Consider the following 144179-nt stretch of genomic DNA (forward strand, 5'->3'; position numbering starts at 1 on the left):
ACCTCGTACTTCTTCCCTATTGAATTTTCTTCCATGTTTGTCAACATCTAGAGGAGGATTATTCTCTATGGGTGCTGGGTTGTTGTCCTCATTCTGGTCTTATGCCTGCTGAACTGGAATGTCCCTTGGCATGAAGATCAGATTGAGCATGGTGATCTCCTCTGATGGAAAGACGGGGAGATCTAGTGGAAGGTTCTGTAATATTTGAGGATTGAACTAGAGTGGTAGGTTCCAGTGGTTTAACATTGTCTGAACAAAGTGATGGTTCACTACTGAACCAAAAGGATAAAGCATATTATTGATCCATATCTTGTTTATATAATTGTTTATCGCTAGTTGCATTTCCTTTGAGATCAATTATGCTAAGTAGTGCGTGTTTTAAATGACTAACATTATCTCCTCGTCATTGATCTCCATGTTGAAGGAATAATTAATCGCTAAAAGATGGAACGAAATATGATAGTATTTTCATTTGTGTATTGGTAAAAGGGAAAAAGGCTAGATTTGTCCATGTACTTTGATAAATTATTCATGTTTATACCCCGTTCTACTTTCCATCCAAACATGTCCCCACCGTTAACAAAGTAGATAAAATTATCTCCAACCCTAACAGATTTTCAACATGGCAATGAGACCCCTCACTTTAATTGCCAACTGGACAATTATCAGCCAAAAATTTAAAAGGCTCGTGCCCATTTCTTTGACCCAAAGACCCGTGCCCATTAATGGCTACCTCTCCTCTTTTGTAGAACCCATAAGTTAGACTACCGAAATTTTAGCTCAACATTGCTCAAGTAAAAAATAATAAAAAAGAAAAACAAAATCATCTCCATCTAGTTTCGTTTTCTCCATTTTACCATCACCACAACAACCGACGCGTTCTTCTTCTTTTCCATTTTCGACCATTAACTACTTTGTTTTTTAAACCTTTTTCAGCCATTTTCTTCTAAACCCATTTCATAACTTTTTTCTTTACCTATTTCATCACTAGAATCTATCATGTAACATGCAGAATCATAGTTTGTTTTGACATCAGAGACGACAACCAGATAGATATAGATAAAAAAAGGGTGATGATGCTATATAGTTTGAAAATTGCTAGATTTATGATAATATTTTCATATTCATACCATTTACCGTGGTGGTCGATGGCGAGGATACAACTTATGGCACATAAAGGACTAAAAAAGAGAGAGTTGGAAGGTTTGAGGTAATGGAGGAGGCATTCGCTCCTCTGCGCAATTTATGACACCTAAAGGATTAATGAAAAATTGGAAAGAAGAAAAAAGGATTAACGAAAAAAAATTAAGAGAAGGGGATTAATGATATATTCTTGTATGATTATGATTACTTTACTTAATATAATATTTGTTAATTGATGTTGTAATGTCCGGTCTTAGTAAAAGAAAGAGATGGAAATTTTGGCCCAACTTTCCTTCTCTATCCTTAAAATATGTTCTTGGTTCTATAAAAGAGGAGAGGTAGAGAACTAGCCATTAACGAAGAGAAAAAAAAAGAGGAGGTAAACGGGAAAGGAGGGGGGTTGGTTTAAAAATGTGGGTTAAGATAGCCATGTGATCAAACATGTGGCAGGCTAACGGGTTAGAATAGTTGGGTCAAAGAATGGGCAGGGGCCTTTAAAATTTGGGTTGATAATTGCCCAGTTGGCAGTTAAAGTGAGGGGTCCATTGCCACGTTGGTAATCCGTTAGGGTTGGAAATAATTTTATCTACTTTGTTAACGGTGGGGACGTAATTGGACAGAAAGTAGAACGAGGTATAAACGTAAATAATTTACCAAAGTACATGGACAAATCTGGCCTTTTTTCCTCGGTAAAATACAGATATAACACGTGCAAGAACGATAGTCAACACGTGAAAAGTATGTTCTAGTCACCTTCAGGTCAAATGACTCCGATTTGGTTAAAGTATCGAAGGGTCGATTGAGAAGTATATTCCAAATTGATCCTATTGGGACCATGTCATGTCACGTCAGAGGAAACCTTTCAGAGAATCACTAGTGTACAGATAAGACGATCTGCTGGTTAACAGTACTTCTAAATATCTGAAATTTGGCATTAACTCCTTGGTAGTTAAGAATCCACCAGGCATAATGCATGGAATGAGCTGATAATGCTCATAACGGGCAAGCGAGATTTTACGAACAGTTACACTAGTCTACACTATAAATACTCTCATTCCCTCCACACTTTTACAATTAAAATTTGCACAATCATACTATTATTGTATTGAATTGGATATCAATTCTTCTCTAAGTATTTCGATCAATCGCATACATTCTTCAAAGGATTGTTAATAATAATTTCCTTTATTTTTTCTTTATTTTTATTACATTGTTCTTATCTACAGTCTTTTGGTTCATTCACCTATTTTTCACTGGCAAAGATCAACTTAATTGAATTGAAATGATTGCTTGTGACCTAATCTTACAAATTTAATTGATTTTGCCTATTAACCACATTTTTGGTTAAATATTTTGGCGCCCATCGTGGGGCCCAAGCAATTATGCGTTCATTTCAAAACACAATTGATCTTTCTAAAACTCCTTTGATTCTCTTTAGATTCTCACTTGTTAACTATTCTTTAAAGGAATATAATATCTGAAAATAAAAATCAAGCAATTGTTCCTCCCCTGCAAGTGGACTAGTAATTAGCAAAAAGTACATAATTTTTAGTATGTTTGCGTCCCATATATTATGTGATTTGATAAATATGGCATAATTATTGTTGTGATTTATACTCATTACATGTTTCTTATGCGTAAGGGATTTATTTGTATGAAATTTGATCAAAAGTGAATGAGTTAGTGCAAAATGGGAAGTGAAGACACAAGAAAAAGAGCTGAAGGCAGCTCGTTCACTGCCCATGCATTGCGGGAGAGGCGGACAAGCTAGGGGAGTCATCCCTCGCTCAAAGTAGTAACTTGAGGGCCATCACTCAAGCCAACATGAGAAAAAGAAGGGAAAAAAGGAGCTGAGAGCAAGGATCTCCCGTTGCGTGAGGTCCAAATGCGCCTCTAGTTATTCCTGCCCGAGCTTGGATTGTATTGGGCGACATCTTAACCACCCTAGATCATATAAATTTCCCATGAAATGCCCGTTGGATGGATTACACAATATTATTGGAGGCAAGAACGTGCAGGGAGCAAAGACGGATAGATTCGATAACTAGTTTTTATTCTTCTTCCTATTTCTCTTGTTGGTTATGAATTCTAGTATTATTATTCTATATACTATTATGAGCATCTAATTTCCTAATTTAGGGTTTGATGGAACCGACTGTTAGATTAATTCTTGACTATGCATTATTATAATTGAGCAGTTTATTTCTCTACTTGTTCAACCACATGCTTATTTTAGTTAATTGTAGGACTTGTGATTAACAGTGCCTTAATAGTGTTTATTGCTTGAGAAATAGTATGTGCTTTAGGTTGTTGTTGAATAGCGCTACTTCGTGGTATTTGAGAGTCTTATGCTTAGGTTTAAAAGCGAGTTTAGAAATAATAAAACTTTGGCATGGTCGACATGAGTGTTTAAATAACTTACTAGAGTAGTTAGAGAGAATACATATAGTATAATACTATAATTGATCGAGAGATAAGTTATGGTAAGTTAAGAGCTCACGATCCGTAAAGAACAATCCAGCAAAATTATAGCTAATGTATCTAGAAGGAATCCGACAATTGGGGAAGCTGTAACCCTAGGCTCCTTAATTCTTGATTAGAACTCCATTTTTATAGTTGTTAATTATCATTGCCTTAATTAGTTAAAAAAAACAAACCGAAATGTTCATACTTGTAAGTTGACCGAACTTGCTTCTTAGTGGGATTGAAAAGTTGTAGCGAATATGTTAGTTCTCTGTAGGATTCAAATCCGGACTCTTGAACCGAAATATATTTACAGCGACCGCTTAGTCCTCTTTATTAGGCATAGTTGGGTGTGATCAAAATTTAGCACCGTTGTCGGCTGTCACGACCCAAAAATCTAACCGCCGTGATGGCGCCTATCGTGGAACTAGGCAAGCCACAACTCAACATCTCAACACAGTAAAATCTTTGAACATAAAGACAGAAGCAATTTAATAATCAAGGAAGGCCCTTTTTTGTTTTGAAAACAGAAATCTCCAAATTACGATACAATCCAATCCAAAATCGGGGTATCACAGAGAACATGAGCGTCTAAACCAGAATACAGTCCATTACAGTATCTAGAAAATAAAAACTGAAATACAGATAGAGATAAAGAAGGAGAGACAAGGCCTGCGAATGCCATGCAGCTACCTCGATAGTCTACGGGATCTGGCTCCTCAATCAACATCCGCCGTGACCAGAAATACCTGAATCGGCACACGAGGTGCAGGGAGTAACGTGAGTACAACCAACTCAGTAAGTAACAAGTCCAACCTTTGGACTGAAAGGTAGTGACGAACTCAACCGGTACAGTTAAAAATAAAAATAAATGTGCAGAAACATAGGCATGCTTTCAAGTTAAATAGATAGTTCAAAACAGTAAAGTATATAAAGTCTGGACAATGTGAAGAATATAACTCTTCTACTTCTACATGCCAATGCACATGCTATATGTGATGCACTATGCTAACAACCTCATGTGCTCACGCCCTCAAATGCTCAACCGCTCGGTACTGTATATGGCCCATACGGCCCAGGGAAGATCCATCCCGTAATATATACATCACTGACCATCAGTCACCCAGTACCGAGGAAGGCCAATCCAACCCGCGGAGAAGATCCATCTCCAGATATCAAATGCTTCGGACAAGAACCATGTCCAGTAAAGATCCTTCCCTCAATAATATCAATCACGCTCACTGGGGGTGTGTACAGAATCCGGAGAGGCTTCTACAACCCAAGCGCTATCATGAAATCAGTATAACCGCTATGGCATGCAGCCCGATCCCATAACTGTCACTCATGGGCTCACAATGTCATGGAAAACTAGCCCGAAATAATGATATGATGTATCAATAAATAACAACTATGAATGAGATATGATATAAAATGAATGAATATGTCTGAGTACGTAATGTCAATGAAATCAGTAAGGTCACAGCAAGAAACGACCACTATGGGTCCCAACAGTACCAGCACAAAGCCTAAACATGATATCTAGCATGATTGACAGCCCAATTACTTTATCACATGATGAAAACACGGATATCAACAATATAGAATCGCTATACGATGCCATGGAATCAACTAGGTCACAATTCTCACGGTTCACGCCCGCACGCCCGTCACTTGGCATGTACATCACCTCAATACCAACCACATAACACATAAATTTGGGGTTTCGAATCCTCATAGCCAAGTTTGAAAGTATTACTTACCTCAATCTGGGAAAAACTCTACTCCAAAAAGCCTTTGCCTCTCAAATCGGTCTCCAAACATCCCGAATCTAGCCACAAGTAGTAAAATACAATCAATATAGGCTAAAGGGATCAATTCCACAAGAAAAGTACTAAATTATAGCCAAAATCCAAAATCGGTTCAAACCCGGCCTTCGGGCCCATGTCTCAAAATCTGACAAAAGTCACAAAACCTGAAAGCTCATTCACTCACGAGTCTAACCATACCAAATTTATCAAAATCCAACCTCAAATGGCCATTCAAAACCCAAATATTAACTCTCCAAATCCCTAGCCTCAAACCCCTAAATTTCACCTCAAAAACTCACCAACTAGGGGTAAAATCAATGGGGAAACGTAATCAGTGAAGAAATCCCGCTTCTGCGTGTGCGCTTCTGCACAGGCCTTCCGCTTCTGCGGACCACTGGCTCCCAGCCATTTCCGATTCTGCGATCCTCTACGCGCATCTGCGGACACGCAGGTGCAGAAAGGACCTCACACCTGCGACTTCTACTAACCTCTTCCTTAACCGCATTTGCGACCCCCTTCTCGCTTCTGCGAGCTCGCAACCTGCGGTGTCCACTCTGCAGGTGCGGTTACACCAGCAACAGTAAAAACTTCAGTTGTTCCTCAAATCAACTCCAAGTCTGTTAACCACCCGAAATCAACCCGAGGCCCCCGGGTCCTCAACTAAATATACCAACAAGTCTTATAACCCAATACGTACTTAGTCGAATCCTCAATTTACCTCAAACAACATCAAAAGCACGAATTACACACGGATTCAAGCCTAATGAACTTTGAAATTTCCAAATTCTACAGACGATGCCGAAACCTATCAAATCACATCCGATTGACATCAAATTTTGAACACAAGTCATAAATGATACCATAAACCTACTCCAACTTTCAGAATCGGAATCCAACCCCGATATCAAAAAGTCCACTCCCGATCAAACTTTCCAAAATTCCAACTTTCGCCATTTCAAGCCTAATTCTACTACGAACCTCTACATCACAATTCAGACACGCTCCTAAGTCTAGAATTACCCAACAGAGCTAACAGAACCATCAAAATTCAAATCTGAGGTTATTTATACATAAATTGACATCCGGTCAACTTTTCCAATTTAAACTTTCAATTAAGAGACTAAGTGTCTCAACTCACTCTGAATTCTCTTCGGACCCGAACCAACTAACCCGATAAGTCATAAAGCAATAGTGAAGTACAAGAATGAGCAGAAAAGGGGGAATGTGGCTACAACTCTCGAAACGACCGGCCGGGTTATTACAGTACCGAACACGGTGTTATTTAGCTACAACTTAGAGAAATTTCTAGGATTTATATTAGAGTCAATTTTCCTTCTTGCTTTTATTTCAATTATGCAAGTACGGGGGGGGGGGGGGGGTGAATTGTAAGAATTCTTTAGTCGACTATTTTTCTTCTTGGTCGACTATTATTGTTCTGCAAGCAATGATTAGTACAAAAAGTATATATATATATAATAAATAGTAAAGTAAAAAGCAAGATCGATAGAGATTTTTATACTGGTTTGTGTACCAATATGGCACCTACATCCAGTTCCCTTGGGTCACAAGGATTCTCTTAGATCTTCAATAGAATAGTTACAGATGGGTGTGTGCTATTTTTTCGCGTTTACCACCAATGAATTACAACAATTAATGTTGACACAATCTTTCACTTGATTTATTTTTCTCTCAATATTTTGAGATACTAGTAAGCTTAGGAATACAATATTTTTTCTAAGAAGTAGAAAGGGCGAAAACTGTATGAAAGCTACATAATTCTTCCATGTCTTTCTTCTCTTCTTATATAGTCTTTGATGAATCTCACTATTCCGTGTGCTGAGATTTGGAAAATATTTATTACGATTTCCTTTTTGAGGCAGTTGTATTCTAAGAGTGGGACCCAAGGGATGCCTCTTGAATCCAGCATATAAATTAAGACCGGATTCAATTCAATCAGTTCGTTTGATTCCCCTTGACAGTCTTGGACTTCAAAGCCTTCCATTTTCGGCAATCTTCTTCAGTATCCCCGATTCAGATCTTCTGATTTACTTTCGTAGTTCTTATATTGTTGATTTATTTTCTTTTCTTCCTTATTCCCTTGATGTTCGCCTTTGATGGAAAATCTTGTTGAATAGTTGTCTGCCTCTATCGTTGGGCATCCTTTATTTTCTTTCCTAGTATGGTGCACTAATGTTAGCAACTTCCTTTCTTATGCTCTGGATAGTTGACCTGTATAAGAGGCACAAGTAGTGATAGAGTGTATTTGACTCTTGTTTTGGACATCATTAAAATTTGAAACCTAACAATCTCCCCCTTTTTATGATGACAATAAACAAAGAGTTAAAGAATTTAGGTAATCGTTTAGTTGAGACTTATCTTTCAAATGGTCCATACATCCTTCTGCTTTGATTTCAAACATGCTTGATGGTCATCAGTTCTCCCCCTATCTTTGCACTACTTCTTCTTTATACTGCTCCCCTTGTCATTATACTCTTTTCTTCTCCCCCTTTGACATCAATCAAAAAGAAGGAAGAGAAGATGCACATATAATAATAGATAAAGCAAGAAAGGGTAGACATGCATCACTTATATATACATTAGTTAAGCAGTCATAGTCAAGAAAAAGCAGTCATAGTTGGCCCATAGTTGACCATATGCTTAGGCAACCACAAAAGATAAAGTCTGTACAGAACAAAATAAAAGAAGTCATAGTTTTAAACATTCCAACATAATCGATTCTTTCCAAGGACATACTTCAGGGCGTTGATCACTTTGGTGCATAAGTTGTCATTGGAGGTATTAATCTCCTTGGAGAATTTGCCCAATCGTTCAGTGACATCGTGTATAGCCCTGATCCCCTGTCTCTTTGTAGTTTGAATATTGATTCTTAGTATGGCCACACATGCTCCATTTTCCTTGGTGACATCCCTAATTTTATCCAACTGTCCCTGCATAGTAGTTAGCATTTTATTCATACCTACAATGCCTTGTTGAATTAACATCAATTGGTCTAAGGAAGCATGTTGGCTGGCTTCAGACTTGGCTCTTCCAATACCCTATTGAGTTGGGGGTTTAGTATCCGTAACTTTGTCTTTCTTAACCCAAGTCCCTTAGACTAAGGTGTATCCCATCATAGCAAATGTTATTTTGTCATAAGTTTTAGAGATGACTTTAGGAGGAAAGAGTAATAAGTCCACTTTCATCACTTGCAGAATATGAGAGATTAGTAGACCATAAGGCAGGATATTAACAAAGGAAGATACATCTCTAATAATTTCAAGTATGTATTGGCGTATCCAAGTAAACCAATCAATAGCTTTTCCATTCACAAGACAATACTAGACAATCACATCTCTGGCAGACAAAGTGCTAAGGGACTTAGTGTGAGGGAGGAGGGAGGTAGAAATAATGTGAGATAACACACGATGCTCAAACTTTAGATTTGTAGGACCTATATCAGGGGGATTCTCAGACAAGACACTTTTTGATTCTTCAAAAGACACTTCAAAATTATCAGGCCATGAATGTTGCACAAAATTATTGTATCCAAGAAAATTTGTGGAAAAATCTTTTCAAATTGGTACGTATAGAGAATGATGCGAGTTCCCAGTACCATGGATTCCAAGTCATCTTTGTCATTCACAAATAAATTTGCATAAAACATACACACAAGTTTCTCATAAACAGTATCACCAACAGTTGCAAACAAAGACAAGAGTTTTTGAGTTTCAAACACAGAGATAACATCACAATAGAAAATTTTCATAGATTTCAAACTTACAGTACGCCCGTAAGCAATGGACTTCCCTTTGCAGGCAACATACTTGGATTTCTCTTTTGGACTGTAGAAGTTCATCTTATCCTCGGGTCCAAACTCCACGCTTTCGATTTTACCTTTCTTCTGAGTGGATTGTTTGGTATTTGACTCCATTGGACATTGACCGACATTCTTTTGAGTTATCAGTGTCTCCTCAGGAGAATCACTAGATTCATCTTTAAATACCAGATGTTTTAAGCCCTCAAACGACTGATCTTCAACATGTTCTTTAGAGTTTTGGATTTTTCTGAACCGATAACTTCTTCGAGGCATAGAGGAAGAAGGAGAGGTTTTGGTTTTGGCCATGATGAATCAGGGTTTCTTAGTGAGAGATGGTAAGTGGTGAGAGAAGGGGTTCCTTATAAAGAGAGGAGTTGGCGACTGAGGTTCAACAAGTAGAATATTCCAGAAATCACAACTTTAGGTTTCTTAGTAATGAAAACTTTAAACACAATAGATTTCTTCCCAAGAAATGGAGTAGAATGGTTGGAAATCGAAGCACAAGTTAAAATCATAATCGAGTAACACATCATTTATTCTTGAAATAGCTTTCCACAAAAGGGCATGGCACGACCCAAACTGATGGGCCGCGACGGGCGCCCGGTACCTTACTCAACCGAGTACTAATATAACGTATCTTTTCGTATCATACTATCATAGATAACTGAGCCGGAGGGGCTACCGTGAGATAAGTAGAATACAACATCTAATACCAACTTATACAGAAGACATACGGGTCTATAAGACCCAAAATAACCACTCGTACAATGAACATAGGCCGACAAGGTCATACAATCTTTTACGTACATGACATCTGTCTACACGCCTCAAAAAATACATAATTGTCATAAAGGTCGGGACAGAGCCCCGCCATACCAAACAATACACGTCTAAATTATACTAACCAAACAAGCAACTCTAGAGCAAATGGAGCGTACCAACACCTTCCATTGAGCTGATAGCCTACTTGGAGGACTCTCGACCTGTCTATCGGGACCTGCGGACATGAAACGCAGCATCCTCGGGCAAAAGGGACATCAGTACAAATAATGTACCAAGTATGTAAGGAATGAAAATCAGTAAACAATAGACATGAGAGAAACATAGAGTAAAAGACTCAACATGTATATCTGAATAGCTCTGTGAATCATTTAATATTATAATGTCATGCATATGCGTATAAATGCCATCTGGTCATGGGTCAATGTGCATGTATAAATGAATGTCATGCATGAGAAGTATGCCAATAAAATCTTTCAGAACGTCATAAGACCATTATGCCTCTTATTAATATCATGAAATAAACTTTATCAACTTACGTATTTTTTGAGACCCATGAACAGACGATAGAATAATAAGACATATGAGAATTTAAGAACATAGGCACCTCTAATACTTATATGAATAGAGTCATCTATGGAAGTTGTGCATTTGCTTGTTTCTTTTGTATCGTATAGACCATGCCAAAAAGGAAAGAAGGGATAGCCTTAATATACTTGAGTCAATTCTCTTGATAATTCTTCTAACACACGTTAATTGCGACAAAACACGTGACGACAAGATCAGAGTAGGGAAAAATACATATGATATTCTTTGAGAAAGATTGCACCGTACTCCCTTAGAATCACAAATCTCACGCTTCAAAGTTTTAAGTGAATTGATTAAGCTCCATTGTCACTTTGCAAATTTTAGCATCCCTCTTTAAAATTTATGAACAATGTTACTAATAAAGAATGGGATGTTGTTCTCTACAAGAATGGAAAATGAATATAACCGTACCCTTTTTTTTGGCTTGAATTCTTGAATTCTTCTTTGAATTCTTGCTGAAGCTAAATGTTACGTTACTGAGGATGCTAATATGCAAATTCTTGTTTTGAATTTGCTGAAGTGAATTAGAGAGGTTAAAGAGATATCCACGTCTCTTTAAGTGAATTAGAGAATGGATTTTAATGTCTTGGTGGTGTGGGCCCCACCTTTCAAGACTTTTGTCACATAATATATAAATGTGCCACCTTTCAAAGTGACTTAAGAGTCATCAAATAGAACATATATTGCTGCCACGTTAATCTCTTACTAAAATCCATAATACCATTACCCACATAAGAATTATCTCAAATTACTTAAAATACTACTCACTTTTAATACACTTTGTACACCTTACTATTATGGTCATGTGGTACCTTGTATGGCACTAGTCCATAAATACCGGGCATTTTAGCTCGGGTCGTATTTTATCCCAAAATGTCAAACTTCGATGAAAATTTATTTTTTTCGATTTGCTTACCCTCTCACCTTCACGAATTTACTCATCACTTGTTTGAAATAGCATAATCCTATAATCTCAAAATAATCTGATTCCCGAATTGATGTCAATTGTCTTACGACAAATTCAACGTACAATACTACAGGGTGTAACATCGTAGTAATAAAATACTGCGGAGCGTAACATCATCGTAATATAATACTGCGAAGCATAACATCGACGTAATATTGTGGGGCGTAACATCATTCCCCCCTTTGGAACATTCGTCCTCAAATGTTGACTGATGCACTTATCATTTTCATAACCTATGTCTTCTGAATACTTTAGTATCCTCTCCTTGTCATCTAGGCAACTGTTCTGTGAATAAATCCAAAGGCCAAGGCATTCCCCTCTTTAGGCCTCTTTCTCACATCATGACTCATGGTCGGAATTCTTCCAATCTCGTAACTATTGTTACCTCCTGTCATGCAGCCTGTACCACTTTTTCCTTGTATGGGCGCCTATGCGACTCTTCCCTCCAGCTTTTCCCCCAGTTTTTAGCCAATTTCTAGGCCTCACTTTGTAAACATATATAAAGCTTGACAAGATGTCCCTCTGGGCGTCTATGGGTATACTGAAGTTATTCGTTCGGTACTTTTTTGAACTTGCGAATATTGCTATACCTTATTTCCCAGATCCGTATGACTTTACTGCATCAAGGTAGGTCATATTATACCGTAACGCTTACTTCGATTTATCGTTACTGAGGTCTGCTACCAAACTCTAGGTTACTCTCGTTGCTTATCCTATAGGTATAAATCTAAGTCCTTTAACATTTCTTCATTACTGTTCATCTTAAGACTGATGGCCTAATCTCATCTCATACTTTGTAACTTGTATCCATCCATTGTTGATTCACCTAAATGTTGATCTACAATCTACCACTTGAAGACTTGAAACTTCTTACGTAATACATTGTCGCTAGGGCCCACGTCTCATCGGGGACATCTGGAGTAATTAGAGTGATCTACCTAGGGGCGATACTATACTTTCATAATGATATTTTATAGCATCCCAATGTGATTCACCTTACGTGGGTATTTTAATCCCGTAGAATTCATGAAATCCTCTTCAAATTATTACTCAATCGAAGTCCCAAACGTCATCCTTTATCTATCACAATTACACCTTTATTCTACTACCAGGGCAACATTCCATCTCTTCTAAATGCTACTAGTCTTAGATTCCTTTGAGTTCATTCAGGCTATACTGAGATTTCTATAACTTAGAGAAACCATCAGCTCTTCTTGTTTTCATGAGCTTAATCCTGAGGACTTATCCATTTTCGTCACCTTCTCACTTGCCCTTTTCTTATCCTTACTCTTGTCTTTCTAAAACCTTGTCGCTCTACCATACTTTAGCTTGCAATTTACACATATCCATTTATACTACTCGCAACCTTCTGCATTTGAGTATCTCGTACATTGTTCACCTTTACCTTACTTACCTTAAAATATCGTCTCACATCTTCTATCTCTTTCATAATCTTCCTTCCACCTAGGTATAATTCACATCCACAACTTGAAGCTCTATTATAATACTTGCACCTCTGGTGCATACACAATCCGGTGGGAGTTTCATACTGACTTCTTATGAGGCTGGTACTCTTCTAACTGGCTTTATCGCAGAGCCATTATAGAATATGGCTACTGTACTATCTCTCTTGTACCTCTGATACTAAGAGTGATTCTGCAATGTTCTCAATCATGATGTCTAACATTTTCTAGGTCCAATAATTAGACTCCTGATTCATTTGGTTGATGTAACTCTTTAGTTTCCTCTTCCTTCTGATCAGCCTTCATGTAGGCTTGAGCTATCTTCCGATCTGCGGCACCTGGTATTAGTTATTACTTTAGCCTTCCATGGGTGCTATAAAATATCCATGATACAATCTTCTAACAATTCAATCCTTTGTTTATAGCCTGGGCTCAATTCTTTCTTTTAACTTATACTGGAGTCTTCTACGGCTGTATGAATGTCAGTATATATGCTGTATGGATAATATTCTGAAATCGTAAGTGCATTCATGACGTAACTAACTTTGGATCACTGATCGAATAATTCCTTTCGTTATTTTTCAGCTTTCTTTAAACGTAGGCAATTACCTTTCCTGGTCTTTCTGCCCCTTGTTGCGTGCATACTTAACTTATCTTAGTGACCATACCTAGTGGAATTTCATACCACTCATATGATCTTGAATATCACTTCTAATTTTTTTTACTTCTTGTCCGTTAGCCAAGGTAGGTGCCACTTTCTTATGGAGTTCATACAACGTTGTTGTGAGACTGTTGTTAAAAGATCGCTTCTTCTTTAGGTCACTGAGCTTAGATCGAAGCCTTCTTCCTTACTTCCTCAGCTAGTCTTTCATTGTAGTACTTAGGGAGGACCCTCTGATTCTTGCAAGGCTGCGAGCTTATTACATCGTTTACTTGACAGAATTTTTGATATTCTTCCCCGCCTATAATTATCCGTAGTTACTTATTTCCACACCCTTGTGCTTGTAGGGTTGCTTCAGAACTAATATTTTGACTGTCTTCCTAGTGGCATTCTCTTTTATTTACCTTTAAATACCCCAACTCATATCTGAATATATCTCAAGGATCACGATGTCATATTTGCGAGACTGAATTCCCTATGTTGGGGTTCACTATGTTTATCTTGCATGATCTGTTGATTTGTCTGTATCCTCTTGTCTAGCCATAACTAGGCTCTTCCTGAATCAACTGCTAACTATTCGTTGGCCCATTCTCATTTCAATATTCCGCGTAATCTCTCTTGGGTTATTTTCTTTGTCTTTACTTACGTCTCGCACTGACTCTTTATCTATTAATAACATCTCGGGCAGGAACCCTTACTTCCTCTCCTTGACGTCGTGTTTGCATAATATTCTGGAATGGTAGCATATCTGTAGGATTTGAATAAGTCCAATCTCATCCCTTTCTCATTTTTATTACATTCTTCCTTTACCATTCCATAGTTACTAAAACCACTTAATTATGACTTAACGCCATATCAATCCATATTCCCCCTTTAGTGGAGTACTAAGATTTAGTGCTACAATGATCTACGTATAGATGTTTTTACCTTTTCATCTTTGGCGTCTTTCAACATCATCGATGATCCTTATTCGCCTCGCGACAATCCTTCTGTACCAAGGATAACAAAATTCCTTACTCGTGAGGGTGACATAACTGGCACATATAATCCCTTAAGCTTAACTTTGTTCATCTTGCTTGATTTAGGGAAGTGTCTTCCTGAATGACCTTTAAAGGGTATTCTTCTGTCGTCCATTCTATCATTGCCGGGATGCAGTCTCTGAAATTCTCATGATGCCGACTATTACTCAGTCCCTGGTTCATGTTTAGTTTATCTTGTTCACCAACCCATACTTATTCCTATTACTCTGGGGTCTAACTTTTCCTTCTGGTAGTCGCGTTGGAGTCACAAACTCATTTCTCGAAATGAGGATATGACTTTATGGCCTATACCCTTTTGTTGTCTCCAGGCCTGTCACCTCTCGTCCTTTCCTTCACTAGACTATAGACTCTGTAATACTGTCATCCTTTTGATCTACCGTTGTCATCCGTGTATCACATCTTACTCATAATGCTTCATTAGCTCTCTTCTTATTTCCCTGCTAACATTTCTGTCTTTCACTTTATTCTGAAAACTTCAACGAGACATTCTTTTGCTTTTAGCTCCCCTTGCTCCATCCCCTGGCTCTTCAGGTTGCCTAACATTCCCGTTTTACTAGGGACGGGAGCCACACTAAGGTAATATTTATCCCTTCAAGGCTTTTAGTGTCTGTCTTTGCAGTACTCATATCTAGTTGTTCTATTTTAGAGTGCATCATCTGGGTGTCTCACAAGGAGATCTATTAGCACATTCGCAATATCCTTCGGAATGTCAGCTAACGCTAACAATTCATCGAACATTTTGGGTTACTTTAACCCTAGTTTGATCCTGATATCCCATCCTTCTCTTAAACTATATCTGTTGGCTCCCATGGAGCATAACTGAGATGGGGGTGACTAATTGTACATACCTCTGTTACAATTGAAGGTAACTCAAAAATGCTTATATTTCTCTACTTGAATTGTAAATACTGTTAATCTTCATTAACTGGGTACCTCGTACCTTTCTTCACCTTGCTTCTTTTACTTGATGAAACTTGTGTCTACCTTCCGATTCTCTTAATCCTTTTTACTATAAGAGTGGATAGACATTCTTGCCTTAGGGATCATTATCAAGAAGTTTACACGTCTTAGTACACACATGATCTATTGAATACCTCATATTTATCCATCATAAGCAAGATGCAAAAATCGAGTTCCTCTGACTCAACTCTTCCACAAATATCTCTTACCAACCGTCTTCCTGGATGTAGGCATCGTCATATTACGAGCAAGATAGAGTTAAGGAAATTAAGTCCTTACAACTGAGCTCTACCACACAATCTAGAGTAAAAAAGAAAGAGTGACATTCCTAAATGCCCTGTAGCCTCCTACTTATAAGTGTGGTGCACAACACACCCATAAACAAGAATCTACTAGACACAGCTTGTAGACTCCCTAGGACAGAACTGCTCTGATACCACTTTTATCACCACCCAAATCGATGGGCCGCGACGGGCACCCAGTACCTTACTCAACCGAGTACCAACATAACGTATCTTTTCTTATCATACTATCATAGATAACTGAGCCAGAGAGGCTACCGTGAGATAAGTAGAATACAACATGTAATACCAACTTATACATAAGACATACGGGCCTATAAGACCCAGAATAACCACTCGTACACTGAACATAGGCAGAGAAGGCCATACAATCTTTTACGTACATGACATCTGTCTACAAGACTCTAAGAATACATAATTGTCATAAAGGTCGGGACAGAGCCCCGCCATACCAAACAATACACGTCTAAATCATACTGACCAAACAAGCAACTCCGGAGCAAATGGAGCGCACCAACACCTTCCGCTGAGCTGATAGCCTACTTGGAGGACTCTCGACCTGTCTATTGGGACCTACGGGCATGAAACACAGCATCCCTAGGCAAAAGGGATGTCAGTACAAATAATGTACCGAGTATGTAAGGAATGAAAATCAGTAAACAATAGACATAAGAGAAACATGGAGTAAAAGACTCAACATGTATATCTGAATAGCTCTGTGAATCATTTAATTTTATAATGTCATGCATATGCATATAAATGTCATAACATGCATGGGTATATGCATTCATAACATCATCAAGCCTCTGAGGGCATCCCATCATATCATTTCGGCCACTGTGGGTAAATCATCAACGTATACCAGCTGATCAGTAGTGGTGCGTATATAACGCCGTAACCTTTTTTCATATCCCATATACATATAATATACATATATACGCGTATATAACACCATATGGTCATGGGTCAATGTGCATGTATAAATGAATGTCATGCATAAGAAGTACATCAACAAAATCTTTCAGAACGTCATAAGACCATTATGCCTCTGATTAATATCATGAAATAAACTTTATCAACTTACATATTTTCTGACACCCATGAACAGACAATAGTATAATAAGACATGGGAATTTAAGAACATAGGCACCTCTAATACTTCTATGAATAGAGTCATTTATGGAAGTTGTGCATTTGCTCGTTTCGTTTGTATCGTATAGATCATGCCAAAAAGGAAAGAAGGGATAGCCTTAATATATCTGAGTCAATTCTCTTGACAATTCCTCTAACACATGTTAATTGCGACAAAACACGTGACGGCAAGATCAGAGTAGGGAAAAATTCGTATGATATTCTTTGAGAAAGATTGCACCGTACTCCCTTAGAATCGCAAATCTCATTCTTCGAAGTTTTAAGTGAATTGATTAAGCTCCATCGTCACTTTGCAAATCTTAGCATCCCTCCTTAAAATTTATGAACAATGTTATTAATAAAGAATGAGATGTTGTTCTCTACAAGAATGGAAAATGAATATAGCTGTCACGACCCAAAACCTAACATGTCGTGATGGCGCCTATCGATGGTACTAGGCAAGCCGACGTTCCCAAAATACTCAAGTAATTCAATAAAAAAAAAGGTAGTTTAAAACTTTTTCATATCAGAAATTTTTTATAAAAACCAAAGTTGAACTCAATATAGAACCAAAATGTGGAAACCAGCCCCAAACATCGGGGTGTCACTAAGTAATGACCATCTAAATAACCAAACTAATACAACAAGTGTCTAAGTATCAATAAAAGACAGAAAGAAATGTAGAAGGAGAGACAAGGTCCTGCGGACGCCGGCAGCTACCTCGTAGTCTCCGGTACTCGATCGTGCCCGAACTCAGTGACCTCCATGATCTGCACATGAAGTGCATGGTGCAGCATGAGTACAACCAACTCAGCAAGTAACCGAAAGAAATAAGGAACTGAGGAGCAGTGACGAGCTATAAATACAGTTCATTTTCAATAATTCCAGCAAAGAATAGACATGCTTTCGAATCCAGCAATTTAAGTCACATCAATTCTATACAGTTCAAGTTCATGTATTCCAGATATAAAATCTTTCAGAGAATTTCACAACAATAACAGATAGCAACTAAGTGCAACAATAAATGAAAAGCAAGAACAGCCTCTCAGGGCAACAGTCACTCAACTCGTCATAACAGCTTAACCACTCGGCTCTCAACCCTCAGCACTCACACTCAATGGGTACCCGTGCTCACTGGGGGTGTATAGATTCCGGAGGGGCTCCTACAGCCCAAGCACTATAATCTGCACGGACAACTCACGTGCTGCACGGATAACTCACGTGCTGCACGGACAACTCACGTGCTGCACGGACAACTCACGTGCTACACGGACAACTCATGTGCTATAATATCATATCTGGATCCGCACGGACAACTCACGTGCTATAGTGTAATATCAGGATCCGCATGAACAACTCACGTACTGCATGGACAACTCATGTGCCATAGAACAATACCTCACAACCAGGCCCTTGGCCTTACTCAGTCATAAACCTCTCTAGTCCCATAGCTCTCAATAAAGAAAGGGGAAAACAACCCAAATCAAAGTGTTACAGTATATCATCAGGGAAAAATAACAAAGACTGAGGTAAACATGTACAAGAATCACTATGACTGAATATCACTACCATGAGCAGGAATATAGCCTAAGCATGATCTCTAACATGAAAGGCAGTCAAGTTCTAGTAGACATGAATGCATATAAACACAAATAAAGGCTATTAGACTTCACAGTCTCCCGGGACGAACCCAGTCTCAATCCCTCATGGCGAACACCGACACGCCCGTCACCTGGCATGGGTGCCACCTCCAAACAGTCACATTATACCAAACTCCGGGTTTCATACCCTCAAGACCAGATTTAAAACTGTTACTTACCTCAACAACGTAGAACTCCTACTCCGAAATGCCCTTGCCTCTCAAATCGGCCTCCAAGCGTCCCGAATCTAGCCACAAGAAATACAATACGATCAATATAGGCTAAAGGAACCAATTCCACAAGAAAATTATCAAATTATAGCCAAAATCCGAAATCGACTCAAATCCGGCCCCGGGCCCACGTCTCAAAAATCAACAAAAGTCACAAAACCCGAAAGCCCATTCACTCACGAGACTAACCATACAAAATTCATCAAAATCTGACATCATTTGGTCCCTCAAATCCTCAAATTATACTCTCCAAAATCCCAAGCCCTAACCCCTTACTTCACTTCAAAAATCCTACTAATAAGATGATAATACAATGGGAAAACACCATAGATAGGAGTATTATAGCCCAAGCAACTTACCTCACTGTAAACCCTTGAATCTCCCTTCAAAACCACTCTAAAAGCTCCAAAAACCGACTTGAAAATGGTGGAAATGAACCAAAATTCGCGAAGTGTTCTATTTATAGTTTCTGCCCAGGTCTTTCGCACCTGCGGCTAAATATGCGCACCTGCGGTGCCGCATTTGCAGTGCCGCATCTGCGCAAGAACCTCCGCACCTGTGAAAAATCATTAAAACCCCCAACTTTGCACCTGCGCTCTATATCCGCATCTACGACCACGCAGGTGCGAAAAAGACCTCGCACCTGCGGCCACTGCTTGACCTCCTCACTTCCGCTTCTTCGGGCGCCTAAACGCATTTGCGGACTCGCAGATGCGACCTCTCCTACGCACCTGCGGACCCAGCCTACCTCAACACTGTCCGCACCTACGAACTCCCACGCGCGCCTGCGACCTCTCACTTGCGGCTCCCCCTCTGCAGGTGCGGAAATGCCAGTAGCAACAACTTCAGCTGCATTTTTCCAACTTCAAACAATCCGTTAACCACCCGGAATCACCCCGAGCCCCTCGAGACCTCAACCAAACATAGCAACAAGTTATATATCAACATACGAACTTAGTCGAGCATTCGAATCACTCAAAACAACATCAAAATACCAAATTACCCTCGGATTCAAGCCTAAGAATTTCTAAACTTCCGAATTGCACAAACGACGCCGAAACCTATCAAACCACGTCAGAATGACCTCAAAGTTTACACACACGTCTCGAATGACATCACGAACCTACTCCAACGTCCAAAAATCCATTCCGACCCCGATATCAAATTTTCCAATGCCGACCGAAATCGCCAAATTTCCAACTTTTGCCAATTCAAGCCTAATTCCACTACGGACCTCCAAATCACATTCCAGATGCGCTCCTAAGTCCAAAATCACCTAACGAAGCTAATGGAACCATCAGAATTAAATTCCGAGATCGTTTACATATAAGTCAACATCCGGTTGGCTTTTCTAACTTAAGCTTCTAAATAAGAGACTAAGTTTCTCAATCCACTCTGAAACCACTCGGGACCCGAACCAACTGACCCGATATAATATAATATAACTGAAAAGCACAAAAGGAAGAAAAATAGGAAAAACGGGACTATAACTCTCGAAACGACCGGCCGGGTCGTTACATCCTCCCCCTCTTAAACAACCGTTCATCCTCGAACTGGTCTAGACACATACCTGGAGTCTCGAATAGGTATGGATATCTGCTTCGCATCTCCCGCTCGGTCTCCCAGGTGGCCTCCTCCACAGCCTGATCTCTCCACTACATCTTCACCGATGCTATATCCTTTGACCTCAACTTCTGAATCTGCCGACCAAAAATGGCCACCGGCTCCACATCATAAGTCATATCACTCTCCAGCTGAACCGTGCTGAAGTCCAGAACATGGGACGGATCGCCAACATACTTCCAGAGCATGGAAACATGAAACACTGGATGCACACTCGACAAGCTGGGTGGAAAAGCAAGCTTATAAATCACCTCCCCCATCCTCTGAAGCACTTCAAAAGGCCCAATAAACCGGGGTCTCAACTTGCCCCTCTTCCCGAATCTCATAACACCCTTCATGGGTGATACCTTCAACAAAACCTTCTCCTCAACCATAAAAGACACATCACGGACCTTCCTGTCCGCGTAGCTCTTCTGCCTAGACTGCGCCATGCGAAGCCGCTCCTGAATCAATTTCGCTTTATCTAATGCATCCTGGACCAAGTCTATACCCAAGAGCCTAGCCTCATATGGCTCAAACCATCCTACCGCAGATATAACCTCCTTCCATATAAAGCCTCATACGGTGCCATTTGAATACTCGACTGGTAACTGTTGTTATATGCAAACTCCGCGAGCAGCAAGAACTAGTCCCATGAACATCCAAAGTCAATGATACAAGCACGCAACATGTCCTCCAATATCTGAATAGTGCGCTCGGACTGCCCGTCCGTCTGAGGGTGAAAGCTGTGCTCAACTCAACTTGAGTACCCAACTTTTACTGCACGGCCCTCCAAAACTGCGTTGTAAACTGAGTACCTCTATCTGAAATGATGGAAACTGGAACACCATACAGGCGAACAACCTATTGGATATAAATCTTAGCCAACCGCTCTGATGTGTAAGTAGTACCAACTAGAATGAAGTGCGCAGACTTGGCCAGCCGATCCATAATCACCCAAATAGCATCTAACTTCCTCGAAGTCCGTGGGAACCCAACTACAAAGTCCATAGTGATCCGCTCTCACTTCCACTCTGGGATCTCTAACCTCTGAAGCAAGCCACCCGGTCTCTAATATTCATACTTAACCTACTGACAGTTGAGACACCGAGCCACAAATCCAACTATATCCTTCTTCATCCGCCTCTACCAATAGTGCTGTCTCAAATGCTGGTACATCTTCGCGGCACCCGGATGGATGGAATACCGCGAGCTGTGGGCCTCCTCAAGAATCAACTCCCTGAGTCCATCTACAATAGGCACACATATCCGGCCCTGCATCCTCAACACGACATCATCACCAATAGTCACATCTTTGGCATTACCTCGCTGAACCATGTCCTGAAGAACGAGCAGGCAGGGGTCATCATACTGACGCTCCCTGATACGGTCATAAAGAGAAGACTTGGAGACCACACAAGCCAATAGCTTATGCGGCTCTGAAATATCCAATCTGATAAGCTGGCCCGCTAAGGCCTGAACATCCAATGCCAAGGGTCTCTCTGCTGCTGGGAGATATGCTAAACTCCCCAAACTCTCCGCCCGGTGACTCAAAGCATCGGCCACCACATTGGCCTTCCCCGGATGGTACAAAATAGTGATATCGCAGTCCTTAAGAAGCTCTAACCATCTCCGCTGATGCAAGTTAAGATCCTTCTGCTTCAACATATACTGCAAACTCCGGTGATCAGTATAGATCTCATAATGAACCCCATACAAATAATGACGCCAAATCTTCAAGGCTTGAACAAGGGCTGCTAACTCAAGATCATGGACATGATAGTTCTTCTCATGGGTCTTCAACTGGCGCGAGGCATAAGCAATCACCCTATCCTCCTACATCAGCACACATCTAATACCTACCCTCAAGGCATCACAATACATGGTGTAAAAACCTGAAGCTGATGGCAGAACTAACACTGGAGCTGTGGTCAAAGCAGTCTTGAGCTTCTGAAAGCTCTCCTCACACTCGTCCGACCACCTGAATGGAGCACCCTTTTGGGTCAATTTGGTTAAGGGCGATGCAATAGACGAGAAACCCTGAACGAACCGATGGTAATAACCAGCCAAACCAAGAAAGCTCCGAATCTCTGTAGCTGAGGACGGTCTAGGCCAACTCTAAACCGCCTCTATCTTCTTCGGATCAACCTGAATACCCTCACTGGACACCACGTGCCCCAAGAATGCTACTGAATCGAGCCAGAACTCACACTTGGAGAACTTTGCATAAAGCTTCTCCTCCCTCAATCTCTGTAATACAATCCTCAGATGTTGGGCATGCTCCTCCTGGCTACGAGAGTACACCAGGATGTCATCAATGAATACAATAACGAATGAGTCCAAATAGAGCTGGAATATACTATTCATCAAATGCATGAACGGTGATGCTGCATTGGTCAGCCCAAAAGACATCACTAAGAACTCATAATGGCTATATCGGGTCCTGAAAGCTGTCTTAAGAATATTCAAATCCCGAATCTTCAGCTGGTGATACCCGAACCTCAAATAAATCTTAGAGAACACCCTCGCTCCCTGAAGCTGGTCAAATAAATCATCAATACGAGGCAAAGGATACTTGTACTTGACTGTGACCTTGTTCAACTGCCTATAATTAATGCACATCCTCATGGAACCATCCTTCTTCTTTACAAATAGAACCGGTGCATCCCAAGATGACACACTAGGCCGAATAAACCCCTTATCAAGGAGTTCCTGAAGTTGTTCCTTCAACTCCTTTAACTCCGCCGGTGCCATACAGTATGGTGGAATAGAAATGGAATGAGTGCCCGACACCAAATCAACACCGAAGTCAATATCCCTGTCAGGCGGCATGCCTGGCAGGTCTACAGGAAACACATCCGGGAAATCACGTACCACCAGAACAGAATCAATGGTAGGAGTCTCTGCACTAATATCCCTCACGAAAGCCACATAGGATAGACAACTCTTCTCAACCATACGCTGAGCCTTCAAGTATGAAATCACCCTACTAGTTATATAATCTATAGAACCGCTCCACTCAACCCTTAGTGTAATTGATTCAAATAGTTCCAGGCCTTCTTAGTTTCTGTCTGATTGGTTATGCTCATGTTAGCCTTGATTGTCATCTCTTTTACCTTGGCACTTCAGGCACTTTGAACCGCTTCGGGATTAACTCTGGTGCTGCACTTGGCTTGTATGGCAATTGAGTATACTATTTTGAGTCCGGACCTTTCAGCACTGGTGGCGCGCCCGGGATCTGATCCATGCGGGCGTTCACTTCCCTCATAAACCGTAAAGGTTCATTTTTGAAAGGATCATTCTCATTGTTGAGGCTGGATCTGTTCCCCCATGCCCCCATCGGAGCCAATTTCACCCCTGGGAGTGTTGTTGTTGACCTTTTGCATCGTTTGATTCATGGGAACCCCGGGAGGAACCGGATCTCGTCTGTTTGCATTATTTGAAGCTCCCGATATCGCCTGCTTCAACTCCGTCATGACCTTAGCCTGTCGCATGAGGTGTCCTAAAGTGATCGCCTGTTGCTCTTGCAAGACCTTTACCTCGTCAACGACATGTTCCTATGGTCTCCCGAACATATCGAGGATATTTTCTGTCATGCACCGGTGTAGTGTCATTCAGCTCATTATGGGTGTCACTGATTGGGTCCTCGAAATGAGGCTGATCCTCTCGAATCTCGAGGTTGTGCATGTCGTTAACAGTGTTATCTGTCATTTCTTATGATTTTTTCTAAGACAAAATAATCAAAACACGTTAGTAAAAAAGGCAAGGATCAATTTAATTATACGACTGTCTAGGTCCCACGGTGGGCGCCAAACTGTTTACTAGTAAAATGGTACAGTTGAATTTATACGTGATTTCTAGACAAATGAATGAATTTGATCATAAAATAATAAAATAATTGAAGAATTATGCAATACTTAGCCTTAAGATATAGACGAAACAACAGAAGCAACAGTTCTGGGAACAGGGTTTTCGGGCACAACAACAATGAAAGTAATGCCAAATTCCCTGTAACGGGTAATTTCAATTAATGCCATGGAATATTCTCTATTAAATGCTATCGGGCGAAGAGCATTTATCACATCTTTATGAACGTTATTCTTTTCGGTGACAAACGAAACAGTTGCCTTCGGTTTTTGGCCATCCGGTCTTGGGTTCCACGTTTTCCTTTTTGGGACGGCCACGTGTCATAGCATATTTTACCCTATACAACTACAATATGAAGTATTCTGAACATTCATATTCCTAGAAGTTCGTAAATCTTCTGGATCTGAATCAAAGAAGATATATCAACGAGATGTTAAAAATTAGACCATTAATAGGCCCTTCCCATGCTATATGAAGAAGAACATTCGATCACTGCATTAAATGAGTTTTGACTATGTTAACAAGACAAATAGTGACTACGTCGTCGACACAACACGCTTTATTGTTCCGTTTTCGCCAATAATCATAGCTGACACAAAGACTACCCAAAAGAGAAGTATATGCACATGTAGTACTCGCCTTCACCTGATGACAATGTGATGTTACAAAGCAGTTTTTCCTTGTTTGTTGTAGATATATTCATTGATGACGACTATACGCTGAAGAAATATAACCTTAAAAGAGTCATACTTTTGCATGAGAGCTTTTCGCCATTTCTCAGCCGGTATATTGTTGGAAAACTGTATTTAGAACTAAAAAATCAGAGAAGCAAAGAAATGTTAATTCCGAGCACACAAATTGTTTGTGTGTCCTTAAGGAATTTAATCATTTTATTATTGTCCAAGGTATATGGATTAATTTCTCATATGATAGAACGGAAAACTATTCTGTGAAAGCGGCACTTCAATTTACAGAAAGCAGCATTTCAATTTACAAAACTTCAATGCACTCAACAAACGGAGCAAATCACACTTGACACTTATGTTATTTTAGAAAAACTATGCAATAATGTAGAAAAAAGGGGAGATGTTTTCAGACTTCTCGTCTCTTAAAAATGAGGTCAAGCCTCTAAATTTATGGACAATTAAAGGGTGAGATGAAGAGGTGTAATTCAAATTAAAGATTCCTCTTTCATTTCCATTTACACCCATTCACAAAACGCAACAATCCCCTACATGAATGGGGAATGGCTATGTGCTGAAAATATGCATAAAAAACTGTGTGATTCGCAAGTAAGGATTAATCGCATCTGGATAAGTAGGTTTTTCTTTTTAATTTTCGTAGTGAACTTATGTCAGATATACTCGGTCAATCGACAGATTTGATATTTTTGAACCCTCGAACTTTGGTGTATATTTAGACAACCATAAGTCACATAATCAGCCCTTTAACCGTCTTTGGTTCTCATTGTAGTGTTCGTTTCAGCCATGAATGTCGTCTGGTTCATAAGTGCGTAGAGAACTGGCCTTATAGAACTCTCCTTGAAGCAGCTTACACTTCACACTTACATAGGTGATTTCAAAACGTGTTATCGTGTAGATACATTATTTGATATACCCCGTATCAAACTTAAAAATTATTAAAAAGCTTTAATGTTTTATCCTTGGTATTGAACATTGCCTTCATCACGAGAATGGACCAAAGTTTTATTTTCCAATATTGAACCGTCATTAATGACTTTGTTTGATCTCCTTGAACCTAGATCTTGGGATCTCCAGTCTTTTAGGTAGAGTTACCGCCGCAATGACTTGTCCTTAGTCATAGCCCCATTCCCTTCTATGATTTATCAATCGCCTCTCTAGTTAGGTCTTTTGTAAGTGTATCAGACCATTATTACTTGACTTCACATAGTCAATTATGATAATTCCCCTAGAGATTAGTAGCCTAACGATTTTATGTCTTCGTCGTATATGACAAAATTTTTGTCATTACATAACGCTCTCAGCCTTTCCTATTGTCACTTGACTATCGCAATGTATGCATATATGTGCCAATAAATTGGGCCAAAATAAAATATCTTTAAGAAAATTTTGAAGTCATTCAGGTTCTCCATCGGACTTGTCTAAGGCTATAAACTCAACCTCTATTGTAGAGCGGGCAATGCACTTTTGTTTGGACTATTTTCAAGGCATCGCTCTTCCATCGACTGTGAAAAATATATCACTTGTAGATTTAGTGTCAGTTGAACCGGTGATCTAAGTTACATCATTGTACCCCTCCATTACCGCGGGATACTTATTGTAGTGCAAGCAAAATTTTTGGTTATATTTTAAATATCCCAAGACTCGTTTGATTGTCATGATAGTTCAATGCAAACTTTCTTATATCTTAGACTAATATGTCTCAACTTTATATTGCATATCCTACTGTTGACCATATTTAGTATAGCAACATTATATTATAACAACAACTAGAATGTTGGCATCAGTTGTGGCCACAACTTTTTTAATAATTAACACAATTCTCAACCACTTCGTCTTTTTCTACTATTTGTATGCTATTTATTCTTATTCCATAATGGAATACAAGTCTATAAGATATGCAATTTATATCACCTTCGTTCATAAAACAAATCCAACTTATTATGGATTTATGTAAAAAATATTTATCGGTTGGTTCACCACATTATTGACCAATATATTAATATATTCGTTCATGAACGATCATACGTATACAAAAAAGTACAGATGCATCTTTTCATGAAAAGTCACAATATTTCAAGTGACACATTTTCATGAAAAAACTAAACATTATAAACGGGACATAACTGTAACGACTCGGCCTATTATTTTGAGTATTGTAGTCCCATCCCCCCGTTTAGTGCTTATTGTATGTTCGTTGTTGTTATGTGACTTGTCGGGATGGTTGGTTTAGTTCCTAGGATGTTTTAGAATTAATTGGAGTCCCAAGGTTGGAAGCCTAAGTTGAAAGGGTTGACCGGATGTTGACTTATACGTAAATGACTCCGAAATAGAGTTTTCATGGTTCTGATAGCTCCATATGGTAATTTTGGACTTAGAAGTGTGTCTGGGTATTGATGTGGAGGTCCATAGATAATTTTGGTTTGAATTGGCGAAAGTTGAAAAAATAAAGGTTTGGAGAGTTGAGAAGTTTGATCGAGAGTTGACTTTGTTATTACCGGGCTAGGATTTTTGGTTCCAAAACTTGAAATAGGCATATTGTGTCATCTATGATTTGTGTGCAAAATTTGAGGTCAATCAGAATTGGTTTGATGGGGTTCAACATCGGTTATAGAAGTTGGAAATCCATTAGTTTCAATAAGCTTGAATTGGGGTACGATCCGTGTTTTTGATGTTGTTTGATGTGATTTGAGGCCTCGACTAAGTTTGTATGATATTTTAGGATGTGTTGGTATGTTTGGATGGGGTTCCGGGGGCCTCGGGAGTAATTCGTATTGAAGTTTGGACTTGAGGAAATGCTGAAGAATTGCAGAAGCAATCATGGCAACGCAAGTACAGAATGTGCTGGGGGCTGGGGAACGTGCAGGTGCGAAGATGTGTCCGCATCTCCGGGCTCGCAGATGCGGGAAGTGGAGCGCAGAAGCGGAGGGGCAGATTGGTGTGGTTTTACGCAGAAGCGGGTTTGTTGCGCAAAAGCGCTTGTTTGGCTGCAGAAGCGGAAGTTGTCTAGAAGGTCTTATGCCGCAGATGCAGTCACTTCTCCGTAGAAGCGGGACCGCAGAAGCGGTTATGTGACCGCAGGTGCGAAATCACTGGCAGAAGGTTTAAATAGGAGGGTTTCGTGAATTATCTCATTTTGGACTTTGCACGCTCGACTAGTGGCAATATTTGGATAGGTTTTCACCTAGATTGAAGAGGTAAGTGACTTTTGATCATTTTATTCATTAATATTGAATACCCATTAAACTTTCAGCCTAGATTATGTGTTTTTGAGGTATTATTTGGGAAATTTTGGACTAGGGATTGGAGAGTGAGATTTGGGGGTTTGAAGGTCGATTTGTGGTCAGAATTGAATGATTTTGGTATGGTTGGACTCGTTACTGAATGGGTATTCGGATTTTATGAATTTTGTCGGGTTTTGAGGCATGAGCCCGAGGTTGACTTTTGGGTTAACTTTTAATTTTTGGTTAAAGATCTTAGCTTTATCACTTGGAATTAATTCCTATAACTTTTATTGATAGTATTATGTTAGTTTTGGCTAGATTCGAGCCTCCCGAAGATTGATACACGTGGCAAGGGCTTGCTAGCGGAGTGATTTGATTTTTTTAAGGTAAGTATCTTATCTAAACTCGGTTGAGGCACTAGTTTCCTGAATTATTGTGATAGATGCGTGTTATTGGGTGCGCACATGCGTGGGGTTGAACCCATGTGCTGATGCCGGGGTTATTTATTCATGCTCGGGTTGTGCCCAGGCTATATTGAGCCTAGAATTAATTGTTAAACCTTTAGCTATGATGCTTCGTACCTTTGTGATATTATTGTTAACTATTTGAGCCATGTTTGAGGCTACATAGGGGTTTCATCCTCGAATAAATAGATAAATGTTATTCGCTAATGGAATTACCAGTTTGAGCTATGATAGTACACCTTGCACATGCCTACACTTTAGCATGTCGCTTATACCAGTCCAGGAGCATGATATTTATTATTCATTTATTACATACATGTATACTTGTTTATTTTCTCCTGTATGATATGATTGAACAGGGTGCCTATGATCACGCCGGGCGAATTGTGTTGTTATGCCTGTGACCACGCCGGGCGGATTGTGTTATATTGCATGTGACCACGCCGGGTGGATTGTACTATTATGTCTGTGACCACGCCAGGCGGATTATGACATTGAGCATGTGACCATGCTGGGCTGGTAGCACGTTAAATTGGTCGTGCTTGCGTGTGGATATGGATCTATCCCCTAGGGTCACCTTCTCATATTTCTCTCTTGATGGTGTACACACGGTTATTGAGAAAACTGATAAGTGATTTGGTATGAATATTGGAAAGTTGAGGAAAACTGTCCAGTGTTTTGTTTGGGTTTTGCATTTCATATTTACTTGTAATTTCCTTGATAATTTATGCGATTTAACTGCATATCATTTCTATATGCCGAGTATTGACTGAGTAGGGTATTTGAGAAAACTGTACACATACACGCACAAATATTTTCTTACTGAACCTATAATTTGATTCCATTATTGTTCTGTACAGGTTTAAAAGATAAAACTACACAGGTGATAGCTAGCATCATTTCATAATTTGTGTTTCTCTTACCTCGCCGTGTTCATTTACGATACTTATTAAGTATATTGAGTCGGTTGTACTCATACTACACTCTGCACTTAATTGTGCAGATCTAGGTGTGGGTGCCAGCTATCAGCAGTAGACTTACTTGTTGGACTATCTGCTAGAGGCGAGGTAGAGCTGCATCCTTGATCGCAGTTTGACTTGTCTTTCCATTTCATACTGTTGTTACAGTTCAGACAGTATATTTATTGTTCAGTTTCAGACTTGTATTCCATTGTAGAAGCTCATGACTCCATATTTACAAATTTCTGGGCATTTAATTTGTATTAGCAGTTATAATGTATTGAGATCTCAGACTTATTCTATTTCTATAAATATCATTATTCTGTGTGCCTTCGTTATCATGTTTCGGCTTGCCTAGCCGGTGTGTTAGGCGCCATCATGACGGGTAGGGATTTTGGGTCGTGACAATAACCTTTCGGAAAAAGCATGCGAACAACCTTCGAATTGATAGTTTCATCAACTAGACATCACTAAAACTGAATTCGTGATGAATTCACTAATTACCATATCAATATTCACTAAGAATTTATGGGGTTCAAAAAATCATATCATCTAGTTCTTCTAGATAATATAGATATTGCGTCTAACATTAATTTTTGTCATGCATAACCTAAGGCCCCACATTTTAAATATTTTACGTGCCTTTTCTATTATTCATTCTTCAACGTTTACTACGTCTCGAATTCACCTCATTAGGCGTACTTTCATTTGCTTATTCCCGTGGCCGCTTAGATGTTCCACTAGACGACTCATATTTTTATTAACGGTTACATATTTTCAAAGAGTTTAACATTATCTGATTCTATCACCATATTAGTATGAATCTCCGAATTCTTTTGGGAGAAGCATCTTAATCCCAATAGGCCAAAATCCATGGAAGGAGATATTCTTGATATTCTGCTTCAATTGAAGAAAGAGAAATCAACACCGATTGATCTCACTTTGGAGGATATAAAAGCACTTGTCATGGTAATTTCCTAATGTTTTAAACCTATATATATATATATATATATATATATATATATATATATATATATATTGTGAGGTTTCATTAAAGTTAATTGGTCACTGGCTATCAACCTATCGTAACCCCTCTCTTATATCTAAGCTTGGGATTAGCACTGTGCGCAAGGTCATATTGTCGGAACTTTAATCATATTAATACATGTACGTTAGGTCTAACGATTGTTAGAGTCTTTTGTTCTTGTTGGAGATTGATATTATGTCATGCTAGTAGAAAATATAGAGAACTTTTAGTGCTAAAGACTTTTTTTCCTTGTCATTTGTTATTCTCATGGAACTTTTATTTTATATAATATAAAATTACACTGAGATTAGCTTTAAATAGAGTGACATGAATAACCTGGGATAATTACTGGTAGGGAGGTAGGTAGTACAAATAGGGTCTATATTTCCTTGAGGCTTCCTCATTAATTGATACCTTACTTTTTTTAAACGTAACGATTGGAAAACAAAATTAAAAGAAATAGTTACTACAAAGGTACACAAACTTAATCCCCTATATCAGCCATCCGTCAATAATTTCACAGAATTCCTTAAGATTTTTGGAAAATTATATTCAAAACTAGAAAATCATAAAAGCAAAAAAATAAAAACGTTAATTTTGAGCCCACAGGTTACTTGTGTATTCTTAAGGGATTTAATTCCTCACTATTGCTCAACATACACGGATTAAATTCTCCCAGGATAGAACGAAAAAACTATTCTGTAAAAGAAGCTCTTCAATTTTAGAAATTCAGCGAACTCAATAAACGGAGCAAATCACACTATTTTAGAAAAACTATGCAATAATATAAAAAAGAAGGGAGAAGTTTTCGATTTTTCATCTCTTAAAAATTAGTGAAATGAAGAGGTGTAATTCAAAAGGTACCTCCTCTTTATGATGACCTGATAGGTCATCTCATGTTTTGAAACCTAATTCTGTATTTTGAAGCCTTAAAAATTATATTTTAACCTTTCTTGATTTGCGTGCGCAGTTCGGGCGTCTTTCCAAAAAGCTTTTATGTTAAAAACTGATAAAAATAAGAATGTTTGCCTTAAAAATTAATCTGAGTTGATTTCGGGCAATATTTTGAGTAAACGGACCCGAATTCATATTTTGACGGTCCCGATAGGCCTGTATCGTAATTTAGGACCTGGACGTATGCCCGGAATCTAATTCCGAGGTCTCTAGCTCACGATATGAAATTTTTATGAAATCTTAAAAGTTTGAAAGTTTAATAATTTTTAGAATTGACTGATGTTTGGTCTTGTTGATACCAGGTACGTATTTTGGTTCCGGAGCCTGGTATAGGTCCACTATAATATTTATGACATGTCTGTCGAATTTGGTGAGAAACAGAATTGATTTGACGTGATTCGGACGTTCGGTTGTGAAAATAGAAGTTTTAAAGTTGTCTTGAAAATTTTATTTTATTTGATGTCCGATTCATAGTTATTGGCCTTATGTTGGTGTTTTGGTCGCACGAGCGAGTTCGTATGATATTTTGGGACTTGTGTGCATGCTTGGGTTGGAGCCTCGAGAGCTCGGGTGAGTTTCGGATAGGCTACGGGTGTTTTGAAACTTAGAAAAATTTGGTTTTTTCGCTTCAGTTGTTATCTGGTGTTTCCTTCATCACGTTCACGGAGGTACTCTCGCGAATGCGAAGAGTAAACTGGGGCACGGTGATTTCTTAATCGCGAACGCGAAGCAATGGGGGCCTTATCCTTCGCGAACGCGACCAGCCTCTCGCGAACGTGGAGCTTTAGGGACCTGGGGGAGGGGTCAGTCATTCTTCTACGCGAATGCAAGCATTGGCTCGCGAACGCGAAAGCCAGGGGAGAACAGCTTTCGCGAACGCGAAGGAGGACTCGCGAATGCGAAAGCCACTCGGGCTACTGCACATCGCGAACACGGCAGGCCCTTCGCGAACGCGAAGAAGGCCTGACGCCCAGGCCTTAAAATAGAACCAAAACGGGATTTTACCCATTTTTCATAAACTCTCCATTAGAGCTCGGCTTAGATGTGATCTGAAAGAGAAAACTCAACACCAATTCATAGGTTTGTACTCTTTAACTCATTTTCTTCCATTTCTAATATCACCCATTAAATTGCTAGCCCTAATCTTTGTTCTTTCATGGTAGAAAACTAGGTATTTAGGAAGAATTGAGATATTTTTGCAAATTGGGGATATAGACCTCAATTTGGGGTCGGATTCCGAAACTATTTGTATAATCGAGCTCGGGGGTGAATGGATAAATGGAGTTTGGTCCGAACCTCAGGTTTTGACCAAGCGGGCCCGGGGTCGATTTTTGACTTTTTGAGGGAAAGTTTGGGGAATCAAAATTTATGCATTGTAATTGATTTATTTAGCAATATTTGATATTATTGAGTCGTTTGTGAATAGATACGAGTGGTTTGGAGGTGGATTCTAGAGGAAAAGCGGTAATTGGGAATTGAGTGGCCTTTGGAGCGAGGTAAGTGTTGTGTCTAACCTTGACTTGAGGGAATTAGGAACCTTCGACCTATTTGCTATATGAAATTCATATGGACGGCATATATGTGAGGTGACGAGTAGTTATGCGCCGCCAAATTATCTGTTTTGCCTGTTTCTTTCCCGTTCTTATATTGTCCCTTTCCCTGTCTTAACTGTTACATGCTCTACTTGTATTCCCATGCCTAATTGCTACTTGTTAGACATCGTTTCCCTCTGTTAATCGTATTAGTTCTTCCGTAGCTTCATTATCTCCTATTAATTGCTTAAGCTGGTTTATCGGTACTATTTGTGGTATATTCTGAATTGGTCTCGCTGTGTAGTATTACTTATGCAAACTTTCATGTGTACAAGTTTCCTATTTGTTTCGGTTTGATGTTTAGGTATTGTGAAAGGTCCTGTGATTTGAATTGTGAAATTTCTGTACATACTGAGTAATTAATATTGATATGGTGGGATCGGGTTGAACGCCGCAACAGGTGAAATAAGGGTGATATATTGAGGAGGAATAAGAGTGAATTGATATTGTACGGTGGGAACGGGTTGCACGCTGCAACAGGTGTAATAAGGGTAGATTGTTTGGTGGAACAAGGGTGAATTATGGTTGTGTTATTGTGATATGGTGGGATCGGGTTGCACACCGGAACACTTATATGCTGTTGTTTATGCTATTATGAGGAAATAAGGGAGGAATATGATATGTACGGTGGGATCGGGTTGCGCGCCACAACAACCTATATGTTTCCATTTCTTGAGTTGTGTTGGTTTTCTTTTGGTATTGGTATCTGTATTATTAAAGATTGGTGATTCTGGACGACATTGGTTTATTCTTGAAGTTGTGGTTATTATTTTCAGTTGGCTGTCTAATTCTGTTCAGTATTCCCATTTTCTGTCATGATTATATACTGCGTTCAGGTTGTAAAGTAGGTGACCCGCCTTAGCCTCGTCACTACTTCGTCAATGTTAGGCTCGGCACTTACCAGTACATGGGGTTGGTTGTACTGATACTACACTCTGCACAATGTGCAGAGGTTGGAGACGATCCCAACAATGGCTACTAGAGAGCTCGGATTGGACTGCCTGCAGAGACTTGAGGTACAGCTTCTCGGCGCCCGCAGCTCCTGAAGTCCCCATCTTTATTTTTATTTAGCTGTGTATTTTCATTCAGACATCTTTGTATTTATTTCAAACCCTTGTATGTATTACTCTAACAACTCGTGTACTTGTGACACCAGGTTCAGGGATCTGTAGCAGATGTTTTTACGGTTTTAGCTTCCACATTTATCTTTGGATTATTGCAGTTAAATCAGTTCTTCTTCATTAATTAAATTTAAATTGTTAAAAGGATAAAGTATTCTAACGTTGGCTTGCCTAGCAAGTAAAATGTTAGGCGCCATCACGGTCCCGACGGTGGGAATTTCGAGTCGTGATAAGTTGGTATCAGAGCACTAGGTTATATAGGTCTCACGAGTAACGAGCAAACTTAGTAGAGTCTGGAGCATCGATACAGAGACATCTGTACTTATCTTTCGGAGACTATGGAGTTAGGAACAATTTAACTTCTATTCTTCTCTGTCATACGATTTATTCTATCATTGCTGATTGGGCCCTTCTATTCTATTCTCTCGTAGATGGTGAGAATGCGTACCGCATCTTCAGCTGAGCAGCAGCCAGAGCCCCCAGTGGCAGCTCCTACGAGGGGCAGAGGTCGAGGCCAAGGTCGTGCCAGAGGCCGAGGCAGGGGTAGAGCTCAACCTAGAGCTCGAGCAGCAGCACCAGCGGTGGAGCCTCAGGTAGAGTTTGATGAGGAGGTTCCAGCCCATGCTGTGCCTGTTGGACCAGCTCAGGTCCCAGAGGGGTTCATTGCCACACCAGTGCTTCAGGATGCTTTGGTCTGTTTGGTGGCCCTTATGGAGAGTATGGCCCAGACTGGCGTATTCCCCATGGCACCAACCGTCTCTCAGGATGGAGGAGGAGCACAGGCTCCTACTACTCATGCTCCGGAGCAGATGGAACCCTAGTATCAGACTCCAGCAGTTCATCCAGTCGGAGTAATTCAGCCGGTTGTTGCGGCACAGACCGGTGATGGGTCAGCTATGTCTTCCGAGGCTTTATGGAGATTGGACAGGTTTACCAAACTCTTCCTAGTTCACTTCAGTGGTGCTCCTTCAGAGGATCCCCAGAAGTATCTTGACAGCTATCATGAGGTGCTACTGAACATGGGTATAGTGGAGACCAATGGGATCAATTTTGCTGCATTTTAGATGTCAGGTTCTGCCACGAAATGGTGGTGGGATTATTTGTTGAACAAGCTAGCTGGATTGCCTGCTCTTACTTGGGACCAGTTCTCTCAGCTCTTCCTAGAGAAGTTTTTTCCTATCACATTGAAATAGGAGCATCATCGTCAGTTCGAGCGTCTCAGACAGGGCAGTATGACTGTTACTCAGTACGAGACCCGTTTTGTGGATTTGGCCCATCATGCTCTTCTTCTGCTTCCTACCGAGAGAGAGAGAGAGGGTGAAGAGGTTTATTGACGGACTTGCTCAGCCTATCAGTTTGCAGATGGCTAATGAGACTGGGAGTGAGATTTCTTTTCAGGCAACTGCCAATGTCGCCAAGCGAGTCGAGATGGTTCTTGCTCAGGGAGGTCAGGGGACTAACAAGAGACCTCGTCATTTCGGTGGGTTCAGCAGTGCCTCATCTAGAGGCACGAGTACTTTTGGTAGAGGCCATCCTCCCAAGCCATTTCATTCAGTGCTTCAGGTATCTCACAGTGCTTCAGGGAGTAGTGGTCCTTATGTGCCTCATTCTGGACATCTAGCCTACAGTGCACCACCAGCTCCTATCAGTGCACCCCCTATTCAGAGTTACTACCATGGTCATCTGGCCCGTTTGGATCAGTCTCAGTTTCCACCGCCACAGTATCGAGATGGATGTTTCTAGTGTGGTGGTTATGGGCATATCAAGAGGACCTGTCCGAGATTATTGGGTGTCATGCCACAACATCAAGGTTCTCGTGCCATGGTTTCGGCACCAGTTGCTACACCACCTTCTCAACCAGCCAGAGGTAGGGGTTAGGCAGCCAGAGGTAAAGGCCAGATTGTTAAAGGTAGAGGTCAGGCCGTTAGAGGTGGAGACCAGCCAGCTAGAGGTCATCCCATGGACATAGTTCAGGGTGGTGGGGCCTAGCCCTGATGTTATGCTTTTCCAGCCAGGCCTGAGGGTGAGTCATCTGACGCTGTTATCACAGGTATTGTTTCAGTTTGTAGTAGGGATGCTTCAGTACTATTTGATCTTGGATCTACTTAATTCTATGTGCCATCCTATTTTGCTTCATATTTGGTTGTGCCCCATGATTCTTTGAGTGCTCCTGTGTATGTGTCCACACCTGTGGGGGATGCCATTATTGTAGATCGTGTTTATCGTTCATGTGTGGTCACCGTTGGGGGTCTTGAGACTAGTGTTGATCTTCTACTTCTTGATATGGTTGATTTTGATGTTATCTTGGGTATGGATTGGTTGTCACCTTATCATGCTATACTGGATTGTCACGCCAAGATGGTGACCTTAGCCTTGCCGGGGTTGCCTCGATTAGAGTAGAGGGGGACTCCTGGCCATTCTACCAGCATGGTTATCTCTTATGTAAAGGCTCGGCATATGGTCGAGAAGGGATGTCTAGCTTATTTAGCTTATGTTTGCGATTCTAGTGCGGAGGTTCCTTCCATGGATTCAGTTCCAGTTGTTCATGAGTTTCCAGAGGTGTTTCATGCAGACCTGCCGTTTATGCCACCCGACAGGGACATTGATTTCTGTATTGATTTGGCTCCGGGCACTCAGCCCATTTCCATTCCGCCATACCTTATGGCCCCGCCAGAGTTGAAAGAATTGAAGGAACAGTTGCATGATTTGCTTGATAAGGGTTTCATTAGATCTAGTGTCTCACCCTGGGGTGCACCTGTGTTGTTTGTGAAGAAGAAGGATGGATCGATGAGGATGTGCATAGATTATCTGCAGTTGAACAAAGTCACCATCAAGAACAAGTATCCATTGCCGAGGATTGATGACCTATTTGATCAGCTTCAGGGTGGCAAGGTGTTTTCAAAGATTGATTTGAGATCTAGCTACCATCAGTTGAGGATTAGGCATCCGATGTCCTTAAGACAACTTTTCGGACTCTGTACGGGCATTATGAGTTTCTGGTGATGTCCTTTGGGTTGACAAATGCCCTAGCAACATTCATGGATTTGATGAACCGAGTGTTCAAGCCTTATTTGGATTCCTTTGTGATCGTGTTTATTGATGATATCTTGATCTACTCTCGTAGTCGAGAGGAGCATGAGCAGCATCTCAGGATTGTACTTTAGACTCTAAGAGCCAGCCAGTTGTATGCTAAAATTTCAAAGTGCGAGTTTTGGTTGGATTCCATCGCTTTCTTGGGGCACGTTGTATCAACAGAGGGCATTCAGGTAGATCCTAAGAAGATTGAGGCAGTTCAGAACTGGCCTAGACCCACTTCAGCTACGGAGATCAGGAGTTTCTTGGGTTTGGCAGGCTATTACCGTCGATTTGTGGAAGGGTTTTCATCTATAGCAGCCCCGTTGACCAGGTTGACCCAGAAGGGTGCCCGTTCAGATGGTCAGATGAGTGTGAGGTGAGCTTTTAGAAGCTCAGGACTGCTTTGACTACATCGCCGATGCTGGTGTTGCCCACAGGTTCAGGATCTTATACAGTATATTATGATGCATCCCGTGTAGGGCTCGATGCGGTATTGATGCAGGAGGGCAGGGAAATTGCGTATGCGTCGCGGCAGTTGAAGGTTCACGAAAAGAATTACCCTATCCATGACTTAGAGTTGGCAGCCATTGTTAATGCGCTGAAGATTTGGAGGCACTATCTTTACGGCGTGTCGTGTGAGGTTTTCACGGATCATCAGAGCCTTCAGTATTTGTTCAAGCAAAAGGATCTCAATTTGAGGCAGAGGAGTTGGTTGGAACTATTGAAAGACTATGATATCACCATCTTGTATCATCCCAGAACTGCCAATGTGGTGGCCGACGCATTGACTAGAAAGGCAGCGAGTATGGGCAGCCTTGCATTCATTCCAGTCGGTGAGAGGCCGCTTGCATCAGATGTTCAGACTTTAGCCAACCAGTTTGTGAGGTTGGATATTTTAGAGCACAGCCGTGTTCTAGCTTGTACAAGCGCTCGATCTTCTTTGGTTGAGCGTATTAAAGATCGATAGTATGACGACCCTCATTTGTTGGTCCTTAGGGACACAGTGCGGCACGGTGGTGCCAAGCAGGTTACCGTTGGAGATGACAGAGTTTTGAGGATGCAGGGTCGTGTTTGTGAGCCTAATGTGGATGGACTTCGTGAGTTGATTCTGGAGGAGGCCCACAGTTCCCGATATTCTATTTATCCGGGCGCTGCCAAGATGTATCAGGACTTGCGGCAGCATTATTGGTGGAGGAGGATGAAGAAAGATATAGTTGCTTATGTAGCTCGGTGTCTAAATTGTCAGCAAGTAAAGTATGAGCATCAGAGACCCGGTGGTTTGCTTCAGCAAATAGAGATTCCTTAGTGGAAGTGGGAGCGTATCACTATGGATTTCATTGTTGGACTCCCACGGACTCAGAGGAAGTTCGATGCTGTTTGGGTCATTGTGGACAGGCTAACTAAGTCAGCGCATTTCATTCCTGTGGAAGTTACCTATTTTTCGGAGCAGTTGGTAGATATTTACATCTGCGAGATCGTTCGTATTCACGGTGTGCCCGTGTCTATCATTTCTGATCGAGGTACGCAGTTCACCTCGCACTTCTGGAGGGCAGTATAGCGTGAGTTGGGCACGAAGGTTGAGTTGAGCACAGTGTTTCATCCTCGGACGGACAGACAGTCCGAGCGCACTATTCAGATCTTGGAGGATATGCTCCGCGCATGTGTTATAGACTTCGGAGGATCGTGTGATCAGTTCTTGCCCCTTGTAGAGTTCGCCTACAATAATAGCTACCAGTCGAGCATTCAGATGGCTCCCTATGAGGCATTATATAGTAGACGATGTCGATCGCCAGTTTGGTGGTTTGAGCCAGGGGAGGCTCGGTTATTGGGTACAAATTTGGTGCAGGATGCCTTGGATAAGGTCAAGATTATTCAGGATAGACTTCGCACAGCTCAGTCCAGGCAGAAGAGTTATGCCGACCGTAAAGTTTGAGATGTTGCATTCATGGTCGGAGAGAGAGTGTTGCTCCGGGTATCACCCATGAAGGGTGTGATGAGGTTCGAGAAGAAGGATAAGTTGAGCCCTCGTTATATCGGACCTTTCGAGATTTTGGAGAGAGTGGGAGAGGTGGCTTATAGGCTTGCGTTGCCACCGGGCTTATCAACAGTCCTTCTGGTGTTCCATGTGTCCATGCTCCGGAAGTATTACGGCGATCCGTCCTACGTGTTAGATTTCAGCTCTGTCCAGTTGGACAAGGATTTGATTTACGAGGAGGAGCCAGTGGCTATTCTAGCCCGACAGATTCACCAGTAGAGATCAAAGAGTTATCCTTCAGTTTGAGTGCAGTGGAGAGGTCAGCCCATCAAGGCAGCTACTTGGGAGTCTGAGTCAGATATGCGGAGTAGATATCCACATCTTTTCACCAGCCCAGGTACTTTTCTATGTCCGTTCGAGGACGAACAATTGTTTTAGAGATGGAGAATGTGATGACTCGATAGGTCATCTCATGTTTTGAAACCTAATTCTGTGATCCGAAGCCTCAAAAACCATGTTTTAGCCTTTCTCAATTTGCGTGTGCAGTTCAAGCATCTTTCCGGAAAGCTTTTATGTTAAAAACCGATAAAAATAAGAATTTTTACCTTAAAAATTAACTTGAGTTGACTTCGATCAACATTTTGAGTAAACTGACCCGGATCCTTATTTTGACGGTCCTGGTAGGTCCGTGTTTTAATTTGAGACCTGGACATATGCCCGGAATCGAATTCCGAGGTCCCTAGCTTGAGATATGGAATTTTGATGAAAAATTAAAAGTTTGAAAGTTTAATGATTTTTAGAATTGACTGATGTTTGGTCTTGTTGATACAGGGTCCGTATTTTTGTTTCGGAGCCCAGTACAGGTCCACTATAATATTTATGACATGTCTATCGAATTTGGTGAGAAACGGAGTTGATTTGACGTGATTCGGACTTTCGGTTGTGAAAATAGAAGTTTTAAAGTTTTCTTGAAAATATTATTTGATTTGGTGTCTGATTCGTAGTTCTAGGCGTTATTTGGGTGTTTTGGTCATGCGAGCGAGTTCGTATGATATTTTGGGACTTATGTGCATGCTTGGGTTGGAGCCCCGAGGGCTCGGGTGAGTTTCGGATAGGCTAAGGGTGTTTTTAAACTTAAAACAAATCTGGTTTTTGGCTTCAGCTGTTATCTGGTGTTTCCTTCATCGCGTTCGCGGAGGTACTCTAGCGAACGCGAAGAGTAGACTGGGGCAGGGTGATTTCTTAATCGCGAATGCTGTAGCTTGGTCGCGAACGCGAAGAAATAGAGGCCTTACCCTTCGCGAACGCGACCAGCCTCTCGCGAACGCGAAGCTTTTAGGGACCTGGGGGAGGGGTCAGTCATTCTTCTACGCGAACGCGAGCATTGGCTCATGAATGCGAAGGCCGGGGGGAACAGCCTTCGCGAACGCGAAGGAGGACTCGCGAACGCAAAAGCCACTCGGGCTGCTGCACATCGCGAACGCGTAGAAGGCCTGACGCTCAGACCTTAAAACAGAACCAAAACGAAATTTTACACATTTTTTTATAAACTCTCCATTACAGCTCGGCCTAGGTGCGATTTTGAAGAGAAAACTCAACACCAATTCATAGATTTGTACTCTTTAACTCATTTTCTTCCATTTCTACTATCACCCATTAAATTCCTAACCCTAATCTTTGTTCTTTCATGGTAGAAAACTAGGTATTTAGGAAGAATTGGGGGATTTTTGCAAATTGGGGATTTAGACCTCAATTTGGGGTCGGATTCCGAAACTAATTGTATAATCGGACTCGGGGGTGAACGGGTAAATGGATTTTGGTCCGAACCTCGAGTTTTGACCAAGCGGGCCCGGGGTCGATTTTTGACTTTTTGAGGGAAAGTTTGGGGAATCTAAATTTATGCATTGTAATTAATTTCTTTAGTAATATTTGATATTATTGAGTCGTTTGTGAATAGATACGAGTGGTTTGGAGGTGGATTCTAGAGGAAAAATGGTAATTGAGCATTGAGTGGCCTTTGGAGCGAGGTAAGTGTTGTGTCTAACCTTGACTTGAGGGAATTAGGAACCCTCGACCTATTTTCTATATGAAATTCGTGTGAGCGGCATATATGTGAGGTGACGAGTACTTATGCGCCGCAAAATTATCTGTTTTGCCTATTTCTTTCTCGTTCTTATATTGTCCCTTTCCCTATCTTAACTGTTACATGCTCTACTTGTGTTCCCATGCCTAATTGCTACTTGTTAGACATCGTTTCCCTCGGTTAATGGTATTAGTTCTTCCGTAGCTTCATTATCTCCTATTAATTACTTAAGCTTGTTTATCGGTACTTTTTGCGGTATATTCTGAATTGGTCTCGATGTGTAGTATTACTTATGCGAACTTTCATGGCGTACAAGCTTCCTATTTGTTTCGGTTTGAAGTTTAGGTATTGTGAAGGGTTCTGTGATTTGAATTGTGAAATTTCTGTACATACTGAGTAATTAATATTGATATGGTGGGATCGGGTTGCACGCCGCAACAGGTGAAATAAGGGTGATATATTGAGGAGGAATAAGAGTGAATTGATATTGTACGGTGGGAACGTGTTGCACGCCGCAATATGTGTAATAAGGGTGGATTGTTTGGTGGAATAAAGGTGAACTGTGGTTGTGTTATTGTGATATGGTGGGATCGGGTTGCACGCCGCAACACCTTTATTTATATGCTGTTGTTTATGCTATTATGAGGAAAGAATGGAGGACTATGATATGTACGGTGGGATCGGGTTGTGCGTCGCAACAACTTATATATTTTCATTTCTTGAGTTGTGTTGGTTTTCTTTTGGTATTGGTATCCGAATTATTAAAGATTGGTGATTCTGGACGACACTGGTTTATTCTTGAGGCTGTGATTATTATTTTCAGTTGGTTGTCTAATTCTGTTCAGTATTCCCATTTTCTGTCATGATTATATACTGCGTTCAGGTTGTAGAGTAGGTGACCCGCCTTAGTCTCGTCACTACTTCGTCGAGATTAGGCTCGTCACTTACCAGTACATGAGATCGGTTGTACTGATACTACACTTTGCACACTGTGCAGATTTTGGAGACGGTCTCAACGGCGGCTACTAGAGAGCTCGGATTGGACAGTCTGCGGAGACTTGAGGTACAACTGCTCGGCGCCCGTAGCTCCTGAAGTCCCTGTCCTTATTTTTATTTAGCTGTGTATTTTCATTCAGACAACTTTGTATTTATTTCAGACCCTTATATGTATTACTCTATAAGCTCGTGCACTTGTGACACCAGGTTCAGGGATCTGTAGCAGATGTTTTTAGGGTTTTAGCTTCCGCATTTATATTTGAATTATTGCAGTTAAATTAGTTCTACTTCATTAATTAAATTTAAATTATTAAAAAGGATAAATTGTTCTAACGTTGGCTTGCCTAACAAGTGAAATGTTATGCGCCATCACGATTCCGACGGTCGGAATTTCGGGTCGTGACAATCTTCCATTTCCCATTCATAAAACCCAACAAATATATCGTGCATCATATTATGGTTGAAACAAATATTGTGTTATATATGGTTACTTTATCGTTACTTTCTCATGAGACTTGTCTTATCAAAATCCTGAGCTTGGGTAAAAGAAATGTTAATGTACAAGCTATAGTTTTTAGGAAGAAAACAGAGCGTCAATTTTGGCAGTTTAGAGCTGGTAATGTGTAATACTCTGTTTTGTTTGATATGACATTTATTTATTAGGATTTGAAAAGTCAAACAATTTCTTTATTATTATGAATTTTTCAATATTTTTTTAAGAATTAAATAGGAAATTGTTATTTAGTGTACATAATTTTTGTGTAGCTTCCAAATATGTAATTTTTTGAAAAGGACGTTAAAATAAGTTATTCCAAACCTAAAGTACATGTCTTGGCCGCACTGCGTGTAAAGAAGAAGGGTGAATTGTGGTCTTCTCAAATTATCAACCGACGTCCTAACTTGATCTAGTCGAGAAAAACCAATTCAATTGGACAAAATGTTAGGAGTAGTTTTATTGTTTAAGCAAGTAGAAATTCGTAGTAGATTCTGAAGTGAAAATTTTAACTTGAGACACGATTTTATACTGGTATGATAAGCTTACATACAATCCACAGGGGTCACAAAAGAGTTTGATTTATTTTTAACTCTTTTTAATCCTGAGAGTGGTACACTTGTGATTATTTCATGTGATCACCATCAACATTTTGGGTATTGGTTTTCCGTGCTCGTCAATAACAGATCACACTCACCATGAATTACACAGTTGGTCTTAATTTCCTCACCAACTTCAAGTTCCACACAATTTTTGTAACTCACTCTAACAAAAGACGAGGTACAATACTTTTAAATATGGAATATAGAGTAAATTCGAGGATGATTTCTGTGCAAGTTGTTTTTAGTATCTGTTCCCTCTTTTATTGTCAGCCCTCGTCAGACTTGCCCTTTTACCTTTTTCTTATTACACTGCTGGAACATATCTTTGGAAATTTGAATATTTTCTAGATAGTAAATTCTACCTTACCCCCTTTAACCTTTTCGGGTAGGGAAACAATACCCCCCCAAAAGGAAAGAGAACCCCCTTTGACCTATAAGCCAACCAAAAAATGAAAAAGTTCTTGCCAGAATTTACAATATATCATTTCCCTGTTTGGAGGAAACTTAAGGATTACAACAACACGATTAATTTTTTTCCTTTGAAGAAAAGTATGTCTAAAAAATATAAATTATTATCCTATATAGTATGAAATTATCCTATGCGGTATAAATAACTATATAGCATTAGTATTGTATACGGGTGAAATTGGGGCTAACGCACACCCCGATTTTTCGGTGGATCAAACGAAGTAAGAGTATGAATATATGAGATCGAAATCGAAGTTAGCAATTATTTGTATCGAGGCCTGAACGGACTGCTCGCCATCGGACCTGATAAAATGACGTACCCCGGACTCGGGATGAGTTTTGGGACTTCGGGAAGCACAATGAACGGTTGTAGGTGACAGATAGAGGGTCGTGATATCCGGAACCAACCGGATATCACGGAGCGAATCTAGCTCGGTAGCGGTTACATATTAGTAATTAACGAGAGAGGAGGATTTTTACCGTTTTTAGACATATACTAGAGGTGGAACTCTACTGCTATATAAAGGGAAAGTTTTTTCTTTGATAACACACATTGTAACACGCAAACCAAGGTAATACAAATTCATTTACTGCTTTCTAGCTATTGAAAAATTCTTATTTTATTATTGTTCTTCATACACAATTGGCTTCGAACCAAGGGTCTGATCGATGGCAAAACTACTGCTCAACCTAAATTCTAGCCAGGGTGTAATGTCACAATTGGTTTGATTATTTATTTTATCTTTAACTCATTTATCTAACATTCTTGATCATTTGTGTTGAATCAATCCACATATTCTTAAAATCGCGTATAAATTTAATTGTTATCCGTTTTAAGGGTAAACAGTTTGGCGTCCACCGTAGATCTAAGGATAGTAATGGCGATTTTATACAAATCTCCATAACACACACTATTTTACGCTTGTTCTTTCAAGTCTTAATTTCAAGTTAGTTTAAAAAATGTTAAATTCTCAGTCCGCCCACTTGAACGTTGACGCTAATGGCCATCATGGAGAAAATAACAATTTGGTGCCTAGCAACGAGGTACTTCCTGCTGATCCCAACGGAATCTCAGTTGCCGATCTGGTCGATGCTAACTCATAGGTGGCCACCGACGTCAACCTGCCAACTGATCTCGAAAACAGCGTTCACGGAGGACCCCGACCAACGGCTCGAGAAGCACCCAAAGGCGAAGGCTATGGGGTTAGCCTATGGTTAATCTTCAAAATGTTGCAGGCTCAACAAGCGGCGATAGCGCAGTTGCAAAATCAAAGCCACGCCCCCAACAGAGTTGAGCCCGAACCGTTCCGGGAGAACATCCGAAGGAATGAGCAGATCACCGAGAGACTGGGTGAAGCTGAGTCCGGGGTCAGTCCCGAAGTAATGAAAATGCTTGAAGCATTAACGAAGCGGGTGGAATCAGGTGAAAAACAAATTGAGGCCAATGACAAGAAGGTGGAAACATACAATTCCAGGGTCGATCAAATCCCAGGAGCACCCCCGATATTGAAGGGGCCGGATTCCAAGAAGTTTATCCAGAAGCCTTTTCCTCCGAGCGGGTCACCGAAGTCGATCCCTAAGAGGTTTCGTATGCCCGACATTTCAAAATATAATGGAACCACAGATCCGAATGAGCATGTTATCTCCTATACATGTGCAATCAAAGGGAACAACTTGGAAGATGACGAAATCGAGTCGAAGTTACTAAAGACGTTCGGGGAAACTTTGTTCAAAGGGGCAATGATATGGTATCACAACTTACCGCCAAATTTCATTGACTCATTTAATATGCTTGTAGATGCTTTCGTGAAGGCCCATGCCGGGGCCATCATGGTCGAGACTAGAAAGTTGGACCTTTTCAAGGTTAAACAAAGAGACAACAAGATGCGAGTAGAGAAGCACCAGAATTGTCAGAATACAACTTCAACATTGATGCGGCCAACATTGTATCATCCATGGCGCATCAAGGAAACAAAGTGGCCTCGACCATTGTAGCCCAACCCTACCAAAAGAGATCCTAACTTGATGTGTACGTATTCAAGCTATACTGAGCTTTGTATAATTTAGAGAAACCATCAGCTCACTTGTTTTCATAGGCTTAATCATAAGGACTTTATCCATTCTCATTACCTTATCACTCGCCCTTTATTATCCTTACTCCTGTCTTCCTAAAACCTTGTCACTTTACTATACTTTAGCTTGCGACCTACACATATTCAATTATACTACTCGCAACCTTCCTTCAACTTGCTTGCACCACAGATTTCCTTATGTGATTTTGGAACATCAAGCGAGATAACACATCATCTCTAACTCTTCTTTACTCTCTTAACTAGACCTCTCGGTACCTAGAAACCATAGGCTGGAAGATATGTCACTTACGATGCCGGTATCATTCCTGGATATTGAATCCCCGCACTTCTAGCCTTCTATCCGAAGTAAGGACTATTCACAACCTTCTGCATTTGAGAATCTCGTACGTTGTCCACATTTACCTTACTTATCTTAAAATATTGCCTCACATTCTTCTGTCTCTTTCATAACCTTCCTTCCACATAAGTACAATTTACATCCACAATTTGAAACTCTATTATAATATTTGCACCTCTGGTGTATACACAATCCAGTAGGAGCTTCATACACTTCTTCTAACTGGCTTTATCGTAGAGCCATTATAGAATATGGCTACTGTAATATCTCTCTTGTACCTCTGATATCTAAGAGTAATCTTGCAATGTTCTCAATCACGAGATCTATAATTTTCTGGGTCCAATAACCAGATTTCTGATTTACTTCGTTGATGTAACTCTTTAGTTTCCTCCTTCTTCTGATCATACTTTTTGTAGGTTTAAGCTATCTCCCGATCTGCGGCTTAATTCTTTCTTTTAACTTATACCAGAATCTTCTACGGCTGTATGATTGCCAACATATGTTGCATGGATAATACTCTGAAATCTTAAGTGTGTTCATAACGTAACTAACTCTGGATCATTAATCGAATAATTCTTTTCATCCATTCTCAGCTTTCTTTAAACATAAGCAACTATTTTTCGTGGTCTTTCTGCCCCATTGTTGCATGCATACTTAGCTTATCTTAGTTCCCGTGCATGTCATTTGCTCACATTGTTTGCTCTAGGGAAGCATCTTCCTCAATGACCTTTAAAGGTTATTCTTCTGTTATCCATTCTATTATTGCTGGAACGCAATTTGAAATTCTCATGATACTTACTATTATCAAATCACTCAGTCCCTAATTCATGTTTAGTTTATCTCGTTCATCAGTCCATGTTGATTTCTTATTACTCTAGGGTCTAACTTTTCCTTTTGGTAATCACGTTGGAGTCATAAACTTATTTCTTGAAATGAGGATATGACTTTATGGCCTATACTCTTTTGTTGTCTCAAGGCATGTCACCTCTCGTCTTTTTCTTCACTTGACTATAGAATCTGTAATACTGTCATCTTTTTGATCTACCGTTGTCATCCATGTATGACATCTAACATCCATGTATCACATCTTACTCATAATGCTTCATTATCTCTCTTCTTATTTCCCTGCTAATATTTATGTCTATCACTTTATTCTGAAAACTCGAACAAGACATTCTTTTGTTTTTAGCTCCCCTTGCTCCATCCATTGGCTCTTCAGGTTGCCTAACATTCTCTCTTCACTAGAGACGGGAGCCATACTAAGGTAATATTTATCCCTTCAGGATTCCAGTGCCTATCTTTGAACATTCTAGTATTCATATCTAGCTGTACTATTCTAGAGTGCACCATCTGAGTGTCTCACAAGGTGATCTATTAGCACATTTGCAATATCCTTCGGAAATGTCAACTAACGCAAACAATCCATCCACCATTTGGGTTACTCTAACCCTAGCCGGATCCTGATATCCCGTCCTTCTCTTAAACTATATTTGTTAGCTCCCATAGGGCATAACTGAGATCGGTGTGGCCAATTGTACATACCTCCGTCACTATTGAAGGTAATTCAAAATGCTTATATTCCTCTGCCTGAATTGTAAATACTGATAATCTTCATTAACTGGGCGCCTCATACCCTTCTTCACCTTGCTTCTTTTACTTGTTGAAACTTGTATCTATCTTTTGAATATCACATTGCCCTTCACCATAGGGGTGGATAGACATTCTTGCCTTAAGGCTCCTTATCAAGAAGCTTACACGTCTTAATACACATAAGATCTGATGAAGGCTTCACATTTACTCATCATAAGTATGATGCAAAATCGAGTTCCTCTGACTCAACTCTTCCACAGCCACATTCAATCCCTTACCAAACATCTTTCTAGATGTAGGCATCGTCGTATTATGAATAAGATAGAGTTTAGGAAATTAAGTACTTATAACTGAGCTCTACCACACGATCTAGAGTAAGAAGAAAGAGTGACAGTCCTAAATACCATGTAGCCTCCTGCTAATAAGTGTGGTGCACAATACACCCATAAATAAGACTCTACTAGACACGGCTTGTAGACTCTCTAGGACAGAACTGCTCTGATACCACTTTTGTCACGACCTAAACCGATGGGCCGCGACGGGCACCCGGTACCTTACTCAACCGAGTACTAACATAACATATCTTTTCGTATCATACTATCATAGATAACTGAGTCGGAGAGGCTACCGTGAGATAAGTAGAATACAACATGAAATACCAACTTATACATAAGACATACGGGCCTATAAGACTAATGTGATCCATTATATACTTAAAATATAGGCCGACAAGGCCATACAAGTATCCATATACATGACATATGTCTACAAGTCTCTAAGAGTACATAATATCATAAAGGTCGGGATAGAGCCCCGCCTTACCAATCAACACATATCCTAATCATACTGACCAAACAACAACTCCGGAGCAAATTGAGCGCACCAACACCTTCCGCTGAGTTGATAGCCTACTTGGAGGACTCTCGACCTGTCTATCGGGATCTGCGGGCATGAAAGGCAGTATCCCCAGGCAAAGGGACATCAATACAAATAATGTACTGAGTATGTAAGGAATGAAATCAGTAAATAATAGACATGAGAGAAACATAGAGTAAAAGACTCGACATGTACGTCTGCATAGCTCTGTGAATCATTTCATTTTTATAATGTCATGCATATGCATATAAATGTCATACCATGGATAGGTATATACGTTCATAACATCATCAAGCCTCTGAGGGCATCCTATCATTTCATTTCGGCCACTGTGGGCAAATCATCAACGTATACTAGGTGGTGGTGCGTATATAACGCCGTAACCTTTTCCCATATTCAATATACATATATATACGCGTATATAATACCATATGGTCATGGGTCAATGTAAATGAATGCAATGCATGAGAAGTACGTCAATAAAATTTTTCGGAATGTCATAAGACCATTATGCCTCTGATTAATATCATAAAATAAACTTTATCAACTTACGTATTTTCTGAGACCCATGAACAGATGATAGAAAAAATACATCCCCTTCTTTCTTACCGAGAATTTCTAATAAGACATTTGGGGAATCAAGAACATAGGAACCTCTGGTATTTCTATGAATAGAGTCATTTATGAAATTTGTGCATTTGCTCGTTTCGTTTGTATCGTATTGATCATGCCAAAAAGAAAGAAGGGATAGCCTTAACATACCTGGAGTAGGGAAAATCCGTATGATATTCTTGAGAAGAATTGCACCGCACTCCCTTAAAATTGTAAAATCTCATGTTGCTAAGTATTAAATAGTCTTGATGGGATTTGATTGTAGCAAATCATGTAGGCAATCTTTCTGAAACGTGAATCTTGCATCATCTAATCTCAAGGAGATAAGAAAGTCTTTTGTTGTGCTAATCACGTCACCATGGAAAATTTGTATCAATCTCTCTTAAATGAATTAGAGATCTTATACCTTAATAAGGTAAGAAATCTCTTAAAACGTTGTGCTTGAACTCCATCCGTAAGAAGCTCTCTTAGCAAGTCTTAGCATACTCTTTTAATAAAGTAAGAGATCAAGTCTTTAAGTTACATGTTTTGGGCCCCACTTTGATGATGACTTGGCCACAAATACTCTCTTAAAATTCCACCTTGTAATGAGAGTTAATAGTCATTTTCTTTGTCTTAGATTTCTGCCACGTTGGGTTCAAAGATTTATCCAAAGGATCTTAATAAATTATCCACCAATTTCTTAATAACTTGTAAATCTTTCATTAACCAATACCCCACATAATTAAGAATTATCTCAAATTACTTAAAATATTACTCACTTTTAACACACTTTGTACACCTCACTATCATGGCCATGTGGTATCTTGTATGGTATTAGTCCATAAATACTGGGCATAATGCTTATAATCTTAAAATAATCTCATTCCCGAACTTATGTTGATTAACTTACGACGAAACTTTAACGTACGAAAAATGCGGGATGTAATATCTTATTTCTGAGCTTTCATCAATTTACTTATGGCGTACTTTTACATACGAAAATATGGGGTGTAACACAACACTTCCTCAGCCATCTAGATTCCCTTCTTTGGATTAACTTCCAGATCATTTTCCTTCCACATCACGCCAAAATAACAATACCCCAACTTCAACTCCCACCACTCAAGTCATACCTCTAGTAACCCCCGCTAACCCACCAAATCCCCCTATCCACACTTCTTACATACCACAATACACTCAGACATCATAGAACCCGCCTATTACACTAATGTAACTACCCCTCCTCGTGACAGAGTCACATTCACCACTAACTAACACATTAGCTTGGTCTATGGAGCCGAAACTTTAATACTAGTCGAGGTGGGGGAACCAAGACTCAGGTTCCAATATGCGACAAAAAAGCCAAACGGCGGGGCCATGATCACGAGCTTGGAACTATTGGATGAAAGGCAGGAGGTCGCCTTGGTCCGGTTGGCCGCCCAAAAACAGCGAATAGAAAGGTATTACAACCAAAGAGCCAGCCTCTGACACTTTCAAGACGGGGACTTGATATTGAGAAAAGTAACATTACACACTAGAAACCCGAATGAGGGGAAGCTGGGACCGAATTGGGATGGACCATATCGAGTTGTCAGAATAACCGACAAAGGCTCGTACAAACTCGAAGCGGGAAACAACGTACAACTACCGAACAACTGGAATGTGTCACACTTAAAGCGGTACTACTGCTAAGGTATGAACTCAATTACTTATTAATCATGTTATAAATCGGACTAACATTTGCAGGTAAACGACCAAGGATGCATGTGACTATTAGGTCTGAAAGCACGCGTTGCACTCTTTTTCCCTTGAATTTGTTTTGTCCCAAAATAGGTTTTTCGGCAAGGTTTTTAATGAGGCAATAGTAAAACGTGCTAACTTAGATTCAAAGACCGGTTTCAAATCGGAGTCAATGATCGTTCACTTCATATCAACAGTATCCGAGCCCTCACAAGTTCGGCCTCGAATACTGGGGGACATTACCCTCGGATTAAGGATTTTAGCAAAGAAAAAAAGAAAACTTTGTATACTAAAAGCTAAGGCTTGGTGGTTAGGATTCATTGTAGAAGGCCAAATGGTCATATGAACCGTGCTCACATAGTCCACTCTAGCCATGACACAAATTTTATGCGCTTTCGATCATGTACTTTGCACACTGAGAAATGAAAGAAAGTTTCGCTTTCGGATTCCGGATCCTAGAGCCCACGGGCTACCTCTACTCGGGGACTATCGAGCCCATGGGCTACCCCTACTCGGGGACTATCGCTCGAAGAAAACTCGTACGACTCGGGCTACCGAATCCCAGAGGCACCAAACCTATTAGGCGGTGTGCAAATACAAAATGCTACGGCCACCCTAAAAATGGCTCGGAGACATCCAAAGCTCGTAATCAGAAAGTAAGGCCTTTACAAAAACTCGAAACTTGCTAAAAGGTTACCATCGACAAAAGCATCGTCTAAAAATACTTAAGCATCTTGGAAACTTCCGGTCGTATCGAGGTTTCGAAGACACGAGAAAACAAAGTTGCATCAAAGCCGAACTCCGTTCAGACCTCCAAAAAATGAATGCCCCATAACTACATTTGATTCTAAGCTAAGGCATAAAAAACATTACATGAATAGAAATTGCAAAACGATATTGAAAAAGTAAAGACACGATATTTCCAGAAAGGGAAAATATCATATATATATTCTGAAATATATTTAGAAAGGCCCAATAAAAATGGCCTCAAAATAAACAAAACAAATATACATATGGAAAACATAAACTGGAAAAGTACTAAGACATCTATGCCTAGTCTTCACCGGGGACCGACTCGTCGCCACAACCGTCAGAGCCCACAGATAGCTCGGAACCCTCGGAGCCTTCGGCACCCTCAGGCTCGTAGAGCTCCTTTGCCTCGACCTCGAGCTTCTTAGCTTCCTCGATCTTGGCCGATTGGTCGAAGCCTCGGGTGTGGATCTCTTCAAGGGTCTCTCCTCGGGACAGCCGTTTCACGTACTCAGCCTTTGTCATCCGGTGGGTCTCGGCTGCCTCCACATTGGCTTTGTACTGGGCCACCATTTCCTCGGCATCAACATAGGTTGTGTCCAATTTGGACCTCAGTGCCTCATATTCCCTTCCTAGGGCATCCCATTTTGTGACGACCGAGCTCAACTATGCTCGAAGATCATCATTAAGCTGAGACCACTTATCGGCTTTGTCCTTCGCCACCCGGAGTTTGTTCTCGACTGATGTCAGCTCCGACTTCACATTTTTCTTCTCCAAAGCAGCAGGTCCATCCTGCCCTTCCACCCTTCGGCCATGGCCTTGACCTCATTCATCTCGGCTCGGAGCTGGTAGATCAGGTCAATCTTCTGTTGGACCTGCGAAGTTGTGTTGTTAGCCACCACGACTAGCTCCTCGTTTTTAGCTTCAAAGACCTTTACCTTTTCAACCAGGTCGGTATGTTCCCGCTTCAGGGTCGAGGCCTCCTTCTGAGCTTTTTCCAGCTCGGCCTGGAGATCTTTAAGGGCCTCTTCTTGTTGCTCACTGAGAAGCATGTACATGTCCTTCTTTTGGACCTGTTCTTTGAGCTCGAATTTGAGCTGACTGATTTCCAAGCGGTACCAGAGGAAGCTCTCATGGTGAAGCACTGAGGCCTGTAAAATAACGAAAGTAGTAAGAGACATCAAAACTTAAGTGGAATTCATAAAGAAGTGTAAAAGTGTTGGCGTCTTACCTGGTTCAGCGCCTGCTGCACCTCGTTGAAAAGACTTGACGTGCCCACCTCGTTCATTTTTGCCTGGTCCTCCTCGGTCACCAGGCATCGGAGGTAGATGGCTATGCCCAACAAAGAGGATAGGACCCGAGCATCCTCCGGGACTGTAAGAACAACTATTCTCTTGCGCCCGGGGTCCACGCGCGGTGCAGGAAATTACTTCACCAGTTTTGGGCTCGAACTTAGCCCGCCAGCTCCCGAGGGCATGTCCTGCTTTGGGATCTCCAGGTGTGCTAGCTCAAAAAACTCCTCCAATGTGGACATGTCCATGACATCGAAAAAGGAGTTGAGGGCGTCATCTGAACCCTACACTCCCTCACTTGATTTTTCTTTGTCCGCTTGGGCCTCCTCGAGCATGGACTCAGCATAGGACGGCATCTCTATAATGTTAATGACACCGGTCACCTCCTTAGGAACGAGAACGACTTCTTGGGAGGTCACAACCTCCATATTCCCCTCAGGTTCCCAAGCCTGAAAGGGATCAGCGTCGTGGCCCCTTTTCTCGGTCATCGTTTGCTCCCCAGTAGGGGTCGATCCATGGGAGAAAAAGATATCATCTTCTTCGAGCTCATCCCTGAGCCGGTAGAGATAGCCAGGGTCCGCTGCCCTGGACTTGGTATTTTTCTTAGGCTTCCGGGCCCGGTGGCTGCCCTCTTCTTCCTCTTCCCCTCGGGATCTGAGGAACCCGAGGACTTTCTCTTTTTCTTCTTCTCCTCCTTCGCGGCATCCCCGGGCTTTCCCGAGATGTAGGGATCAGCAGGCAAAGATGGATCCTCGTCATCATCAAGTAGCCTAAGTTCAGTGGGCTTAGGCAGACATGCAAGAAAAAGGGAAAAGTTAGCACTATGTAAGTTAAAAGCGTGATAGTAACAATTTCGGGAAAGAACCTCACCATGAGAACGAGTCTCCCATCTGACCTTCGAAATCTTGCACCATGCGCGCTCGGAGTAAGGCATCTGTTACAAATCCCCCGATCCACTCTTTGAATCAGGGTATTGCATCTGGAACTTGGGCAACGGCTGCACGACCACAAACACAAGTGAGAAAAATAAATAAAAGGGAAGAAATACCCAATAAAGACAATACTTATGGGATGCCTTCCACTCCTTGGGGAACTGCAGAAACTCGGGAAGAATCGGTCTTTGGTTTTACCCGAATGAACTGCCCCTACCAACCTCGGTCTCGGTCCTCTTCAATGCTCGAGAAAGGAGCCTTGCTTTCCCAGCGGACGAGCTTCATCAGTCCCCATAGGAAGATTCAGGGATTGTACAAACAGAGTAGGTAGTCGAGGGTGAACCGGGGAGACTCAGTGTTGTTTACGAGTGGCGTAAGAGGATCACAATCCTCTAGAAGGATGGGTGGATTTGTCCAAGGCACACCTCGTATGTCTTACAGAAAGCAAGAACTACGGGATTCACATGGGCGAGCGTGAAGGGGTAAGTGTAAATGCTCAGATACCCCGTCACGTGTGAAGTTATATCGTTATTGGGCCCAGGGACAACCACGTTTTAACCCTCCCACTTACAGTCCGCTCGAACTACGGGTAGGGTTTGTTCGGTGACAAAGCATATGTATCTCGATGCTCCCTCACCCCGATCTTGTTGGCTAGAGGCCTTCTCGACCTTGAAGTCATCCCCGATAGAGCAACCCCGGGTATGAAGCTTTTCATGTGGGGCTCTGAAGCCACCTCGGCATCTGCGGTCACGTGGGAAGATGAAGGGGCAGCCTACTGAGGCACTGACTTGGAAGTTTTAGCCATCGTGATCTGGGAAAATATGAAGATTTGAAGGGAAGTATGAAGTTTGAAGGAAAAGTATGAAGGTTTGAAGAAAAGAGTATGAAGGTTTGAATGTGGGATGAAGATATAAAGATCTGGGTTAGAAATCTAAGAACAAATATGAAGATTTGAAGATCAAAGATGAGGATATGAAGATTTGAAAAAGTTGAAAGCCGCTAGAAAAACTCTAAGGTAAAAGCTAGGATCGGAAAGTGTTGCGTCCAAACACACTCACGCAAGTATACGCGGTCGTCAAGTAATAAAGTGACTAAAAGTCGGATGTCGAACCCACGAGGACTTATGATTAACTATTAACTAAATTAGACTATCCCAATTATCTAAACAAGAATTAAATCTAAAAATATTTTATTCTAAACTAATTAAATAAAAAATTATAAATAATAAACTTTGAACAGAGAAAGAGCAGATTTTTATGATATCAATGTAATGAAAACGATCTAGGGTTATGGGCTATCTAACAATCCTATTGTATTCTTCAATTGAATTGACCGACTAATTTATCTAGCTTATTGGTTGACATGGTTAATATTGCTCATAAGAATCTGTCGAGTTCTTACTCGCCTATTCCAGCTAACTTAACGCCTATATGTCTATGGAGTGAGAATCAACAAGAACGCATTTATAATTCCTGTAAATCAACCAAGCAAGGCAATTAGGTATATGTCTATCCTAACCACGAATCCGTTCCCCGATGCCCGAGTTCAAGAACTTGCCCTACTCAATCCTATATGCAATATAGAATTCCCACTTTCGAGTTCAATTCTAGATTCGTAGATAATATTCAATTGGTGATCAATCAATTAAATAATTAAGTGCAAGATTGAATAAATAAACTAATATGATAAATCAAGAAGTCAAAATCAATATCCGAATAACAATAGTCATGAAAGAACCACAACCCTAGAACGTGAAGTTTAGCTCCACATAGACATGGTAGCCAAACAACAAATCATATAAAGAAACATAAAAATTACTAAGTTTGGTGGGAGAAAGATGAAACTTGATGAATTCCGGCCTCCACAGCTTTGTCGTGGCTTTTTCTCTATTCCCAATATGTTAGATAACCTAAAGGTGGCGTTTTTGGCTTATATATTGCGTACAAAAGTCGTGGGCCAAAGCTCTCCTATTCCTAGTCCAAATCGGCTTCAGGGATTGATGCTAAGGTGGATGCGACGCATCCAGCTTGTCCTCTATTTCAATTTTTGCCTGCGAAGGTGGATGCGACGCATCCACCTTGTCCTCTATTTCTCAGCTTGCATGCGATGGTGGACGCGACGCATCCAGCTTCACTTCTACTTCCCAGTTTCGCACGCGATGGCGGACGCGATGGTCCAACTTCACTGCTAAGGTTGCATGCAGGATGATGTTTTCCTAGGTTGGATGCGACGCATCCAACCCTTCTTCCTCTAGCTAAACCACCTTTTCTTCATATTTTGCACTCCGAACACCTTAAATCGTCACACATAACTTAATTAGTCATCAAACCAATAATTACACCATGTTGGGTGTTTTAAAGATTAAATAACATCAAAAAGTGGTTAAAACATGGGCAAAGTAATATCAACACATATCGAAATATGCCAAACATCACTACCCCACACTTAAACCTTTGTTCGTCCTCGAACAAACCATCCTATAGTAGACGAAACAAAATTAAACTCTTATTATTCAAAGCACACTGCACCTATGACCGTGGTTATTTGCTACAATTAGGCTCTAGACTATGCATCAACACACTTCCCTTTTCTTATGCCCTTCTTTAAACATATTCGAACAAAGACAACATGCTCACAACAATCCTAACCTCAAAAACCGACTCAATGTCACAATGCACTCATGGCTTGAACAACCAACATCATAGAGAAGTCTAATAACGTTACCTATCCCTCGTGAAACCATGTGCCCTCACAACAAAAGCAGAGAGAGTAAAATCAATCCACACATTCGAATCTCATGCTCACAAAGAAAATCGCTCACTCTCACAAAAGAAGTCACATGCATGTAATTGGTACCATAGGCTTGCCCTTAATGTAAATCTCTACTAATGTAAGCTCGCTCGATCTAAAATCAATTAGGACTTTTTCATGGTTGTAATGTGGGCTAAGGGACGGGTAGGATATATTTAAGGAATAGTGATTCACCCTCCTAAGCACTTTAACACATCATAAAATTACTTTAAGCGCAAATTCTTCAACACCACTTCAATTTCACAAATAATATCACCCCCAAAACAGTCCCTTTTTCTTTAAGCACTACTTTAATTCATACCCACTAGCAAGAACAAGATAACAATTTATTCATTTATATTTTTCTTTCTTTTTTTTTCCAGATTTTTCTCTTCTTTTTTTCTTCTTTTAATTTCCGCTAGTGGTGTATTATTTTACAAAATAAGTGCACCCTTCTTTCTTTCATTGGTTCCACTCAAAAGTCACCCCACACTTAGTCCCTTCTTACTTCTTTTAGCGCTCATCTAACAATTAAAGTGCTTTAAGAGGTAAAAGGATCAAAACAATGTCAATTAAGAATAAAAAGGGTGTAGGCTTGTAATGTGGGTACCAAATAAAAGGTCTACAGGCTCAAAAGGTTTAACTAGGGATAGATTTTATTTGTGATAAGCAATAAGCTCAAAAAGATCAAAGAAAGCCTAAAATCATTTTTCAAACCGAGCATCACCTAAAATTTCGCTTCAACTCACATACCGGGCAAGTTCTAGACACAAGTACACTACATGGACTACACAAAAACCTCACCACACATGGCACATGACTCATTAAGGACGGTTACATTCCGACTCTCAAACAATGCAAGTATTCACGGAGCAACGAGATATTAAGCATTAAGCGCAAAGTGAACACAAGTCAAGAAAATGAGAAATAGGCTGCAACAAAACATGCTATCCGTTTTAACAAGGCATCATCAATAGTTTCAGAGTGAGAAGGGAAGATATTACATATGTAAAAGCTTAAATATGCCAGTATCAACCAAGTCAAGGTCACCTAGGTTCATCATTCTTCCTCCTTTTATTCCCTACATTCCTACTCTACTCTAAAAAGAAAACAAAATTACCCGGTTCAAACTACATCCCATGGAAAAGAACCGAGGCACAAAGAAAAACCACAGGGGATTATTACTATCTACAAAGATACTATATATATATATATATATATATATTTTTTTTTTTTGAATAAATAAACTGATAGTTACTCCATATAGATGAATTTACTGCTATTTTATGCCATTAATCCAGTGAATATATTAGTACATTCATCCATACATCAAACATAAATCACCCCCACCCCACACTTAGGACTGTGCGTTGTCCCCAACGCACACAAACAAGGTAAAGTAGGGTGAGAAGGACTCCCTTAAGTCAAGGTGGAGGGCTCATCCGCAGTCTGTGGAGGAGCATCTGCATCCATAGCATTCCTATCATCAACAACTGGTGCTGATTCTGTATCAGGTGTTACAGCGACCTCAATAGGCCTGTTGAGTGGAGCCTCGGTGACTATGGGAGGAACAGGAGTGGATGGTCCGGCAGTGGATGATGCAATCAGCTGGGAGATGTCTGTACCTGCACATTGAACCAGAGCTCTGAGGAGTAATGATATCTCCTTCATCATCGTGGCCTGCTCGGTCTGAACTCGGCTTAGATCCGCACGAGTCTGTCTCAACTCATCCCTGGTGGCACTCAACTCGACACGAGTCGCTATCAGCTCAGCCCTGTTCTCTTGCATATCTGCTTGCATATGCTCAAATAATTGTTGGACGGTGAGCTTAGAAGACCTTCCCTTGTTCGGCTCTAGAACATGAGTGACATCATATGGTCCTGGAGCTTTAGCCTCAATGTCGTCATTCTCCTTGTCCCATAGTACTCCCCTCTCTGTTAAAAAAGTCGTTAGGGTATTAGCAAAGAACAGCCTCCACTTGTAATTCATCCTGGTTCGCTGCATTTGATCATGCATGATGGCTCCGAAGTTGAGTGGTATCCCCTCTAATAAAGCATATAATACGAGTGCGCGGTAACGAGGGACATCAGTTTTATGTTGGCATGGCAGCAGTCGGTTACAAATGAAATTTAGAGCCACACGTGCTAACGCACTCATGAATTCCTTTGCTATAGAGTGGTACTCCATACTCCCATGCTTCCATTCTGCATCCTTCCTGGTAGGGCATAGGACAGACTTAATGTGTGCATAATCTGGTGTTTTGCATATGGTGTCAAACCTGTCAGTGAGTGTGTGTGGCACCCTTAAGAAGTTATTCAGAGCTTCAGCTGACACATTAATATCTACCCCTCTTACTCGCACAATGTTTCCCCGTGCGTGACGCCAATTGGCGTAGAGCTCTCTAACAATGGTGAGGTTGGCTTTGCCATGACCTTTCAGAATGGGTCCCCATTTTTGCACCTCTCGAATTGACTTGAGAAACTCTGAGTACTTTGTCTTAAGTGGTCCGATGTTTATCGGCTTTTCCGGAACGTACTTCTTTGAAACCAATATCTTCTTATAGGCTCGGAATGCCTTCTCATTAACAAAGTATTTCTCCCAATCAACTCGGTCTATGGGTTCACCTTCGTCTTCATCACTCATGTTGATCTGTAGGTGGTCATTGTCCGAATCGGAATCGGATTCAGATTCTGTAGTAATCTTCTCCTTCCCTTTATCAGTTGGAGCACTCATTCTCGAAGCTTTTCTTTGGTATGTCACAGGCTCTCGTATCTCTATTCCTTTGCTTGGTGTAATACCCTTCTTCACTGTCCTCCGGACCAATGTTTCCTCCTCCTCTTGCTCTGAATCATCACTTAACTGCCTAGGCAGCAGTTCCATTTCCTTCTCCGTCCGCTTCCTCTTTTTCTGTGGATTTGGACCGCCCGCTGCCCTTCCGGTAGGCTTTTTGGGCGGTTGCTTGTTACCATCTTTGTCTTGTTGCTTGGATGGTTTACTCGCTGCTGTCATTTTACGAATCTAAGTACCTGCAATGCAAAGAATTCAACAATTAGCAGATGAAACAACGAAGTTCAGCTTGAAAGCAAATGCAACAGCTTGCAGACTTCAATTTATTCGTAAAGTCATGCCATTCACTCTTCATGGAATTGTAGCTCATGACTTTCAGCAAGTATGTGATAACTCTCTTCAAAAATTCAATTTCACATAGCCCCTCGCTCGACCCCACACTTATTCTCAAGCATACACCAATGTTGCTCGGTTACTCAGACTTCACCGACGCCTAAATTTTTCTCAGGGACAATTCGTCGAACATGTGGTATGCAACAAGTGTGCCTAGTTCATTCTATCAGTTGAGCAGTGCAACTACCCTCCCAAAGTTGGACGAGATGAAGGGAATTATAGTTTATCATCTCTCAACCATTACAACTACCAAGAACGACAGCCCTAAAAATCTTGAAATTGCAAAACCTACTTGTTGCTACCATTGAAGGAGAGAGGAGAGACGAATTAGGAGAGAAGCCAATGGAAGAACGAAGAGGATGATGCGTACCTGTCGCGTTTGAGCTTATTGCGTTACAATTTCGATGAGAGAATTCTGTTCTGCGTTCGTAGGCGTCGCCAAAACGAGACGAGTGGATGCGTCGCAAGAAACGTTTTTGTTCGAATAGGTTATCTTAAGACGTGTTAAAATATATATTACTTACCTGTGCGTGCGAGCTTTGACGCGACGCATCCCCTTGCCTTCCTTCAAAAATTTTCGGACGCGATACGGGCGCGATAGGCAGACTTCACTGCCTTGAGCAATTGGCCCGTCAAAAAAAAAAGAAAAAATTTTGCTGAGGGGGACGCGACGCATCCGCCTCGTTTTCTTGAATAAAATCTATGTCCTACGAAAAGAAAGGAGAAGAAAAAAAAATTAAAATAAAAATAAAAAAACTAACTAACTTGGGTGGCCTCCCAAGAAGCGCCTGATTTAACGTCGCGGCACGACGCAACATGTTCTTCATGCCTCCACTAAATTCCATTGTGGTCTTGTGACGTGCAATGTCACCACCCCAATAGTGTTTTACTCTTTGGCCATTTACCAAGAATGTCGTATTGGACCCCTTATCACACAATTCTATCGCACCATGAGGTTTCACACTAACCACTTCAAACGGACCCGACCATCGAGATTTAAGCTTTCCTGGAAAAAGCTTTAGCCTTGAATTAAACAGTAGAATTTGTTGACCTGGTTCAAACTCACGATGTTGGATATGCTTATCATGCCATCTTTTGGTCTTCTCTTTATACAATTTGGCATTTTCATACGCATGCAATCGAAACTCATCAAGCTCGTTGAGTTGTAGCAATCTCTTTTCACCGGCCAAGTCTATCTCCATATTTAGCTTTTTAATCGCCCAATATGCTTTGTGTTCAAGCTCGACGGGCAGATGGCAGGCCTTCCCATAAACCAACCTGTACGGAGAAGTGCCTATTGGGGTCTTGTACGCAGTGCGATATGCCCATAATGCGTCATCCAGCTTCCTGGCCCAGTCCTTTCTATTCATACTTACTGTCTTTTCCAAAATCTGCTTGACCTCTCTGTTGGAAACTTCTACTTGACCACTCGTTTGGGGATGATAGGCAGTGGAAACTTTGTGCTTGACTCCGTATTTTGCAAGAATATTATTCAGCAGTTTGTTACAAAAGTGAGTTCCCCCGTCGCTTATCAACACTCTTGGGGTCCCGAAACGTGTGAAGATGTGCTTCTTTACAAAGCCTACCACAACTTTTGCGTCGTTAGTAGGAAGAGCTATGGCCTCTACCCACTTAGAAACATAGTCGACCGCCACCAAGATGTATCTGTGTCCGTTAGAATATGGGAATGGTCCCATAAAATCAATCCCCCAAACATCAAAAAGTTCTACCGCCAGTATATTTTGCAAGGGCATCTCGTGCTTCCTCGTGATAGTTCCAGTTCTTTGGCATCTATCACAATTTTTAACGAAGGCATGTGCATCCTTAAACAATTTTGGCCAATAAAAACCTGATTGTAGCACTTTTTGGGCGGTTCTATCCCCGCCGTGATGACCTCCATATGGTGACGCATGGCAGTCATGTAGTATAGCCTTCATCTCTTCCTCAGGAACACACCTTCTCACCAACTGATCTGCACACTGCCTATATAGGAATGGCTCATCCCACACGTAGAACCTTACATCGTGTAGGAATCTTCTTCTATTGTCAGCTGTCCATTCTAGTGGCGTTACCCCACTTGCGATAAAATTCACATAATCTGCATACCATGGGGCTTCACCTGAGGTGATTGCCAATATTTGCTCATCCGGAAATGTTTCTTTAATTGACCCTCCTTCAGCTACATGGTTCCGGCTCTCTAATCTGGACAAATGATCGGCCACTTGATTTTCTGTCCCTTTTCGATCTCGGATCTCTAAGTCAAATTCTTGCAAGAGGAGGACCCAACGAATCAGCCTCGGCTTGGCGTCTTTCTTTTCAAATAGGTATCTGATACCTGAATGATCTGTGTAGACGATGACTTTGGTTCCCACTAGATAGGATCTGAACTTGTCAAACGGCCACACCACTGCAAGCAACTCCTTTTCAGTCACTGTATAATTCATCTGAGCTGGATTCATAGTTTTGCTTGCATAATAAATGGAGTGAAAGATTTTATCCCTCCTTTGCCCCAACACCGCTCCAATTGCTATGTCACTTGCATCGCACATCAACTCAAATGGTTGTTCCCAATCGGGGCCAATGATAATTGGTGCAGTCACCAATCTTCCCTTCAGCTCCTCAAATGCTTTCAGACATGCATTATCAAACTTGAAGGTAACGTCTTTCTCTAGAAGCCTGCACAAAGGGGAAGAAATTTTCGAAAAATCTTTAATGAAACGACGATAAAAACCTGCATGACCCAAGAAACTGCGAATGCCTTTGATGGATGTCGGCGGGGGCAATTTTTCGATCGTCTCCACCTTTGCTTTATCCACCTGTAGACCATCTTTTGAAACCTTGTGCCCCAAAACTATACCTTCACGTACCATGAAATGGCACTTTTCCCAGTTTAGCACCAAGTTCGTCTCTTCACACCTAGCTAGCACTTTATCAAGGTTCATCAAACAACTATCAAAAGAACATCCAAACACAAAAAAATCGTCCATGAATACTTCTACATATCTTTCAACCATGTCAGTGAAAATAGCCATCATACACCTTTGAAAAGTCGCAGGTGCATTACAAAGACCGAAGGGCATTCTCTTGAACGCATACGTGCCATAAGGACATGTAAATGTAGTTTTCTCTTGGTTTTCTGGGGCTATAGCAATCTGATTATACCCCGAATAACCGTCCAGGAAACAGTAGTATTCCTGGCCAGCTAATCTATCAAGCATTTGGTCAATAAAAGGCAGGGGAAAGTGGTCTTTCCGGGTGGCATTGTTTAGTTTTCTGTAATCTATGCAAATTCTCCATCCAGTTACAGTTCTTGTAGGAATTAAGTCATTATTTTCATTAACTACTACGGTTATCCCCCCTTTCTTCGGCACACATTGAACGGGGCTTACCCATTTACTATCAGAGATTGGAAATACAATACCTGCATCAAGCCACTTAATCACTTCTTTCCTTACCACTTCTTTCATGATTGGATTTAGTCGGCGTTGGTGTTCTACACTCGGCTTGTGTCCGTCCTCCATGAGGATTTTGTGCATGCAGAAAGCTGGACTAATGCCTTTAATGTCAGACATTGTCCACCCAATTGCTCGCTTGTGCTCACGTAGCACCCTTAATAGCTTTTCTTCCTGTAATTTAGACAAGTGAGCAGAAATAATAACAGGTAAAGTGTCAGAACTTCCCAAATAAGCATATTGAAGGTGAGGGGGTAGGGGTTTAAGTTCCAAATTTGGAGCTTTTTCAATTGACGGCTTTGGTGGGGGGCCACTTGGCCTATTCAGGGGCTCAAACGGGATTATTCCTTGCATGTAACCACATGATGTATCTAGGATTCCCTTCATCTCCTCAACCTCATCATCCATCTCCAAGCTATCAAACAGCATGATTGCTTTTTCTAAACAGTCGCCTAGATATACACTCGTGTTAAGAAGTTTCTCATCCACCTCCACCACAGATATCATAGAGAGCTCCTCATAGTGGCGGGGGAGTTGGATTGCTTTGTAGACATTGAAGACTGCCTCCTCGTTGTCCACTCTCATAATCATTTTCCCTTCTCTCACTTTAATTATTGCATCGCCAGTAGCCAAGAGAGGTCGTCCCAATATGATTGGAACTTGTTCATCAGCCTCGAAGTCTAGAATAATGAAGTCAGCTGGGAAGATGAATTTTCCAATTTGCAGCAGCACATCTTCAATCACTCCTTCGGGGTAGGCTATGGACCTATCAGCTAATTGCAACATCACGGTGGTTGGTCTCGGAGCTCCCAGACCTAATTGCTTAAACAAGGATAATGGCATCAGATTTATGCTTGCACCCAAATCACACAGAGCACGTCCCACGTTAATATTACCGATTTGTACTGGAATAGTGAAGCTGCCAGGGTCCTTAAGCTTTTGGGGAAGCTTGTTTTGGACCCTTGATGTGCATTCCTCAGTAAGTGCAACCGTCTCGAACTCAGTCAATTTCCTCTTATGAGCCACTATGTCTTTTATGTACTTAGCGTACTTTGGAATTTCACGAAGTACATCCACTAATGGAATATTTAATTGAACCTGACTCAACATGGAGAGAAATTTGTTGAACATGCGATCGTCATTCCTTTTCTGCAATCTTTGGGGGAAAGGTGGTGGTGGCCTTGTAACCTCCATTCGCTCTGAACTTGCATCATCTTCCTTTGACTCTTGTGTTGCCTTAGGTGTCAACTCCCCCCAGGTATAGGTTTTTCTTTTATCTTCCTTGGCGCTTCCTCTAGTTCCCTCCCGTTTCTAAGTGTAACTGCATTAATTTGAGGGTTCTTCTCTGTATCACTGGGAAGTGAGCCTGTAGGTCTAGTATTTTGGTTTGCTGCTAACTGCCCCATTTGCGTCTCAAGATTTCTGAAATCGGTCCTGAGCTGTTGATTGTCTAGTAACAACTTTTTCAGCAAGTCATTCGTACTTTCTTCCATTTGTTGGGGTGGCTTCTGAGGTTGAGTAAAATTCCCTTGAGGCCTATACTGATTCTGTTGACTTCCGCCCCATGAGAAGTTAGGATGATTCCTCCAGTTTGGGTTGTAAGTGTTCCCATATTGCGCATGTTGATTCATAGGACCTCTGTTTTGTTGTCCCACATAGTATATAGATTCAGGATTCGTGGGGCACATGTCAATCATATGACTGTCTCCGCATAGTTCGCAACAAATAGACATCTGCTGTACATGTTGCATTTGTTGTGTTGTCATTCTATTCATCTGATTTGCCAATTTTGCTATATCGGCTCTCATGGCGGAAAAGTCATCAAGCTCAATCAAACCGGCGGCCTTCTGTTTAATTACCCTTCGTGAATCCCCCTCTCCTTGCCAATTATGGTCATTAGCAGTGAAATTATTTAGCAGGAGTTGTATTTCACTATACGGTCTTGCCATGCAACTACCCCCACAAGCTGAGTCAAGATTCATCTTTGATGCTTCATCTAACCCATCAACAAAAGTGTGACCCAATACCTCATCAGTTTGACAATGATGCGGGCAGTCTCTGAGTAGTTTCTTGTATCTTTCCCAAGCTTGACGAAGTGTCTCGCCATCCCGTTGTTGGAACCCAAGAATTTGGCTCCTCAACGACTTTGTCTTCTTAGTTGGGAAAAACTTGATCAGGAATTTCCTTGCTAGATCATCCCAAGTGTGGATAGAGTTCGCGGGCTCCTTTTGCAACCATTCTTTAGCTTCCCCCAACAGTGAAAAAGGGAATAGTGTCAGCCTGACATAGTCCTTGGAGACGTTCGGATAATTGTAAGTGTCCGTGATTTCCAAGAAGTTCTGAATATGCCTCTGCGGGTCCTCATGAGATAGACCCACATATTGTCCTGTGGACTGAATCAGCTGTACCATGTACTGTTTGAGTTCAAAATGCCCAGTGATATCAGGCTTCACAATAGCCTGAGTCATATTCGCAAGATTGGGCCTTGCGGCTTCGATTACCGGACGCTCTTCATTGCCTGCCATATCTATTGGCTGTGGTTGGATTGCGATGTCCAAATCTCTTTCTATTCTCGTTCTAGCTTCGTGTTCCCTTCTCACTCTATGTAATGTTCGTTCGATTTCTGGATCAAGAGGAATGAGGTTGTTTGCACTTCTACTCCTCTGCATTCGAGAGTAAACCCTGCGTTGACACAAACCAGGCAAACTGAAAATTAAAACTTGAAAACAAATATCTAATAAAAGCTTAACTTAGTCACGTAGCTAATTTCTAAGTCCCCGGCAACGGCGCCAAAAACTTGTTGCGTCCAAACACACTCACGCAAGTATACGCGGTCGTCAAGTAATAAAGTGACTAAAAGTCGGATGTCGAACCCACGAGGACTTATGATTAACTATTAACTAAATTAGACTATCCCAATTATCTAAACAAGAATTAAATCTAAAAATATTTTATTCTAAACTAATTAAATAAAAAATTATAAATAATAAACTTTGAACAGAGAAAGAGCAGATTTTTATGATATCAATGTAATGAAAACGATCTAGGGTTATGGGCTATCTAACAATCCTATTGTATTCTTCAATTGAATTGACCGACTAATTTATCTAGCTTATTGGTTGACATGGTTAATATTGCTCATAAGAATCTGTCGAGTTCTTACTCGCCTATTCCAGCTAACTTAACGCCTATATGTCTATGGAGTGAGAATCAACAAGAACGCATTTATAATTCCTGTAAATCAACCAAGCAAGGCAATTAGGTATATGTCTATCCTAACCACGAATCCGTTCCCCGATGCCCGAGTTCAAGAACTTGCCCTACTCAATCCTATATGCAATATAGAATTCCCACTTTCGAGTTCAATTCTAGATTCGTAGATAATATTCAATTGGTGATCAATCAATTAAATAATTAAGTGCAAGATTGAATAAATAAACTAATATGATAAATCAAGAAGTCAAAATCAATATCCGAATAACAATAGTCATGAAAGAACCACAACCCTAGAACGTGAAGTTTAGCTCCACATAGACATGGTAGCCAAACAACAAATCATATAAAGAAACATAAAAATTACTAAGTTTGGTGGGAGAAAGATGAAACTTGATGAATTCCGGCCTCCACAGCTTTGTCGTGGCTTTTTCCCTATTCCCAATATGTTAGATAACCTAAAGGAGGCGTTTTTGGCTTATATATTGCGTACAAAAGTCGTGGGCCAAAGCTCTCCTATTCCTAGTCCAAACCGGCTTCAGGGATTGATGCTAAGGTGGATGCGACGCATCCAGCTTGTCCTCTATTTCAATTTTTGCCTGCGAAGGTGGATGCGACGCATCCACCTTGTCCTCTATTTCTCAGCTTGCATGCGATGGTGGACGCGACGCATCCAGCTTCACTTCTACTTCCCAGTTTCGCACGCGATGGCGGACGCGATGGCCCAACTTCACTGCTAAGGTTGCATGCAGGATGATGTTTTCCTAGGTTGGATGCGACGCATCCAACCCTTCTTCCTCTAGCTAAACCACCTTTTCTTCATATTTTGCACTCCGAACACCTTAAATCGTCACACATAACTTAATTAGTCATCAAACCAATAATTACACCATGTTGGGTGTTTTAAAGATTAAATAACATCAAAAAGTGGTTAAAACATGGGCAAAGTAATATCAACACATATCGAAATATGCCAAACATCAGAAAGTGAAAGAAGTATAAAATGTCGAAGTTTTTATAGGGGAAAATGCAATCAATACGCGATATTTCACATTCGAGGACAACTAGCCGAAGACCGACACGTGTCCGAAGTCAGAATGACGCGACTAATGGGACATTTTGTCTTATCTGTCACCTCGGGGCTCTAGGAAACGAGGGGACTATCTGTATACGAGTGAAATCGGGGCTAACGCACACCCCGATTTTTCGGTGGATCAAACGAAGTAAGAGTATGAATATATGAGATCGAAATTGAAGCTGGGAATTCTTTGTATCGAGGCCTAAATAGAGTGCTCACCATCGGACCTGATAAAACGACGCACCCCAGACTCGGGACGAGTTCTGAGACTTCGGGAAGCATAATGAACAGTTGTAGGCAACAGATAGAGGGTCGTGATATTCGAAACCAACCGGATATCACGGCGCAAATCTCGCTCGATGGCAGTTACAGATCAGTAATTAATGAGAGAGAAGGATTTTTACCTTTTTAGACTTATACTAGGGGTGGAACTCTCCTACTATATGAAGGGAAAGTTTTTTTTTTGATAACACATATTGTAACAAGCAAACCAAGGCAATACAAATTCATTTTTTTGCTTTCTAGCTATTGCAAATTTTTTATTTTATTATTTTTCTTCATACACAATTGTCTTCGAACCAAGGGTCCGATTGAGGGCAAAAATACTGCTCAGCCTAGATTCTAGCCAGGCCGTAATGTCACAAATGGTTTGATTATTCATTTTATCTTTAACTCGTTTATCTAACATTCTTGATCAATTGTGTTGAATCAATCCACATATCCTTAGCGTACAAATTTAGTTGTTATCCGTTTTAAGGGTAAACAAGTATAAAGCACAGTAGTTGCTCTGCTTCCTCTAGCATTTGCAACATATGAATGCAAGTTGCTTCTACCACAACATAGATTATGTATTTGTCTTCCTATTTATTTTCCCCTGCCTATACGATTTGTGAGCATTTTATAAACTCGTGGTCACCATTATCAATCACTTCTTCTCATATCCTAATAAAACACCATAAAATCAAATAACTTCCAAATGGAAGTATGAATAAATACATAGAAAAAGCAAAATTAGGTATACCTTCAAGGAGCAAAGGCCAGAGGAAATCCTTATTCAATGAATACTAAATTTTGAAGAGCATATAGCACTGAATAACATGTAACAGTTATTAGAGTAATAATTTTATTTTTAAGGATGTTCTTTTTAAAGAAAATTAATAATTATATTGTTGTAATCCTTTGAGTATTAGTGCATTCCAAGTATATGTTATTAGTGTGATAATCAATATTCTTTAAAATGCTTCTCTTTGAAGGAAGAAAATTAATCGTATTGTTATATTATTTAAAGTTTCTCTCAAAGGATAATAATGACATTTGTAAATTTCATTTTCTCGTTTTTTTTGGTTGACTTCTGGGTCAAGGGGGTTTCATTTTCCTTTAAAAAGGTGAGATGAGTGTTGTTTTCCAATCCTAAGGGTTAAGGGAGGAGGTATAGTTTTGCAAACCTTAAAGGATAAGGGATTAAAGAAGAATTTACTCTTTTGTAGCGAGATTGCTAATCTTCATATTTGGTCGTCAATCAAATCCTTCAATGTAAGTTTATTTAAACTTCTGCGGTAGATCTTACTACTTTAGTCCCTAACTAGTGAACATGTCTGCGTGTAACGATCCGCCGATCATTTTGAGTATTTTAGCCCCGATCCCCTATTTATTTCTTCTTCTATGTTGTATTATGGTCACGTGACTTTCTGAGGGTGTTTGGTTTTAGTTTCGGATGAGTTTAGGAGTGAAATAGGACATATAGTCCCTAAATTGGAGCTTCAAGTGGAAAGAGTTGACTGTAGTTTGACTTTGGTATAGACGACTCCGGAATGGGGTTTTGACGGTTCCAATAGCTCCGTATGATAATTTTAGACTTAGGAGCGTGGCCAGATATTATTTTGGAGGTCCGTAGGTCATTTCGCCTCGAATTGGAGAAAATTAGAAAGTTGAAGGTTTGGAAGGTTTGATCGGGAGTTGACTTTATTGATATCAGGGTCGGATTCCGATTTTGAAAGTTGGAATAGGTCCGTTATGTCATTTATGACTTGTGCGCGAAATTTGAAGTCAATCAGAGTTGTTTTTATATGAATCGACATTAGTTTTGGAATTCGGAAGTTCATAGTTTCCATAGGCTTGAATTGGGTTGCGAATCATAGAATTGATGTTGTTTGATGTGATTTTTGGTCTCGAGTAGGTCCGTTATGTGTTTTGGAACTTGTTGGTATATTCAGACGAGGTCCCGGGGCCCGAGTGTAATTCAGATCGAATCCGGAACAAGTTTAGACTTTGTGTTATTGCTGAAGGTTGATGTGTCTGGTGCAATCGTACCTGCGCATTTTGTGTCGCAGGTACGACCCTTGATCCGCAGAAGCAGATTTTGGCATGCCCAACTGGGACCGCAAGTGCGGTCCATATTCCGCAGAAGCGAAAGCGCAGGAGCGGGAGGGGCATCGCAGGAGCGGAGTTGAGTGAGCAGGAGAAGGATCGCAGGTGCGGTCGAAACTCCGCAAATGCAGGCTCGCAGAAGCGAGCCATAGATAGCAGAAGCATTAGCGCATGTGTGCTTTGGTTTCCGCAGATGCGCATTCTCAGAACTTAAGTCATGGCCGCACCTGCAATGAAATTTCTGCAGGTGCGGAGCCGCAGATGCGGCTGTGGATTCGCATGTGCGAATTTCCTGGGCAGAAAAAGACCTAAGCCGAGGGTTTGATTTCATAATCCATTTTTGGACCTAGAGAGCTCGGTTTGCGGCGATGTTTCGGGAGATTTTCAAGGAAAATATTGGGGGTAAAAAATCCTAACTCGATTTTGGTTAAATTACACGAATCTATTGTTAATTTCATCATTTAGTTAGTGATTTGAGTTGAAAATTGAGGTAAAATTGTGAAAACTTCTTAGGCTAAGATTTTGGAATTTGAAAAGCGATTTGAGGTAGGATTTGAGTAACTCTTGTATGGTTGGACTCGTTATCGAATGGGTGTTCGAATTTTATAATTTTGGTCGGGTTGCGAGACGCGGGCCCAGGTTGACGTTTTGAGTTGTCTTTTTATTTCTTTGCAAAGATCATAATTATATTGTTTGAAATAGTTTCCTATAGTTTATATTTATACTATGAAGTTGTTTTGGCTAGATTCGAGACGTTCGGAGTTGGATAATCGAGGAAAAGGCCTAGTAGTGGATTGAGTAGCATATTTTGAGGTAAGTATCTTGCCTAACTTTGTGTGGGGGAATTACTCCTTAAGATTGGTGTTGTTTTGTGATAAATGCGATGTGTGGAAGTCGTGTACGCAAGGTGACGAGTGTGTACACAAGTTAAATTTGAAAATTTACTGGTTTTAGCTATGTAGATTCCTTTTATGCCTTAATCTAGTTATCTTCACATGTTATCTTCATCATCGTTAGTCTATTTTCACATGCTCTACTTGTCTTATCTCTTACTTGTTAATTTCTGTACATGTTTAGTTGAAGTTCTTGATTCCTTTATTCCATATTCATTATTTGACCGTTGAATTCTTTACTTGAAGTTGTTATTCTTGGAATATCTTGTTGATGAAACTGGTATTGAGTTATAAAGGCCGTAATTCACATTGCGGCAAAGTGTTAAGTTGTGAAATTCTATTCTGTTGAGTTATTCACTTCCGGTTGTTATTGTTGAGACTCTTGTGTACATTGTGGCTGAGCCATTGGCTCTTTATTGTGAAAACACTATTATTGTTGCTTTCTTTTGCAAGTTGTGATATTGGGCACTTAAGGTGCGATTTGTGATACGTTGTGATATTGATACACATGCGGTGGTATACGATTTTGGGGTTGAAACACATGCGATGGATAAGGTAGGCTTGATATGCGTGGCTAGTAGGAGAACTACCAGAAGCCACGCGGTGTGATAAGGTGGGCTAAAATACGGGAAGCTATTTCGAAAAAAATAATTTTTAAAACTAATATGCAAGGCTCCCGCGGTGATATAAGAAAAGATTGTAAATTGTTTTGTGATTTGAAATTACGAGGCGGTACCTTGGTAGTGACTCTTGTTGATACTTCTCTATTTCTTCACTTGTGTTTGGTTATTTCATTTTCTTGGTATAACCTCCCTTGTGTTCTTCCATGATGCATTATTTGTCTTTGTCAGTGTAGTTAAACTTGGTATATTCCATACTTGTTTCATTTCTATTGTTATTATTATTACCATGTTAATTACTCCTTTTGTTTCTTATTTATTCTTGTAGGACCTTGACCTGACCTCGTCACTATTCTACCGAGGTTAGGGTTGGCACTTACTGGGTAACGTTGTGGTATACTCATGCTACGCTTCTGCACTTCTTTTTGTGCAGATCCAGGTACCTCCTACCAATCCAAGCATCAGTGAGTTGAGTTCGTACGTGGAGATTTCAAGGTACACCTGCCAGCATCCGCAGGCCTCGGAGTCACCCTCTATCTATCTTTATATTTTCCTTCTGTTACTAGTTACAGTTGTATAGGGATGACTATGATACCGTTGTAGAGCTTGTGACTCGATATCACCATGTTTTGGGAAAATTATATATGTTGAGTTATAGAGTTTTTCTTTATTATAAATCGTTGAGTATTTGGGAGTTTATTTGTTATTTCAGTTATATTCCGCATGTTTATTAGGCTTACCAAGTATTAGAGTTTAGGTGCCATCACGACATCCTACGGAGGGAAATTGAGGTCGTGACACTGCGCTTTGTGCGGTTGTAAAATGCCTCATTGAGTTTATGATTTAATCTTTTTCTAATATCTGAATATTCAAAATAATTTAAAATATACTTTGTATAGACAAAAAGCTACCTTTAATTTTTCTTTCAAAAGATAATCTTGACATACAAGATTACATTTTCATATGAATTCTGCATAAAATGTAAACCAACTGAGAGAATTACATCAGAAACAAAAATTGTAGTCATGCATCTCACGGGTCCAAACCAAAAATACACATAATCCACCTGACAACTAAAACTACGATCCTTGTCTAAAAATTTACTTTACACAAAGTAGTGAGTATTAAAATAAGTAAATCACAATCGCGCGCGCAACAGTAAAAAGCCTAAAACAAAAATCATCTGAAAATGAGTACTTATAGTTCAATTGAAGATAATTTAGTAGGTAAAAGACTTCATATTAGGACCGGGGAAAACTTGTAAGTTGCTTAATAATTTATCCTCATAAATCAAAGAAACTGAAATTGATCAAGCAAAACAACTATTTTGGGATCGAAATTCAGCCAACAGTACATAATTGTCTACAGCCTCCTCCTTGCCTACAACAACTGGCCCCTATCATTCTATCAAATTAATTTCTTTGACCATTGCTGAGAGGGAGTTGGAGAACATCCTCTATATCAAGCTTATCCCATCCCCCTCTCCTAGGGCAAAACGAAAGAAGGACAACATGAAAAAAAATAAAGAAAAATAGTTGACCTTCTCTCTTTTACCCATTGGTCTACCTTTCTTGTGTACGGTTCACTTAAAATATTTTATAGGGAAAATGCATAAGTAACCCTGATCAATAGCCAGATTTCCAGCTACACGCTCTACCTTTGCAGGGTTTATATTATCCTACTGAACTATTTTAAAGTCAAATAAATTCACCCTTAACGTACCATAACCAAATTTTTATTGGGCAGTGAATCACACTCGCTTGACACATCAGATTTCATTATCTTTCTCTTTTCTCTTATTCATTACTCCAGTCACCACCAACAAACCGGAATAACAAAGATTTACTCATATTTTTCTTTTTCTGCTGCTACGCTTCTTTATGGCTATTATGGTAGAAGATTTTCGGTAGGTGACTATAATTGGTGATTGTGGGTGGCATAAAGATGATGGATGTTATAATTAAGAGGTGAGTGATGGTATATAATATGAGCATAAGTGTGTTTTCTAGGTTAGAAGAAGACTTTTTCCAGTTAAAATTTTAATACCTCCATTTTTTTCGGTGTGGGAAGGTTTTCCGATGATGAATTCCCCCTCCCCCCCCCCCCAAATCCAAATCTGAGTGTATTTTGCTTTGCTTATGAATAGATCTTTTTAAGAGTTTAATTTGTGTGTGAAAAGAATAGAAAAAGGAAGAAAAAAAACAGAATAAATGGAAGAAGAAAAGTTAGACAAAGTCGCCGGCGAGAATATCCGTCGGAATTAGAGAAGAAATGAAAAAAGAAGTAAAAGAAAAAGACAAAAAAAGGAAAAGGAAAAAAAAAAGTAAGAAATTATATGTCTCACTAAAAATGGTAAAAAGCAAAAAGAAAAATTTGAAAATTATTTTTTGCTTGCTTCTTGAGAAAGTTAAATACACACACTCTGCCACGTAAGCTTTCACTACTAAAAATCTGCTAAAACCGACCAACTATTTCCGACCAACGTTGGTCGGTCAAAAAATGCGACCAAAAACCGTCCAGATTGGACGCAAACTGGTTTAAACAAAATACCGACCAACGTTGGTCGGTAAATTGGTCAATAGCTGGTCAGACAAGAAAATTTTGGATTACCGACCAACGTTGGTCGGTAATTTGGATCCAATTTTTTAAATTTTAATAATTATTTTATTATTCTTAAATATTTTATAATATTTAAGAATTTATATTTAAAATTACCGACCAACGTTGGTCGGTTAAAGATTTTAATTTTTTTTAAAAAAAACCGACCAAAGTTGGTCGGTTTTTGGTCAAACGGTCAGCACTTAATGTACCGACCAAAATTACCGACCAACTTTGGTCGGTAATTCTAAAATCAGAGAAGTGAAAAACGGGGGAAACTCCCATTTCTCTAAAAAAATTTTCCTCTTCTTCCTTCCCTTCTCTCCTTCTCCCAGCCCCTCCCCCTCACCGTCCAGGCCTCCCCTCGCCGTCCAGCCGTCGCCGCGCCGTCACCGTCGCCTCTGCCACTGCCACTGCCGCCCCTCGATCTCCTTCTCTAGCTCCTACAAATTCTAGGTTTGAATTACAACCCATTTATTTATTATTTCCAGGTTTTGTTAATTAGTTATGAATTAGTTTCAATTGATTAGTGTTTTAATTATTTGAACATTGCATTTTATTGAGGATTAGGGTTTAGGTCTTGTTTTAATTAGTTTTGTTAATTAATTTTATTAACTAATTAGTTTTGTTAATTAGTCAATTATTTATGAATTAGTTTAGTTTATGGTATGGGTTGAATTTCTTTAGTTTAGTTAGTTTATGTTTAAACTCGTAGGATATGAATTGAAATTTTAGTTTTTAGGATTTGTTCTTGTGAATTGAACTTTTAGGATATGATTTGAACTTTTAAGATATGAATTGGACCTTTTGGATATGAATTGAACTTTTAGGATATAAATTGGTGTAATTAGAAAAAAATAATTATCTTAAATTAACTAAAAAAGATATAATTAATTTATAATTGTAGAATAAATTAATTTGTTCTTGTGAATCGAACATTTAGGGTATGGGTTGAATTTCTTTAGTTTAGTTAGTTTATGTTTAAACTCGTAGGATATGAATTGAAATTTTAGTTTTTAGGATTTGTTCTTGTGAATTAAACTTTTAGGATATGATTTGAACTTTTAAGATATGAATTGGACCTTTTGGATATGAATTGAACTTTTAGGATATAAATTGGTGTAATTAGGAAAAAATAATTATCTTGAATTAACTAAAAAAGATATAATTAATTTATAATTGTAGAATAAATTAATTTGTTCTTGTGAATCGAACTTTTAGGGTATGGGTTGAATTTTTTTAGTTTAGTTAGTTTATGTTTAAACTCGTAGGATATGAATTGAAATTTTAGTTTTTAGGATTTGTTCTTGTGAATTGAACTTTTAGGATATGATTTGAACTTTTAAGATATGAATTGGACCTTTTGGATATGAATTGAACTTTTAGGATATAAATTGGTGTAATTAGAAAACAATAATTATCTTAAATTAACTAAAAAAGATATAATTAATTTATAATTATAGAATAAATTAATTTATTCTTATTTTATTTGTATAGATGGAACATCGTACTTGGATATACAATAGAAATTATCCTAATCGGCGGGGATTGCGGGAGGATTTTGTAGAAGGGGTTGATGACTTTATTAGACATGCAATGTCACTTCCACCATACCAAAGTGAAGGAGTAATTAGGTGCCCTTGTGTCAGGTGTGATTGTATGAAGTTTAAAAAATCGGAGGAAGTTAAGCTTCATCTTTATAGGAAGGGGTTTATAGAGAATTACTTTGTGTGGACTAATCATGGAGAGATCGATGGCAGCCGTGAGATATTTCATAACATGGTTGTTGGTGAAAGTAGTAGGTCGGTGGAGAATACAAATCTTGATTCTAGAATTCAGGATATGGTTGCGGATGCTTTTGGGGGTGAGCCCAATGAAAATGTTGAACAAACTCCTAATGATGACGCAAAACGTTTTTATGAACAGTTAGAGGAAGCTAGTCGTCCACTACGTGAAGGAAGTCCGCACTCTGAGCTGTCTGTTGCAGTTAGATTACTAAGTATCAAATCTAATTGGAATATTTCTCAAGCAGCCATGGACTGTTTCATTGACCTTATGAGTGAACTAGTTGACCCTAATATCAACTTACCTGGTGATTTCTATAAGGCGAAGAGATTGGTTTCTAAGTTAGGACTTTCGTCAATGAGAATTGATTGTTGTGAAGATGGTTGCATGTTATATTATAAAGATGATGCAACTTTAGACAGTTGTAAATTTTGCGAAAAGTCTCGTTTCAAGAGGCTTTCCAGCGGGAATATGGTCGCTGTCAAGGCAATGCATTATTTACCTCTTATACCTAGGTTAAAAAGGTTATATGCGTCGATGAGTTCTGCTCCTCATATGAGATGGCATTTTGAAAATAGAAGACCACCTGGTGTTATGTGTCATCCTTCAGATGGAGAAGCTTGGAAGCACTTTGATAGGATATATCCAGATTTTGCTAGTGAACCAAGGAACATTCGGTTAGGTCTGTGTGCCGATGGCTTCACGCCTTTTTCTATATCTGCGATACCATATTCATGTTGGCCTGTCTTTCTTACACCTTATAATCTACCACCTGAGTTGTGTATGACTAGTCCATATATATTCTTAAATTGTATTATCCCCGGTCCACGTAATCCGAAAAGTTTGATTGATGTATATTTGCAACCTTTGATTGATGAGCTAAAACAATTGTGGTATGATGGTGTTGAAACATATGACATATCAACCAAGCAGAATTTTAATATGCGTGCTAATTTAATGTGGACTATTAATGATTTTCCTGCATATGGAATATTGTCTGGGTGGATGACTGCTGGGAAGCTAGCTTGTCCTTACTGCATGGAAAATAGTAAAGCGTTCACTTTGAAACATGGCCGAAAGCAATCATGGTTTGATTGTCACCGTCAATTCTTGCCTGATGATCATGAGTTTTGAAGTATGAAAAATGCATTCAAAAAGAATAAAGTGGAATATGATTCTCCACCTCCGATACTTTCAGGTGAGGAAATTTGGGAGAGGGTCCAGAACTTCAGTAAAGTTACTGAGGCTCCACCTTATAGATTCCCCGGATATGGTGTTAATCATAATTGGACGAAACAGAGTATATTTTGGGAGTTGCCTTATTGGAAGGATAATATTCTCCGACACAACCTTGATGTCATGCATATTGAGAAGAATTATTTTGATAATTTGTTCAACACAGTGATGGATGTTAAAGGTAAGACAAAAGATAACCCGAAGGCTAGAATGGACTTACAAGAATATTGCAGGCGGCCTGAATTATACTTGCAGACAGCAAACAATGGTAAGGTATTCAAGCCCAAAGCAAGTTACACATTCACTTTGGAGGAAAGACGACAAATTTGTGATTGGGTTACGAAATTAAAGATGCCTGAGGGTTATGCGTCGAATCTTGGAAAAAAAGTAGATATGGAGGTAGGGAAGTTGAGCCATTTGAAAAGTCATGACTGCCATGTTTTCATGGAGACCTTAGTGCCTATTGCATTTTGTGGTTTGCCTGAAAGAATCTGGAAACCCATCACAGAGATTAGTTTGTTTTTCAAAGACTTGTGTTCTACCACATTAAGGGAAGAAAACCTACTTCGGATGGACCAGAACATCCCTGTAATTTCTAGTAAGATGGAAAAAATATTCCCATGTGGTTTCTTTGATGTGATGGAACACCTTCCAATACACCTTGTACACGAGGCACGACTTGGAGGGCCTGTTCAATGCAGATGGATGTATCCCTTTGAGAGGTAATATTATAAGTTTGATGTACTATTCTATTTTATTTGAATGTTATTGGCTAACATGAGATTATGTAGGACAATTGGCAAATGCAAACAATTTGTTAAGCAGAGGAATAAGATTGAAGGATCTATATGCGAAGCCTATCTTGTAAAGGAAACTGCACATTTTTGTTCTTATTATTTTGAGAGTAACGTGCCATGTTCTAGGAATAGGCACACGGTCGAATGTGTGAATGATCCATTATATCCACCAATGTCCATATTCAATCAACCAGGCCGATGTTCTAAGGATGTTAGAAAGAGAAGTTTGAGTGATATGGAGTACAAGTCAGCTACACTTCATGTGTTGCTAAATTGTCCCGAAGTTGTACCATTTCTCAAGTAAGTATTGATTTATTAGTTATCAAAATGTAAAATTTACTGTGACTATATATTGATGCAACTACTAAAAATATTTGATATGTCACAGTCACTTCGTGGGTCAATTTGGCTATGATGCTGTATATACGAGATTTGATACGTGGTTCAAACAGTTTGTAAGTGTGTGTGTGTGTGTGTGTGTATATATATATATATATGTAGTGAATGTATATTAATTTGGCTATGATGCTGTATATACGAGATTTGATACGTGGTTCAAACAGTTTGTAAGTGTATATATATATACATATGTAGTGAATGTATAAAAATTGATTCATAAGTTGTGCTAACTTATGACTTTTTTTAACTCTATGTAGGTAAATAATCCAAATAATGGTGTAAATCAATTTTTGAAAGATATATCTTGGGGACCTGGGCTTCAGGTCACAACAATGTCTAAGTACGTAGTGAATGGTTATAAGTTTCATATAGAGGATTGCTCTAAAAATAAAAATAGCAACAACAGCGGGGTGTGGGTTCTAGGTGGTGATGGCAACCAAGTTGGAGATATTGATTATTATGGTGTGGTCAAAGAAATATTACAACTAGAATATACAGGTTGGCCATATAAGAAATTGATACTCTTTAAGATGCAAGTAGTTTGACCCAAATCCAACAAGAGGTACAAGAGTACACAACCAATACAACATAATTGAGGTTAATCATACGAGGGAGTATGATCGCTATGATCCTTTCATAATTGCACATAACGTTAGGCAAGTGTATTATGCTCCTTATCCATTGCGGCGGAATAAGTCCGATTGGTGGGTTGTAATAAAAACTAAGCATGTAGGTAGGGTGGAAGTCGAGAATGTGTTAGATGTTGCATATCAAAACGATATCTCCAATATTCACCAAATAGTGGACGATCAGTTAGAAAATGATTTGGAACATCCTGAACGCATATTGGAAGAAGTTGATATAAATAAAGTAACAATTATAGAAAATGAGGACGAGGAATCAACTGATGAAGCTCAAACAAGTGAGGACGAAGAATTCTCGGATGAGGAACAATACGTCGATGAGGATGAAAAAGTTGGTTTTTTAAAGCACTCTCATTTTATAGCTAGTTTCTTATATGTTTCAATCTAAATGTGTATTATATTATGCAGATGGCAGGCAAGGGTCAAGGTAACAATGACCCTACTAGTTCTCGGGGTCGAGAAAAGGGTAGGAAGGGAAAGAGGAGGGATACTCCCTCTTGTCCAACTTTTTCAGAGATGCCTATGTCTTATCCTCCACCACACGGCTATACTGAGCTGCCACAGCATCACGAGCCATACACCTTCATTCAGACACCCAGTCTTCCATCACAGGGTCACAGGACTATACGTCCGACATACAATCCAGCTGCCTCACAGCCATCTGCATCACATCCACATGGATCACATCCCTACATATCACAGCCACATGGATCGCATCCACCCATGTCACAGCCACTCGGGTCACAGCCACTCGGGTCACAGCCATCGGTATCACATCCACTTGGGTCGCATCCAGCTATGTCGCAGTCACAGGGATCGCAACCATCTTCATCATCGACTCCATCTATTGCAGGCCTTCGCCTGGGAGGCATTAGCTCTGACCCGCCTACACCGTCTTCACATGCATCTGATACACATGCTTCGGATGGTGATGATGAGGTAGTGCATTATGATCGATATGGCAGGATCATCATAGTCCCTGAGGGTGATGGGTAAGTGTTATTCATTATTTTTGCGTCTATTGATTTGTAACATTTTTACTAAGATATTAATGTGTTTTTGTTGTTAAATTGCAGGTTCAGGCCGGGTAATAAAACTACGAGGATAATCACCAATGCCATCAGAAAGCTTTATGATGGCCCTTATGCGACTTGGACTGATTGCCCATTCTCACTGAAGGAGCAAATTTTCAATCAATTTAAGGTATAAATGTTCTTTTAAACAGTTTAATAATTTATATTTATGATGTTTCCATCTAATATTTAACTTTTGAAATACAGAGAAAGTGTGTATGGGAAGACCGCTATAGCGCGGAAGTGGCTACAAATTTTCATCATAAAGCTCGCAAGAGATTGGCGGATGCTTTCTCGGATGCTAGAAAGAAGAACAAGAGGCCTGGCTGGTTACTTGAGAATTTGTGGAATGATTTGCAAAGGCAATGGCTTACCGCAGAGTTCTTAGAGAGGAGCGAAAAAGGAAAGAAAGCTCGTGCATCCGAGAAGGGAGGCTCCTTGCACACTGGAGGTGCGATCAGCCTAGGGACAATAAAAAAAAGATTGGTACGTAATTGCTTAAATTATTTTACTTTTCTAAGTATATCTATTCTGTTTATTAACTAAATTAATTTATTTTCAGGAAAAGAAGTATGGGCGTCCAATGAGTCATGATGAGCTATTCAAGGAGACACATGTTGTGAAGAAGAAGAAAGAGGGGGATCAAGATAGGTGGGTCGAGGACCGGGCCTCGACTGCATATGTAAGCTTTCAATTTTATTTAAGTATTATAATTTACTTTTATAAACAACTTGAAATACTGATTTAATTTAAAATAATATAGGGTCGCTACCAAAGTAACGTGGAGGAATTCATCCGTAGTCATCCAGCTGGTGAATCGGGTGAGCCAACCCAACCTTCGGACGAGGATGCTGAAAGAATATGGTTGGAGTCTGTTGGCGGTCCAAAATGGGGGAAGGTATACGGGCTTCCTACTAAAAACTTCCATCGCTATAAGTGTGGGATGCGAGGAATAGGGACTTCCTCGCATGGCGAGCAACTTAATAGGGAGAGCCTCTCCGCTATGCGGGAGACAGTGACAAAGCTCACATCAGAGCTAGAAGCGGCCAAGGAAAGAGAAAGGCTTAGAGATGCTCAATTCCTTGGCATGCAAGCTCAGATCAGAACTCTCCTATCTAGTGGAGCTTTTCCGTTGCCCCGATCTCGTGAGTCATCTCCAAAGGGTCGACCTCCATGTGATCGTTCCTCCCGCCCTGCTCGTGATCGTTCCTCCCGTCCTCCCCGTAATCGTGCTTCCCGTCCTCCACAAGACCGTTCTCTATATCGTCTTGTAAATGAAAGTTCATCAGACGGTGACGATGATGTTGTAGCCTGATTAACATGTGACTAAGCGAACCAACTGGCTGGCTAAATCAACATGTGATATCATAACATACTGAATGTGGAAGATAAACTAACACATGCTGATATACTGAAAGTCTAAATGATATAAATCAAAGGTGGAAACACTAATATAAGTTTGAAACATATATGTAGCAACATTGCTTAACATGAAAAGCCCGTGACTCTGTCTAACTGTTACTCTAGTCTATCAAGCCTCGAATCAAGTATTGAAAACACTGTGTCATAAAATACTGAAGACTGTAAGGTAATGATAATGCCCTGAAAGAATTAGGGATAACCAAAAAGCTGCTATGAGAATTCTAGCACTCTGAATCATCAACCTGTAAATCATTACCTGCATCAGCAAAAGGGACGTCAGTACATTTGAATTGCACTGGTATGTAAATCTACTGAAAGAAACAATTATAAATGCTGAAACTGAAACTAAGCTGATAACTAAGAATTGATTATTGATAACTGAAATGATAACTATTGAAACTGAAACTGAAATGATAACTGATAACTAATAACTGAAAAGATAACTGATAACCGATAACTGATAACTGATAACTGAACTGAACAAAGGAAGTAAGGATATGGATTCTCCCTCTTCTGAATGATAAACAAATTGTTTATCTGAATAAACTACAGCCTCGAGCCCAATATATATGTGCACAAGCTACGGCCTCAGGCTCAAGTATACGTATACATAACTACGGCCTCAGGCCCAAAAATGCATAAAGCATCAACTATGGCCTTAGACCCAAACATGCATAAAGCATAAACTATGGCCTCAGGCCAAAATATGCATAAAGCATATAAACTACGGCCTCAAGCCCAAATATAGGTGTTCAACATTCAGGGATTTAAAATCAGGAACTGAAAATCATACTGAAATACATGATACTGAAAGATTGAATCACACTGAGTTACATAATATTGGAATAATAAATAGGACTAGACTAAGACATGTATTCTTGAACTGATTATGAACACTGAAACTTCAACTGTTTATGACATGCTGAGTAAGCTATACTGAGACTCGGGGGAATCAAACCCAAGTCTATATTGAATATGTACTGAGCTCACAACGTTCATAATGAAAGTTATGAATGAGTTATGAAGCTAGAGAATAGAAGTTCTGCAACAATTCAAGGAACTAGGCTCAACTATATTTCTGAGGTAATTAGTAACGTCGTAAAGGAAATGTAGTGTAGGGAGAATTATTAACATTCCCAAACGTAGAGAGTTAGCCTCACATACCTTTACTCTGGTCCTAATAATAGCTGCATCTAATAATAACTTACTAACGTGGTACTTTCTAGTTCTGATTTGAATAAATCTGAATAACTTGAAATTATTCCCTAAAATTCAATATCGGCTGCTCTTGATTCTCATTTTGTACATCATATCTTCTTAGTCATATGCATGAATCGTACGAAAGACACATCCTTGGTAATAACAAACATTTCTGACTCCTATTTATTTTGCCCCTAGGCTCTTTTGTGTCCAAAACTATAATGATCAATCTATGTCTGCTACGATTAAATTCTTAACCCGTTACACTATGGGGTCTAACATCTAAACTATCATCATCTAACCTTTGGCTCCATTCCCAAGAATTATAATAAAATTGTTCCGTGAGGTAAAACACATACGGATACACCACCATATATAAACTTGTCCTTCAGAGATACCATCATCTGATAAATTGCTTCCTACACCATCCGGCAAGTCTTGGGTCTTAATCCGGACCTAAAACATGCAAAGATTTTGCTATAATCACTTTTACTTACATTTTCTTTTATCACCCATAGGCACCCATGTGTACCCAACAGTTACCAAAATTTGGATACACTGCAAATTGGAGATCTAGTAACTGAATAACCGATAACTGGCATACTGAATAGCCGTAAAACTGCAAGCTGAAAGACTGTATAGCTAGTAACTGAGGTAAACTGATAACCATAAAACATAATAACTATTTTTGTACTTTCTGATAAGGTTATGCTCTAATATGTACTGCTATCCATTGCATCCCACTTTCAATATCCTCTCAAGTCTCATTTGTTACCAACATGTACTCCATAATTATAACCCAATGGGAAATCATCCTCTCCAGAACCTTGGGTTTTCCTACCCGTCTCTTCGGCATTCGATACGTCTGGAATTCGATAAGAAGAGAAGGTTACCTATTGCTCTAAGCTTCATGGCACGATCTAGAGTAGAAAGAAATGAGACAACCTTGAATGCCTTGGTTGTTACCCATTTATATGTGTGGTCGGCACACACACATAAAGGAAACTCCACTGGACATGGCTTCATAGACTCCCTAGGACACTTGAACCTAGTGCTCAAATACCAAGCTTTGTCATACCCCGAACCTGGTCCTGGACGTAACACGGCACTCGGTGCCTAACTACATGTGACCGAGCGAACCGACTGGCTGGTTGAATCAACAGGTAATATCATAACATACGGAATACAGAAGATAAACTAACACATGTTGACATACTGAAAGTCTGAATGATATAAATCAAAGGTGGAAACACTAATATAAGTCTGAAACATATATGTAGCAACATTGCTTAACATGAAAAGCTCGTGACTCTGTCTAACTATTACTCTAGTCTATCAAGCCTCGAATGAAGTATTGAAAACACTGACTGTCTAAAAATACTGAAGACTGTAAATGATAATGCCCTGAAAGAACTAGGGATAACCAAATAGTTGGTACGAGAATCCTAGCATTCTGAATCATCAACCTATAAATCATTACCTTCATCGTGAGATGCAGGTCCTAGGCAAAAGGGACACAGTACATTTAAATTGCACTGGTATGTAAATCTACTGAAAGAAACAATTATAAATGCTGAAACTGAAACTAAGCTGATAACTAAGAATTGATAATTGATAACTAAAATGATAACTATTGAATCTGAAACTGAAATGATAACTGATAACTAATAACTGAAATGATAACTGATAACTGATAATCGATAACTGATAACTGAAATGATAACTGATAACTAAACTGAACAAAGGAAGTAAGGATATGAATACTCCCTCTTTTGAATGATAAACAACTTGTTTATCTGAATAAACTACGGCCTCGGGCCCAATATATATGTGCACAAGCTACGGCCTCAGGCCCAAGTATACGTATACACAACTACGGCCTCAGGCTCAAAAATGCATAAAGCATCAACTATGGACTCAGGCCCAAACATGCATAAAGCATAAACTACGACCTCAAGCCCAAATATGCAAAAAGCATATAAACTACGGCCTCAGGCCCAAATGCAGGTGTTCAACATTAAGGGATTTAAAATCAAGAACTGAGAATCATACTGCAATACATGATACTGAAATATTGAACCACACTGAGTTACATAATATTGGAATACTAAATAGGACTAGACTGAGACATGTATTCTTGAACTGATTATGAACACTGAAACTTCAACTATTTATGACATGCTGAGGAAGCTATACTGAGACTCAGGGGAATTAACCCAGGTCTATATTGAATACGTACTGAGCTCACAACATTCATAATGAAAGTCATGAACGAGTTATGAAGCTAGAGAATAGAAGTTCTGCAACTATTCAAGGAAATAGGCTTAACTATATTTCTGAGGCAATTAGTAACATCGTAAAGGAAACGTAGTGTAGGGAGAATTATTAACATTCCAAAACGTAGAGAGTTAGACTCACATACCTTTACTCTGGTCCTTTTAAGTACTGGGATACACTGACTATCTGAAAATACTGAAGACTGTAAGGTAATGATAATGCCCCGAAAGAACTGGGATCACCAAATAGCTGGTACGAGAATTCTAGCGCTCCAAATCGTCAACCTGTAAATTATTACCTACATCATGAGATGTAGCCCCCGGGCAAAAGGAACGTCAGTATATTTGAATTGCACTGGTATGTAAAGCTACTGAAAGAAAGAATTATAAATGCTTAAACTGAAACTTAGCTGATAACTGAGAATTGATAATTGATAACTGAAATGATAACTATTGAAACTGAAACTAAAATGACAACTGATAACTAATAACTGAAATGATAACTGATAATTGATAATTGATAACAAGTAACTGATAACTGAAATGATAACTGATAAGTGAAATGATAACTAATAACTGAACTGAACAAAGGAAGTAAGGATATGAATACTCCCTCTTCTGATTGATGAACAACCTGTTTTTCTGAATAAACTATGGCCTCGGGACCAATATATATGTGCACAAGCTACGACCTCAGGCCCAAGTATACGTATACATAACTACGGCCTGAGGCCCAAAAATGCATAAAGCATCAACTACGGCGTCAGGCCCAAACATGCATAAAGCATAAACTACGGCCTCAGGCCCAAATATAGATGTTCAACATTCAGGGATTTAAAATCAGAAACTGATAATCATACTGCAATACATGATACTGAAATATTGAATCACACTGAGTTATATAATATTTGAATAGTAAATAGGACTAGACTGAGACATGTATTCTTGAACTGATTATGAACACTGAAACTTTAACTGTTTATGACATGCTGAGTAAGCTATACTGAGACTCGGGGAAATCAAAACCAAGTCTATATTGAATACGCACTAAGCTCACAATGCTCAGAATGAAAGTCATGAACGAGTTATGATGCTAGAGAATAGAAATTCTGCAACTATTCAAGGAACTAGGCTTAACTATATTTCTGAGGCAATTACTAACGTCATAAATGAAACGTAGTGTAGGGAGAATTATTAACATTCCCAAACCTAGAGAGTTAGCCTCGCACACCTTTACTCTAGTCCTTTTAAGCATATCACAATGTTCGTCGCCTCTTTCAACGATAATCTATGTCAATATATATATCAAGAGGAACCAATATTAGCATTAATTCTCATGTTTTAGTCACTTAGGCATTTTATCAAACACCTTATGGGCGTAAAGCCTCATAGCTCTCGGTAATTGGTCTTTTTGTGATGACCCAAAATATCATCTTTAAATTTAATAATTAATTCTGTGATCTAAGCACTATTTATCATTCCTTGACTTGCGTGCACAGTCCGTAAAAGTTTTTGAAAAGTTTTCAGGTGAAAAATGGATTAAAATGTGAATTTGAGGTTTAAAACTCAATTGAGTTGACTTTGGTTAAAATTTTGAGCAAACAAACTCGGATCAGTGTTTTGACAGTTTCGGTAGGTCCGTATCGTGAATTGGGATTTGGGCGTACGCCCGGAATCAAATTCCGAGGTCCCTAGCCCGAGATATGGAATTTTGATGAAAACAAAAAAATTAGGTTTAAGTTCAAATAGTGACCGGATGTCGAATTTTGTGCAAACGATCCCAGAATAGAATTTTGATGATTCAAACAGCTCCGTATGGTAATTTTGGACTTAGGAGCGTGATCAGAATTTTATTTGGAAGCCAGTAGTGAAATTAAGCTTGAAACGGCTAAAATAGGAATTTTAAGTTTGGAAGTTTGGCCGGGGAGTTGACTTTTTGATATCGGGGTCGGAATCCAGTTCTGAAAATTTTCACAGCTCCGTTATGTCATTTATGACTTGGGTGCAAAATATGAGGTCAATCAGACTTGATTTGATAGGTTCGACATCGAATGTAGAAGATGGAAATTCTAAGTTTCATTAAGATTGAATTGGAGCATGATTCGTGATTTTAGCGTTGTTTGATGTGATTTAAGGTTTCATATAAGTTAGTATGATATTTTAGGACTTGTTGGTGTATTGGGTTGAGGTCCCGAGGGCCTCGGGTGAGTTTCGGATGGTTAACGGATCAAAAGTGGGACTTAGCTGCTGCAATTTTTCTGCTAGAAATGCTGTCAAAATCGGGCTACCTGCCCAAAATCGAGGTCCCTGTCAAAATCGAACTCCCTGAAAAAATCGAGGTCCCTGACAAATCGAGGTCCCTGACAAAATCGAACCCCCTGACAAAATTGAGGTCCCTGACAAATCGAAGTCCCTGACAAATCGAGGTCCCTAACAAAATGGAGGACCCTGATAAATCGAACCCCCTGACAAAATCGAGGTCCCTGACAAATAGAGGTCCCTAACAAAATGGAGGACCCTGACAAATCGAACCCCCTGAAAAAATCAAGGTCCTTGACAAATCGAGGTCCCTGACAAATCGAGGTCCCTGACAAAATCGAGGACCCTGCCAAATCGAACCCCCTGACAAAATCGAGGTCCCTGACAAAATCGAGCTCCCAAGAATGAGCTCCCAAGATCGAGCTCCCGAGATCGAGCTTCCAAGATCGAACTGGACAGATCGAGCTCCCAAGATCGAACTGGACAGATCTGTAAGTTATAAAAACAGAGGCATTCAACCCATTTGCCATTTTTGACAAACTTGAGCTTGAACAGAGGCGACTTTTGACAGATTTTCACGAGAAAACATTGGGGTAAGTGTTACTTATCCTATATTGATTATATTTCATGATTCCATACTCATTTACATCATGAATCCGTGAATTTATGGAAGAAAAATCAAGATTTTTGCAAAATCTTCCAAAAACAAAGATTTAAGATTTGGAGGTCGAATTATTATCGGATTTTGGTAAAATTGGTATGGGTGGACTCGTAATTGAATGGGTTGTCGGATTTTATATGTTTCACCGGATTCTGAGATGTGGGCCCCACGGGCAAATTTTGAGCTAATTTCGGATTTTATTGAAAAATGTAGTATTTTCTTATGAAATTGATTCCTATAATTTTTGTTGACTGTATCGAATTACTTATGACTAGATACGAGTTGATCGGCGTCGAAACATCGAGGAAAAAGCATAATACTTGGTTAAATTGGAGCAAGTCGGGGTAAGTGACTTGTCTAACCTTGTGTGGGGGAAATTTTCCTAGGATTGGTATTAATTGTAATGTGATGAAAGTCGTATACGCGAGGTGACGAGCGTGTACACGGACTAAATGTGAAAGATTATGTGTTCAAATTATGAAGATAACTGTTACATATTAATTAAATTATTAAATCTTGTTATATTCTCCATTAATGATTTGATTTGTATACCTTAAATTTGCTTGACATTTTCCTGCTAATTGTTTTACCTGTTTGATTGAAACTTGGTTTCTTTTATACTGTGCATTATTTGAAGGTTGATTTTCTTTAAATTAAGTATTATTAATATGAAATATTATTTTCCTGAATTATTTTATTCCTGATTATTTTCGCAAGATTTTTGGTAGTCATTGTGATGGAGCCGTGAGCTCTTTATTGTGAAAAAATATTATTTTTGGATTATTTTGGCATGAGCCGTGAGCTCTTTATTATTGAAAAATATTGTTGTTGATTTATTTTTGGAAAATTGAAATATTGGGCACTTGAGGTGCAAATTGTGATATATTGTGATATTGATACGCATGCGGTGGTATAAGGTCTGGGTATTGAAACGCATGCGGTGAGATAAGGGTGGCTTGATACGCGTGGCTAGTAGGGGTGACTACTAGAAGTCATGCGGTGTGATAAGGGTGGCTAAAACGCGGGATGCTATTTCGGGAAAAATATTTTTTTAAATAAATTGTGAAGGCTCCCGCGGTGATATAAGGAAATGAGATATTGTGAATTTATTTATGATTTGGGACTACGAGGTGGTACCTCGGTAGTGCCCTTGTTGATATTGATTTATGGTCATAGTTGCCTTCGATTAATTGTTGTGATTTTCATAAAGCTGAAAGGAAATTCTGTTTTGATTCCACGAGATATTATTTGCAATTAATTGGTGTCATTAAATGTGACATACTATTTGATTCATTTCCGCAGTCATTTTTATCTTATTAAATTGTTTAAACATTTTTCCATGTCATTATCTATTCTCCAGTAGGGCCTGACCTGACCTCGTCACTACTCTATTGAGGTTAGGCTTGGCACTTACTGGGTACCGATGTGGTGTACTCATACTACGCTTTTGCACATCTTTTTGTGCAGATCCAGGTACATCTTACCAGTTTAGACGTCAGTGAAGCTACCTGCGCACGGAGACTTCGAGGTATATCTGCCAGCGTCCGCAGACTCCGGAGTCCCCTTCTATCATTTTATGTTGCTTCCTTATTTTTCTTTAGACCTTGATACATAGAAATATTGAGAATAAATTTTAGAAGCTTGTGACTTATTTCTACCGGGTTTTGGGAGTTGTAATTATTTGAATTGTAGTTTATTTATTTCAGATATTTATGATTATTCCGCATTGATAGGCTTACCTAGTCCTAGAGACTAGGTGCCATCACGACCTCCTACGGAGGGAATTTGGGGTCGTGACACTTTTCTTCACCAAGTTCTCATTCTACTACTTCTAGGTGATTCTACAATCCCAAATAGATGTAACTAACACCATTTCTCATCTCCCAAATGGTTACAACAATCATAAGTCAACAACCCAAAACCCTAGCATTGTTCATATGGTTCTCTTTATCAAACCCATTTACTATTCTATCAAAACTCATCAATTCATAGCTATAAATGATTAGGGAGTAGAAACATTACCTTTTTGACGTTCAATCCTCTTGAATTTGAGTTCTAGGGTTTCTTTTCTCAACAATGGTGTCTCGATCGAATATCTAATGAGTGGAAGGATTTATCCATGTTAATAAGGTGTTAGAGAAATAGAATTAACTTAGAATCATCGTTAGAACTTACCTTGGATGATGGAGGGACCTTGGGAAAGTTAGGTTCTTGAGAGCTTCCCTTTCAAGGTAGGGTTTAAATAAGTGTACGCGTCCCAAAACTTGAGGAGAAAATAAAAGTAGCTCGGATAAATATCACCGGCACGAGGCATCGTTAGGGGCGCCAAAATAACTATGCAAGGCACAATCAGAGGTGCCAAAACTATAGTGCCTTGCACTGTCTGGGGTGCTGAGGTTGATGCCCTTGACAGTGCCTTGCACTGTCTGGGGTGCTGAGTTTTTCTAGCCTTGCACTGTCTATGACCGTGAGTTTTCATGACCTTGCACTGACTAAGGCTATAAAACGTACCTCCCATAAACTTAGTAGATTCTATCGAATTTTATGCACCTCACTATCGGTCTTGATTACTAAACAACGATTTCCACCCATACTCATCCCGATATGACTTCACATTAATACTCATTTAATGCATCCATAACTAATTCAGATATACGGAGTGTTACAAAACCAGTCGACAAAATCCATAGTCGGGATGAGTCGAAACTAAAAGATTAATTACTAACTATTACATGCCGATAGAATTCAGAGTTATAATTTACAGACCATATTGTCAAATAAAGCAAGAAACAAATCAACCAAAACCAACTGGCAAATAGAAACAAATACAAATACAACCAAATATGAGCACCCAACCCACACTTAAGAAATTGCATTGTCCCCAATGCAAAACAGTAAAACAAGGGTGAATAAGGTAACTCCCTAAGGACCGTGGCCTACTCCTCATCAACACTCTCAAAGGTGCGCAGGTACTCCTCATCATCGGAGGGAATAAAGTTTACGTCTTCATCCGGTAGCATATGTGCTCCATCAGCCAAGCCCAACCACTGTTGAGTGACCGCGGAGAGGGGGTGGTCCTTCTACAGCTCTACTAAATCAGTCTCCCCCGAGTAGCGTGAAGGCGCATATCCGCAAATAGCAGCTGCAGTGTCTCCTCGACACGAAGTAATCTCTGATCCATATGAACAGCAACAGAAAGGGGGGTCTGTCACAACTGTGACATCAAATGCCTTAAGAGGCCTCATCACCAGAATCGTTTGGTCATAATGGAACTCCTCCTCCATATGGTGCGTCCTCAGAAGCCACGTGATCTTGCTCGGGAATTACATGTGGCGGTCCCCAAGTGGTCATACTCGAGCCATGTGCTCAAGCACAATCTTACCAAGATCGAACTTCATCCGAGTAGGCATGATCTTTGCATTCTAGGTAGGCATGATCTTTGCATTAATCAACCGGAGAATGACTCCGGCGGGACGCTGGAAATTACACTTCTTCATGTCTTTGTGTAACTCATTAGCATCTTGCGTCCATGTGGCAAGAGAGACCGTGCCACACAACCGTCGTCTAATATCAAGATAGGGGGGGGGCCGACGCAGCAACTTCAGTGAACCCCATGATTTGATTTAATACCCGAAAGGAAAAGGGAATCATCCTTCCTCTCACCTCCACTTCATACACCGCATCTAAACTGGCCTCGGGTTGCCAGATGGCGTAGAACTCATTCACCATGTTCATTTTCACCGGCTCACCAGGATGGAACAAGCTTTCAAAACCCAGGTATCTGATGTTGTTGTAAATCCACGAGTACTTCCTGGCTAGCTTGCCATCATCAATACTAACTTCCGGGTCGGGACTCACCGCCAGAACAAAGGTCCGATACCACATCCTAGCATGAGCTGGCACAACCCGAATGCCATACTTGTAGCTCGGTACTACATCCGCATCTGGATCAATGCGCTCCTCTTCCTCCTCTACTGGGGTAGGGGGAGGTGCTTGCCTACCCCTCGACGGCTACAAGAGGCAACCTCAGAGGAACCTGTGTTTGAACATTTGCTACGACGGCAAGATATTGTACTTGCACAAGACGAACAAAATTAGCCACAACACTTCAAACAAAAACAAGACCAAACGGGGTAACCACCCCACACTTATGTTATTGGCATGTTCACAAGTACAATGTATATCGGGGACTCAGACTACCCAATTGAAAGCACGCCACAAGTAATCAACAACCCACCCAACCACCAACATAATATTACAACAACATAACCATGGACTACACTAGTTTAAAATACAAAATTAAGAAGCTAAACTAGTAACTAAGAAAAGAAGAATAAGAAGTTATTCTAATTTACCACTAACAAAATTAAGAAGTTATAATACAACGTACACAAGTACTTAGCATGAATCGGATACCCCAATTAGCACCTAGTAACACATTAGCATGTGGTGGTCAACCTAGCACCTAGCACTCGGGGCTAACACGTTAAGGATTCACAACATAATGACCTCCACCCCACACTTATCATCAAGCATCTCATTATCTCATAACAAAAATTCTCTAATTAAGCACTTCCCTTCTAAGTTAGCAACACTACATAATTTTATGTCACTAAGGCATTTCAACAAACACATTGTGGGCAAATTTTTCACCATACCAATTCAATGTAAAGTGGGGCAGAACCACCATACAACCACATCAAACACACCACTCACCACAACCTTAACATCACCACATCTTTATAATAGCACAAAGTATACAAATTGACACACAATTCACCAATTTTCATCCATAGTAGCACCCCCACCAAACTTCATCATAAAATAACTCCAATTCCACCAAAACATACTAAAAATCCACCACAATCATAAGAACAATGAAAACCCCTCAAGTTTAAGCAAAACTTTTGGCCAAAAGATGAATATAACAAAAAAAATTGAAAAACTACCTAGGGTTAGAGATATTAACTAAATTACCTAAAATTACTACTAAAAGAAAAGAGATAAGAAAAGAGAACTTACCTTGATGAGTGATGGAGATAGGAGAATTTGATGGGAAGAACTTTAAAGAAGAAGAAGAATGAGGGATTTGGGGGTGAGTTTAGAGAGAGTATTTGAGAAGCGAATAAGATAATGGAAGGAAAAAAGGGGGGTGAGACGGGCCTATATACATGGGTTCTCGTTATTTTTAACTTTTTCCACTATTTTATTTTATTTTTTTTTAAAAAACTAGCCGAAAATATTTGCACTATCGCGCCACTGGGTGCGGCGCCCCACGCGGCGCGGTAGTGGGTAAATTCAAAGAGTTGGTTCTCTGTCAGAAATAGACCTTTGTCCTAGCACGGTGCCCCATGCGGTACGCTAGGCCAATTTTCTCAGAGTTTCGATTTTTTTCACGTTTTAGCCTACGGTTTGCATCCCACCTCCATTTTGTACTTATTTTGTGTCCAATTCTTGCTCATACCTGTTCAAACAATTATCAAAATTCCTAAACTCTAATAATCCTACATTATAATTATCTAACTATTCTACAAAAGAAAAAAAAGGGTTAGAAGTAGTTTTGAGTTATAGTCGTCAGCTTGACTCTACCACATAGGCTCATTTGATCACGATGCTAGAGGATTGCTTGTCAAATCCTCCAACAAGGTACGGTTTCAACCTGTGCTCATTCACCTTAAAGATTTTATTTCCTTCCTCATCCTATATTTCAATGGCACCATACGGCGAGACGTGTTTCACCACATACAAACAGGTCCATCATGACTTGAATTTTTCTGGGAACAACCTAAGTCTACTATTATATAGTAAGACTTTTTCCCCTTCATGAAACTTGTGATGACTCGATAGGTCATCTATAGTTTTAACCTTCATTTTTATGCTTCGAGACCTCGAACATCTCCGTTTACCCTTCCTCGATTTGTGTCCATAGTCCGTGTCTCTTTCCAAAAGGTTTTAAGAGAATATTTGATGAAAATGTGAAATCGTACCTTAAAACTCATTTGAGTTGACTTTGATCATTGATTGAGCAAACAGACCCGGATCAGTATTTTGGCGGTCCCCATGGTTCCGTATCATAATTTGGGACTTGGGCGTATTCTTGGAATCGAATTCGAAAGTCCCTAACTTGATTTAACATAATTTGTTGAAAACTAGAAGTTTAAAGGTTTAAAGAATTCCTAAGTTTGATCGTAAGTTGACTTTGTTTTTACTAGTTCAGATTTTTATTCCGGAACTTGGTATATGATGGCTTCAATATTTATGACTTGTCTTCAAAATTTGGTCCAAATGGAGTTGATTTGACGTGATTCGGACGTCCGGTTGAAAATTGAAAGTTCTTAAGTTTCTTTGAACATTTCATTTGTTTTGGTCTCCGATTCATAATTCTAGGTGTTATTTTGGTGTTTGGATCGCACGAGAAAGTTTGTATGATATTATTACACTTGTGTGCATGTTTGGTTTGGAGCCGAAGGGCTTGGGTGAGTTTCAGATAGTCTACGAAGTGATTTTTGAACTTAGAAGAGTGTTGGTGCATCAAGTCTGCAGATCTCGCGTTTGCGAGGACCTGATCGCAAATAGGAGGTTAGGCTCGCATATGCGAAGATGGTGGGGGCTGGGTCAGCTTTTCTTTTGAGAAGTAAAGTCCGCAAATGCGAAGGGGGGCAAGTTCACATTTGCAAACTTTTGAGTCGCATTTGCGACTAAAGGAAGACCTCCGGCAGACTTGCATTTGCGAGTCGATTGTTTGCATTTGCGGTAGCCTTGGTTCGCATTTGCGATACAATTGTCGCATTTGTGACAATATCAGGCTCAGTGATTCTTTCGCATTTGCGAAGGGTTGATCGCTTTTGCGATCATCAAAATTGCGAACAATGTGTCGCAATTGCAATAACTATAGCTGGGTAAAAGAGGGGGAAAACGGGATTTAGCTCATTTCTTTCAAACCCTCAACCCTAAACACCCGAGAGGTGATTTTCCCAAGAGATTTTCTTCATAAATTCATTGGTAAGTGACTTTAATCTATTTCTTTTCAATTACCCATTACATTTCATAAGTTTTCAACATCAAATCTAGGATTTTCATGGTAGAAATTAGGGATTTGGGTAAAATTAGGAATTTTTGTAAATTTTTTATTTAGACTTCAAATTGAGGTCAGATTTTGAGACTAATTACATAACCGGGCTCAAGGGTGAATGGGTATTCGGGTTTGGTCTGAATTTCGATTTTGACTAAGCGAGCCTGGGGTTGACTTTTGTTGACCTTTTCGATAATGATATAAATTGAACCTCTTTCATTCGTGGGTAGTTTCGAAGGCTTATTTTGAATCATTTGGTTAATAATTTGCTAGATTTGGTTGATTTGTAGGCTTGTTCGAAAGGCAAGGCCGTGGTTGAACTTTGAGTTGATTACAGAGTGAGGTAAGTGTTGAGTCTAACCTTGATTTTAGGGAATTAGGAACCCTTGACCTATGTGTTATGGGAATTACATGTGTAGCGGCGTATGTGCGAGGTGACGAGTATATATACGCCGTCAAATTACTTGTTTCCATATTTTCCCGTATTTTATTAATTACTTTATATCACGACTTAACCATTACATTACTTGTTTTCCCTATCTTCATTGCTTAGTATTATGTCTTGTTTTATGCCTTAACTGCTACATGCTTATTTGACTTCCATGCCATAATTGCTACTTGCCATTTAGCATTTCCTATATTAAATTTCCCATCCCCTCCCTGATTCCATAATTATTTACTACTTGTCTCTATTCGTTTCCCTAATATATCAAAATTGTCTTATGCCTTGTTTCCTTATAGTTTCGTATTAAATGTTCCCCTTATTGAAGTAGTTTCACTTGTACCTATTGTTAAAAATAGATATCGTTGAGTTGGTAAAGTTGAGACATCCGAGTAGTTCGAGTTTCTTTAATCTCAATGTTATTCCCCATTGCCGTGTACATTTGTTCTCTTGATGTATGATTTCTTGAAATTCTTAGTTATTGAGTTACTAATATTAATTGACATTGTTTGGGGAGCGGATTGCACGCCGCAACGGAAATTGAAAGCTAATGAATTGAAATGTCAGAATAAGGATGGCTATGATATTGACAGATGATTATATGATAGAGTCGAGTTGCGTGCCGCAACAGATAGTTTAAAGTTGATATTATGGGATCGAGTTGCACGCCGCAACATATTGATATAAGTAATAATTATTTGTGACTGTTGAATTTGCTTTGATTGTTGAGATGAGTTATATGACTCGTTATTCGGGACTCTCTGCTGGTTGATTTGACTTTTGTTGATATGAGTTACCTGCTTTACTTCTATTCCTGTCTTTCTGTTATTATGATTATTATTAGTATTATTATTATTTCATACAGGTTAATGTAAGTGACCCACCTTAGCCTCGTCACTACTTCGTCGAGGTTAGGCTCGGCACTTACAGAGTACATGGGGTCGGTTGTAATCATACTACACTCTGCACTTCTTGTGCAGATACCGGAGTTGGTCCCAACGGCGTACTGTAGACTTGCTCGGATCCAACTACCCAGAGGAAACTTGAGGTATAGTTGTACGGTGTCTGTAGCTCTGAATTCCCCTTCTACTTCTTTAAGTTGTTCATTTGATTCAGACAGTTATGTTTATTTCAGACCATTATTTGTAGTATCTTAGACGCTCATGTATTCATGACACCAGATCCGAGGTTGTATTTGAATTTCGTCACTTATTAGCTTATTTATCTTGTTTTAGACTATTCAATTTCTTTATTGACATCATATTTGAAGTTTGTTCAAAATAGTTAATAAATACATCTAACGTTGGCTTTGCCTAGCAAGTGAAATATTAGGCGCCATCGCGGTCCCGAGGGTGGGAATTCCGGGTCGTGACAATTTGGTATCAGAGCAATAGGTTGCCTAGGTCTCATGAATCATGAGCAAGCTTTGTAGAGTCTGGAGGATCGGTACGGAGACATCTGTACTTATCTTCTAGAGGCTATCGAGTTTAGGAAAAATATCACCTCTTTCTTACTATGTCGTGCGAGTTTATTCTATCATTGATTATTGAACCATTCTATTCTTCTTCTCTCGCAGATCGCAAGAACACGCATGACATCAGCAGCGGGACAGGAGCACGAGCTCCCAGTGGCAGCTATGACTAGAGGCAGAGTTCGAGGCTGAGGTCGAGCCGGAAGCCAAGGCAGAGGTAGAGCTCAGTCTAGAGCTCAAGCAGCAGCACACACAGTGGAGCCTCAGGTAGATGTTGATGAGGAGGTTCCAGCTCAGACTGTACTCGTCGAACCAGCTCAGGTCCCGGAGGGGTTCATAGCCACTCCAGTGCTTCAGGACACCCTATTCCGTTTGGTGGGCCTTATGGAAAGTGTGGCCCAGACCGGTACATTCCCAGTGGCACTAGCCGTCTCTCGGGCTGGGGGAAGAGCACAAACTCCCACTACTCACACCCCTGAGCAGGTGGCTCCCCAGAATTAGACTCCGGCAGCCTCGCCAGTTGGGGTGGTTTAGCCGGTTGTTACGGCACAGGACGGTGATAGGCCCGCTTTGTCTTCTGAGGCTATGTTGAGGTTGGATAAGTTAACCAAGCTCTTTTCCTGTTTATTTTAGTGGTGCATCTTCTGAGGACCCATATGATTTTGTGGACCGTTGCCACGAGGTATTGCACAACATGGGTATAGTTGAGACCAATGGGGTCGATTTTGTAGCATTTCAAATGACTGGTTCCGCCCGGAGATGGTGGAGAGATTATATGTTGACTAGACCAGTTGGGTCGCCTACACTTACCTGGGATCAGTTTTCGCAGCTATTTCTCTAGAAGTTCCTTCCCATCACTAAGACAAAGGAGTACTGTAGGCTGTTCGAGCGTCTTCAGCAGGGTTCTATGACATCACCCAGTATGAGACTCGATTTGTGGACCTAGCTCGCCACCCCACCATCTTGCTTCCTACTAAGAGGGAGAGAGTGAGGAGATTTATTGACAGACTCACTTACACTATCAGGCTTCAGATGACCAAGGAGACCAGGAGTGATATTTCCTTCCAGACAGCCGTAGATATTGATAGATGAACTAGTTGTTTTGTGCTCAAGAGAGGGGGCTGGTGTAGATAAGAGGCCTCATCATTTCGGTGGGTTCAGTGGTGCCTCATCTGGAGGCAGGGGTTCTTTTGGTAGAGGTCGTCCTCCTAGGTCGTTTCAATTAGCTCTTCAGGTAGCCCACGGCACTTTGGGAAGTCGTGGTTCTTATAGGTCTCGTTCTGAGCAACCAACATTCAGTGCATGTTCAGCTCCTATCAGTGCACCACCACTCTAGAGTAACTACAATGGCTATTCGGACTGTCAGGGTCAGTCCTCATTTCAGCAGCCTCAGCAGCCGAAAGAGTGCTTTGAGTATGGGGATATAGGTCGCATCAGGAGTTATTGCCCTAGATTGTTGAGTAGTAGATCTCAGCAGGGTTCTCGTGCCATCATATCGGCACCGGTTACCCCACCGCCCGCGCAGACAACTAGAGGTAGGGGTCAGGTAGCCATAGGTGGAGGTCAGGCCGTTAAACGTGGAGGTCAGGCCATTAGAAGTGGAGGCTAGCCAGGTAGAGGACATCCTAGAGACGTGGTTTAGAGTGGTGGGGACCAGCCCCAATGTTATGCTTTCCCAGCCAGGCCTGAGGCAGAGTCATCTGACGTCGTTATCACATGTATTGTTCCAGTTTGCCATAGAGATGCTTCAGTTCTATTTGATTCGGGATATACTTATTCCTATGTGTTATCCTAATTTGCTTCATATCTGGTTGTGCCTCATGATTCTTTGAGTGCTTATGTGTATGTGTCCACACTTGTGGGAGATTCTATTATTGTAGATCGTGTTTATCGCTCTTGTGTGATTACTATTGGGGGTCTTGAGACTAGCTTAGATCTTCTACTTATTGATATGGTAGATTTTGATGTTATCTTGGGTATGGATTAGATGTCACCTTATCATGCTATATTGGACAGTCACGCCAAAACGGTGACCTTAGCTATGTTGGGGTTGCCTTGATTAGAGTGGAGAGGGGCTCCTGGCCACTCTACCAGTGGAGTTATTTCTTATGTGAAGGCTCGACATATGATCTAGAAGGGATCTACCGGGGATGCCACCCGACATGGATATTGACTTCTGTATTGATTTCGCTCCGGGCACTTAGCCCATTTCTATTCCACCATACTGTACGGTCCCACCGGAGTTGAAGGAATTCAATGAGCAATTGCAAGTTTTTCTTGATACGGGCTTCATTAGACCTAGTATCTCGCTATGAGGTGCGCCTGTGTTGTTCGTGAAGAAGAAAGATGGATCGATGACGATATGTATAGACTATCGGCAGTTGAACAAAGTCGCTATCAAGAACAAGTATCCGTTGCTGAGGATTGATGATTTATTTGATCAGCTTCAAGGTGCAAAAGTGTTTTCAAAGATTATTTTGAGGTCTGGCTACCATCAGTTGAAGATTAGGGCATCTGATGTCCCTAAGAAGGCTTTTTGGACTCGGTATGGGCATTATGAGTTCCTACTTATGTCATTTGGGTTGACAAATGCCCCAGCAACATTTATGGATTTAATGAACCGGGTGTTCAAGCCCTACTTGGATTCTTTTGTGATCATATTCATTGATGATATCTTGATTGACTCCCGCAGTCGAGAGGAGCACAAGCAGAATCTTCGGATTGTACTTCAGACTCTGAGAGATAGCCAGATATATACCAAATTTTCAAAGTGTGAGTTTTAGTTAGGCTCGGTCGCCTTTTTGGGGCATGTTGTATCGGCAGAGGGCATGAAGGTGGGTCCTAAGAAGATTGAGGTAGTTCAGAACTGGCCTAGACCTACTTTAGCTACAGAGATATGGTGTTTCCTGGGTTTGATGGGTTATTATTGCCGGTTTGTGGAGGGGTTTTCATCCATAGCAGCCCCATTGACCAGATTGACCCCATTGCCCCATTCAGATAGTCGAATGAGTGTGAGTTGAGCTTTCAGAAGCTCAAGACTACTTTGACTACGGCGCCAGTGTTAATGTTACCCACAGGTTCAAGATCCAACACGATGTATTGTGATGCATCTCGTATTGGACTCGGTGCAGTATTGATGCAGGATGGTAGGGTGATTGCATGTGCGTCATGGCAGTTGAAGGTTAACGAGAAAAATTACTCTGTTCGTAACTTAGAGTTGGCAACCATTGTTCATGCGCTGAAGATTTGGAGGCACTATCTTTACGGCATGTCGTGTGAGGTATTCACGGACCATCGGAGTCATCAGTATTTGTTCAAGCAAAAGGATCTCAACTTGAGGCAGAGCAGGTGGTTGGAGTTGTTGAAAGACTATGATATCACCATTTTGTATCATCCCGGGAAGGCCAACATGGTGGTCGATGCCTTGAATAGAAAGGCAGTGAGTATGGGTAGCGTTGCGTATATCCCATGTCACGACCCACTTTCTCCTATAGGCCATGATGGCGCTCAACATCGCCGCTAGGCAAGCCAACGGTGAACTAACTACGTGATTGCTCTTTTTAATAGGTTTCCAAGTAATTAAATTCCATTTATTAAGAGATTTAATAAGTAGGAAGTTTAATAAATAAAACAAAAACAATTAAGTGTAATCATAAATATATAATTACTCCAAAACCATAAAGTCTACTAGAATGTGTGCCAAGACCTTGTGTCACAAGTGTATGAGCACTAGTAGAATATACAAAACTCTAACTAATGTCTGAAATAAAATAGACAGAAAATAAGTACAAAAGAAAAGCTATAGGTGCTGCAGAATGGCTCAGGAAACAGCTCACCACTAGGCCTCAAGGTATCGGGGATGCGCACCGGTGTGACCGCCAGATGCACCTGCATCAGATCCTGCACGGTTAGTGCAGAAGTGTAGCGTGAGTACATAAATAACATGTACCCATTATGTATCAAGTCTAACCTCGATGAAGTAGTGATGAGGGGTCGACATTGACACTTACTATGGGCTAACAGTAAAGAAATACAGAAGTTATAATTAAGCATGGGCTATGTAAAGAATAATAATAATAACTCAATAACAAGTCAGAAGTAAATAATTCTTTCACCCATGGTAAGTCGCAAATTACTTTCTGTCTTATATAATTTTAGCCTCTCAAGCCATGAAAAGATATCAAATATATAATTACACTTAGAGTGTTATCACACATGATTTTTCAGAGGTCGTACGGCCTGATCCAGAATAACGTGTACATTGTCAAGGATCGATCGGTACGAACCATAGATGCATCTATCTACTGTCAAGGCGTTCGACCCGCTCCACAAGAAGAGAGGATACTTTATAAACAATCGGTTTAAGGGCTAATACAAGGCTAATGTACAACGAAACACAATTTTTATTAACGGTCAAGTAACCCGCCAAAACTCAAGTAAGTGAAATTCGGTATTTTACAATTCCTCTATAAAGTTTCAATATAATTTAGATACTTTAATTAACAAGTAGGGTGCAAACATTACAAGTATTTCATGATTCGGGTCCTAAACTACCCGTACATAAGCATAGTTAGTAGCTACGCACGGACTCTCGTCACCTCGTGCGTATGTAGCCCCCACAATTAGAAGAAAATAGCAATTTAAATCACATATGGGGTAAATTCCCAACCCAAATTTAGGCAAGAGACTTACCTTGTCTCAAAGCTCGCTTTCCGGCCTAAAATTGACCCTAAAGCCTCAACTCGATGCCGAACAATCTGAAACTAGTCAAATGTTGTATAAATTAATCAATATACACTCAAAAGTTAATGATTTAGCTATTAGAATAATTACCCAACCCAAATTAGAAGATTCTTAAAATTCACCCCCAGGCCCACGTGCCCGGATTCCGGAAACATTCGAAGAAAGTTGTTAACCATAACCTCACGAACTCAAATATGTAATTTTCACTCAATCCTACAACCATTTTGGTGGGTAAATCTCATTTTTATCAAAACCTAGATTTTTTATCTAAACCCAAAATTCTCACAAATTTTCATGTTAAAATCTACCCATAATCTAGGTATTTAACCCACATTGGATAGAAATTACTTACCTCAAATACCTAGGTGGAAACCCCTCTCCAAAACCTCCAAAATTGCCCAAGAAAATGAAAGAAATGAGTCAAAACAATGGTCTACGTCTGTCTTAAACGACCTCATTGCCTTCAGTGATTTCTCTTCTGCGGATGGTCTCCCGCATCTGCGGAACTGCTTCTATGGAAGCTAGGTCAAATCCGCGGTCAGGTCTGGCCAGCCTCCAAGCGCACCTACGGTTCAGAAGCGATTTTGCTTCTGCGGAACTTTCACCGCTTCTACGGTCTACAGGCCACGATCCCAGGCTATTTCTGCGATAGAAATCCCGCACATGCGGCCATTTCCCCACTTCTGCAACCACAAGACACCCCGGTCCCTTGCACTTTTGCGGCCCTGGGCTCGCTTCTGTGAGCTCGCAGATGCGGGCACACCAGAACTGGAGCACCAGCAGCCATTTGAGCTCAAAAATCGAACTGTGCATCGTCCGGATTGCACCCGAGGCCCCCGAGGCCTTGTCCAAACATACCAATAAGTATGTAGACATGATACAGATTTGCTAGAACCCTCAGAACGCAGAAAACAACAATGAAACTAAGAATCACACCCCAAACAAAATTGAATCAACTTATGAACTTCTAGTTCTTCCAACTTACTCTGAACGCGCCGAATCATACTTATACTACTCGTAATGGCACAAAATTTTTCGTGCTTGTCTTAAATTACCATACAAAACTATTCTTAGTCTCATAATCCCAAACGGACCTTGATAACACCAAAACCTACTCCAAAATAAATTTAAAGAACTTTTAAACTTTCAATAAGACAACTTTCAACATACGCAGAAGTCCAAAATTGACATACAAACCTATTGAGACTGTCAAATCCTGGCTCCGAGGTGTTAAAGCCAAACTAAGGAACTAAGTGTTTCTATTTCAACCCGAACCCTTCCAAATCCCGAACTAATCATCCCCGCGAGTCATAAAATAGTAAAAGCACCTACATGGAGTCTTATTTAGGTGAACTGGGATCTAGAAAGCAAAATGACTGGTTGGGTCGTTACATCCTAGTTGGTGAGAGAGCACATGCAGCAAATGTTCAGTCTTTGGCCAATCAGTTTATGAGGCTTAGATGTTTCAGATCCTAGTTGTATGCTAGCTTGCACAGTCGCTCGGTCTTCCTTGTATGAGCCCATCAGAGAGCATAAGTATGATGATCCCCATTTTCTTGTCCTTAAGGATACGGTGCGGCACGATGGTGCCAAGCAGGTTACTATTGGACATTATGGGGTTTTGTGGATACAGGGTCGTATTTGTGTGCCTAATGTGGATGGGCTTCGTGAGTTGATTCTTGAGAAGGCCCATAGTTCTCGGTATTCTATTCATCCAGATGCCGCTAAGATGTATCGGGACTTGCGGCAGCATTATTGGTGGAGAAGAATGAAGAAGGATATAGTTGCATATGTAGCTCGGTGTCTAAATTGTCAGCAAATAAAGTACGAGCATCAGAGGCCTGGTGGTTTTCTTCAGAGGTTAGAGATTCCTGAGTGGAAGTGGGAGTGTATCACTATGAATTTTGTTGTTGGACTCCCATGGACTCAGAAGAAGTTCGACGTGGTATGCGTCATTGTGGACAGGTTGACCAAGTCGGCACATTTCATTCCAGTAGCAGTTACCTATTCTTTAGAGCGGTTAGCTGAGATCTACATCCGCGAGATCGTCCGTCTTCATAGTGTGCCCGTGTATATCATTACTGATCGAGGTACGCATTTCACCTCGCACTTCTGGAGGGCCGTACAATGTGAGTTAGGCATGCGGGTTGAGTTGAGCACAATATTTTATCCCCAGACAGACGGACAATCCGAGTGCACTATTCAAATATTGGGGGATATGTTTCGTGCTTGTATTATGGATTTCGGGGGTTCTTGGAATCAATTCTTGCCGCTTGTGGAGTTTTCCTACAATAACATCTACCAGTCCAGAATTTAGATGGCTCCCTATGAGGCATTATACGGGAGGCAGTGCCGTTCACCAGTTGGATGGTTCGAGCCGGATAAGGCTCGGTTATTGGGTACAGATTTGGTACAGGATGCCTTGGTCAAGGTCAAGATTATTCAGGATCGACTTCACACCGCTCAGTCTAGGCATAAGAGTTATGCTGACCGTAGAGTTCGTGATGTTGCATTCATGGTTGGAGCGAGGGTATTACTCTAGGTTTCATCCATGAAGGGTGTGATGAGGTTCGGAAAGAAGGGCAAGTCGAGCCTTAGGTACATTGAACCCTTTGAGATTCTTGAGAGAGTAGGTGAGGTGGCCTACAAGCTCGCATTGCCACCTAGTTTATCAGTAGTCCATCCGGTGTTCCATGTGTCCATGCTCTGGAAGTATCACGGTGATCCGTCCTATTTGTTAGATTTCAGCCCAGTCTAGTTGGACAAAGATTTGACTTATGAGGAGGAGCTGGTGGCTATTCTAGCCTGGCAGGTTCGACAGTTGAGGTCTAGGAGTTATCCTTCAGTTCGAGTGCAGTGGTGAGGTCAGCCGATCGAGGCAGCCACATGGGAGTCCGAGTCGGACATGCAGATTAGATATCCACACCTTTTCACCAGTCCAGGTTCTTTGTTAAGTCCGTTCGAGGAAGAACGTTTGTTTTAGAGGTGGAGAATATCATGACCCGATAGGTCATCTATAGTTTTACCCTTCATTTATGTGTTCTGATACCTTGAATATCTTCGTTTAGCCTTCCTCGATTTGTGTGCACAATCTGTGTCTCTTTTCAGAAGGTTTTTATGTAAAAAATTGATAAAAATATGAAATTGTGCCTTAAAACTCATTTGAGTAGAATTCGGTCAACGTTTTGAGCAAACAAACTTGGATCACTGCTCTAACGGTCCTGGTGGGTCCGTATCATGATTTGGGACGTGGGCATGCCTAGAATCAAGTTTGAAAGTCCCTAACTTGATTTAACGTAATTTGTTGAAAACTAGAAGTTTAAAGATTAAATGAATTCCTAAGTTTGACCGTAAGTTGACTTTGTTACTACAGAGTTTGGATTTTGGTTTCGGAACTTGGTATAAGTTTGTTTCAGTATTTATGACTTGTCTGCAAAATTTGGTGCAAAACGGATTTTATTTGACGTGATTCAGACATCCGGTTGAAAAATTGAAAGTTCTTAAGTTTCTTTGAAAAATTCATTTGTTTTGGTGTCGATTCATAATTCTAGGTATTATTTTGGAGTTTTGATCGCACGATCAAGTTCGTATGATGTTATTACAGTTATGTGCATTTTTGGTTTGGAGCCCGAGGGGCTCGGGTGAGTTTCAGATAGGCTAGTGAGTGATTTTTGAACTTAGAAGAGTGCTGGTGCATCAGGTCTGTAGATCTCGCATTTGCGAGGACATGATCGCAAATGTGAGGTCAAGCTCGCATATGCAAAGATGATGGGGGTTTGGTCAGCTTCACTTTTGCGAAATGAAGTCTGCAGATGCGAAGGGGGACAGGTTCGCATTCGCAAACTTTTGAGTCGCATTTGCGACTAAAGGAAGACTGAGGCAAACTCGCATTTGCGAGTCGATTGTTCGCATTTGCAGCAGCCTTGGTTCACATTTGTGATAAAATTATCGCATTTGCGACTAAAGTAAGACTGAGGCAAACTCGCATTTGCGAGTCGATTGTTCGCATTTGCGGCAGCCTTGGTTCACATTTGCGATAAAATTATCGCATTTGCGAAGATATCAGGCTCAGTGACTCTTTCGCATTTGCAAAGGGTTGATAGCTTTTGTGATCATCACAATTGCGAACTATATGTCGTAATTACGATAACTGCAGTTGCGTAAAAGAGGGGTAAAATGGGATTTATCTCATTTCTTTTAAACGCTGAACTCTAAACACCCTAGAGGCGATTTTTCCCAAGAGAATTTCTTCCTAAATTCATTGGTAAGTGACTTGAATCTATTCCTTTTCAATTACCCATTACATTTCATAAGTTTTCAATATCAAATGTAGGATTTTCATCGTAGAAATTAGGGATTTGGGTAGAATTAGGGATTATTGTAAATTTGGGATTTCGACCTCGAATTGAGGTCAGATTTCAAAACTAATTACATAACCGAGCTAGGGGGTGAATGGGTGTTCGGGTTTTGGTCCGAATTTTGGTTTTGACCAAACGGGCTTGAGGTTGACTTTTGTTGACTTTTCCAATAATGATCTAAATTGAACCTCTTTCATTCTTGGGTAGTTTCTAAGGCTTATTTTGAATCGTTTGGTTAATAAGTTTATAGATTTGGTTGGTTTGGATACTTTTTCGAATGGCAAGGCCGTGATTGAACTTTGAGTTGATTGCAGAGTGAGGTAAGTGTTAGGTCTAACCTTGATTTGAGGGAATTAGGAACCCTTGAGCTATGTGCTATGTGAATTACATGTGTAGCGGCATATGTGCAAGGTGACGAGTGTATATACTCCATCAAATTATTTGTTTCCATGTTTTCCCATATTTCATTAATTACTTTATATCACGACTTAACCATTACATTACTTGTTTTCCCTATCTTCATTGCTTCGTATTATGTCTTGTTTCATGCCTTAACTGCGATATGCTTATTTGACTTCCATGCCATAATTGCTACTTGCCATTTAGCATTTCTTGTATTAAATTGCCCATCCCCTCCCTGATTCCATAACTATTTACTACTTGTCTCTATTCGTTTCCCTCATATATCTAAATTGTCTTATACCTTGTTGCCTTATTGTTATGTATTAAATGTTGCCCTTATTGAAGTAGTTTCACTTGTACGTATTGTTAAAAATAGATATCGCTGAGTTGGTAATGTTGAGACATCTAAGTAGTTCGAGTTTCTTTGATTACCATGTTATTCCCTATTGTCGTACATTTGTTCTCTTGATGTATGATTTCTTGTAAATCTTAGTTATTGAGTTACGACTGTTAATTGACATTATTTGGGGAGCGGGTTGCACGCCGCAATGAAATTGGAAGCTAATGAATTGAAATATCGGAATAAGGATGGCTATGATATTGATAGAAGATTATATGGTGAGGTTGGGTTGTGCATCGCAACAGATAGTTTAAAGTTGATATTGTGGGATCGGGTTGCACGCCGCAACATATTGATAAAGTAATAATTGTTTGTGACTGTTGAGTTTGCCTCGGTTGTTGAGATGAGTTATATGACTGGTTATCCGGGACTCTCTGCTAGTTGATTTGAGTTTCGTTGATATGAGTTACCTGCTACACTTCTATTCATGTCTTTCTATTATTATTATTATTATTATTGCATACAGGTTAATGTAAGTGACCCACCTTAGCCTCGTCACTACTTCATCCAGGTTAGGCTCGGCACTTACAGAGTACATGGGGTCGGTTGTACTCATACTACACTCTGCACTTCTTGTGCAGATACCGGAGTTGGTCCCATCGGCGTACCGTAGACTTGCTTGGATCCATTTCTCCAGAGGAGACTTGAGGTATAGCTACACGGCGTCCATAGCTCTGAAGTCCCCTTCTACTTCTTTTAGCTGTTCATTTAGGTTAGACAGTTATGTTTATTTCAGACCATTATTTGTAGTATCTTAGATGCTCATGTATTCGTGACACTAGATTCGAGGTTGTATTTGAATTTCGTCACTTATTCAATTTCTTTATTGACATCGTTTTGATGTTTGTTAGAAATAGTTAATAAATACATCTAACGTTGGCTTGCCTAGCAAGTAAAATGTTAGGCGTCATCACGGTCCCGAGGGTGGGAATTTCGGGTCGTGACAAAACTCCTTTGGCTTAATCAGGCGATCATTCCACCTCTTTGTCTTCTCCTTAAAGATTCATGCATTTTCATACGCGCCCAGTCTAAATTCCATCAATTTGTTCATATGCGCCAACCTGTGTTCACCTGCAAGACTAAGAAGATGATTAAGCATCTTAATTTCCCAATAAGCTTTATGTTCTATCTCAACATGTAGATGACACAATTTTCCATACACTAATTTGAGGGGTGAAGTCCATATGGTTGTTTTGAATGCAAATCTGTAAGCCCATAGAGCTTCATCCAACTTTACAAACCAATCCTTACGAGAAGCATTAACCATCTTTTCAAGAATTCGTTTAAGTTCAAGGTTAGCCACTTCAACTTGCCCACAAGTTTGGGCATGGTACAGGGTTCCTGTTTTGTGTGTGACCCCATACTTAGACAGTAATGTAGCAAACTGCTTGCTCACAAAGTGCGACCCATTGTCACTGATAATCACTCAACGTGTCCCAAAGCTGGTAAAGATGTTCTTCCGTAAGAACTCACACACCACCTGAGCATTATTCGTCCTAGTAGGGATTTCTTCGACCCATTTACACACGTAGTCAATGGCTACTAGGATATAGTCATAAGAATGCGATGATGGGAACGGACCCATGAAGTCAATGCCCCAAACGTCAAAACTTTCACATACTAGAATGGGTTGAGAGGCATTTCATCGCTCTTGCTAATATTACCTGCCCTGACACTTGTCACATGCAGCTACATACACCTGTGCATCTTTGTACAAGGTAGGCCAATAGAAACCGGCTTCCTTGACCTTTGCTGCAGTGCGATTTCCACCATAGTGTCCTCCAGCTGCTCCCTCATGGCAATGAGACAGAATGCTTGCCATCTCTCCTTCAGGCACACAACTTCGAATCACACCATCTGCACACAGTTTAAACAAGAAGGGGTCATTCCAAAATTAACTTTTTACCTCACCTTGAAGCTTCCTTCTTTGATCACGAGAGAGGTCATGAGGCAACCATGCACTAGCCAAAAGGTTGGCTACATCAACATACCAAGGCGGCCTTTCAGCTATCGTAGCAATGGAAAACATTAGCTCATGAGGGAACTCTTCCCTTATTTCAACTGTTTCGACCAGAGGTCTCTCAAGTTGAGATAGATGATCTGTGACTTGATTTTCTGTGCCCTTCCTATCTTTGATCTCCAAGTCAAACTCTTAGAGCAACAACACCCACCGCATCAGATGCAGCTTAGGCTCCTTATTACTCAACAAGTATTTTATGACTGAGTGATCAGTGTGCACAATCACTTTACTCCCCACCAGATATGATCTAAACTTGTCAAACGCAAAGACCACAGCAAAGAACTCTTTCTCCGTAGTGGCATAGTTGACTTGAGCATCATTCAATGTCCTGCTTGCATAGTAGATGTGCATAAACATCTTATCTTTTCTTTGCTCCAGAACTGCCCCCACAACTACATCGCTGGCATCACACATTATCTTAAATGGGTGGATCCAATCAGGTGTCACCATAATAGGCGCACTTACAAGCTTTTACTTTATCAATGTGAATGCTCTTAAGCACTCCACAGTGAAAACATACTTGACATCTTTCGCTAGCAATGCAGTTAACGGCTTGGCAATGCTGGAAAGGTTTTTGATGAACCTCCTATAGAACCCAGCATGTCCTAAAAAACTCTTTATACTTTTCACTGAAGTCGGTGGAGGGAGCCTAGCAATTACATCAATCATAGCTCTATCAACTTCAATTCCATGTGCAGTCACTTTGTAGCCCATGACAATTCCCTCTTTCACCATGAAGTGGCACTTCTCCCAGTTAAGAACCAAGTGAGTAGCTTCACAACGTTCAAGCACAAGCTCAAAATTCTTCAAGCAATCCTGAAAGTCATCACCAAAGAGTGTGAAATCATCTATGAATACCTCTAGAATGTGGTATTCTCAACATCTTCTATGGCAATGGGTATCTGATTGTAGCCTTAGTACCCATCCAAGAAGCAGTAGCATCCATGTCCAGCCACTTTCTCGAGCATTTGATAAATAAAGAGAAGTGGGAATTTGTCCTTCCTTGCTGCATCATTCAGACTTCTATAATCAATGAACATTTTCCACCCAGTCTTCTTGTACTTTTTCAGCAACTCCACCAGCTTTTGCTCCTGTGTACCTGTCATGTAAGCAGAAATAATCATAGAAAAATTGTTAGTTTCAAGAAAAGCATATTTCAAGTGAGTAGGGAGGACTTTCAATTCCACACTAAGCCTAGAAGCCTCCTCTTTTAGTTCCTCTTCATCAACCACTTGATCACCAGTTTCAAGAGCTTCAGCCTCTTTCTTTTTTTCAGGATTTTCATCCTCCACTGTGCCAGACTGAGTAATACACCTCTCTATAGTATCCCCTACAATCTTGTCAATTTTGTATTTTTTAGCCAATTCCCCAACAACATCTAGCTTGAAGCACGAGTAGGCAAACGCCTCATCACTGGAGTATTTCATCATCCTTTTCATCTGGAACACCACTTTCTCATTGTCCCCTCTGAGCATAAGCTACCCCTCATAGATATCAAGGATAGATATGCTTGTACATAAAAATTGCCTCCCTATAATTAGAGGCACCTTCTTGTTCACCTCCATATCCACCACAATAAAGTCTACAGGGAACACAAACTTGTCCACCCAAACTAGAATATCCTCAATGATTCTCTCAGGCAAAATGGTAGTCTGGTCAGCTAGTTATAGGGACACTGGTATTGATTTTATCATTCCAAGCTCCCCTTCTAGTTTCTTGAACACATACAAAGGCATTAGATTTATGGACGCACCAGAAGCACAGAGGGCCTTGTCGAATTTCTCACTCCCCAACGAGCATGGTATGGTAAAACTTCCCAGGTCCCCACACTTTTGGGGAATTTTATTTTGCAATATGGCAATGCAGTGGGCATTAAGCTTGACCATTGTTGTCTCCTTCAATTTTCTCTTGCTAGAAAGGATTTCCTTCAAGAACTTTGCATAAGCAGGCATCTGAGTGAGTACCTCTATGAGGGGAATATTCACATAGCATCTCCGCCCAAAACATTTGTCAAGTTTCTCCCGCTTCATCTTTTGAGAGAATGGTAGAGCTGGCATATGTCTATTGTCTTCAATCTCCTTTTGTACCCCACTACTATGACCTTTCTACTCTTCACTTTTTTTCTCCTCTGGTGTCTCAGTCTGCTCGTTCACCACCTCGGGTCTAGCTTTAACTACTGGGTCAGCCAATGTTTTGCCACTTCTCAGAGATATAGCTTTGACAGTTTCTTTTGGGTTCTTTTCAGTGTCAGAGGGTAAAGTCTCATGAGCCCTTTCATATAACAAATTTCCAATTTATCCCATTTGCCTTTCTAAATTACGGATAGTCGTGCCCTGAGTCTTAAATTTTTCATCTGATTTGCTGATGAACGCCTTCATGAGATCTTCCATACTAGACTGATTTGATTGTTTTGGATGGTACTGCTGCCTCTGCTGGTTCTGAAAACCTAGTGGTCCTTGACCCTGGGGTCTAGGATTATGTTGTTGACATAAGTTCAAACTCCCACTAGCTGAACTCCACGAAAAACCTGGATGTCTTTGCCCCATCGCATTATAGTTGTTCCCACCTTGGTAGTTTCCTCTATTATAGTTCTCCAAAGCATTGACTTCCTCAGCTGAAATGACACTCATGTGTAGGGTGTCCCGTTCCACAAAAGTCACATGCTGCTTGCGGCTCACTTTGTACCTTGGTCACAAAAGTCTAGCTGGGCTTGAATGGATGTGTTACAGTCCACCTGGTGAGCCCAACTGATTTTCTTCTATCATTACTCTCAGCCGACCACTAGTTAGCATTCTCAAATAATTCATCAAGGATTAAGAGAACCTCTACCGGAGTTTTCTTCATTAGTGGACCTCCATATGTAGTATTCAGAGTTCATCGCGAGGAAGATGTCAGTCCATCCTAAAAATTCTGGAGTTGCATCCACAAATCAATTCCATTATGCTGACACTTTCTAACTATCTCCTTGAATCTTTCCCAAGCTTCGAAAATCATTTCTGTCTCCTTCTGGCAGAAATTGTGGATTTCCCTTCTGAATTTCTCTGTTTTTGCAGCTGAGATGTACTTGTGAAGAAACCTTTTGGTCATATCTTCCCATGTCCTGATCGACCCTGCGGGTAAGCTACGAAGCCAGTGCTTCGCGTCATCTTTCAATGAAAAGGGGAATGCCCTTAAGTAGACCGCATCTTTTGATACTCCATTGTACTGGAATGTGTTCATGATTTCTTCAAGGTCTATCAAGTGATTGTTTGGGTCTTCATTCACCTTCCCTTTGAAGATGCAGTTGTTTTGGATGGTTTGAAGCAAGCCTTGCTTTAACTCGAAGTTGTTTGCTGCTATGGGTGGAGGTCTAACACTTGACAGTCATTGATTGTAGAATGATCTGGCATAGTAACATAATGATCTTCCAGGCCTGGGTGCTGCATTCTCGAACTGGTCTTCAACAAAGGGTCGGTTTAGATTGAATCTTCGACCCCCGCCATCTTCGACAGTCTCCTCATCAACTCTCCGAGCTGCTTCAGCTGCTATCCGTGCAACTTCTTGTTGTGCTGCCTCTCTTGTAGCTAAGTCTACTCTATCAATCTCTTTGTTTGCCATGTTATCTTGAGTCGAAGTGTGACCCAAGAAATTTTCTGTTAATTCTCTTTCTTCTCTCAGTTGTCGCAGTTGTTTCTACAACTCTGGTTCGTAGGGTATCACTTCCTTTGAAGAAGATCGAGTCATACACCGGAGAAATCAATCTTGTATCCTGCACACAAGTAAGAAAACGTGAATACACTAAAATAAAAATCGGTTCTTGAATTAGTACTAAAAACTATTTTAAACACTATTGATTGTCAATCCCCGACAGCGGCGCCAAAATTTGACTAGCGCAAAACACAACACAAAATTATTGCTCGCTAGTTAAAGATAGTATAGTTTAATTATCGTCTCCACAGGGATTGGATTTAAACAGTGTTCAAATAATCTTCAGTCAATTACTATCCAGAAAAATTAATACTTGATTTGATAACTATTACTACGATTAACTACTAAAAATTAAGCAATTAATAATTGATCATAAATGACAGCAGATGAGCAACGAAGAAATATCAATGAGAGAAATAAGGGTAATTGACTAGACATGTGCAAGATAATTGACTCTGGACCCAATTTTTGAGTTAGTTCACTGTATAATACTGTTGATTCTCAGGAATTCAACAAATAATCAGATTATACTTGAAGTTAATATTCCTCTTTTGATTAAATATTATTTTCAGTAATTAATCCAATTGAAGCACGGTAAACAGTTGCAACACTAAAATGATTGTTATGATCTTAAGGGTAACTTCTCACGAATATTTTCCTATTTTCTAGTTCGATTAATAATTCAGGAGGCTCTTTCAGTTACCTACTTGAATCACGAATTTAAACTAGAGCATAAGATATAAAGAAATTCAATATCAAACTCCTCTTTCGATTAAGCAAAATAATAAATAACTACACAATACGAATTAAAACTCTATTAATTAATTTTAATAATTATCAAGAATCGAATCCTTAATAAAGTTATCAAAACACCATATCTGTCAACTCCCTAATGGAAATTACTCCATAGCAATGGAAAAAGTCATCGCAATAAGGTTTAAGAACAAAGAAAATATCAATGCTAATGATTCGATACAAACTCCCGTATTGCACCGATTGTTGGTGGAAACCTTGATGAATTCTCGAGTCTTCTTCCCTTGGTTGGTTCTCCAATCTTTCGTAGGTCAAAAGTCTGATCAAAAGCATATTTTTTGGTCTATTTATACTCTGTAGGAATGGGCCCGGACGAAACTACCCTCTCCTAGCCGAAACAGGAAATAACTCTGACAAAATTGTACACTCGTGCCACGCCATGCGGCGCGCTTGTGAAGATATTCAGAGAGCTTGCAAAACGCCTGTCAAACCAATTTTACACCGTCGCGCTGCGCCACGCCCCTTGCGGCGCGGCGCGGCGCGCGGTTGTGTCTTTTTCTCAAAGTAAATTGTTTCATCCACTTTATGACATCCAGAGTTGGTTCTCGACCCCCGAACGTGATCCCCACTAATATTTTGGACTTCTACTCAGACTTCAAGGTTCCAACTTGTTCAATTTAGCTCCAAATTTCCTTAATAGCTCGGGATCATTTCCTGCAAGGCATAAAACACGTAATAAATGTAATTCACTATCGTTTAAGCTCAAACACGCGTAAAATGCAATAATTAGAGTGCAATACTATCGCTAAAATACAGATTTCTAGCCTATCATCAATGCACTTTAGGCGTATTCTCCATATCAATGAGTACACATTTTTAAAAATCACATAATATTAGTGTTAAATAATATGTTTGAGTAATAAAATAAAAATTAAAGGGAAAGTGAGTTTAAAAAAATAGGATTTTCAATCACATGTAGTTAGTTCACTAATAAAAAAAACCGTGCCACGCAGAAATCCTTGTATGTCTTATTGTGATTTTCGAGGACTTTATGTGGGAGTATCTTATGAATATTATTGTTATACATATAACCTAATACTTAAGACAAACAAATAACACAAAAATACTTTTATTATGATTCTAGATTTGTGAAAATAACACAAATCAAATTTTTTAATACTTTCATCTTTTTAGAGATTCCGAATAAAGAGATTGGCCCTATAACTCCTATAATAAATTAAGTGACTATGTAAACAACAAATTTTGATATAATACTGTATAAAAAACATAATAACTAAATCCTGAAAATGATGAACATGAGAGATTTGGAGATGAAAAATTATATACAATTACAGTGCGAAATAGTCATGCATATATGCTTAACCAACCGGAAAGCACAAAAAATGATCTGACAATTGATTTGGGCAAACTACAACCCCTTATTAGCTAAACTATAATGCTAAAACATGAGAACTTGAATTGGCTGTTATTAATGTCACAGCGAAAAATTTGCAGCAATGAAAAATGAAAATGTAAAGAGACAAATTGAGTCAAGTAAGCATAAACATGCATTTTAAAAAAGGAAGTTAAACTTGTAAATAAGTAAGCTATACTTTTTGAGATATTTACCCAGTTTTTTACAATTTAAGACATTTTTTTTTTTTTGGTCAGGAATTAAGACATTTAATAATCAAGTTTGTGGGAAATTGTTCTTTTCGACTAAATATTTACTCATGCCAACAACAATACAAACTACAAAAGAAAAGGGATCAATTAATATCAATCGAACCCTATAAGGGTGGACATAGAAAGTATTATACTATGTTATGTAGCTTAAATTAAGGAATGCTTTATATAAGGTAGTCCCAAAGATTATGACCTCATACACAGTTTAAATGAAGGAAAGATTAAATACGTAAAAAATAATTTAATTTCAAACTACTAAATATTAGCTAGGAGAATAATCAAATGACTAATTTGTCTTATATGAACTCTATTCTAAAAGGATAAAAAAGGCGAACGACATTTTGCTAAAAGCCTTCGTTTTTTTAATATAGTACTAGTCTTATGCTATGCGCGTGTACCCAACTCAATTAGTATTAATATTTTTAAAATTATATAAATATTATATAAAATAATTTATACTCCATATTTAAGTTATAAAATAAAAGCTAAGAAAAAATACCAGTTAAGTGAACAATATTAATTTAGTTAAATGAATAGCAATTTATCAATCTGACTCTTAATATTATATTAAAAATGATATTCCTCATATTTTTTGTTTCTTTTGCTGTCGATTCTCTTCTTAATGGCATAATTTACGTACCCTATTATGTTAATTTAAAAAAATTATTTTACTTGTATGATAAATTGTAGAAGAATTTAATTGGGTTATTTTGCTAATTAGTTAATTCTCAATTATTTGTTCTCAAATAAGAAAATTCTTTGTTTTCTTGTTGATTCGAATTGTTAATGCTAGCTCATACCAAATTTCAAATATTTAGTAATTAATATTTTATCCAATTATATTCTATTTTTAATGGTAAAAAATAATTAATATATTATTTTTAGATTTTTGCGTTTGCAAAACCGATAGTGTTGTTGACTTTTATCAACTACCAATCTATCTCTCTCTCTAATTTACTTTTAGTTTTTTTGTTCTAACTATTGAGCGTGATTTTCAAATATAATACAAGACATCAATAATAAAATATTAATTGAGTTGGAAAGGAGTTCAGTTATAATACAAAATTAATTATAGTTTTTATATATAATGAGATTAATTAATATAGTATTTTGTTGGTTCGAAAATTGGCTAGCGAATGATGAAATAAGCAAACTAATAATAATTATATTAAAACTCAAATACAAAATTTAAGCAGTTACATTTGCACATTACAATTTTTAACAAAGTTTTTGTGTCTCTTCCTAAGAGTTAGCATATTTTCCCAAGTTATTTCTCCAGTGGCGGAGCCAGGATTTTCATCAAGGGGGATCAACATATAAATAAATAAACTCACCAAGAAGTCAAGGGGTGCCAATGCATAGTATATATACATATTTTATAGATAATTACCTAACAACACAGTATAATTTTTCGATAAAGGGGTATCGGTTGAAACCCCTTAAATGCATGTGGCTCCGCCACTGTATTTCTCTTATTATTCCCTTTTTATTGATTATTAAGTTGTAGCATCTTAATTATATTTATTTTCAATAGCTAATTTTTTCTTTAAAAGATAATTATGTGTTGGAGAAATTATATTTTACTATAATCCGTGTTAAATGAAATTACAATCACGTTAGTATATGATACTTTAGATGAACTAAGCATTTAAGATTTTAAAGTTTATTATAAATTTTTCACTTTGACTTTCATAAAATTTACCTTTTTGTCACGATCCGGAATTTTCACCTTCGGGACCATGATGGCGCCTAACTTTTTACTTGCTAGGCAAGCCGGTGTTAGAGGATTCCTTAAACCAATTTTAGTCCATTTCAATAACATAATCTATTAAACTAAATAAAAGCTAAATCTGAAATGCGGAATAATATAAAGCCCATAATATCTGATACAATTCGGATCTGGAATCACAACTCACGAGCTTCTAAGATTTTCTATAACAGAGTCTGAAAGAAATATAACTGTTCTGAATGAAAAGAAACAGTAAAATAGGGGAGATAGAAGGGGATATTAAGGTCTGCGGACACCAACAGATCTACCTTGAGTCTCCAATAAGCAAGTCCAAGCTGCTAAGCCTCACGATCAGCTAGGACCGGTACCAAAATATGCACAAGAAGTGTAGAATATAGTATGAGTACAACCGACCCCATGTACTCTGTAAGTGTCGAGCCTAACCTCGACGAAGTAGTGACGAGACTAAGGCGGATCACTCACACTACAACATGTATGCAATATAAATAATATAGACAGAAAAAGAGAATACATAACAAAATAAAGCAATCAATTGAAGTAAAAGCTACAGCTTCAGGAATAAGTCAGCGACGTTCATAATTTACCAATCCTTAAGTGTAAAAGGAAATACCGTAAAACTATCACAGCTCAGAGGAATATAAACACACAGGTTGTTGCGGCGCGCAACCCGATCCCACCGAACGTCACATAATCCTCCCTTATTTTCTCGTAACAATATTAACAACAATGAGTATATATATATATAAGTGTTGCGGCGCGTAAACCCGATCCCACCATATCACAATATCATAATCATAGTTGACCCTTATTCCACCAAAACAATCCACCCTTATTACACCTGTTGCGGCGTACAACCCGATCCCACCGTACAGTATAGATTCACCCTTATTCCACCTCATCATACCACCCTTATTTCACATGTTGCGGCGTGCAACCCGATCCCACCGTATCAATATCAAGTACTTAATATGCACAGTAAAACTTACAATTAAATCACGGAAAAGCCTTTACAATCCCTAAACACCAAACTAAAACAAAAAGGAAGCCTTGTACAACATAATAATCCACATAAGTAATACTGCACAGCGAGGCCAATTCAGAATTCACCACTACAAGATACAAATAAACCAACTTGAGAAAATAGTAGGAGATCATGAAACTATGAAAAGATCTAATATCATAAACAGTATGAAACACTAACTAACATCTAGCAATTAGGCATGAGAACACATTTAGAGCATGTAACAATTAAGACACGGAAAGAGATAAATTAAGAAAAAGCGGAAAAACAGGTAATTCGGTGATGCATAAGCACTCGTCACCTCACATATACGCCGCTCACATGAAATCCACATAGCACATAGTCTGAGGGTTCCTAATTCCCTCAAAGAAAGGTTAGACACAACACCTACCTCGCTCCAAAGACCACTCAATGCTCAACCACAACTTTGCCTCTCAAACAAGCCTCTAAACCAATAGAATCTAACAAATTACCAACCAAACAATTCAAATTAAGCCTTAGGAACTACCCACGATTGCAAAGAATTCAATTTAGGCTATTTTTAAAAAGTCAACCCTCGGGCCCGCTTGGTCCAATCCCGAAGTTCGAACCAAAACCCGATTACCCATTCACCCCCGAGTCCGGTTATATAATTTATTTTGGAATCCGACCACAATTTGAGGTCTAAATCCCCAATTTACAAAAATCCTTATTTCTACCCAAAACCTCCAATTTTCACCATAAAAACAAACGATTTTTGGTTGAAATCTTAGGAAATATAGTGAAAACTTGAAAGAAACTAGTTTAGAATCACTTACCAATGATTTGGGGAAGTTATTTTGTTTTGAAAACTTGAAGAATGAGCAAACATCCCGTCTAACTCAAGTTTTACCCAGCTGCAGATGTCGCATTTGCGACCTGGGGTTCGCAAATGCGAACCCTGCAAATGCAAACCCCACAAATGCGAAGAATTCATCACAATTGTGAATCTCATCACATCTCTGCATTCATCGCAATTGCGATGAAATGTTCGTAAATGCGAACACTGGTCCTCCACAAATGCGACCATTTGATCGCATTTGCGATCACTGCCTCAACCCGTCCTACTTCGCAAATGCGTAGCATTCGTCGCAAATGCGAACATCATGTTACACAGCTACTCTTCACAAATTCGATGAGTAGCTCGCAAATGCGAACCCATCAGAGGTCGCAAATGCGATGCCTGATCTCGCTAATGCGAGATCAGAGGCCTGCACCAGAACTGAAACACCAACAACATTTTCTAAGTCCAATTTCACTCCCCAGCCTATCTAAAACTCACCCGAGCCCTCAGAGCTGTAAACCAACTATGCACACAAGTCTAAAAATATCATACAAACTTGCTCGTGCGAACAAATCGCCAAAATAATACCTAGAACTACGAATTGAACGCCAAATCAAATGAAATTTTTAAAAAAACTTTGAAACGTCTATTTTTACAACCGGACGTCCGAATCACGCCAAACCAACTCCGTTTCTCACCAAATTTGACAGGCAAGTCATAAATATAGTATTTGACCTATACCGAGTTTCAGAACCAAAATACGGACCTGATATCCAAAAATTCAAACATTGGTCAAACATTTCAAATTCCTTAAGCCTTTAACTTTCAAATTTCTACAAAGTGCGATAACTCGGGCTAGGGACTTCCGAATTTGATTCCGGGCTTACGTCCAAGTCCCAAATCACGATACGGACCAACCGAGACCGTCAAAATATGAATCCAGCTTTGTTTGCTCAAAATGTTGATCAAAGTCAACTCAAATAGATTTCAAGGCAAAGTTTCATATTTTTCTCCGTTTTTCACATAAAAGCTTTTCGGATAGACGCCCGGACTGGGCACACAAATTGAGATAGGCTAAACTGAGGTATTTAAGGCTTTGAAACACAGAATTGGGTTCTAAAACATAAGATGGCCTATCGGGTCATCACATTCTCTACCTCTAAAATAATCGTCCGTCCTCGAACAGACATTGAAAAGTACCTGGGCTGGTGAAAAGGTGGGGATATCTAGTCCGCATGTCCGACTCGGACTCCCAAGTAGCTTCCTCGACGGGCTAACCTCTCCACTGCACTCAGACTGAAGGATAACTCTTCGACCTCAACTGACAAACCTGCCGAGCTAGAATAGCAACCGACTCCTCCTCGTAAGTCAAATCCTTGTCCAACTGGACAGAGCTGAAATCTAACACATGGGACGGATCATCGTGATAATTTCGGAACATGGACACATGGAACATCGGATGAACTGCTGATAAACCCGGTGGAAACGCAAGCCATCTCTCCCACTCTCTCAAGTATCTCGAAAGGCCCGATATACCGAGGGCTCAACTTACCCTTCTTTCCAAACCTCATCACACCCTTCATGGGTGATACCAGGAGCAACACTCTCTCTCTGACCATGAATACAACATCACGAACTCTAGGGTCGGCATAACTCTTCTGCCTGGACTGAGCTGTGCGAAGTCAATCCTGAATAATCTTGTCCTTATCCAAGGCATCCTGTACTAAATCTGTACCCAACAACTGAGCCTCCCCCGACTCGAACCACCCAACTGGCGACCGGCACTGCCTACCGTATAATGTCTCAAAGGGAGCCATCTGAATGCTCGACTTGTAGCTGTTGTTGTAAGCAAACTCCGTAAGTGGCAAAAACTGATCCCAAGAACCTCTAAAGTTTATAACACAAGCGCGAAGCATATCCTCTAATATCTGAATAGTGCGCTCGGACTGTCCGTCCGTCTGAGGATGTAATGTTGTGCCCAACTCACATTGTACTGCTTTCCAAAAGTGCGAGTTGAACTGCATACCTCGATCAGAAATGATAGACATGTGCACACCGTTAAGATGGACGATCTCGCGGATGTAAATCTCTGCTAACCGCTTGGAAGAATAGGTAAATGCCACAGGAATGAAGTACACTGACTTGGTCAGCCTATCCATAATGACCAAACTGCATCGAACTTCCTCTGAGTTCATGGGAGTCCAACAACGAAATCCATAGTGATACGCTCTCACTTCCACTCAGGAATCTCCAAGTTCTGAAGCAAACCACTAGGTATTTGATGCTCACACTTTACGTGCTGACAATTTAGACACCGAGCTACATATGCAACTATGTCCTTCTTCATTCTCCTCCACCAATAATGTTGCCGCAAGTCCCGATACATCTTGGCGGCACCTGGATGAATAGAATAACAGGAACTGTGAGCCTCCTCAAGAATTAACTCACGAAGTCCATCCACATTAGGCACACAAATATGACCATGCATCCTCAAAACTCCATCATCTCCAACAGTAACTTGCTTGGCACCACCGTGTCGCACTGTGCCCTTAAGGACCAACAAATGAGGGTCGTCATACTGCCCAATCTTTGATGCGCTCAAACAAAGAAAACCGAGCGACTGTACATGCTAGAACACGGCTGGGATCTGCAATATCCAACCTCACAAACTGGTTGGCCAAAGTCTGAACATATGATGCAAGCGACCTCTCACCGACTGGAATAAATGCAAGATTGCCCATACTCGCTGCCTTTCTACTCAAGGCATCGGCCACCATATTGGCCTTCCCGGGATGATACAAGATGGTGATATCATAGTCTTTCAATAGTTCCAACCACCTCCTCTGCCTCAAATTGAGATCCTTTTGCTTGAACAAATACTGAAGGCTCCGATGATCCGTGACAACCTCACACGACACGCCATAAAGATAGTGCCTCCAAATCTTCAGCACATGAACAATGGCTACCAACTCTAAGTCCTGGACAGGGAATTCTTCTCGAGAACCTTCAACTGCCACGACGCATATGAAATCACCCTACCCTTCTGCATCAATACTACACCGAGCCCAACACGGGACGCATCACAATATACCGTATAAGATCCTGAACCTGTGGGAAACACCAACACCAGCGCTGTAGTCAAAGCAGTCTTGAGCTTCTGAAAGCTCACCTCACACTCATCTGACTATCTGAATGGGGCACGCTTATGGGTCAACCTGGTCAATGGGACTGCTATAGATGAGAACCCCTCCACAAACCGACGGTAATAACCCGCCAACCCTAAGAAACTCCGGATCTCTGTGGCTGAAGTGGGTCTAGCCAGTTCTGAACTGCCTCAATCTTCTTAGGGTCTACCTGAATACCCTCTGCTAATACAACATGCCCCAAGAAAGCGACTGAATCCAACCAAAGCTCTCACTTTGAAAACTTAGCATATAATTGGTTGTCTCTCAGAGTCTGAAGTACAATCTGAAGATGTTGCTCGTGCTTCCCTCGACTGCGGGAGTAGATCAAGATATCATCAATAAACACAATCACAAAGGAGTCCAAATAAGGCTTGAACACTCGGTTCATCAGATCCATAAATGCTGCTGGGGCATTTGTCAACCCAAAGGACATCACTAGAAACTCATAATGCCCGTACCATAAATGCTGCTGGGGCATTTGTCAACCCAAAGGACATCACTAGAAACTCATAATGCCCGTACCGAGTTCGAAAAGCTGTCTTAGGGACATCGGATGTCCTAATCATCAACTGATGGTAGCCAGACCTCAAATCAATCTTTTAAAACACCTTGGCACCCTGAAGCTGATCAAATAAGTCATCAATCCTCGGCAATGGATATTTGTTCTTGATGGTGACTTTGTTTAACTGCCAATAATCTATTCACATCCTCATCGATCCATTGTTCTTCTTCACAAATAACACAGGTGAACCCCAGGGCGAGACACTAGGTCTAATGAAGCCCTTATCAAGGATATCCTGCAACTACTCCTTCAATTCTTTCAACTCTGGCGGGGCCATACGGTATGGCGGAATGGAAATGGGCTGAGTGCCTGGAGCCAAATCAATACGAAAATCAATATCCCTGTCGGGTGGCATCCCCGGCAAGTGTTCAGGAAACACCTTTGGAAACTCACGAACAACTGGTACTGAATCCATGGAAGGAACCTCCGCACTAGAATCGCGAACATAAGCCAAATAAGCTAGACACCCCTTTTCGACCATATGCCGAGCCTTCACATAAGAGATAACTCTGCTGGTAGAATGGCCAGGAGTCCCTCTCCACTCTAATCAAGGCAACCCTGGCAAGGCTAAGGTCACCATCTTGGCATGACAATCCAATATAGCATGATAAGGTGACAACCAATTCATACCCAAAATGACATCGAAATCAACCATATCGAGAAGTAGAATATCTACACTAACCTCAAGACTCCCAATGGTGAATACACATGAACAATAAATGCGGTCTACAACAATAGCATCCCCCACAGGTGTGGACACATACACAGGAGCACTCAAAGAATCACGAGGCACAACCAAATATGAAGCAAAATAGGATGACACATAGGAGTAAGTAGAACCCGGATCAAATAGAACTGAAGTATCTCTACTGCAAACTGAAACAATACCTGTGATAACAATGTCAGATGACTCAGCCTCAGGCCTGGCTGGAAAAGCATAACATCGGGGATAGGCCCCACCAGTCTAAACTACGTCTTTGGGACGGCCTCTAGCTGGCTGGTTTCCACCTCTAACGGCCTGACCTCCACCTCTAACAATTCGTCCCCTACCTCTGGCTGCCTGACACCTGCCTCTGGCTGGCTGAGCAGGCGGTGTAGCAACTGGTGCCGAGACCATGGCACGAGAACCTTGATGTTGTGGCGCGATGCCCAATAATCTCGGGCAGGTCCTCCTGGAATGCCCATAACCACCACACTCGAAACATCCATCCTGGTGTTGTGGCAACGAAAACTGAGACTGAACCGAACGGGCTGGATAACCACGGTAATAACTCTGAATAGGAGGTGCACTGATAGGAGCTGGTGGTGCACTCTAGGCTGGCTGTCCAGAATGAGGCACATAAGGACCACGACTCCCTGAAGCACTGAATGAAATGGCCTGGGAGTATGGCCTCTACCAAAAGTACCCCTGCCTTCAGATGAGGCATCGCTGAACGCACCGGAATGATGAGGTCTCTTGTCAGACCCCTGACCTCCCTGAGCAAGAACCATCTCGACTCGCCTGGCGACATTGGCAGTCGTCTGAAAAGGAATCTCATTCTCAGTCTCCTTAGCCATCTGCAATCTGATAGGCTAAGCAAGTATCTCAATAAACCTCCTCACCCTCTCTTTCTCTCTCTCTCTCGGTAGGAAGTAGAAGAAGAGCATGATGAGCCAAATCCACAAAACGGGTCTCATACTGAGTAATAGTCATACTGCCCTGCTGGAGACGCTCGAACTGACGACGATTCTCCTCTCTCAATGTGATAGGGAGGAACTTCTCCAGGAAGAGCTGAGAGAACTGGTCCCATGTAGGAGCAGGCGACCCAGCTGGTCTGATCAACAAATAATCTCTCCACCATTTCTTGGCGGAACCAGTCATCTGAAATGCGGCAAAATCGACCCCATTGGTCTCCACTATACCCATGTTCCGCAGTACCTCATGACAGTTGTCAAGATACTCCTGGGGGTCCTCTGAAGATGCACCACTGAAGTGAACTGGAAAGAGCTTAGTAAACCTATCCAATCTCCATAAAGCCTCAGAAAACATAGCTGATCCATCACCGGCCTGTGCCGCAACAACCGGCTGAACTACTCCGACTGGCTGAGCTACTGGAGTCTGATACTGGGGAGCCATCTACTCTGTAGCGGGAGTAGTGGGAGTTTGTGCTCCTCCCCCAGCCTGAGAGGGGGATGGTGCCATTGGAAATGTACCAGCCTGGGCCACACTCTCCTAAGGCCCACCAAATAGACCAAAGCGTCCTAAAGTACTGGGGTGGCGATGAACCCCTCTGGAACCTGAGCTGGACCGACAGGAACATTTGGGGTTGGAACCTCCTCATCAAACTCTACCCGAGGCTCCATTGTTGGTGCTGGTGCTGCTGCTCGGGCTCTGGGCTGAGCTCTGCCCCTGCCTCGGCCTCTGGCACGGCCTCAGCCTCGACCTCTGCTCCTCGTAGGAGCTGCCACTAGGGGATCTAGCTGCTGCTCAACTAAAGATGCAGTACATTTTCTCGCCATCTGCAAAAGAATAAGAGTAGAAGAGTTCAATTAGCATTGAGAGAAACAAATCGCACGACAGAGAAGAATAGAAGTGAAATCTGTTCCTAAACTTCATAGCCTCCGAAAGATAAGTACAGACGTCTCCGCACCGATCCTCCAGACTCTATTAAGCCTGCTCGTGAATTGTGAGACCTAGGCAACCTAGTGCTCTGATACCAACTTGTCACGACCCAAAATTCCCACCTTCGGGACCGTGATGGCGCCTAACATTTTACTTGCTAGAAAAGCCGGTGTTAGAGGATTCCTTAAACAAATTTTAGTCCATTTCAATAACAGAATCAATTAAACTAAATAAAACCTAAAACTGAAATGCAGAATAACATAAAGCCCATAATATCTGATACAATTTGGATCTGGAGTTACAACTCACGAGCTTCTAAGATTTTCTACAACAGAGTCTGAAAGAAATACAACTATTCTGAATCAAAAGAAACAGTAAAATAGGGGAGATAGAAGGGGACACCAAGGTCTGCGGACACCAACAGATCTACCTTGAGTCTCCAATAAAAAAGTCCAAGCTGCTAAGCCTCACGATCAACTAGGACCGGTACCAAAATCTGCACAAGAAGTGCAGAGTGTAGTATGAGTACAACCGACCACATGTACTCTGTAAGTGCCGAGCCTAACCTCGACGATGTAGTGACGAGGCTAAGGCGGGTCACTCACACTACAACCTGTATGCAATATAAATAATATAGACAGAAAAAGAGAATATATACCGAAATAAAGTAGTCAATTGAAAGTAATAGCTACAACTTCAGGAATAATTCATCGGCGTTCAGAATTTACCAATCCTTAAGTGCAAAAGGAAATACCATAAAACTATCACATCTCAGAGGAATATAAACACACAGGTTGTTGCGCCGCGGAACCCGATCCCACCGACCGTCATATAATCCTCCCTTATTTCCTTGTAACAATATTAATAACAATGAGTATATATATAAGTGTTGCGGCACGCAACCCGATCCCACCATATCACAATATCATAATAATAGTGAACCCTTATTCAACCAAAACAATCCACCCTTATTACACATGTTGCGGCATGCAACCCGATCCTACCGTACAATATAGATTCACCCTTATTCCACCTCATCATACCACCCTTATTTCACCTGTTGCGGCGTGCAACCAGATCCCACCATATCAATATCAAGTACTTAATATGCACAGTAAAACTTACAATTCAATCACTGAAAAGCCTTTACAATCCTTAAACACCAAACTAAAGCAAATAGGAAACCTTGTACAACATGATAATCCACATAAGCAATACTACACAGCGAGGCCAATCAAGAATTCACCACTAGAAGATATAAATAAACCAACTTGAGCAAATAGTAGAAGATCATGAGACTATGGAAAGATCTAATATCATAAACAAGATAAAACACTGACTAACAGGTAGCAATTAGGCATGGGAACACATTTAGAGCATGTAACAATTAAGACAGGGAAAGAGATAATTTAAGAAAAAGCGGGAAAACAGGGAAAACAGGTAATTTGGTGGCGCATAAGCACTCGTTACCTCGCATATACGCCGCTCATATGAAATCCACATAGCACATAGTCCGAGGGTAGCTAATTTACTCAAGTCAAGGTTAGACATAACACTTACCTCGCTCCAAAGACCACTCAATGCTCAACCATAGTGTTGCCTCTCAAACAAGCCTCCGAACCAATAGAATCTAGCAAATTACCAACCAAACTATTCAAATTAAGCCTTAGGAACTACCCACGATTGCAAAGAATTCAATTTAAGCCATTTTTGAAAACGTCAACCCCGGGGCTCGCATGGTCCAATCCCGAAGTTCGGACCAAAACCCGATTACCCATTCACCCCCGAGTCCGGTTATATAATTTATTTTGGAATCCGACCACAATTTGAGGTCTAAATCCCCAATTTCCACCATGAAAACAAAAGATTTTTGGTTGAAATCTTAGGAAATGTAGTGAAAAATTGAAAGAAACTAGTTTAGAATCACTTACCAATGATTTTGGGAAGAAAAGTTCTTTGAAAAATCGCCTCTAGGATTTTCTTGTTTTGAAAATTTGAAGAATGAGCAAAAATCCCGTCTAAGTCAAGTTTTACCCAGCTGCAGATGTCGCATTTGTAACCTGGGGTTTCCAAATGCGAACCCCGTAAATGCGAAGAATCCATCGCAATTGCGAAGCTCATCACATCTCTGGATTCATCGCAATTGCGATGGATTCTTCGCAAATGCGAACACTGGTCCTCCGCAAAGGCGACCATTTGATCGCATTTGCGATCACTGCCCCCACTCGTCCCACTTCGCAAATGCGAAGCATTCGTCGCAAATGTGAACATCATGTGGCCCAGCTACACTTCGCAAATGCGATGAAAAGCTCGCAAATGCGAACCCATTAGAGGTCGCAAATGCAATGCCTGATCTCGCAAATGCGAGATCATAGGCCTACACCAGAACTGAAACACCAGCAACATTTTCTAAGTCCAATTTCACTCTGTAGCCTATTCAAAACTCACCCGAGCCCTCGGGGCTCTAAACCAACTATGCACACAAGTCTAAAAATATCATACGAACTTGCTCGTGCGATCAAATCGACCAAATAACACCTAAAACTACGAATTGAATACCAAATCAAATAAAAATTTTAAGAAAACTTTAAAACTTCTATTTTCACAACCGGACGTTCGAATCACGCCAAACCAACTCTGTTTCTCGCCAAATTTGACAGTCAAGTCATAAATATAGTATTGGACCTATACCAGATTTTGGAACCAAAATACGGACCCGATATCCAAAAATTCAAACATTGGTCAAACATTTCAAATTCATTAAGCATTTAACTTTCAAATTTTGAAAAAGTGCGATAACTCGGTCTAGGGACTTCTGAATTTGTTTCCGGGCATACACCCAAGTCTCAAATTATGATACGGACCCATCGGGACCGTCAAAATACGAATCTAAGTCTGTTTGTTCAGAACGCTGTCAAATGGATTTCAAGGCAAAATTTCATATTTTTCTCAGTTTTTAACATAAAAGCTTTCCAGAAAGACGCCCACACTGCGCACGCAAAATGAGAAAGACTAAACAGAGGTATTTAAGGCTTCGGAACACAGAATTAAGTTTTAAAACATAAGATGGCCTATCGGGTCATCACACTTTTCAACCAAAAAGGTAAGAACTCGTATCCCAAATCTTGTTCCTTCTAAAAATAAAGTATCGTTGGAGTTAAAACTATTGCCCAAGCAATCTAGTTCTTCGGAAGGTAAAAGTCCTTTTTTTAATGTTAAAAATTAATTCAAGAGAATAATGTGTGATTGAAAATTTGTTTTTAGTGATAAAGAAATATTAATTGAGTAGGAAATGAGTTTATATAAGGTAAAATCTTAATTGAAAACTTCTAATCTAATCAAATAAGAAAAAACTTAATAAGTAAAACCTTAGTTATTTTAAAGTCCTATATATTAGGAATTTACTTTAAATGACAATTTTATCCAATATAAAATCTGCTTTTAAAGGGTAAAAAAGGCGAACAATATTTTGCTAAGGGCCTTCGTGCTTTTAATATAACTAGTTTCTTCGCACGTGTATATCCAGTTACGTAGAATAATATTAATATTATTAAAATAACTTTGAGTAAATGAATGATGTTCTGACCTTATCATAGAATCGTACACCATTTTAAAAAATTATTTCAATAAGTAAAACAAAACTTTGAGCAAGCTCTGACCTTCTTTGACACGACCCAAAATTCCACCACAGGTGTCGTGATGGCACCTAGTTTCTAAGACTAGGTAAGCCGATTTACATTACATTTCTAAGTCATTTTTTTATAGAATCTGAATTAAATAGATAATCAAAACCAACAGCGGAATAAATATGAATATAACAACCTCCCAAGATTGGTAGTACTGAGTCACGAACTCTAGCTGAATACATGAAATGATCTCAAGGATCGAATACTCAATACTGTTTGATTAATAATTAACAGTACAATAAAATAAAAAGACTTCAAGGGACTGCGACGACCAAGCAGCTCTACCTTGAATCCTTGCGATCACATTTTAACTTTGTCCGAGTCCGATAGCTCCAATACATGGCTCTGCACAAAAATGTGCAGAAGTGTAATATGAGTACGCCATGGTCGGTACCCAGTAAGTATCAAGACTAACCTTAGTGGAGTAGAGATGAGGTACAGTCAAGACACTCACTCGTCTAATAGCTTGTGCAATAAGATATACAAAATAATATGAAACAAATAACAATAAGGGCAACAAGAACACCATCAATAATGCTCAACAATTTATAAATATAAGTACACCCAATTAAATCAAGTATTTCAAATAAATATCTATCACATATAATTCTTCCGAATAAATTTATTTCAAATATAATTCCTTCAAATGAATATCTTTCGAATGTAATTCTTTCAAATAAATCTTTTTGAATAAAATCATTCCAAATCAATATTTTGAATATAATTCTTTCAATTAAAAAGTCACCATGTGATACTTTTCATAATCATACAACTATGGGTCTAAGCCCATTTTTATATTTTTCATAAACACAAGACTCAACCCACTTTCATATTTCCACGGCACACGGGTCCGAAATTTAACTCAAAAATCGCCTGTGGGACCCACGTCTCAAAATCCGACGAAACTCACAAAATCCAACCCATTTAATTAAGAGTCCATCCATACCAATTTTATCAAATTCCAATAACAACTCGACCTCCAAATCTTAAATTTTCGTTTTTGGAAAATTTTTCAAAAAACATGATTTTTCTTCCATAAATTCATGGATTTATGATGTAAATGAGTATGGAATCATGAAATATAATCAATATAGGATAAGGAACACTTACCCCAATATTTTCCCGTAAAAATCGCCCAAAAATCGCCCAAGAACCGTGTTCCAAAAATCCAAAACGAAATGAAGGAAATGACTATTTTTGGTCCTTAAGTTTCTGTCCATCCGTCACTAAGTCCATTTTCCATCACTAAAAGTCCATACCAAAATTTGCTTGTACCAGCCTTCATTCAATCAATCATAACTTTATGTACAAATGTCTAAATGATGAATAGTTTAACTTTTTGAAAACTAGAATCAAAAGACTACAGCTTTCGTGTTTTGACAATTTTCTGATTCTTTATGAATTATGAGATATAAGCTTCCAAAGTAGGCTCCATGCATCAAATATTTCTGGCGAAACTGCTCTACCAGCATTTATTCAATCCATCATAACTTTGTGTACAAATGTCCAAATAATGAATGGTTTAACTTTATGGAAATTGGAATCAAAGGGATACAACTTTGATTTTTAACAATTTTCCGATTCCTATTATATTGCGAGATATAACCTTCCAACATTGGCTAAACGCATCAGAAATTCGGGCGAAGTTTCTGGCGAAACTGCTCTACTAGCCATTATTCAATCTATCATAACTTTCTGTACAAATGTCTAAATAATGAATTATTTAACTATCTGGAAACTAGAATCAAAGGGCTACAACTTTGATGTTTTACAAATTTTTAGATTCCTTATACATTGCGAGATATAAGCTTCCAATGTTCGCTCCACGCACCAGAAATTTCTAGCGAACAGCTCTGCAACAGAAATTTCCAACAATCCTCTTTGTCCGAAATCCATTCCGTTTAACTTCCAAAATCCATTCGAGGCCCTCGGGACCTTAACCAATTATACCAACATGTTCCAAAATACAATACGAACTTAGTTGAGGCTTCATACCACGTCAAACAACACCGAAACTACGAATCGCGCATCGAATCGAATTATGAGTTTTCAAATCTTCCAACTTCTATATTTTGCGCCGAAACGTATCAAATCAATTCGGAATGACTACAAATTTTGCACACGAGTCATAAATGACATAATGGAGCTGTTCCAATTTTTAGAATCGGATTTCGACCCTGATATCAAAAAGTCAACTCTCGGTCAAAGTTTTCAAAAATCTTCTATTTTTCAACTTTCGCCAAAATGCATCGAATTGTCCTACGGACTTCCAAATCAAAATCCGGACACATGCCTAACTCCGAAATTACCATACGAAGCTATTGGCATCATCAAAATTCCATTCTGAGATCGTTTGCTCAAAAGTCAACTCTCCGGTCAACTTTTTCCATTTAAGCTTCAAAATGAGAATTTTTCTTTAGATTTATTTCCGAATCTTCCAAAAAACAAACTCGACCACACATGGGGGTCATAATACATATTACGAAATTGCTCGGGACCTTTAGTAGCCGAATGAGGCGTAAATTCTTAAAATGACAAGTCGGGTCGTTACATCCTCCCCCTCTTAAAACATACGTACGTCTTCGAATGTGCCGAGAATTATTTTGAGGACTTTAAATTACTGAGTATATTATTACATACATACTCGCGGGTGATTCCAGGTCACCGCAATTTAGCATGGGTCCGACAATACCATCTCAGTTGAGATTATTTTTTTAATCCATATTTATAACTTTAAAGTCAATTTCTTACACTCCAATCAATTTCAGAATGCCTGATTATCATATTAACACATTGTGTCGGTCTCAACCGGGTGTAGCAATTCCGTGCCTACACACATTGTACGTATGCCCATAACCACATCTCTGGTCATAATAGTTGTTCATAATTAATTCCAGCATCCTCAATTAACCTCATATTAATCAAAATCTCATTTCACATTTTCACAACACTGACAGCAATACACGGCATGAAGACATCATAATTATTTATCTGAATTAATGAATCGCATTTAACGCCATCTCGACATTTACCTTATAGGATAAAACTCAATATTTACAGCACAATTATGGCTAAATATGCACAGAAACACATAAAACAATTATCAAATAAGCCTAACAGGCATGACTCATTATTAGTACTATAGTACAATTTACATTGCATAAAGGGAGAATTTAAACTCATAATTCTTCACCATAAGGACCTCGTCCTTATATAACATCCATCACGGCTTGTAGCCCGGTTTAAATATTTCACATCATATAAAAATGCGAAGATCTCGCCCTCAACTCTGAATCACAAGTATTTTGTACATTGTGCCAACTGAAATTTTCCATTTCCTTTCTTTCTTCTTTTTTCTTTAATAAATTCCGTAAACAATTTTCACAACACATAATGAACCCCCATTCCAATAGGGCATATAGTTCATAAAATTGAAATCAATTATTCTGAAACCACATCAAAACCCATTGTAGTGAGTAATAGAAAGTCATTTTTGGACTTATAGCCCTCAATAGTGAACAAAATAAAAATGATAGACACGGTCTAACATCATCAAATCTCCCAATAGGGGTAAACACGTGAGTGGTGTACAAATAACAAACTCGCCCTATATGGAGCACGATAGGAGGTCTCACCTCGATAATCAGAATTGAATCAAAATAAGAATAGTGCTCCTTTTATTATAAATTAAATCATGTATGTACGACACCATCTGGTGTATTTACCTCAACCAAGTCATAGCAATTATATCAACGGGCCGGGCCTCCCTCTCTTGGGCGCCCTCTACCCCCTGTCCTACACCCATAACTGGTTGTGCATGTGGAGTATTAACTGGAATAAAGCTTGTAGCCTAAGTATTCGGATGAAATCCGTCTCTCCCAAGTTTGGGACATTCTCTCATGAATTGCCTAGTACAATCACACTAATAACAACCCCTCTGCGGGTTTGGCTGCTCATACCGAGTCTCTGCCGGATAACCGAAACAACCATTATAGGAACCCCATGCCGATGGTGCATTAAAAGAACTTACTGTAGCACCCCGAGTATTCTAAAATTGTTTGTGTGACCCCACTCATACTGAAATGTAGAATTATTAAGGAAGCGAGAATACCGCAAGTCCTAGCTTCATCTCATACAAATCTCAGCTCTTAATCATATACAAATTTCGGAGAACCATTCAATACCACAAAAATACATCTCAGGCCAAAACTGATATAACACATGACCCCACAATATGATAGTTGATAGTGGACCCCCCTCACTTGGTGCGAAGCTATAGACACAGTTCGATGATCCACAACACTAACCACCATCGCTCGTATGACACCGGTCATAAGACACCTCAATCGATTTATTTGGTGCATGTCATCCTCCTGACAGTTAAACTCGCTTCCTTCAGTGCCTTGGCTGCTAGTATGTACTCTTCGCTAAATAGAAATCCCATACGAACTACATAGTCTCTAATACCACCAACTATCTTTAGATCTTCATCCACCTCATGAACCTACCACGATTGTGACGATTAGGCAATTAATTAAACTTTCTCAAGATCATACTTATCAACCGTGTCAGAACCTGTTGCACCCCCATGTGCAAAACTGAATGATCTCTCAATACTCCCGTATCCTCGATCTGGACGACACGTTATAACAATGGTTGAGCAACCCTGGCTCCCTTATAACCCCTCTGTAGTATCACGAACCGTTGGCGCATAGTTGATACCGAGTGCGCAATTTCATAAACGAGTGGATGCAAAAGAACATAAGATATATGCTTCAAGCTGAATAAATATCGCACGATAAGGAATGAAATAAGTGAAAATTTCCTAACAGTTTTGTAGCCTCTTGAAGATAAGTACAGACGTCTCCGTACCGATCCGCAAGATTCTACTAAACTCGTTTGTGACTCGTAGAACCTATGAACCTAGAGCTATGATACCAACTTGTCACGACCCAAAATCCCACCACAGGCGTCGTGATGGAACCTAGTCTCTAAGACTAGGTAAGCCGATTTTCATTACATTTCGAAGCCTTTTTTAAATATTTTTTTATAGAATCTGAATTAAATAGATAATCAAAACCAACAGCGGAACAAATATGAATATAACAACTTTCCAAGACTGGTAGTACTGAGTCACGAACTCTAACTGAATACATAAAATAATCTCAAAGATCAAATACTCAATACTGTTTGATTAATAATTAACAGTACAATAAAATGAAAAGACTTCAAGGGACTGCGGCGATCAAGCAGCTCTACCTTGAATCCTTGCGATCATATTTTAACTCTGTCCGAGTCCGATAGCTCTAATACATGGCTCTACACAAAAATATGCAGAAGTGTAGTATGAGTACACTACGGTCGGGACCCAGTAAGTATCAAGACTAACCTCAGTGGAGTAAGACGAGGTACAATCAAGACACTCACTAGTCTAATAGCATGTGCAATAAGATATACAATATAATAGGAAACAAATAACAATAAGGGCAACAAGAACACCATCAATAACGCTCAACAATTTATAAATATAAGTACACCCAATTAAATCAAGTATTTCAAATAAATATCTATCACATATAATTCTTTCAAATAAATCTATCCAAATTAATTCAATTCAGTGAATACTAATTATAGGAATTAATTCCATATGAAAATACAAACTTTCCAACAAAATCCGAAATTTAACTCAAAAATCGCCTGTGGGGCCCACATCTCAGAATCCGACGAAACTCACAAAATCCAACCCATTCAATTACGAGTCCACCCATACCAATTATATCAAATTCTGATAACAACTCGACCTCCAAATCTTAAATTTTCGTTTTCGGAAGATTTTACAAAAATCTTGTTTTTTCTTCCATAAATTCATGGATTCATGATGTAAATGAGTATGAAATCATGAAATATAATCAATATAGGATAAGGAACACTTACCCAAATGTTTTCCCATGAAAATCGCCCAAAACTCGCCCAAGAACCGAGCTCCAAAAAGCCAAAATGAAATAAAGGAAATGACTATTATTGGTCCTTAAGTTCCTGCCCATCCGTCACTAAAAGTCTATTTTTCATCACTAAAAGTCCATACAAAACCTTGCTTGCACCAGCCTTTATTCAATCGATCATAACTTTATGTACAAATGTCCAAATGATGAATAGTTTAACTTTATAGAAACTAGAATCAAAAGACTACATCTTTCATGTTTTGAAAATTTTCCGATTCCTTATGAATTGCGAGATATAAGCTTTCAAAATCGGCTCCACGCATCAGACATTTCTGGCGAAACTGCTCTACCAGCCTTCATTCAATCTATCATAACTTTCTGTAAAAATGTCCAAATAATGAATGGTTTAACTTTCTGGAAATTGAAATCAAAGAAATAGAACTTTAACGTTTTAACAATTTTCAGATTCCGTATATAATGCGAGATATAAGCTTCCAACTTTGGCTCCACGCATCAGAAAGCCTAAGAAGCATGACTCATTATTAGTATTATAGTACAATTTAAATTGCACAAAGGGAGAATTTAAACTCATAATTCTTCACCACAAGGACCTCGTCCTTATATAACATCCATCACGGCTTGTAGCCCGGTTTAAATATTTCACATCATATAAAAATGTGAGGATCTCGCCCTCAACTCTAAATCACAAGTATTTTGCACATTGTGCCAACTGAAATTTTCCACTTCCTTTCTTCTTCTTTTTTTTAATAAATTCCGTAAATAATTTTCACAACACATAATGAACCCCCATATCAATAGGGCATATAATTCATAAAATTGAAATCAATTATTCTGAAACCACATCAAAATCCATTGTAGTGAGTAATAGAAAGTCATTTTTGGACTTATAGCCCTCAATAGGGAACAAAATAAAAATGATGGACACGGTCTAACATCATCAAATCTCCCAACAGGGGTAAACACGTGAGTGGTGTTCAAATAACAAACTGGCCCTATATGGAGCACGATAGGAGGTCTCACCTCGATAATCAGAATTGAATCAAAATTTGAATAGTGCTCCGTTTATTATAAATTAAATCATGTATGTACGACAATATCTGGTGTATTTGCCTCAACCAAGTCAGAGAAATTATATCAACGGGCCGGGCCTCCCCCTCTTGGGTGACCTCTACCCCCTGTCATACACCCATAACAGGCTGTGCACGTAGAGTATTAACTGGAATAAAGCTTGCAGCCTAAGTATTCTGATGAAATCCGTCTTTCCCAAGTTTGGGACATTCTCTCATGAATTGCCTAGTACAATCACACTAATAACAATCCCTCTGTGGGTTCAGTTGCTCATACTGATTCTCTGTCGGATAACTGGAACAACCATTATAGGAACCCCATGCCGGTGGTGCATTAAAAGAATTTACTGTAGCACCTCGAGTATTCTGAAATTATTTATGTGACCCCACTAATACTGAAATGTAGAATTATTAAGGAAGCGAGAATACCGCAAGTCCGAGCTTCACCTCATACAAATCTCAGCTCTTAATCATATACAAATTTCGGAGAACCTTTCAATATCACATAAATACATCTCAGGACAAAACTGATATAACACATGACCCCACAATCTGATAGTAGATAGTGGACTCCCCTCACTTGGCGCGAAGCTATAGGACACAGTCCGATGATCCACAACACTAACCTTCATCGCTCGTACGACACCGGCCATAAGATACCTCAATCGATTTATTTGGTGCATGTCATCCTCCTGACAGTTAAACTCGCTTCCTCCAATGCTTTGGTTGCTAGTATGTACCCTATGCTAAATCAAAATCTCATACGAACTACATAGTCTCTAATAACACCAACTATCTTTAGATCTACATCCACCTTCTGAACCTACCACGATTGTGACGATTAGGCAATTAATTAAACTTTCTCAAGATCATACTTATCAACCATGTCAGAACCTGTTGCACCCCCATGTGCACAACTGAATGATATCTCAATACTCCCGCGTCCTCGATCTCGACGGCACGTTATAACAATGGTTGAGAAACCCTGGCTCCCTTATAACCCCTCTGTAGTATCACGAACCGTTGGCGCATAGTTGATACCGAGTGCGCAATTTCATAAATGAGTGGCTGCAAAAGAACATAAGATATATGCTTCAAGCTGAATAAATGCCGCACGATAAGGAATGAAAGAAGTGAAAATTTCCTAACAGTTTTGTAGCCTCTTGAAGATAAGTACAGACGTCTCCATACTGATCCGCAAGATTCTACTAAACTCGTTTGTGACTCGTAGAACCTATGAACCTAGAGCTATGATACCAACTTGTCACGACCCAAAATCCTACCACAGGCGTCGTGATGGAACCTAGTCTCTAAGACTAGGTAAGCCGATTTCCATTACATTTCGAAGCCTTTTTTTAATATTTTTTTGTAGAATCTGAATTAAATATATAATCAAAACCAACAGCGGAACAAATATGAATATAATAACTTCCCAAGACTGGTAGTACTGAGTCAAGAACTCTAACTGAATACATGAAATGATCTCAAAGATCGAATACTCAATACTGTTTGATTAATAATTAACAGTACAATAAAATAAAAAGACTTCATGGGACTGCGATGACCAAGCAGCTCTACCTTGAATCCTTGCGATCACATTTTAAATCTGTCCGAGTCTGATAGCTCCAATACCTAGCTCTACACAAAAATGTACAGAAGTATAGTATGAGTATACCACGGTCGATACCCAGTAAGTATCAAGACTAACCTCAGTGGAGTAAGACGAGGTACAGTCAAGACACTCACTAGTCTAATAGCTTGTGCAATAAGATATACAATATAATAGGAAACAAATAATAATAAGGGCAACAAGAACACCATCAATAACGCTCAAAAAATTATAAATATAAGTACACCCAATTAAATCAAGTATTTCAAATAAATATCTATCACATATAATTCTTCCGAATAAATCTCTTTCAAATATAATTCCTTCAAATAAATATCTTTCAAATATACTTTCTTTAAATAAATCTCTCTCAAATATAATTTCTTCAAATAAATACCTTTCAAATGTGAATATAAATCTTTTTGAATAAAAATCCTTCCAAATAAATATTTTGAACATAATTCTTTCAGTTAAAAAGTCATCATGTGACACTTGATTTCATAATCATACAACTACGGGTCTCGCCCCATTTTCATATTTTTTATAAACACGGGTCTCAGCCCACTTTCATATTTTCACGGCATTTTGTGCCTATAATTAAATCATCATATTTTCCCGGCACCTCGTGCTCTCATTTCATATCACAACTGTACGGACAATTCACGTGTCAATATCATCATTATTTACTCACGGCACCTCGTGCCCACATTTCATATCGTAATCCGCCTGGCAATGGCAACAGACCCCAATTTCAATATAAATCAGACTATTACCAATTTACCAACAACAAGATCCATTGCATAAGATATAAAAATAAATACAATGAAAATCACAACATCACATAAAAATTTCCAACGCAATAACCCCACATCATCACATATCATCCCTGACAATAGTCCCCCGTATCTCTCCTATAGCCACCCTTATCACTCCTATAATAGCATCCCTTATCCCTCCGCCCTGACAATATCAATAGCCACCCTTATCGCACCTATAGCCACCATTATCGCTCCGCCCAGACAATACCCCAACACTCATAACAATAGTGAAATGCATCCCTTATGCCCACATAATATCAACAGTGAGATGCTACCCTTATATCCTCAAAATAATAACTCAATTAACACAACAATATGGAATATTATCACGGCAACGTAACAAAAATCAATTCATATCACAATTTGCACAATGGCCACAACCAATTCCAAGGATATAACAAAATCAATTAATTTCACAACAAATAGCTCAAGGCTCCACACAATGTATATAAAACCTCAAAAACAATCAACAGAGATAGAAAAATAATCAACATAGGGCACATCTTCATTAATCTAAATTTAGATAATTATATTAACACTTCTTCTTAAGCTTGCTTAATTAATTATTTGCATAGGAAAAAAATTCATTATGAAATCAAATTCCAAGAAATATCAAACCATCAAACTCACAGAAATTACATAACTATACAAGTAATAATTACATCAAATTGTCATATAAAACAAGTTCAATAATAGTGATTTGAGGCATGGCAATTAGATGATTAAATATATACCAACAATTATCTAATTTACTACACAATATGCCCAAGACTTTAACTCAATAAATTTTGCACATATAAGCCCGAGTACGTACTCGTCACCTCGCGCACACAGTTTTTCACATTTCACAAATGGCACATAAGACTTGATGCCTAAGGGGTAATTCTTCCACTCGAGGTTAAGCAAGACACTTACCTTTTTGAAGTTATGCCGATATTCCAAAATAGCCTTCTTGCTTGAATTGACCTCTGGACAGCTCAAATCTATCCAAATTAATTCAATTCAGTGAATACTAATTATAGGAATTAATTCTATATGAAAATACAAATTTTCCAACAAAATCCGAAATTTAACTCAAAAATCGCCCGTGGGACCCACATCTCAGAATCCGACAAAACTCATAACATTTAACAACCCATTCAATTACGAGTCCACCCATACCAATTTTATCAAATTCCGATAACAACTCGACGTCCAAATCTTAAATTTTTATTTTTTGGAAGATTTTGCAAAAATCTTGATTTTTCTTCCATAAATTCATGTATTCATGATGTAAATGAGTATGGAATCATGAAATATAATCAATATAGGATAAGGAACACTTACCCCAATGTTTTTCCGTAAAAATCGTCCAATAATTGCCCAAAAACCGTGCTCCAAAAATCCAAAACGAAATGAAGGAAGTGACTATTTTTGGTCATTAAGTTTTTGTCCATCTGTCACTAAAAGTCCATTTTCCATCACTAAAAGTCCATTTTCCATCACTAAAAGTCCATACCAAAACTTGCTTGCATCAGTTTTCATTCAATCGATCATAACTTTATGTACAAATGTCCAAATGATGAATGGTTTAACTTTCTAGAAACTAGAATCAAAAGATTGCAACTTTCATGTTTTCATAACTTTCCGATTCCTTATGAATTGCAAGATATAAGCTTCCAAAGTCGGCTCCATGCATCAAATATTTCTGCCAAAATTTCTGGTGAAACTGCTCTACCAGCCTTCATTCAATCTATCATAACTTTCTGTACAAATGTCCAAATAATGAATGGTTTAACTTTTTGGAAACTAGAATCAACGGAATACAACTTTGATGTTTTATAAATTTTCAGATGCCTTATATATTGTGTGATATAAGCTTCCAAAGTCGGATCCACGTATCAGAAATTTAGCGAAATTTATGGCAAAACTGCTCTACCAGCCTTTATTCAATCCATCATAACTATATGTACAAATGTTCAAATAATGAATAGTTTAACTATCTGGAAACTAGAATCAAAGGGCTATAACTTTAACGTTTTACAAATTTTTAGATTCCTTATAGAATGCGAAATATAAGCTTCCAAATTTGGCTCCACGCACCAGAAATTTCTGGCGAACAGCTCTGCAACAGAAATTTCCAGCAACCCTCTTTGTCCGAAATCCATTCCGTTTAACTTCCGAAATCCATCCGAGGCCCTCGGGACCTTAACCAATTATACCAACATATCCCAAAATATAATATGAACTTAGTCGAGGTTTCATACCACGTCAATCAACACCGAAATTACGAATCGCGCATCGAATCGAATTATGAGTTTTCAAATCTTCCAACTTCTATATTTTGCGCTGAAACGTATCAAATCAATCCGGAATGACTTCAAATTTTGCATGCGAGTCATAAATGATATAATGGAGCTGTTTCAATTTTTAGAATCGGATTCCGGCCCTGATATCAAAAAGTCCACTCTCGGTCAAACTTTCCAAAAAAAATTATTTTCCAACTTTCGCCAAAATACACCGAATTGTCCTACAGACTTCCAAATCCAAATCTGGACACATGCCTAACTCTGAAATTACCATACGAAACTATTGACATCATCAAAATTCCATTCCGAGGTCGTTTGCTCAGAAGTTAACTCTCCGGTCAACTCTTTCCATTTAAGCTTCAAAATGAGAATATTTCTTTAAATTTATTTCCGAATCTTCCAAAAACCAAACTCAAATACACACGCGGGTCATAATACATATTACAAAGCTGATCGAGACCTTTAGTAGCTGAACGAGGCATAAATTCTTAAAATGGCAAGTCGGGTCGTTACATTCTTAGAGATGACATTGCAACCTAGCTAATAAATATTTTACAGCATCAAATTAAAATGTATAACATGGACATTGTTCTCCATCACAAACTTCAAGCTTTAAGCAATATTGAAGATAATGTACATAAACAATCCATATATTTAAATTAACTTGCGTTTAAAAAACTCGATAAGCTTAGTTTGCTTGACATCGTCCAAGCCCTGAAATGGAAAGAAAAGAGATGGAGTTCGCTGATGGACTTTTAGACATAGTATTGTGTTTATGCTCTTTGAGTATATATAAAACTATTACCGATTTTATTTTGAGGTGGGAGTAAGGGGGAAGTGAAGATAAGGCTATACCTAAAGAAAACATACATTCAATGACTACAACAATGTTCTTGCCATACGTGTTATTCTGCATCATTCATCCTAGTTTTCCGAATTTGACAACATGACTTTTGATTTAAGTAGGAGTCGGTAAATGTACACCGTTACTACATCGAGATGCGGCAATACAATTTTTTTTTTTGGTTTTGATATCAAATTCCAAATATACTTATCATAGACTTATTTTTCTTCTTCCTTTCTCACAAGACTTTGCAACGTAATAATCTAAGTGCTTGCCATCTGAATGGTAACTCAGAATCATATTGTTGCTAAGTATAATGCACAAAATATTAGTATTTTATTTTTCTCTTTAGAAGACATGAATGAAATACATATAAAAGGTATTTCAATCTTTAAATATTTGAGATCGATCGGCACATAACCAACATTTATTCCAATATTTGTAGAAACAAGATTCCAAAAATCACAAGTGACATATTAATTAATAATGAGGAAAGTAAAGAAAGTAGATTTTGCTGTTTTCTTATTCTATCATTACCCTGGGATTGAGATCTTCCTAGAAATTATTTGATGACAAAACACATTATACTGTGTGTGCTACAAAGAAAGCTTTTATGTCTACCTCAACAAATGGTTTCGTCTTCATTTCTGAAAAATCTATAAGGAGTCCTGGAATAAACTACGACAAAAATTTAAAATCGTGGACCATTTATTCCAATTTTGACAAATTCGTAGGTGTATTTGTTTCTTTCATGCACTGCCAAAATTAAAATTTCCATATGCTTGGTAAAATCATCTCAATGTTCCCACAAATTGGTTTGTTTGACAGTCTGTTTACCCGAAAAATGGATAGAGTTGAATCTATACGCAGTTCCAAGGATACGTGATATAAATTGGTACAAATCAGAAAAATAGATGGGAATATATCGAATATTTATTGTAAAAAGAAATGAATACAAACCCAAATTGAATGGATAATGATTTATAAGTAAACAAAATGAATCAATACCCAAAGCCCATGAAATGACTATATTTGCTATATGTTATATAAATCTCAATAGTCTCTTAATGTGAGAAGTGTATGAATGTGTCTCCAATCTGTGAATCAATAATGCCCTTCTTACATATGGTAGCTACTCTAATATAATGGAGGAATCCTACTTTAGATATAATTAAAAATACATAGTGGGGATCCCATGATGGATTAATTAGTTAGCTTTTCCTTGATTTCTGCCGAGATTCTCTCCCTTAGTGCGGCTATAACAGCTTTGTTGACCCTTGACTCGAGCTCGATCAGTCTTTAGGTCTCAAGCTCGATATTGACTCGAGCTCTATAGTGACTCGAGCTCTAGTTTTCGAGCTCGAGTTTGACTTGGTCTCGGTATTTGATCGGTCTCTAGGTCTCGATCTCTAGCTGGGCTCGATGTCGATCTTGGCTGATCCCGACCTTAATCGGTTTCTAGGGAACGAACTCAGGAGCCCGACTTCACATCATAGCTCGATATTACAATGACGGATCTTAGTCCATCATGCCCCAAACTCGATCAGACATACGAGGTCATACTCGGTTTTGACCGTATACACAGTCAAATCCATATTGGAGGGGAATACAGTGTTACTTCATTAAGTTGAGAGAAAATATTGACATCATTAAGTCTAGACTCATTGCAAATTTCATGGGAGATTGCTCCGACAAATTGCAACATGCGGATATAAATTGTATTGGCCACCTTTTGTAGTCACGGTCGATTGTGAATAACCACTCTTTTGTGCATCGGTGTCACACATTTACACAGCCGCCTTCTCGTAATGGTGCCATTTGCATTTTTGTAACGACCCGACCGGTCGTTTTGAGTACTACAGCTCTGTTCTCTCATTTACTGCTCAATTTATGCTTCACAATCATTTTAAGACTTACCGGGTTAGTTGGTTCGGGTCCGGAGGGAATTCGGAGTGAAATGAGACACTTAGTCTCATAATTGAAAATTTTAAGTTCGAAAAGTTGACCGGATGTGGACTTATATGTAAACGACCTCGGATTTAAATTTTGATAATTCCAATAGCTCCGTATGGGGATTTTGGGCTTAGGAGCGTGTCCAAAAAATTATTTGGAGTTCTGTAGTGGAATTAGGCTTGAAATGGCGAAAGATGAATTTTTGGGAAGTTTGACCGGGGAGTTGACTTTTTGATATCGGGGTCGGAATCTGATTCTGGAAATTGGAATAGCTTTGTTATGTCAATTATGACTTGTGTGCAAAATTTGAGGTCAATCAGACTTGATTCGATAGGTTTCGGCATCGAATGTAGAAGTTGGAATTTCTTAGTCTCATTAAGCTCGAATTGGGGCATGATTCGTGGTTTTAGCATTGTTTGATGTGATTTGAGGCTTCAACTAAGTTTGTATGATGTTTTAGGACTTGTTTGTATATTTGGCTGAGGTCCTGAGGGACTCGGGTGAGTTTCGGGGTGATTTCGGACCATTTCTACGCCATTCTTAGTTGCTGGTTTTTGGCCACAGAGGTATGCATCGCGATCGCGGACAAATGGTCTCGATCGCTAAGAGCAATTTTATTGTTTGGACACTGTGAATCGCGATCGCGGAAGCC

General features: G+C 39.7%; 1 protein-coding gene and 1 non-coding gene across 2 annotated transcripts; one reads left to right on the plus strand and one right to left on the minus strand.

Annotated features, from left to right (window-relative positions):
- Window positions 1-53752: 53752 nt before the first annotated feature.
- LOC142180097 (uncharacterized) lies at window positions 53753-109665 on the minus strand. Its single transcript, XM_075251022.1, has 12 exons — window positions 109482-109665; window positions 109143-109382; window positions 108896-109088; window positions 108303-108646; window positions 107840-107931; window positions 92007-92354; window positions 64783-64920; window positions 62310-63873; window positions 61276-61805; window positions 54410-54465; window positions 54140-54289; window positions 53753-54020 (listed from the first exon to the last, which is right to left on the minus strand). Exons 1-12 carry the CDS (start codon window positions 109663-109665, stop codon window positions 53753-53755), a joined length of 4107 nt encoding a protein of 1368 aa, XP_075107123.1.
- A 2518-nt stretch (window positions 109666-112183) lies between these two features.
- LOC142180444 (small nucleolar RNA R71) lies at window positions 112184-112290 on the plus strand. The gene has a single exon (XR_012709069.1). It is a non-coding gene; the product is annotated as a small nucleolar RNA R71 (small nucleolar RNA).
- Window positions 112291-144179: the final 31889 nt, after the last annotated feature.

This window comes from Nicotiana tabacum, chromosome 4 (assembly GCF_000715075.1).
Source record: "Nicotiana tabacum cultivar K326 chromosome 4, ASM71507v2, whole genome shotgun sequence".
NCBI lineage: Eukaryota > Viridiplantae > Streptophyta > Magnoliopsida > Solanales > Solanaceae > Nicotiana > Nicotiana tabacum.

Excerpts from the sequence above, each read along its gene's own strand:
- LOC142180097 (XM_075251022.1), bottom strand. The coding sequence starts at position 109,665 with ATGTGTGATGCCAGCGATGTAGTTGTGGGGGCAGTTCTGGAGCAAAGA. Across the intron at positions 92,355-107,839 it reads TGGATCCAAGCAAGTCTACG|CCGTCGAGGGGTAGGCAAGC; the intron begins GTACGCCGATGG and ends TGCCTCTTGTAG. Across the intron at positions 64,921-92,006 it reads ATGCGGTGTATGAAGTGGAG|GTTCAATTAAATATTCCATT; the intron begins GTGAGAGGAAGG and ends ATGTTGAGTCAG.